Genomic DNA, 125,000 nt, shown 5'->3' with positions numbered 1-125,000 from the left:
GGTGGACTGGACACTGCTGAAGACCTGGCGGACAGCCGGAGTACGGACAACTGGAGTACGGACAGCTGGAGTACGGACAGCTGGAGTACGGACAGCTGGAGTACGGAAAGAGAGGTGTTCTCTACCTGACGGCCGACTGGGAAGTGCCCACGACCGTCCTACGAGGCCTACTTAAAGACATCCACCGGGGTTGAATACCAGTGTGTGTGGCTCCCCCCAGCCCAGCCCCCCCAGAACCCTAGCTATGCCGCTATCCCCTCCTCCCAGCCACTAAGGCAGGTCGTCCAGCAGCACTATCCACCTACCATTGCTATCGCTCTCTCCCCCCATCCCCCAGTACCACTTCTAGCCCCCACTCCCCGCACGCTCACAGGTCTCGTGGGGTACCCCATTAATGGTCCCCCCCCAGCAGCTCCGTTTTCTTATATTGGTCTCCTGCCGTTAAATTGTTTGATCATGATTGTATAATAATAAGTAAGAAATACATAAATTTTTATTCAGGTAAGGTACATACATACAAGGTAAGATACAAAAGTTGATGGATTTATAGCTCATATTGTCCCTTTTAAGTGTGAAATCTACCAAAGCTTCTTATATCATTAATTCGTCAGAGAGAGGTCCCTACACGTTCTTGGTCGGTACAACGACGGACTCGAGTCTTGCAAGGTCGGCGTTCGATCCCCAATGGTTCAAGAGGTTGTGGTTTTACTTCTTCCTCATTATTAATTATTATGTTCCCTCAGAGGGTCTCGATAGTACTGTTATTTTATTTTATTTATTTTATTTATATATATACAAGAAGGTACATTGGGTTTGTGAGAATACATTGGATAGTACAGTATTTACATTCTTGTAAAGCCACTAGTACGCGCTGCGTTTCGGGCAGGTCCTTAATCTAGCAGATAATTTTAAGTAGGTAAGTTCAATCAGAATTGATAAATGAAAGATACATTACAAGAGAAAAATGAGATGAGAGAGATAAGTAAGTATATTAAAGCACATTGTTATATTAAAGCTCTGATTGATTACATTGACAGCTTGATTAGTAATTTAAACAAGGTTAATAGACACCATACAGCAGATTGACAGCACATATAAGACAGCAATGATCACAATGGTAAAGATGTTCAGATTGGGTACATAAAGATTGGGAGACTGGGTAGCAAAAGATACAGATAAACAAGATTTATAAACACCATACAACAGATTGGCAGCACATATAAGAAGACAGCAATGTTCACAATGGTAAAGATGTTCAAATTGGGAACATAAAGGTTGGGAGATTGGGTAGCAATAGATACAGTGCAATTTTAAGGCAAAAAGTGAAAAACTATGAAGATGAAATTAGGTACTTTTTAGTATTGATTTTGAATGATGTAAAAGATGGACAGCTTTTCAATTTAGTAAGGAGTGAATTCCATAAACTGGGTCCCTTTATTTGCATAGAGTGTTTACACAGATTAAGTTTAACTCTGGGGATATCGAAGAAATATTTATTTCTGGTGTGGTGATAATGGGTCCTATTACATCTGTCCAGGAAGAGTTTCAGAGCAGGATTTTCATTTAAGAACAGGGTTTTGTAAATGTAGTTGACACAAGAGAATTTGTGGAGTGAGATTATGTTTAGCATGTTTAGGGAGTTAAACAAGGGGGCTGTGTGTTGTCTGAAAGCAGAATTTGATATTATTCTAAATATAATCTGTTCGGTTCCTTCAAGCTCACGATCGGGAATCTTGAGTTCGTATCCCGGGCTGGACAGAGATGATTGGGCACGATTTCTATTTTTTTTTTTTTAGATATATAGAAGAGTTGTTACATTCTTGTACAGCCACTAGTACGCGTAGCGTTTCGGGCAGGTCCCTGGAATACGATCCCCGTCGCGAAGAATCGTTGTTACAACCAAGTACACATTTTACTGTTGAGTTAAACAGGGGCTACAGTTAAGGATTTGCGCCCAGTAAATCCTCCCCGGCCAGGATACGAACCCATGACAAAGCGCTCGCGGAACGCCAGGCGAGTGTCTTACCACTACACCACGGAGACTGTCTACCACGGAAACTATCATCTAATGCCTCTGTTCACCTAGCAGCAGATAGATATACCCAGGATATTGTTGTTAAAGATTCGCTACTCGGAACAAAAAGTTGCAAGTAGCACGGGCTATGGTGAGCCCGAAGTATACCCAGGAGTTAGTCAAGTGGGGCTGCATCCTGGGGGGGGGGTTTAGTAGTTTGACCTTGTGGGGGACAGTGATATAAGCCTAATGAAAATATAGCCATAGGCTGCCTGCTTGTTAACAAATTAACTCTCCAAAGGTCATTTTATAATTGTATTTAGCGTCACGTTAAGAGGTGTATTTCGTTTACTCTCTAACGAACGGTTACGTTGTTGGGTAGATTAGATACACAGTGTTTAGTGAGGTTCATAACTATTTAGTAGTCCTGGATACAGCAGTGTCGTGACGGGAGACATCTCCCGTCACGCAGGGTGCAGTCGCACCTCCACAGATCTCCAGTATCATTTATTGATACTGGTAATGGCTCAAAAGGGCCACCACTTACGGGCTATTCATGCCCGTGCCACCTTTTGGGTGGCTTCATCTTCATCTTAACACATTCACAAGGGAGACATCTCCCGTCATGCAGGGTGCATTCGCACCTCCACAGATCTCCAGTATCAGCTCTTGATACTGGTAATGGCTCAAAAGGGCCACCACTTACGGGCTATTCATGCCCGTGCCACCTTTTGGGTGGCTTAATCTTCATCAATCAATCAGCAGTGTCGTAGACGTTGAGACGGAGCTTGGAGCACAGCTGAGTGTGGCCGGAGGCGCGGAGCTCCGTGTGGGAGAGCGTTGTAGCTGGATGTGGTCCTAGTCTGCTGCCTGTTCAGATTCAGATTCAGATTCAGATGTTTATTCAGGTAAGGTATATACATACAAGTGATGTTACATTAATGGATTGATATATAGATAGAGCTAGTACATACAATGCCTAAAGCCACTATTACGCAATGCGTTTCGGGCAAGAAACTTTGTGTTCTGTGTCGAAGCTGTAGCGTCTTGGAGACGATTACAACTCCCTACACCGAGTGCTACATTCTTGACTAGAAATTGTACTGTTGTCTATTCGATTGATTGACTGATGAAGATTAAGCCACCCAAAAGGTGGCACGGGCATGATTAGCCCGTAAGTGGTGGCCCTTTTGAGCCATTACCAGTATCAATAGATGATACTGCAGATCTGTGGAGGTGCGACTGCACCCTACGAGACGGGAGATGTCTCCCGTGTGTTGTCTATTCGATTGATGATTGATTGATTGATGAAGATTAAGCCACCCAAGAGGTGGCACGGGCATGAATAGCCCGTAAGTGGTGGCCCTTTTGAGCCATTACCAGTATCAAGAGCTGATACTGGAGATCTGTGGAGGTGCGACTGCACCCTGCGTGACGGGAGATGTCTCCCGGACCAAATGGTGACCAGATGGTGTTGTCTGTTCTCATATCACTTCCTTATATTTGGTGACTCACCTTTCTCTAGTAGGATAGGAGGATGTGAGAACTGTTACCTGTAATTAGGGATAGGATTATAGCTTGTGTAGTTAGTGCTAATTAGTTACGCCATTAAGGTAATGAGGTAATGTAGCGAGTATAAGGATTACTCGCTACAACTCTTGTCAGCATTGTCAAAGGCAGAGTTTGAACGGTTACAAAGTGTTGTGTGAGATTCATCAACTGGGAACACAAAGTTCCAAGCAGCCCGGGTTATGGTGAGCCCGTAGTGGACTGACCTGGCACAGGAAATGTGTCTATAAGGTGATTAATAGATTGACAGAGATTATGCCACCCAAGAGGTGGCACGGTCATGAATAGCCCGTATTCGCAAGGTTTTAGATTTAGCTACTCAGAACAAAATGTTCATGTAGCACGGGCTATGGTGAGCCCGTAATTGAGTTCGGTTATTCGCAATAACCTTGTTACTGTGATATTTGGGTCAAAGTTTTAAATGGAGGTGGGTTTTCCTCCTTTTCCCCTGTTTTTTTCGCTCCTGTTTTAGTGCACAGGTTTTAGTGTTGTTCTAATACCATTATCTCGGTGGCGGATGTAGGTGCAGAATGTTCACTAGTGAGTCCCATTCTTCACCGGCGTTACTAATCATTGTAGTCGCGGTGGAATTTGCATCTAATGCAGCTGTTGTCCTTGAGTTAATGTTGAGTTTGATGCGTTTGATGCTTCAGTTGCTTCACATTCCAGTAAGTAGTGCAATAGTGGCGCCTCTGCTTCAGTTCCACAGATATGACACACTTTAACTATTGGGTTCATTACCTCCCAGCAGCACTTGTAACCAAGTCTGAGTCTGTGTATGGCTACTGCAATGTCTCTGGATATCTTTTTGACAGGTCTGAAAGAGTAGTACCCAGTGGCTTGTTCGTACCATATCGCAGTGGATCTTTCTTCCGCTACTTTGGCTCCGCGCCGACTTTTGATAGTTGGGAGTATTTTCTTCTTGATTTGTTTCTTAATCTCTGAAAAACTTGGAGGTATTTGAACCTGTCCAACAGGTAGAGCAGTGGCAGTTTTTGCTAGTGAGTCTGCCTGTTCATTACCATCTATGCCAATGTGACTTGGTATCCAATTTAGGGTGATTGACAGCCCTAGGTTATGGGCTGTTCCTATAGATTCCTATATGTTGGATATCATGCCTGGTACCTGGAGCTTTGCAATTACTTTATTCACTCTCGTATTCTTGAAGATATCCTCACAGTGTACCCAAAATTTGCCAGTGCAGGCTACTAAACACATGACCCTGTATGACTAACCATCCTGCGAGATGGAGACTTGTATTACCACTGCTACCTTATTCACGCTTGTGTTGATGATATCCTCAAAATGCACCCCGGAGTCTGCCAGTGTACACTGCCTATCACATGCCTCTGTATGACTAACCATCCTGTGTAATGGGGATTTTTTAGCATCACCTAGTTAGCTTTTTTGACACACTGTACTCCACTTCATATAGTCTAGGGCAGCTGCACTAATGCAGATGTACCGCATGTATTAATAAAAAAAAAATTCGATTTCTGTGAGGAGTTGTATATTATCTCTGTGTTGACTGGATAACAATGCCTGGAGCGAAGATTCAGAGTCGGAATGAATGATGACATCATGTAAATTATTCTCAATTGTATAGTTTATGGTCTCCTTCAGGGCATATAATTCTGTTTACAATGTTGATCACCCACTATTCATGCTCCAGTAAGCTTCATGGTTGGTAGTGTAAACTGCTGCTCCAGCAGAACCTCTTTCTTGATCAACTGATCTGTCTGTGAAGATGTGAGTCGTTGTGGGTCTAGAGATGGTTTCCAGTTGTTGTTCTGTGACTGCTTTGAGCCTCTGCGAGTCACATGCGGATTTTTTAACTGGTAATCCTTCAGTGATTATCTTTAGAGTCGATTGTCCCCACGTGAGCATTTCTTCGCACAAATGTTACTCACGTGGCCCCTACTTGTGAGGAGATTTGATGAAATATCTGGGCCCACAAAGGTCACCGAAGGCTGTTGGGAATCGGGTTAAAGGTCTTACGACTTTCAGTTCTGTTAGCAGTCGTTGTGGCCTTGTGGTGAAAGTACTCGACACACTAAGGTGCATGGAGCCCTTGGCTCTCTGGGTTCGAATCCTTCTGAGGTGCGGAAGATTATATATATATATATATATATATATATATATATATATATATATATATATATATATATATATATATATATATATATATATATATATATATATATATATATATATATATATTATTAAATATGACCGAAAAAGTAAGATTAATAATTCTAACACGAATTTTCTCAATCTTTCGTACATTTCTTTTCACTGTTGGAGGTAATTCAAAAATCAATTCTCCAAAATTCATTTTTATTTCTAGTCTGACGCGACACTTGAACGCGTTTCGTAATAACTTATTACATTTTCAAAGACTTTAGTTTACACACACACAACTGTAACCTGAAAACACTAAACAGAGTTTTACTTATGCCTAAACTAAACAGCTTGTCTTATATACTTGCATTTGGGTGAGGTGATATGTTGCAACAGTTTTGGATGAGGTGAACAAACTTTTGACCAACACAAGACAGAACACGGTGCAATGGGTATTAATTGGATAACTGAGAGGGAAGAATGGAAGTAACTGCAAAGGTCCTATTGGCCTATACTTCCTCTTGATGCTTCTATATTGGTACGGAGTCATGAAGTGGGTAGAATATAGTTATGTATTAATTGGCTGTTGATTGTTGGTGTTGACTTCTTGATGTGTAGTGCCTCGCAGATGTCGAGCCGCCTGCTATCGCTGTATCTATCGATGATTTCTGTGTTTGTTAATTTAACAAACAAAAATTAAATTAACAAACAAAATTAATTTAATTTTTGTTTGTTAATTTTTTGGGGCCTAACCAGAGCAAGATATAGCTGAAGAACCACACCAGGTGTCTTGTTACTAACGCTGCGATTAATAAATCCCAGTGTCCTATTTGCCTTATTACGAACATTCATGCATTGATCCTTTTGTTTTAAATTCCCACCCATCACAACTCCCAGATCCCCCTCGCAACTCGACTTCACAACCTCAACACCATCCAGCCCGCATCCCGCAACTCCATCATCATTACCTAGCCTCAAAACCCCACATCTATCAGCACCAAACTGCATCTGCCAATCCCTCAACCATTTCAAAACCCTACCCAGATCAACCTGAAACGACAGCGAGTCCTCTTCCGTGTCAATCTCCCCGCCGACCCCCGTATCACCGGCAAATCTGCAAATGTTGCTACTCAAACCCGAATCCAAACCATTGATATACATTACAAACAATATAGGTCCCAGGACAGAGCCCCGAGGTACAACACCCTCCCACCCTGACTCAACCCCACCTACACCAACCCTCCGCCTCCCCTGGAACAGCCATGCCCCAATCCAACCCAACACACCACCTCCAATATCACGAGCCTCCATTTCCCCAACCAGTCCCCCATGCGGCACCGCATCAAAAGCTTTGCCAAAGTCAAGGCACACGACATCACAATCCCCACCACAATCAAAAGATAGGAACAAAAAACAAAAAGATAGCAAATTTACCAAACATGAACGGCCACCTGCAAAACCACGCCGCGACCCACCCATCAATTTGTGTTCCTCAAGATGAAGACGAACCCCATCCGCAACTATCAATTCAAGCAACCCTTCCACAACAGACGCCAGGCCAACTGGTCGACAGTTTGACGCAAGTGATCCATCTCCTCTCCCAAAACTTACATCACACCAGGAACCCTCAACAACTCTGGCACCCTGCCCAACTCCACTGATTTATCAAACATGGTAGACAGCGGGTCGCAAAGGTCCTTTTTGCATTCCCCAAACACCCCATCCGGCCCTGGGACCTGCTTGGCCCGAGCACATCCTCTCTGGCAACCGCCAAACCAGTCAACCCGTCCCCACCCACACTTGCTCCGAGTCCACAGCAACAAAGCCAGGACTCAAGTTCATGTTGGGTACATTGTGTTTACAATGTAAACACAATGTACTCTACACAGACGCCGTCTTGTTGAATCGGCTCTAATACACAATGTACCCAACATGAACTTGAGTCCTGGCTTTGTTGCTGTGGACTCTTCCCTTTCACAGTATATACTCAAATGCTCTAATCTTTCTAACAAACGTGACCTTACATAAGCTTACCCTTTCCATTTATCTTTCTTTCTCTTTTCTCTCTTTTTTCTGTTCATTGTCTTCTCCTACGTTCCCTCGTTTTCCTTTTCTCATTATTTTCTCCTTCTCTTTCGGTGGTTATAATAGGAACTGCCTCGTATGGGCCAATAGGCCCTCTGCAGTTCCTACCACTAGCCCCTCTACTACACCTTACTTCCCTCCTCATCTCTCGTGCCTATTTATTGCCTGTCTCTACTTCCTCATCACAGTCGACTTGAGAATGGTCCAGGACGGACCGAAACGTCGTCGTCCCTTCACATTCTAGTGTGTGGTCTGGTCATCAGAGAGTTAGTATAAATGGAGTCAAGTCAGAGTGGGAAAATGTTGTAAGTGGAGTGTCTCAAGGCTCTGTCCTGGGACCTCTGTTGTTTATAATATATATAAATGATTTAGATTCAGGTTTGAGTAGCAACATTTGCAAATTTACCGATGATACGAAAATCGGTAGGGAAATTAATTCGGAGGACTCACTATCACTTCAAGTTGTTCTAGATAGGGTTTTGAAATGGTCGAAGGATTGGCAGATGCAGTTTAATGCTGATAAATGTAAAGTTCTGAGGCTAGGTAATGATGATAGAGTTACAAGATACAAGTTAGATGGTGTTGAGATTGCGAAAGGGATCTGGGAGTTATGATTAGTAAGAATTTAAAACAAAAGGATCAATGCATGAATGTTCGTAATAAGGCAAATAGGACACTGGGATTTATTAATCGAAGCGTTAGTAACAAGACACCTGGTGTGGTTCTCAAGCTATATCTTGCTCTGGCTAGGCCCCATTTAGATTATGCAGTTCAGTTTTGGTCGCCGTACTATAGAATGGATATAAATTCACTTGAACATGTCCAGCGTAGGATGACTAAGTTAATTCCCCAAATTAGAAATCTTTCATATGAAGAAAGATTAACAAAGCTTAAATTGCATTCACTGGAAAGGCGAAGAGTTAGGGGTGACATGATAGAGGTTTACAAGTGGATGAATAGACATAACAAAGGAGATATTAATAGGGTATTAAAAGTATCAACACAAGACAGCACGAAACAATGAGTATAAATTGGATAAGTTTAGATTTAGGAAAGACTTGGGTAAATACTGGTTCAGTAACAGGGTTGTTGATTTGTGGAACCAATTGCCGCATAACATGGTGGAGGTGGTGTCCCTCGATTGTTTCAAGCGTGGTTTGGACATGTATATGAGTGGGATTGGGTGGTTATAAATAGGAACTGTCTCGTATGGGCCAATAGGCCTTCTGCAGTTGCCTTTGTTCTTATGTTCTTAAAAGTTGATGGATTTATAGCTCATATTGTCCCTTTTAAGTGTGAAATCTACCAACACTTCTAATATATATCATTAATTCGTCAGAGAGAGGTCCCTTCACGTTCTTGGTCGGAGCAACGACGGACTCGAGTCTTGCAAGGTCGGCGTTCGATCCCCAATGGTTCAAGAGGTTGTGGTTTTACTTCTTCCTCATTATTAATTATTATGTTCCATCAGAAGGTCTCGATAGTACTGTTCGGTTCCTTCTCGACTCACGATCGGGAATCTTGGGTTCGTATCCCGGGCTGGACAGAGATGATTGGGCACGTTTCGTATCATCTAATGCCTCTGTTCACCTAGCAGCAGATAGATATACCCAGGATGTTGTTGTTAAAGATTCGCTACTCGGAACAAAAAGTTTCAAGTAGCACGGGCTATGGTGAGCCCGAAGTATACCCAGGAGTTAGTCAAGTGGGGCTGCATCCTGGGGGGGGGGGGTTTAGTAGTTTAATAGCCTTAGAAATTTTTTGGGTCAAATTGATTGGAAAGTCTTGGGTATGGGGTGGGGGCCGGTCTTGGAGCGAGACATGAACCCAGCGATAGGTGACGTAAATGGGGATTTCGATGTGGATTCAATATATAACTTATTTAAGAATATTCTAAACAAAGCACAGGAACGTAGTATACCATACAAATTGAATATATCGAATACCAATGACCCAACGTGGATAACAAAGAATTTGAAGAACCTTATAGGTAAAAAGAGAGCTTGGTACAAAAGGATTAAAAATGGGGAGGTCACTTTAGAACAGGAATTCGTACAACTGGTTAGAAATGTTAAAAAAGAGATAAGGAAAGAACATAAGAACAAAGGTAACTGCAAAAGGCCTATTGGCCCATACGAGGCAGCTCCTATTCTATAACCACCCAATCCCACTCATATACTTGTCCAACCCGTGCTTGAAACAATCGAGGGACCCCACCTCCACAATGTTACGCGGCAATTGGTTCCACAAATCAACAACCCTGTTACTGAACCAGTATTTACCCAAGTCTTTCCTAAATCTAAACTTATCCAATTTATATCCATTGTTTCGTGTTCTGTCCTGTGTTGATACTTTTAATACCCTATTAATATCCCCCCGGTTATGTCCATTCATCCACTTGTAAACCTCTATCATGTCACCCCTAACTCTTCGCCTTTCCAGTGAATGCAACTTAAGCTTTGTTAATCTTTCTTCATATGAAAGATTTCTAATTTGGGGAATTAACTTAGTCATCCTACGCTGGACACGTTCAAGTGAATTTATATCCATTCTATAATATGGCGACCAAAACTGAACTGCATAATCTAAATGGGGCCTAACTAGAGCAAGATATAGCTTGAGAACCACACCAGGTGTCTTGTTACTAACGCTGCGATTAATAAATCCAAGTGTCCGATTTGCCTTATTACGAACATTTATGCATTGATCCTTTTGTTTTAAATTCTTACTAATCATAACTCCCAGATCCCTTTCGCAATCCGACTTCGCAATCACAACACCATCTAGCTCGTATCTTGTAACTCTATCATCATTACCTAACCTCAGAACTTTACATTTATCAGCATTAAACTGCATCTGCCAATCCTTTGACCATTTCAAAACCCTATCTAGATCAACTTGAAGTGATAGTGAGTCCTCCTCCGAATTAATTTCCCTACCGATTTTCGTATCATCGGCAAATTTGCAAATGTTGCTACTCAAACCTGAATCTAAATCATTTATATATATTATAAACAACAGAGGTCCCAGGACAGAGCCCTGAGGCACCCCACTTACAACATTTTCCCACTCTGACTTGACTCCATTTATACTAACTCTCTGTTTCCTTTGGTATAGCCATGCCCTAATCCAGCTTAATATAGCACCCCCAATACCATGAGACTCTATTTTTTTAATCAGTCTTTCATGTGGCACTGTATCAAAAGCTTTGCTAAAGTCAAGGTATACAACATCGCAATCCTTACCACTATCAACTGCCTCAACAATGCTAGAATAAAAAGATAACAAATTTGTTAAACATGAACGACCATTTATAAAACCATGTTGCGACTCAATTATTAATTTATGTTTTTCAAGATGAAGACGAATTTTATTTGCTATTATAGATTCGAGTAACTTTCCCACAATAGACGTTAGGCTAATTGGTCGATAGTTAGACGCAAGTGATCTATCTCCTTTCTTAAAAATTGGTATCACATTAGCAACTTTCCAAAACTCTGGCACTCTGCCTGACTCTATTGATTTATTAAATATGGTTGACAGTGGGTCACAAAGCTCCTCTTTGCATTCTTTAAGCACCCTAGCAAACACTTCATCCGGCCCTGGGGATTTGTTTGGTTTGAGTTTTACTATTTGTTTAAGAACATCCTCCCTGGTAACTGCTAAACTCGTCAACCTGTCCTCGTCCCCACCCACATAGACTTGTTCGGCTGAAGGCATATTGTTAAGTTCCTCTTTAGTAAATACAGATACAAAATATTTATTAAAAATACTACTCATCTCTTCATCACTATCTGTTATTTGACCTGTCTCAGTTTTTAATGGACCTATCCTTTCCCTAGTCTTAGTACGATATAACTGAAAAAAAAAAAAAAAACTATGAAGTTCGCATAGCAGGGCAAGCAAAGACAAATCCTAAAGGGTTTTTTCAGTTATATCGTACTAAGACTAGGGAAAGGATAGGTCCATTAAAAACTGAGACAGGTCAAATAACAGATAGTGATGAAGAGATGAGTAGTATTTTTAATAAATATTTTGTATCTGTATTTACTAAAGAGGAACTTAACAATATGCCTTCAGCCGAACAAGTCTATGTGGGTGGGGACGAGGACAGGTTGACGAGTTTAGCAGTTACCAGGGAGGATGTTCTTAAACAAATAGTAAAACTCAAACCAAACAAATCCCCAGGGCCGGATGAAGTGTTTGCCAGGGTGCTTAAAGAATGCAAAGAGGAGCTTTGTGACCCACTGTCTACCATATTTAATAAATCAATAGAGTCAGGCAGAGTGCCAGAGTTTTGGAAAGTTGCTAATGTGATACCAATTTTTAAGAAAGGAGATAGATCACTTGCGTCTAACTATCGACCAATTAGCCTAACGTCTATTGTGGGAAAGTTACTCGAATCTATAATAGCAAATAAAATTCGTCTTCATCTTGAAAAACATAAATTAATAATTGAGTCGCAACATGGTTTTATAAATGGCCGTTCATGTTTAACAAATTTGTTATCTTTTTATTCTAGCATTGTTGAGGCAGTTGATAGTGGTAAGGTAATGCGATGTTGTGTACCTTGACTTTAGCAAAGCTTTTGATACAGTGCCACATGAAAGACTGATTAAAAAGTTAGAGTCTCATGGTATTGGGGGTGCTATATTAAGCTGGATTAGGGCATGGCTATACCAAAGGAAACAGAGAGTTAGTATAAATGGAGTCAAGTCAGAGTGGGAAAATGTTGTAAGTGGGGTGCCTCAGGGCTCTGTCCTGGGACCTCTGTTGTTTATAATATATATAAATGATTTAGATTCAGGTTTGAGCAGCAACATTTGCAAATTTGCCGATGATACGAAAATCGGTAGGGAAATTAATTCGGAGGAGGACTCGCTATCACTTCAAGTTGATCTAGATAGGGTTTTGAAATGGTCGAAGGATTGGCAGATGCAGTTTAATGCTGATAAATGTAAAGTTCTGAGGATAGGTAATGATGATAGGGTTACAAGATACGAGCTAGATGGTGTTGAGATTGCGAAGTCGAATTGCGAAAGGGATCTGGGAGTTATGATTAGCAAGAATTTAAAACAAAAGGATCAATGCATAAATGTTCGTAATAAGGCAAATAGGACACTGGGATTTATTAATCGCAGCGTTAGTAACAAGACACCTGGTGTGGTTCTCAAGCTATATCTTGCTCTGGTTAGGCCCCATTTAGATTATGCAGTTCAGTTTTGGTCGCCATATTATAGAATGGATATAAATTCACTTGAACGTGTCCAGCGTAGGATGACTAAGTTAATTCCCCAAATTAGAAATCTTTCATATGAAGAAAGATTAACAAAGCTTAAGTTGCATTCACTGGAAAGGAGAAGAGTTAGGGGTGACATGATAGAGGTTTACAAGTGGGTGAATGGACATAACAAAGGGGATATTAATAGGGTATTAAAAGTATCAACACAAGACAGAACACGAAACAATGGGTATAAATTGGATAAGTTTAGATTTAGGAAAGACTTGGGTAAATACTGGTTCAGTAACAGGGTTGTTGATTTGTGGAACCAATTGCCGCGTAACATTGTGGAGGTGGGGTCCCTCGATTGTTTCAAGCGCGGGTTGGACATATATATGAGTGGGATTGGGTGGTTATAAATAGGAGCTGCCTCGTATGGGCCAACAGGCCTTCTGCAGTTGCCTTTGTTCTTATGTTTGACCTTGTGGGGGACAGTGATATAAGCCTAATGAAAATATAGCCATAGGCTGCCTGCTTGTTAACAAATTAACTCTCCAAAGGTCATTTTGTGATTGTATTTAGCGTCACGTTAAGAGGTGCATTTCCTTTACTCTCTAACGAACGGTTACGTTGTTGGGTAGATTAGATACACAGTGTTTAGTGAGGTTCATAACTATTTAGTAGTCCTGGATACAGCAGTGTCGTAGACGTTGAGACGGAGCTTGGAGCAGAGCTGAGTGTGGCCGGAGTCGCGGAGCTCCGTGTGGGAGAGCGTTGTAGCTCGATGGGGAATCGTGAGTGTCTAAACTCGATGAGGGAACGAGAGCGTTGTTGGTCCTAGTCTGCTGTCTGCTGTGTCGAAGCGTAGCGTCTTGGGGTTGATTAGAACTGCCTATGCCGAGTACTACATTCTTGACTGGAGATTGTACTGTTGTCTGTTCTCACATCACTTCCTTATATTTGGTGACTACCCCCCTCACCTTTCTCTAGTAGGATAGGAGGATGTGAGAACTGTTACCTCTAATTTGGGATAGGCTTGTGTAGTTAGTGCTAATTAGTTACGCCATTAAGATAATGAGATAATGGAGCGAGTATAAGGATTACTCGCTCCAACTCTTGTCAGCATTGTCAAAGGCAGAGTTTGAGCGGTTACAAAGTGTTGTGTGAGATTCATCAACTGGGAACACAAAGTTCCAAGCAGCACGGGCTATGGTGAGCCCGTAGTGGACTGACCTGGCACAGGAAATGTGTCTATAAGGTGATTAATTGATTGACAGAGATTACGCCACCCAAGAGGTGGCACGGTCATGAATAGCCCGCATTCGCAAGGTTTTAGATTTAGCTACTCAGAACAAAATGTTCATGTAGCACGGGCTATGGTGAGCCCGTAATTGAGTTCGGTTATTCGCAATAACCTTGTTACTGTGATATTTGGGTCAAAGTTTTAAATGGAGGTGGGTTTTCCTCCTTTTCCCCTGTTTTTTTCGCTCCTGTTTTAGTGCACAGGTTTTAGTGTTGTTCTAATACCATTATCTCGGTGGTGGATGTAGGTGCAGAATGTTCACTAGTGAGTCCCATTCTTCACCGGCGTTACTAATCATTGTAGTCGCGGTGGAATTTGCATCTAATGCAGCTGCTGTCCTTGAGTTAATGTTGAGTTTGATGCGCAGGGCTTCAGTAGCTTCACATTCCAGTAAGTAGTGCAATAGTGGCGCCTCTGATTCTCTTCCACAGATATGACACTCTTTAACTATTGGGTTCATTACCTCCCAGCAGCACTTGTAACCAAGTCTGAGTCTGTGTATGGCTACTGCAATGTCTCTGGATATCTTTTTGTCAGGTCTGAAAGAGTAGTACCCAGTGGCTTGTTCGTACCATATCGCAGTGGATCTTTCTTCCGCTACTTTGGCTCCGTGCCGACTTTTGATAGTTGGGAGTATTTTCTTCTTGATTTGTTTCTTAATCTCTGAAAAACTTGGAGGTATTTGAACCTGTCCAACAGGTAGAGCAGTGGCAGTTTTTGCTAGTGAGTCTGCCTGTTCGTTACCATCTATGCCAATGTGACTTGGTATCCAATTTAGGGTGATTGACATCCGTAGATTCTATTCCTATATGTAGGATTTCTATGATGAGTTGTATATTATCTCTGTGCTGACTGGATAACAATGCCTGGAGCGAAGATTTAGAGTCTGTATGAATGATGACATCATGTAAATTATTCTCAATTGTATAGTTTATTGCCTCCTTCAGGGCATATAATTCTGTTTACAATGTTGAGCACCCACTATTCATGCTCCAGTAAGCTTCATGGTTGGTAGTGTAAACTGCTGCTCCAGCAGAACCTCTTTCTTGATCAACTGATCCGTCTGTGAAGATGTGAGTCGTTGTGGGTCTTGAGATGGTTTCCATTTGTTGCTCTATTACTTCCTTGAGCCTCTGCGAGTCACATGCGGATTTTTTAACTGGTAATCTTTCAGTGATTATCTTTAGAGTCGATTGTCCCCACGTGAGCATTTCTTCCCACAAATGTTGCTCACGTGGCCCTTACTTGTGAGGAGGCTTGATCTGGGCCCACAAAGGTCACCGAGTGCTGTTGGGACTCGGGTTAAAGGTCTTATGATTTCCAGTTGTGTAAACAGTCGTTGTGGCCTTGTGGTGAAAGTTCTCGACACGTGCATGGAGCCCCTGGCTCTCTGGGTTCGAATCCTTCTGAGGTGCGGAAGATTTTATATATATATATATATATATATATATATATATATATATATATATATATATATATATATATATATATATATATATATAAAATATATATATATTTATATATATTTATATATATATATATATATATATATATATATATATATATATATATATATATATATATATATATATATATATATATATATGTGTGTGTGTGTCATACCTAGTAGCCAGAACGCACTTCTCAGCCTACTATGCAAGGCCCGATTTGCCTAATAAGCCAAGTTTTCATGAATTAATGTTTTTTCGACTACCTAACCTAACCTAACTTTATCGGCTACCTAACCTAACCTATAAAGATAGGTTAGGTAGGGTTGGTTAGGTTCGGTCATATATCTACGTTAATTTTAACTCCAATAAAAAAAAAATTGACCTCATACATAATGAAATAGAGAGCTTTATCATTTCATAAGAAAAAAAGTAGAGAAATATATTAATTCAGGAAAACTTGGCTTATTAGGTAAATCGGTCTTTTTTTCCACCAGGAGATTTGAATCCTAGCCAGCACAGAAGCCTAACAGAAACTGGCATAATTGGTACGCCTTTAACCCACTGCACCACAGCTCAGACCCTTAAAAGAGATGGTAATTTCCTTATGTGTTCTAAGGTTGTATAATCTCTCTTGCGTGTTTAGGCAAGTTGTGCATTAAGCATAGACACAGAGTTCTCCCATATTAACAGGAATTTGATGAAAAACGCGAGTAACCCCTCACTATGCTCTAGTTGTCCTTGGGAGGTGGTGATCTTTGGAGGTGAAATACTCCGAAATTACCATCTCTTTTAAGGGTCTGAGCTGTGGTGCAGTGGGTTAAAGGCGTACCAGTTATGTCAGTTGCTGTAAGGCTTCTGTGCTGGCTAGGGTTCGAATCTCCTGGTGGGAAAGTGTTCTAAGGTTGTATAATCTCTCTTGCGTGTTTAGGCAAGTTATATATATATATATATATATATATATATATATATATATATATATATATATATATATATATATATATATATATATATATATATTATTAAATATGACCGAAAAAGTAAGATTAATAATTCTAACACGAATTTTCTCAATCTTTCGTACATTACGCTTCACTGTTGGAGGTAAATCAAAAATCACTTCTCCAAAATTCATTTTTATTTCTAGTCTGACGCGACACGGGCGCGTTTCGTAAAACTTCGTAAAACTCCACACTGCAGTCTACACTAAGGAAACAAACATAGGAATGTGCCTAAATGCCAACAGCGACTGCCCTGACAGGTACAAGAGGAGTGTTGTTAACGCATACGTCGACCGTGCTCTCAGCCACAGCTCAGAATGGAAGCAAGTCGACGAAGAACTCTGTAGGGTAAGGCAGGTTCTAGTCAATAACGGTTTCTCCAATGGTTTCATCGAAGACATCATAAGAAGGAAAGTGAAAAGCCATGCAACCTCTGAAGAGACAACTAACACAACACCTATACCCCCTATTAGACTATTTTACAGGAACTTCTTTTCCACAGCTCATAAAACGGAGGAAAGGGTCCTGAAAGATATTGTTAATAGAAACGTTATCCCTACAGACAAAAATCAGAGGATACAACTGACGATTTACTATAAAACCAGAAAAACGGCCAGCCTACTCATGAGAAACTCTCCAGACACAAAACAGAACGCTTTAAAAGAGACTAACGTCGTCTATGCCTTCAAATGCCCACTTGGGGACTGTAAGCTCCAAAAAAACCAGTATATAGGCAAGACAACAACATCTCTTTCTAGGCGTTTAACGATGCATAAGCAACAGGGCTCCATTAAGGAACATATAATCTCTTCCCATAACCAAACCATCGCCAGAGAAATCCTAGTAAACAACACAGAAATCATCGATAGATACAGCGATAGCAGGCGGCTTGACGTTTGCGAGGCACTACACATCAAGAAGTCAACACCAGCAATCAACAGCCAATTATTGCACAACTATATTCTACCCACCTCAAGACTCCGCTCCAATATAGAAGCATCAAGAAATATGGACCAATAGGCTTTCTACAAACACTTCTATTCAATACCCATTGTTTCTGTTCTGTCTTGTGTTGATACTTTTAATACCCTATTAATATCCCCTAATGCCACATCATTATATGCCACATCATCCCTCCCACCTCACTCAAATGTAGATATAATAGCAGAGATACGTTAGTTCTAATCAGTTGTGTATTTGTGAAGTCTTTGAAAATGTAATAAGTTTTACGAAACGCGCCCGTGTCGCGTCAGACTAGAAATAAAAATGAATTTTGGAGAAGTGATTTTTGATTTACCTCCAACAGTGAAGCGTAATGTACGAAAGATTGAGAAAATTCGTGTTAGAATTATTAATCTTACTTTTTCGGTCATATTTAATAATATATGTCTACAGGAAAGACTGCTACCAAAATATACTAATATATATATATATATATATATATATATATATATATATATATATATATATATATATATATATATATATATATATATATATATATATATATATATGTGCGTGTGTGTGTGTAGTTAAATATGACCGAAAAAGTAAGATTAATAATTCTAACACGAACTTTCTCAATATTTCTTATGTGTCTTTTTACTGTTGATGGTAATTGAAAAATCAATTCTCCAAAATTCATTGTTATTTCTAGTCTGACGCAACACTTGAACTCGTTTCGTAATAACTTATTACATGAAAATTGATTTTTGAATTGAAAAATAGAATTGATTTTTTAATTACCATCGACAGTAAAAAGAAACATAAGAAATATTGAGAAAATTCGTGTTAGAATTATTAATCATGTTTACAAGAAAGACTGCTACCAATATATATATATATATATATATATATATATATATATATATATATATATAAAATATAAAACTCTATAATAAATGAATAATGAATAAATGAATAATAAATAAAATGAATAAAACTCATTCTATATAAAACTATAGAATGTCATCAACCTTTACACACACACACATACATTATATATATATATATATATATATATATATATATATATATATATATATATATATATATATATATATATATATATATATATTACTTTTACACACACACACATACATTATATATATATATATATATATATAATGTATGTATGTGTGTAAAGGTTGATGACATTCTATAGTTTTATGGTTCATATTCTTGAGTGTGTAGATGGGGTTTAGGCTTATCAACAGCCTCAGGGTCATGGAGGTTATCTCTGTTAATGAAGTATGTCTGTTAATATTTCCATAGACTAAATTCAATGGAATGTTGCGATGTTTGGTTCAATAACTCAGTTAACTAATAAGATAGATAACCTTTACTGGGCTATACAATGGCATATCACATGAAATAATTATCATGTAGAATTATTTGCAACAACTACATTAAATAAATAAAAAAAATATATGTTCCATATACCATTTTGAACTTTGTAATTAGTCAGTACACGAAATCATATCGAAATTAAAAAAAACGCAAAAAGTATATAATAATTAAATCATTGTGTCGGGGGACAGACAGCCAGTGTATATTTATACATGTTAAGCTTATATCGAGGTCCTTCAAGGTGGAACTACTGCCCCCCCCCCCCCCGCCCGCCGCGCAGGAAGCAGCTCCACAACAAGCTGACTAACTCCTGGGTACCTACTTACTGCTAGGTGAACAGATGCATTATGTGAAAGGAAACGCGCCCAACCCCTTCTGTCCCGTCTGGGATTCGAACCCGGGATTCCCGAGTGTGAGTCGAGAACGAACCCAGAGCAAGTTAGATAGGACTAGTTAAAACCAGCGAGCCACCAGGAGGAACACGAAAAAAAACATGGTACGCCAATCTCCATCCAGATAAAAAGTGCTTACTTTTAGTGTACTCTCAACAGGTTTAGTGCAATCCAGTTGGTCCTGCATGCACGATGACCATTTGCGTAGTCTCCTGCGCAAATGCACTACCTCCACCATGCCCCAGAGCTTAAAAAAAAAAAGAATAAAACTTGCTCTACCTGGCCCCGACCCCACCGTGGCGGAGCGAACAGCTCCCAGCGACTGGTTTGCGCGGGAACCAGAATGAGCTGGAAAAATCAGGACGAAGCGAACTCTCCGAGCGACCATATCGGGTGTTTAGGGTGGGCAGGGTTGGGCGTCTCACCTGGGGTCACCTGGGTGCCTGAATCAACACTTTTTGGTTCACCTGGGTGCCCTCCTCCTGTGGGAGAGACATCTACAGTGACCGACCTGTGACCTCCCAGACTGTTCTGCGACACCACAGTTCTTCTGGTGATCCAGGGCACGAAACTCGCTCGTCCTGGTCCAGACCAAGGACCAGGTCTTCGGTCCTTGGGCCTTAAAGTTCGAGGTCAAGTTCGAGTTTGTCGACGTGAGAAAAGGCGAGTTGGGTCTAAGACCTAAGAGAAGGATGCACCCATCTGCGTCATCGCTACTCTTTTTAAACAAACTCAACCTAACGCAAACCCAACCTATTCCAACCTAAGCTAACCGAACCTAATCTGATCTAATCCAAATAACCAAACCTTATCACATCCTTTCCTCACCTAACCTAATCTAATACATATAGAGTGGACGAATTTTGTGACGTCACTACTGCGTCAACGTCCACGCTGACGTAGATCAGTAGGATCTAAAACTAGAAAGGTTTTAGATCCTACTGATTGTCCGAGGCCAATAGAGGGCCGGATACATCAGGCAGTTACACAAGTACTTATGAACCGCCACGTCTTACCTCCATCGTCGTCGGGTTTGTTGACAAACATTGAACAGCTGATGAGCCCCGAGGCGCCAGGAGGATGTTTATGTCAACAATGACACGTGACTCGGAAATCTCGATGGTTGTAAACTGTTTAGTTAATGTAAACATACCCGCCGAAGATTATGGAGAGGTGTACAGGTTTCGTAGGCAGATGTGTAGATACTTGTTGAGGCGAGGCCCAGGTGTGTGGGGGGGAGGGGGAGGGGCGAGGGGCCAGCAGGTGTGATGGCTGGGACGGCCAGGTGTGTCCAGGCGAGTGACCGTTTTTTCTTTCCCGCTCTTGGGAGACATATTAGGCCTGTTAGGCTTATCGTGGCCCCCTTGGGCCACCGAATGACCTCTCCAAGGGCTCAACCCACACCTCCAGAGTACCTATTTACTACAAGGTGAACAGAAGCATGAGGAACAGGAGCGTCTGCCACGAGTGACACGTCTCATGACTAGCTACTGGTCATGAGACGTCACTTCTTGGCGTCACTTCTGACAATGTTCTGTATAGTGTTATGTATACTGTGCACATGTACACTCAGCAGCAAGGTATACACATACACACCTTTCAGTGTATATAATATATATCCCTGCCATCCCACGACCATGAACTAAAGCTTTAAATGCTCTTGATATGGTGATTATGTCCTGGGTATCTTGGGGCTCATCTTCCTTCACAAAAACAGGAATATTGTCAATTAATATTCATTTCAACTTCTCTATGACCATAGTAGTCGGCCCACCTGTCCTCCCAGCCTCACCACAGTAGTGGGCCCACCTGTCCTCCCAGCGTCACCACAGTAGTGGGCCCACCTGTCCTCCCAGCGTCACCACAGTAGTGGGCCCACCTGTCCTCCCAGCCTCACCACAGTAGTGGGCCCACCTGTCCTCCCAGCCTCACCACAGTAGTGGGCCCACCTGTCCTCCCAGCCTCACCACAGTAGTGGGCCCACCTGTCCTCCCAGCCTCACCACAGTAGTGGGCCCACCTGTCCTCCCAGCCTCACCACAGTAGTGGGCCCACCTGTCCTCCCAGCCTCACCACAGTAGTGGGCCCACCTGTCCTCCCAGCCTCACCACAGTAGTGGGCCCACCTGTCCTCCCAGCCTCACCACAGTAGTGGGCCCACCTGTCCTCCCAGCGTCACCGTGATCACAGTAGTCGGCCCACCTGTCCTCCTAGCCTCACCGTGACCACAGTAGTGGGCCCACCTGTCCTCCCAGCCTCACCACAGTAGTGGGCCCACCTGTCCTCCCAGCGTCACCGTGACCACAGTAGTGGGCCCACCTGTCCTCCCAGCGTCACCACAGTAGTGGGCCCACCTGTCCTCCCAGCGTAACCGTGACCACAGTAGTGGGCCCACCTGTCACATATTGGGACCTTTTCCATAGAGTGTTTACATAGATTTAGTCTGACTCTGGGAATGTCAAAGATGTATGTATTTCTGGAGTGATGCTCGTGGGCTCTATCACAGCTATCGTGGGACATTTTCATAACATAATTAGAATTTAAGAATATGATTTTGTAAGTGTAAGTAGAAGAGAATGTGTGGGTGTAAGTTGCTTAGCAACTGCAGGTCTGCTGTTTACAATGTATAACTTATTGGTGGCTGGTGTATAAAATAAATAGCAAGTAGGATGCTATGTAGGATTAGTAACCAAATGTGTCTTGGCTGCTTTAATTTAATATATTGTTCTGAAAAGTCTTAATACTAGTTTGATTTGGCGCATAATGTGTTTACCATTCTAACCCATTTTCTTAAAATGTCTTAAGAAAATCCCTAGACCAGGGAAAATCCCTAAAGTAAGGATAATCCCTAGACCAAATAAAAACTGCAGATTAATTATCAGAAGAAGACACCTGGGCTGTTGTTGTTGTTTCAGAGGCACCTACTTAGAATAAAAGTTCCAAGTAGCAACAAAAGTAGCTTTTGTTCCAAAACCTGGAACAAAAGTTCTAAGTATGGTGAGCCCGTAGTGGACTTATCTGGCACAGGAGTGAGGCAAGTAGCACGGGCTATGGTGAACCCGTAGTGGACTTACCTGACAGGAGCGGTGGATGGGCATGGGGGTCCACCACCACCCACACGAGCAATTGCTGTGGAGCAACCAAAGCTGCTCCACAGCCACATCAGGAGGAAAACAGCGGCGAAGGAACAAGTGATGAAGCTGCCAAAAGCGGAGAACAGATACACAGAGAATGACAAGGAGGTGTGTGAAGAACTCAACAAGAAATTCCAGGAGGACTTCACAATAGAACAAGAAGCCCCTGCACTAAATGAGGAGGCGGCCAACCAAGCAACCTTGGAGGAATTTGACCTCACCAGTGGTGAGGTCAAAAGGTGTCTGCTGGAGCTGGATGTGACAAAGGCTGTTGGCCTGACAGAATCTCACCATGGATACTAAAGAAAGGTGCAGAAGCACTAAGTGTGCCACTCTCTATGGTGTATAACAGGTCACTGGAAACAGGAGACTTACCAGAAAGTTGGAAGACAGCTAACGTGGTCCCAATATACAAGAAGGGTGACCATTAGCGATGTCTGTGCAAGGGGTCACCGGGGTAACGAATAACGGGTATGCCAAGTCAGGACCGTTAAATCTCATTGAGGTAACTAAAAACGGGTATGTCAGATCGGGACCGTCGAAAAAAGCAAAACGGTCCCGATCTGGCATACCCGTTTTTCGTTACCCCGGTGACCCTTGCACAGACATCGCTAATGGTCAATGACGTCACCAGCTAGCCGCTCAGTGTCCTTGCACAGGTACGTTCAAGGGGATTAAAAGGTCGTGACTTAGCGTACCAGTTTTTAGTTACTTCTGCTAGTGATTGCCTTATAGTTCATGAATCCACTCAGAAACACCTCTATCATGTCACCCCTATTTCTTCTTCGCCTTTCTAGAGAATTAAATTTTAGCTTTGTCAATCTTTCTTCAGAGATTGCTTATTGAGCATAGGGCAAAAAAAATGAAACCCCACTATCATCCATTTGTATGAAAACAGTCCCCTGCCAGGCATGGTGACTTAATGCGAGTTCAGTAGTAATCCAATATTGCTGCATAAACACATAAATGTATTTTGCACGCGCATAAATATATATGCACATCTCACATTCGCTCAAAAAACATGCCTCCCACACCTTACTGTAGAATATAACAGATCAAAAATACTCATTCAGTAAAAGCAAGCCTATCATGTTTTGAAATAAGGCCTTCTGCAGTTACCTTCTTTCTGACGTCATCATCCCTAATGCGAGGTGCCAATGAACTCAAAGCTTCTAGCCAACGTGCTAAATGCGGATCCCAGGAGGTTCACACATAAGTGTGAACTCTTAATCAGGCTTAATACCTCAACTGTACTCTGTGCTTCACCAGAGTCGATAATCAGCTACATTGGCTCGTATTTTCGCTCATTGCTCATGTTTTCTGTTATTCATAAACCCTATCAAACCATCCTAACCTAACTTATTATATAACAAAATATATTTCAAAACATGAGAGGCTTGCTTTACTGAATGAGCATTTTGATTTGTTTTATTCTACAGCAAGGTGTGGGAGGTATGTTTTGAGCGAATGTGAGACGTGTATACGGTTGTGGGAAATTTTTACCCACCTACCTATATTATCATCTAAGAAATGTATAATTTCTATATCATATCAAATCGTATCAAAATCATATCCGAATCATAATAGATTCATTATACAGCTTGATCCTAGATGACAATGCCACTATGATCACGTACGCCATAGGGCCCTGTAGATGCCTACGTGACTTTGTGCATGATCTCTCAAGGATCCAGAAGCTTCTAGAAGGATTTCTTAATTAAAAAACTATTGGAACATTAATCGCTTCCGGTAGGGATTATCAATCGAATCCTTAATAAGAATCAGTGGTACTATCAAGTACTACTTATAATCTTTAAATCCTATATCTAATTATATTATAATCACATCTTATCTCAATCATAAGTCTAGACTGTAAAAATAATCAATCAATATTCATTGAAAGCTACCTCTTAAGGGAGAGGGAGGGGCATCTTGGGAACAAGAAGCGCCCACGACCATTCCTCGCGACACTTCGCGTTTGTTGACAACACAGTGAACAAGTGTGACGGATCCTTAGCGAACATTATTTGGCTCAGGACCCTTATCTAATATCTTTATCACCAGTGAATACTCTCTAGAACTGGGGGAGTACCTGGACAATATATCTACAAGGAATATCTCTAGAACATTTATATCTATAAGTGTAGAGTGGAACACACAGTGACTTGTTTCCACCACCACCATCAACCCTCATCTTTTTGCAAAGCAGTTAAAGAAAAATCAAATAGCAACGCTACTAGTACATCATACAGCAACGCTATGATATAAATATCGTGCCTAAACTCGTGACAAGAGAGTTATCAGTCTGGCACACACTTGTCAGACAGGCACCCAGCTTCAGATAAGTATATTGAAGGTTATTACAGTAGTGTATAAATTGGCCAATTGTATGCTTGTATAACTTTAATATCCTATAAGTCTGTCTGTCGGTTATAAAGCGAGGCAATGCCTCATACCTCAGTAAGTTTATTAATATTGTAGAGAAGCAATAGAATCTTATCCAAGCACTAGACCTCATGAGTGTCCATTGTGTCAGAAAAGATTCAGCCGCAATAAGAATCAGTGGAGGTTTTCCACTGATTCTTAAGTAAACAAGACCTCATAAGTGTCCATGGTGTTGGAAGAGATTCAGTCAGGCTGACTATACCTAATCATATAAATTGAATATAAATACATTGCATAAATACTTGAATATATAAATTAGGCTAACAATTGCTTGCTTAGTTATTTTTTAAGTTATCATATAAGTTCATTTAATTTAATATAATTTTAGTACTTAGGTAACATTACTTAGACTACATTTAAAGTCATTTATTATACTTTTACAATGTAAATTGTTGTTTATAGTATAAGAATTTATTGGATGACATTTTTTACATATGACATATTGACATATTCTTACATTGACATATATTGGCTGTTAATAGTTATGGTGCTAGGCTAGACTATGTACATGTTTAAATCTCTGATTTAAACAGAGCCAGTGTTAAGCATAGAACTGAATTTATTAAATCTTATCCATGTATAAAATAAAAGCTGATGTGAGAATCCCTGTCTACAGGTGGACTGGAACTTCTATCAACTAATTCATTCACCCCACCTATCCCTTACAGCCCACAATCTGTCATTAGGAAAAGAGGAGTTAGGATTTACAACCCTAGCTAGAGATTTTAGTTGAATTAATTTGCAGACAGTAATTTTTTAATTTAGTTCAGTACAAGTCCCTGGTAGTCTCCTCTTATATCAATCCCAGCAGGTTTTTCCCACAACGGTTAGGGACAATATTGGATTACTACTGAACTCACATTGAAATCACCAGTGCTCAGGACTCTGGTTTTTCATATATATGCCTGATAGCGGTTTTCTTTTTTATTTTGCCCTATGAGAAATAAACGATCCTTCAAGAAAGATTGTCGAAGCTCAAATTACATTCTCTAGAAAGACGAAGAAGAAATAGGAGTAACATGATAGAGGTGTGACTGAATGGTCATAGTAAAGGGGATTATTAATAACCTACTAAACGTATAAACATGAAACAGAATAGGAATAAATTGGATAGGTTTTTTAGATTTAGGAAAAGACCTGGGTAAATATAGGTAGCAGGGGACGAACTTGAAAATACACACATAACTTCTTGCAGTGCTGCTCCCCTTTGTTTCATATGAATGGATTTCATTCTTATGCTCAATAAACGATCCTTGGGTGGACATGCTATTTCAGTAAACTGACTTATTCGGGGAAGAATAAAACAGTCTCCGTGGTGTAGTGGTAAGACACTCGCCTGGCATTCCGCGAGCGCTATGTCATGGGTTCATATCCTGGCCGGGGAGGATTTACTGGGCACAATTCCTTAACTGTAGCCTCTGTTTAACGCTACAGTAAAATGTGTACTTGGATGAAAAAACGATTCTTCGCGGCGGGGATCGTATTCCAGGGACTTGCCCGAAACGCTACGCGTACTAGTGGCTGTACAAGAATGTAACAACTCTTGTATATATCTTAAAAAAAAAAAAAAAAAAAAAAAAAAAAAAGATGAAGACTAGTCAGCTGATGACGTCATTTGTCCATTAGAGATGCCTGTGCATGGGTCACTGGGGTAACGAAATTTGGGTACGCCATGGACCGGCATTTTAATCCTACCCCCAGGCAAATTGAAGACTGGCTACCCGATGACGTCATTGACCATTGGCGATGCCTGTGCTGAGGTAACAAAAAACACGAGAGACAAGTACCGGCCGTCGAAAAAAGCAAAACAGCCGGTACTTGTCTTGTTTCCTACTACTCACTACCACCCACAGGATGGGCATGGGGGTCCACCACTACCACCCACAGGATGGGCATGGGGGTCCTCCACTACCACCCACAGGATGGGCATGGGGGTCCACCACTACCACCCACAGGATGGGCATGGGGGTCCACCACTACCACTCACAGGATAGGTATGGGGGTCCACCACTACCACCCACCGGATAGGTATGGGGGTCCACCACTACCACCCACAGGATAGGTATGGGGGTCCACCACTACCACCCACAGGATAGGTATGGGGGTCCACCACTACCACCCACAGGATGGGCATGGGGGTCCACCACTACTACTCACAGGATAGGTATGGGGGTCCACCACTACCACTCACAGGATAGGTATGGGGGTCCACCACTACCACCCACAGGATAGGTATGGGGGTCCACCACTACCACTCACAGGATAGGTATGGGGGTCCACCACTACCACCCACAGGATAGGTATGGGGGTCCACCACTACCACTCACAGGATAGGTATGGGGGTCCACCACTACCACCCACAGGATGGGCATGGGGGTCCACCACTACCACTCACAGGATAGGTATGGGGGTCCACCACTACCACCCACAGGATGGGCATGGGGGTCCACCACTACCACTCACAGGATAGGTATGGGGGTCCACCACTACCACCCACAGGATAGGTATGGGGGTCCACCACTACCACCCACAGGATAGGTATGGGGGTCCACCACTACCACCCACAGGATAGGTATGGGGGTCCACCACTACCACCCACAGGATAGGTATGGGGGTCCACCACTACCACCCACAGGATAGGTATGGGGGTCCACCACTACCACCCACAGGATAGGTATGGGGGTCCACCACTACCACCCACAGGATAGGTATGGGGGTCCACCACTACCACCCACAGGATAGGTATGGGGGTCCACCACTACCACCCACAGGATGGGCATGGGGGTCCACCACTACTACTCACAGGATAGGTATGGGGGTCCACCACTACCACTCACAGGATAGGTATGGGGGTCCACCACTACCACCCACAGGATAGGTATGGGGGTCCACCACTACCACTCACAGGATAGGTATGGGGGTCCACCACTACCACCCACAGGATGGGCATGGGGGTCCACCACTACCACTCACAGGATAGGTATGGGGGTCCACCACTACCACCCACAGGATGGGCATGGGGGTCCACCACTACCACCCACAGGATGGGCATGGGGGTCCACCACTACCACCCACAGGATAGGTATGGGGGTCCACCACTACCACCCACAGGATGGGCATGGGGGTCCACCACTACCACCCACAGGATAGGTATGGGGGTCCACCACTACCACCCACAGGATGGGCATGGGGGTCCACCACTACCACCCACAGGATAGGGATGGGGGTCCACCACTACCACCCACAGGATAGGTATGGGGGTCCACCACTACCACCCACAGGATAGGTATGGGGGTCCACCACTACCACCCACAGGATAGGTATGGGGGTCCACCACTACCACCCACAGGATGGGCATGGGGGTCCACCACTACCACCCACAGGATAGGTATGGGGGTCCACCACTACCACCCACAGGATAGGTATGGGGGTCCACCACTACCACCCACAGGATGGGCATGTGGGTCCACCACTACCACCCACAGGATAGGTATGGGGGTCCACCACTACCACCCACAGGATAGGTATGGGGGTCCACCACTACCACCCACAGGATGGGCATGGGGGTCCACCACCACCACCCACAGGATGGGCATGGGGGTTCACCACTACCACCCACAGGATAGGCATGGGGGTCCACCACCACCACCCACAGGATAGGGATGGGGGTCCACCACCACCACCCACAGGATAGGTATGGGGGTCCACCACCACCACCCACAGGATAGGTATGGGGGTCCACCACTACCACCCACAGGATGGGCATGGGGGTCCACCACTACCACCCACAGGATAGGGATGGGGGTCCACCACTACCACCCACAGGATAGGTATGGGGGTCCACCACTACCACCCACAGGATAGGGATGGGGGTCCACCACTACCACCCACAGGATAGGGATGGGGGTCCACCACTACCACCCACAGGATAGGTATGGGATGCATAAATTAAATTAAAAAAAAATCACATAGTAATAATTAACAAATGAGAATTAACTTAATAATCCATTAAAATATCCAGGAAATTATTGGTATAATTTTAAAATGATAATTACCTGAATTTACCCGAAAGCCACTAACACAAGTGGCCTCGACGAAGACAGGAAGCCGGCGGCTTGTTGAAGGTACCACCACTTGCTGTGATAATATTAGGCTATTACACTGTCAAAATTGATTGCTACACCCACTGACTTTACACACAAGTAGGATAAATAAAAGTATTACTATTACACTTACAATATAAATGCATATAGGAATTACCATTTTTATTTTAATTACAGATGCAAAGGAATACAGAGTATTATTACTGTAATGAAAGCGGTCAGTCAGGTAAGCCAATACAAAAATGGAAAAGAATACACAAACTTTGTTTCCATAGGAACATACAAGCACTAACGCTAATAAAATATTTAGTCAAATTAAGCCACTATGAATATAAATTTAATAAAGTGCAGCACTGCAAACCATACGGAAAACTTTCCCATTTATTTGAATCCAAGAACTTGTAACAGTTAACCAACTTGGTGGAAACGTGTTATCAGCCAAGCCTGTGTTCAACAGGAACAACTCTTGCAGATAAGATGAGAGCATCACAGTTCAACGCAAATGAGGGTCTTGTAGGCATGGGTCCCCAACACGTCCGTCAGGCAGGCCTTACATAATCACAAGGACGAAGGACACAGACATATAGGACTCCTGCAGAAGGTATGTGAGCCCATGCGAGGCTGCTCCTGGCTATACGGAGCTGTAGATTATATAACTCCTATAGAATTTATATCCATCCAAACTTATACCCAATTATCTCACTTAGATCTAAAGTAGGTAAACAACCAAAAATTCAATACTTATTTAATAAAATAAGTTTTAGCGCCAGCCATGACACTGCTTTACAATATATAAAGAACTCTCAACTCTCCCATGTGTCATTAACAACTATTTACCAGCATCAGCCTGCACACATTATCGGAAAGATTTGGTAAATTTGCGGTATAAGTAACTACCACTCTGCTGATGAGGATTCTTGACCACAGCTGGACAAACATAACCTCTCCACTTTACGGATAATCAGTGTTGGGATCACAGACCATTACCCCACATTTTTTTCTAACAAACATTAATAAACCTTCATTAGAGGCAATGAATATAAGCTTTAGGCTGCACAATGAAACTTCTATAAGCAGTTGTATTGCTGCTACTGCTGGTAATATCAACTGGGAGGCTGAATACGGTAATATAGTAAACATTGTAGCGAGTAGATTATCCCAATAATATACTCGCTCCAAATGCATTGTTAATATTCCTGTCAACCTTTGGAGATGAATGAGGTGAGGCGTTGCTCGGGCAACACCTCACATCACCATACTTTACGTAACAATAGAAACGTTACAACATTAACCAAGCGGTGCAATCATTTCTTCACAAAACTCTGAGCCACTATAATACCCGCTGTTTAATGCTAACTAAAAAGTCACAACTGAAAGGTTAAACAACCCATGACTTTCTAAGTCTATACTTAAATCTATCAACAAAAAATATGATTATGAGAAGAAGTATAGGCTAGGAGTCATCTCTAAAGAAGCCTCGTGCAGGTACTCGCCAATGCAGTCCAAAATAAGTCGGAGAGCCAAAATAAACTAATATGAAATTAAATTCAAACCATTTAAGGGCATCACGAAGAAAACGTGGAGCACTATTTCCCAAATATTGGGATTAAAGAAGATCTTGAATAATAAACCAACACTCGTAGCCAATGACGATGGTGTGATATCTGCCTTTGACACTACCATTAAATTCAACACTTTCTTCTCATCCATTGGCACATCCCTTGCAAATTATATCCCATCCTCTCTAACTAATGTTAAGGATTACCATGCAGGAAAAAATCCAGTCTCTGTACCTAACTCCCACTAATTCCTCTGATGTTAATGATATAGTCCTTTCTCTTAAAACAAAGCCCAGTGCTCTTGCTGAGGTACCAACTCTAATTTACAAAAAGTCTCTAGATTTTTAGCTCCTTCCATTGCACAGCTCTTTAACAAATCACTTGAACTCCAAACATTTTCTGATATTCTTAAAAAGTGAGTGTATCCCCAGTCCATAAAAGTGGTGATCTCACTGATGTCAACAATTACAGATAAATATAAATACTGCCAACCTTGCCTAAAATATTTGGAAAGTTAACCTACAGACAACTTTACTCTTATCTAGCTAAACACAATATACTTAGCTCTTGCCAATATGGCTTCAGACCCAAAAAAGCACAAATGATGCACTTATTAATATGATTAACTTGATACATGCAGCTCTTGATAAAAATGAGTTCCCTGTTGGGTTATTTGTTGACCTGCGTAAGGCTTTTGACACTGTCAGCCACAATAACCTTCTTAAATTACATCATTATGGAGTCAGAGGACACTCCCTGCAATACCTTAAATCTTACCTTACTGACAGGCTCCAGTATGTTTCTGTGAATAATTCCATTTCTCCCACCCGACCCATCAACATTGGTGTTCCACACGGCAGCATACTTGGCCCTCTCCTCTTTCTCATCTACATTAATGACCTTCCACATGCCTCTCAATACCTCAAGCCAATTTTATTTGCTGTTGACACAACTTTCATTTTCTCCAGTCCTAATTCTCTTATTCTGAATGACACAGTGAATTCTGAACTAAATAAAGTCCATCTTTGGCTAACTGCTAACAAACTCACCCTTAACATTGACAAAAACCTTTTATATTTTGTTTGGTAATAAATCCTCTGATCAAATTAATCTAAGAATTAACAAGTTCCAAATTAGTAACGAAGTAGACGGTAAATTCCGTTGCGTTCTCATTAATAATAAGCGTAATTTCCAAGGCCATATCCAAAATATAACTAAAAAAGTTAAAAAATCAGTTGGGATTTTTTCTAAGATCAGATATTATGTACCCCGTCCTGCCCTGGTGACGCTCTATTACTCTCTCATCTATCCATATCTCAACTATGGTATTTGTGCTTGGGGTTCTACTACCCAAAATCATCTACGTCCTCTAATTACCCAACACAAAGCTGCTATTAGAACAATGTCTAACTCTGGCCCCAGACATCACTCGACCCCTTTACTTAAATCTTTGAATATGTTAGATATTAAGTCACTACACATCCTCTCATGTGTACTCTATACATATAAACTCTGAACAGTAATGCCTATCCTGACCTTAAACGCTTCCTATAAGGTGGTAACAGAACCCATGGGCACCACACTAGAAACAAATATCTATTTGATATTCCAAGAGTGCGACTTAACCAAACTAGAAATGCTCTACAAATCAAGGGACCCAGAATGTGGAATGACCTTCCCAGTCACGTCAAACTGCCCATCTCTCACCAGTTTAAGAGAAAAACTAATTACTACCCAATCAACTCCATGTAGCCTACCTTACATCCTAAATGGCAGCCTATATCTTGCTATTATCAAATATTAATGATTAATTACTAACTTGTAACACTGCTAATATCTTCTATTAATAAACTTAAGGCAATTGTAATCCGTCTGTTTATTTACTCAAAATTACATTCTGTTCCTCTGTTGCAATTTCTGTTGTTAATTCAACATGTAATTATTGTCATTTTTTCTTCTACTTCAGTTCAATGAATGTTTTTGATCTCAATTAGTCTTAAGTCTTAATTTTTATATATTTTTTCCCCACACCTTAACGCTGTACGTATTAGTGGCTTTAGGCATAGTATATACGAGCTCTATCTAGAAATCCAACATTCTGTTTGTAACTCTGTATGTATGTACTTTTACCTAAATAAAAATATATTTATTTATTAGTTATATTTCTTAGGCTACCAGCAGTGTCTAGTGTTTATGGCCATTAACTAATACATTACTGCCCGACACACTGATGACATGTTCGTTACTACAGTCCTTATATTTTGCAGACACTCCACTATGAGGGTGTTCTCCCGCTCCTCCATGATCATATCACTTATAATTGACTCTGGAGACAAGGGCTTGTCGTTTATACTCAACTTATTTATTTTGTGTGTGTGTTCCACTAAAGCTTTGGCTTCAAGATTCATCTTTTGTTCAAGGTCTTGTAAATCCCTCATGTACTTCTTAATATCCGCTTCGAACTTTTGTGTTTGTATTTTAAAATTATGGCACTTTTCTTTGTCGCAATATTCAAGAAGGTCTTCCGGCATTGTTGGAACATATCGGTATCGTACTATCCTATGCTCGTCTTTACTGTGATGGCATTTCCCGCAGACGTCCTTCATGCCAAGTTTAAGTTTGCAATCTTTGAATGTTCTTTTAGACAACATTGCAACAGAAGCTCCGGTCAATAGACCAGCGACTGCACCAACTGCTGCTCCAAAGGGACCCCCAAAGACTCCTAACTCTGCCCCTGTAAACATTCCGGTGACCAACCCATAAGAAATCCCCATCCCAAAAGCAGGCGCATTAGATGGGTCTTCACAATAATCTTCGCAAGTCTGCATACACTCTTGGCAATTATGTGCATGATATCCTGCAATTATGTATTCCTTCTTGATTCTCATCTTCCTATCAGTTTTGGTTCGTATGAATGTGTCTTGTTCATCTGAAATCTTCTTTAGTTCTTTCGTCAGAGTCTTTTTCATTTTCTTCACCTCGGCCGTGTCTGTAGCATTGCCTCTCAGCCTGTTTTTGGTTTCCTCGAGAAGTTTATGTTCCAGTAAAAGGTCTCGTGTTTGCTTGAGGTTTACCGGAGTGGATGGCTGCAACTCTTCGAAAAACTTAGCATACTCTTCTTGCATCATTTTCCATCTATGTTTAAAATAAATAAGTTCGTCCGTCTGGGAGGCATCAACATTTGGTGAAACAAACAGAATCCCATTATCAAGATGGTAAGCGTTAACAAATTTAACTCCAACACATTTCACCACATCAACAACTGTCGAAGATTTATCTGACGCAAATGTAGCCAAAACCTGTGTTATGTCACCAATATTATTTCCCAAAGCAGAGGTAAACTCGTCTAACATGTCTATCTGGTCTTTCACTATCCTATTTTTAGTTGCTTGAGCTACTAAAGCGACACAGTTAAGCTCATCTATACCATAATTACTTGTCAGGAAGTTAGTCAGCCTCTGTATGAGGACGTTACCGTAGCCTTCTCTAGTGTCACAAAACCCAGGAGTATCTATCAATATATAATTACAATTCAGAGCCATTCCTGCTTGATAGTAGACAATATAGGCAGTGATATACTCCGTCTGACTCTCTACTTGTAGGAGATCATTATTTTCAACTTGATCTTTCAACTGGAACCTAAAATTATCAGTAAATTTGACACCAAAGAGATGGTTGATCATGGCGTCGACGACTCTGGTCTTGCCAGCGCCTGTCTGTCCCAGCAGAAGAACAGACTTGCTGGGTCCCTTGTTGCCAGGTCCAATTGACATTACCTGTATCTTCTTCTCTTGGTCCTCTTGAACACATTTAGGTTTTATCTCATAGATTGTGAGTCCATCCGCCTCTCTCGCCATTGAGCAGTGTTCGAGCAAGTTCATTTTGGCAGTCTCCATCCCGCAACAGTACTCTGTAAAACAACATTGTTGTAGTTACTTTTTAAGGAACAATATTAAAATGGATTAGTCAATTATTGGAAGTGTTTAATACATGATATAGCCAACATCAGTCACGAGTTTAATAACCTAATATTGGACTGGGGTTCAAGATACTCTGAAGTTTAATCAGATTCCATATAAATAATTGTTTATAGAGGCAGACAAGAGAACATAAGGGCCAGCGAAATGGCAGAAGGCCAATTGGCCCACACTAAATATTTTTGTTTATATCCACTCACACTCATTCATATTTGTTAACCTATGCGTGAAACGATCCAGCGATCTCACATTTATTATAATTGTGAGGAAGTGGATTTCCACAGCTGTTTAACAACACTTTCACGCCCTCCACGCACTGGACTGAACTTCGACTTTCGCGAGGTGAATTGGACGTTTTCGGGTGATCGAGCGGCAACACTGAAAAGTGCATACTCTTTTCGCTGTCTTGACCTTAATTTTCAATGTACAGATTTTATTTGAGTACCAATGTGTTCGCAATAGAATGATCTACAAGAACATATGTATATGTCACCAAAGCATGAGTTAAATCACACAAAAAGCTAAGGAACTACATCGATCACTAGCCGTGAGCGCAAAACAGCGACGAAATGTTTCTATTCTTTTCAGGGTTGGCAACTCCACACTTGTTCTACAGCGTTAAATTTGATATCACTGTGATTGCAATTAAATTTCCTACACGGACATATGCATATAAATGTAGAATCATGATCGCGGCCTACACCAAGAGTGTGTGAAGTGCGCGATTACACTCGTCGTGTCAACAATACAATAGTCTTTCCACTAGGTTACAATACAATGCCGTTCTCTCAAATGGGCCATGTGCCTATTAAAGAAAACGGAAATTTAATGGCAAACATTTTCATACTATCCCCAAGTCGATGGCACACCACCAAGAGTACATAATGTCATAGAATCTATAATAATGGGGAAGATCGAGCATATTATATATCAATGTTAAGGTATGTTATGGGTGATCAAACAGGAATTTAAATGGGCATTTTATATATAAACTAACAGAATTAGAGTCACCTCAAATTACCCACTAATTCGTAGAAGAGGCTACATTGTAACACACCTGGAGCAGCAGCCTAACATGGCAAGGCTGACGGGTCCGGATCCCAGGGAAGAAACTCCCAAAGTTTAACGTCTAGAGATATGTTACACCCTCACCAGACCACAAGCCTACGGGATATATCAGCGAGTGTGGGTTGGGGTCGGAATAGATTTTTTAATGTTCTAATTAAATACTCTATTCAGACCCCAACCTACATTAGTCAAAGTAATATTGGACATAAAGATTTAAAAAAAAATACTCATGAGAGAGAGAGAGAGAGAGAGAGAGAGAGAGAGAGAGAGAGAGAGAGAGAGAGAGAGAGAGAGAGAGAGAGAGAGAGAGAGAGAGAGAGAGAGAGAGAGACAGAGAGAGAGACAGAGACAGACAGAGACAGAGACAGAGACAGAGACAGAGAGAGAGAGAGAGAGAGAGAGAGAGAGAGAGAGAGAGAGAGAGAGAGAGAGAGAGAGAGACAGAGAGAGAGAGAGAGAGAGAGAGAGAGAGAGAGAGAGAGAGAGAGAGAGAGAGAGAGAGAGAGAGAGAGAGAGAGAGAGAGAGAGAGACAGAGAGAGAGACAGAGAGAGAGACAGAGAGAGAGAGAGAGAGAGAGAGAGAGAGAGAGAGAGAGAGAGAGAGAGAGAGAGAGAGAGAGAGAGAGAGAGAGAGAGAGAGACAGAGAGAGAGAGACAGAGACAGAGAGAGACAGAGAGAGAGAGAGAGACAGAGAGAGAGAGACAGAGAGAGAGAGAGAGAGAGAGAGAGAGAGAGAGAGAGAGAGAGAGAGAGAGAGAGAGAGAGAGAGACAGAGACAGAGACAGAGAGAGAGAGAGAGAGAGAGAGAGAGAGAGAGAGAGAGAGAGAGAGAGAGAGAGAGAGACAGAGAGAGAGACAGAGACAGACAGAGACAGAGACAGAGACAGAGACAGAGAGAGATAGAGAGAGAGAGAGAGAGAGAGAGAGAGAGAGAGAGAGAGAGAGAGAGAGAGAGAGAGAGAGAGAGAGAGAGAGAGAGAGAGAGAGACAGAGAGAGAGACAGAGAGAGAGAGAGAGAGAGAGAGAGAGAGAGAGAGAGAGAGAGAGAGAGAGAGAGAGAGAGAGAGAGAGAGAGAGAGAGAGAGAGAGAGAGAGACAGACAGACAGAGAGACAGAGACAGAGAGAGAGAGAGAGAGAGAGAGAGAGAGAGAGAGAGAGAGAGAGAGAGAGAGAGAGAGAGAGAGAGAGAGAGAGAGAGAGAGAGAGAGAGAGAGAGAGACAGAGAGAGAGAGAGAGAAGAGAGAGAGACAGAGACAGAGAGAGAGAGAGAGAGAGAGAGAGAGAGAGAGAGAGAGAGAGACAGAGAGAGAGAGAGAGAGAGAGAGAACTTTGTAACACATCAATATCATGGCTTCTGGGATAGAAAATCATGCCACACAGGTTTAATAGGATTTTTGACCAGCGGACAAAAAACTGACAAGAGAAGGGTGGGCAGAGTGCTTATTTTTGGACTGTCAGAAAGCCTTTGACAGTACCCCATAAAAGACTATTGCATCAGTTGGACATGCAGGCAAGAATAAGAGGGAAGGTGCTCCAGTGAATGAGTACCAAATCACCAGAAGCCAGCGACTCAAGGGTGAGGTCTCAGAGTGGCGAGATGTCTCTAAAGGGGGTCCCTCAAGGTTCAGTCCTTGCACCTAATACTATTTCTGATATATGTAAACAATCTCCTAGAGAGAATAGACTAGTTCCTCTCCTCTCAATGTACAGTAGTAGGGATGGCACCTTAAACAGGATTTTTTTTTAAATATCCCGTGTAAGGCGCTGGGGGGGGGGAGGGGTTTCAGGTAAACTTTATGGACAATTTTTGTTTGTTTTCAAAATCACTCATTTGGACTTAAAGAATTCAAATGAGAAACGTAATCCTTGGGTCCGGGTTCGATTTTTTTTTCACCCTGATGCCTCTTTTACCTAGCAGTAAATAGGTACCTGGGAGTTAGACAGCTGTTACGGGCTGCTTCCTAGGGGGGGGGGAATGTGTATGTACGAAAAAAAAATGAGTTAGTAATTAATAACAGTTGATTGATTGACAGTTGAGAGGCGGGCCGAAAGAGCAGAGCTCAACCCCCGCAAGCACAACTAGGTGAACTAGGTGAATACCCATAATTTAAATGTGGGTCCACTACAGCTCACAAGATGAGGACATCAACCGCTCAGTGGACGCAAGGTTCCCCACCACTCACAGGATGGGTAACATGGTACACGGTGACTTAAAGAGCGCCATGATACTCACTAATATAGGTTCCCTGGCAGGAGTGTGTCCACGCCTGCTCCCTCGCTCTTCTCAACTCTAACTTGACTGAAGAAGCCCGCACGTTGCCAGATGTTGAACGCCCCGCCGTTACCAAATAATAAGGTATTCGCTATTTACAAAACATTTAAAGTCACACATTATTAACTCAAAAATTGCAGTAGGAGAATTGATTGCGTTTTCCATTTATTTTCGATCAGGTGTGTTGCTGAGTAGACGAGGAAGGTGTATTAAATGTGCGACTTGGCAGCGCTACAGTGTTGCACCATGATTCAGGCTTGGGGACCGGGGATAGGGGGGGGGGAGGGTCTGGATAGTGGTTGGGGATAGGGATCCTTTCTTTTGGGGGGCGGGGGGAATAGTGTAAACAGGATGGAGAGGCACAGACGAAGAAGTTTGGAAATGGGAAATCTAGTGAATGCTGAGAGCAGGCGGGCTGGCTGTCCGCCTTGCTGACACTGTTGGTAGCTGAGCTGAGCTTGTCCTCTTGTCAGGGGCGCTGCTGCCAGTGTGTGTCCCAAGGTATTCACGTGTTACCTTTTTGATGTTCTTTTTATTGGGTATATTATTGATTTATTTAAGAGGTTGGGCTGCTTCCTGGGGGTGTGTAACAAAAAGGAGGCCTGGTCGAGGACCGGGCCGCGGGGACGCTAAGCCCCGAAATCATCTCAAGCTAACCTGAAGATAGGTATAATGTAGTAAAATATGTGTTCAATATAACAACCCATGACATAAGATATGATAGCAATTATTACAATAGTGAAGTTGAAGAGCTTAAGCACACATATTGGGGGAGTGGGTAGCACAAGATACAGTGCCAGTTTAAGGCACTAGGGAGGAAACTAGGAGGATCAGATTAGGTACTTTGTGGTTTTATTTTTGAATAAGGCGTAGGTTGGACAGCTTTTCAATTCGTTAGGGAACGAGTTCCATAAACTAGGTAGGTCCCTATATTTGCAGTACTACCTAATCAACTAAATAATTATTTATTAAGTACTACCTAATCAACTCCATGTAACCTACCTTACCCCCTAAATGTCAACCTATGTCTTGTTATTATCAAACATTAATGATTAATGTCTAACTTCTATACCTGCTGATATCTGCCATGTATAAAGGTAAAGAAAATTGTAGTCCGTCTGTTATCTAGTTAAAATAGTTATCTGGTGTTATCTTCCAATTTCTGCTGTTCCATTCATGTCATTATTTTTTTTTTTTAATTTCATTTCAATACATGCTTTTGATTTAAATTAGTTTTAAGGCTTAGTTTTTTAAATTTTTTTCCACATCTTGGCCGAAACGTTGTGTATATTAGTGGCTTTAGGTATAGTATATATTAGCTCTATCTAGAAAACCAATATTTGTAATTCATTTTCCATGTATGTACATTTTCCTAGATCATGTTCATGATGATCATGGTACAAGAGTAGCTGATGGTTCGTGGTAGCCTGGTACAAGAGTAGCTGAAGGTTCGTGCTAGCCTCGTACAAGAGTAGCTGAAGGCTCGTGGTAGCCTGGTACAAGTGTAGCAGTAGGTTCGTGGTAGCCTGGTACAAGTGTAGCAGTAGGTTCGTGGTAGCCTGGTACAAGTGTAGCAGTAGGTTCGTGGTAGCCTGGTACAAGAGTAGCTGAAGGTTCGTGCTAGCCTGGTACAAGAGTAGCTGATGATTCGTGGTAGCCTGGTACAAGTGTAGCTGTAGGTTCGTGGTAGCCTGGTACAAGAGTAGCTGATGATTCGTGGTAGCCTGGTACAAGAGTAGCTGATGGTTCGTGGTAGCCTGGTACAAGAGTAGCTGAAGGTTCGTGCTAGCCTGGTACAAGAGTAGCTGATGGTTCGTGCTAGCCTGGTACAAGAGTAGCTGATGGTTCGTGGTAGCCTGGTACAAGAGTAGCTGAAGGTTCGTGCTAGCCTGGTACAAGAGTAGCTGATGGTTCGTGCTAGCCTGGTACAAGAGTAGCTGATGGTTCGTGGTAGCCTGGTACAAGAGTAGCTGATGGTTCGTGGTAGCCTGGTACAAGAGTAGCTGAAGGTTCGTGCTAGCCTGGTACAAGAGTAGCTGATGGTTCGTGGTAGCCTGGTACAAGAGTAGCTGAAGGTTCGTGCTAGCCTGGTACAAGTGTAGCTGTAGGTTCGTGGTAGCCTGGTACAAGAGTAGCTGTAGGTTCGTGGTAGCCTGGTACAAGAGTAGCTGAAGGTTCGTGCTAGCATGGTACAAGTGTAGCTGTAGGTTCGTGGTAGCCTGGTACAAGTGTAGCTATAGATTCGTGCTAGCCTGGTACAAGTGTAGCTATAGGTTCGTGATAAGGCATCGGAATCTGTTTCCTAAGACTGTTTTTGCTTTATTCTGCCCTTCGCAAGAATTGTTATACCTGTTCTATTGGTCTTGAGCACCAAATATTCAGCCTACATTTGTATACTGGATAAGTAGTTATCAAAAGAAGGCTCCAAAGAGGAGACTATGCAACACCATCAGTGTCGCGGGTTATTGAAAAGGAGCAAAATCACCGAGGATGCCAACACGAGCACAAAAAGCACACAAGGAAAGCGACATCAAAGGTATCAGATTCGTTAAGGATTCTATCGAGGGATAAATGACACCGAGAGACAGTTGAGAAGCAAGAAACAATGTCCTTAAAATCGGGACATTCAATAAGGAAGTGCACGACTGTAAGAGGGGACAATTTTGAGCAGTAATAAACAGAGCAGACTGTGTTTAGTTTTGACAGTTCTCCCAGACTGTGTTTAGTTTTGACAGTTCTCCCAGACTGTGTTTAGTTTTGACAGTTCTCCCAGACTGTGTTTAGTTTTGATAGTTCTCCCAGACTGTGTTTAGTTTTGACAGTTCTCCCAGACTGTGTTTAGTTTTGATAGTTTTCCCAGACTGTGTTTAGTTTTGATAGTTCTCCCAGACTGTGTTTAGTTTTGATAGTTCTCCCAGACTGTGGTTAGTTTTGATAGTTCTCCCAGACTGTGTTTAGTTTTGATAGTTCTCCCAGACTGTGTTTAGTTTTGACAGTTCTCCCAGACTGTGTTTAGTTTTGATAGTTCTCCCAGACTGTGTTTAGTTTTGATAGTTCTCCCAGACTGTGGTTAGTTTTGACAGTTCTCCCAGACTGTGTTTAGTTTTGATAGTTCTCCCAGACTGTGTTTAGTTTTGATAGTTCTCCCAGACTGTGTTTAGTTTTGATAGTTCTCCCAGACTGTGTTTAGTTTTGACAGTTCTCCCAGACTGTGGTTAGTTTTGACAGTTCTCCCAGACTGTGGTTAGTTTTGATAGTTCTCCCAGACTGTGTTTAGTTTTGATAGTTCTCCCAGACTGTGTTTAGTTTTGATAGTTCTCCCAGACTGTGTTTAGTTTTGACAGTTCTCCCAGACTGTGTTTAGTTTTGACAGTTCTCCCAGACTGTGTTTAGTTTTGCAGCTCGTCTTCCAAACAAATACCCAAAAGTAATTCCATCCACCCGCCAAACCCCAGCTGTTTATGAATGAAAAACGGTTTACACACGACTCACAACTGATTTCGTTCGAGCACTTCAGGAACAAGTGCTTCACTGACGACTTTTGTTCGAACCACAACGCTGTAAATGCTTCACCCACGTACTACAAATACAAATAATCGCCAACAGAACCTAAACACCTAACCTAACCTAACCTAACCTATGCCTATTTATACACAATATGCTAATATATTATAATATTAATTTATACTTGAGAAAATTCCCGTTTTGAATGAACAGCATGTTAAAATTTATGAATGCGTCTGTGGGGTTGACCGCTGAATGTAATGGACTTGAGTCGAGGATGGGTTGTGTTCGAACAACACTAAATGCTTCACCCACGTACTATAAATGCAAATAATCGCCAACAGAATCTAAACACCTAACCTAACCTATGCCTATATATGCACAATATGCTAATATATTATAATATTAATTTATATTTGGTAAAATTCCCGTTTTGAATGAACAGCATGTAAAAATTTATGAATGCGTCTGTGGGGTCTACTGCTGGATGTAATGGACTTGAATCGAGGACGGGTTGAAATGCTTCACCCACGTACTACAAATACAAATAATCGCCATCAGAACCTAAACGCCTAACTTAACCAATTCAGTTTCTTTCTTTATTATGCACCCCATACCCATCCCGTGGGCGGTGGTGTAAAGGATTACAGAGGCACATAATCAGTTCAGGAACTGAACCCTCTAGTTCGTTTAGCTAAGCAAATAACAATCTTTTGGCGCTAGTTACAAAATTATTAATGTTATATATACATGTACACATACTCATGCATACATGTACATATACATACGTATACATATACACATACACATACATAGTTAATCACCCACACGTCAATAATCTTTTGTGTCACAAGTGATTCAACAAGAGGCTCACAACAGTCACTATACAAGGCACTTTACATCTATGGTGAGTCACACAGTTACTAGTCTTGCTCCACATCCACCCAACTGGGCGGCAGCTTTACAGTCATGTGCATGCATTACTTACATTAAGCAAATTATGGATACTTCGCTAAGACTTCGGGCAGCACATCATTATAAATGAAGTACTTACACATCAATGCCTAAATGTGCACAATATACTAATATATAGCAATATTAATTTATAATTGAGAAAATTACTATTTTTATTGAACAGCAAATAAAAATTGATGACTGCGTCTGTAAGGTCAGCTACTGGATGGAATGGACTTGATCTAAGGACGGATTGACTCACGGGCGTCGAAAAGATGTTAAACTTCCCAGCTCATTAGTTAAGCCGAAAGCATTAGGCGTTCAAGCAGTTTGCCTTGGCCAGGAGACATATTGGTCTGTTGGGAAATAGAAACTTAGCATCCTATCCCGGCTTTAGAATGGGGAGAAGGGAGGCCTTCTTCCTTTCCTCAGGAAAGACTACCGAAGTCGAATTAGCGTTGACGATTTCCTGAAGAGCATTGTGAAACGATGTCGGGGCCTTGCGCCGTTGGGTGAGGGCAGTACAGTGGCTACGTGCCGGATTTACAATTGAGGATATCGGGTTCGATCCCCGGGTGGGACAGAAACGTTTTGGCACGTTTCTTTTCCCCTCTACCCACCTAGCAGTAAATAGGTACCCGAGAGTAAGGCAACTGTTAAATTTATTTATTTATATACAAGAAGTTACATTGGGGGTTAACAGAGAATATAGAAAATAAGTTGAATTAACATTCTTGTACAGCCACTAGCACGCATAGCGTTTCGGGCAAGTCCTTAAACTAACAATTGTTTTGATAAATTAACAGTAAAATTGATAAAAAATGTTAGCAGGTATTTTACAGCTTTTCTTTACACGTACAGATAATTTTAAGTAGAATAATTACAGTAAAATCAACAAAAAATGTTTACAGGTAATTTGAAGAAATTTTGACACAAAAGCAGATCAGAATAATACACAATAATAACAATACACAATGAAGCCTCCTTAGGATTACTAGGTACATAATGATAATATTTCAGGGTTATACATTGGTTCACTGAAGCACAATATGAGGATCATTTCGAGGAAAAGTTTCAAGGAATAATGCAGTAGAAAATGCACTCAATACAACAACCATGATATCAGATGATATCTAAGATTACAATGTTAAAGTAATATGGCTTAGGTACAAATATTGGTGGATTGAGTAGCACTAGATACAGTGTGGAGATAAAGCACTTGGTAGAAAACTGAAGATGAAATTAGGTACTTTTTGGTTTTATTTTTTAATAAGCAAAAGTTGGACAGCTTTTCAAATCATTAGGGAGTGAGTTCCATAGACTAGGCCCCCTTATTTACATAGAGTGTTTACATTAGATTAAGTTTGACTCTGGGGATATCAAGGAGATATTTATGTCTGGTGTGGTGTTGCATGTCTGGTGATAGTGTTGGTCTGGTGTGGTGTTAAAGGGTTACATAGTTTGACCCCTGGAGAACCTCGATACAAGCCTAAGGTATATATATATACACACAGGCTTCCCACCCCCAATGAAACTATCTAACGTTGATGACTGAGAGGCGACGACGATCGAGGTATCGGATAATTATCAAATGATTAAATAAGAGACGAGTGTCGGGCGGCCCGGCGTCGTCTGCTCCTCAAGGTAAACAATGCTCCTGGAAAATTTATACCTAGACAGTCTTCCTAACATTCTATATTAAAACCTCAAGTAATTTAATATTAAATATAACAAATAGTTTTTATTATCATATAGATACTTTTTTTAATATTTGTTAGACAATTTTGAGAGTGAGAGTGGAGATATATTTACCGGTGCGAGAGGATGTTTTATAGCAGTGTGGCCCAAACAATGGCGTAAGGGGACATGTGAATGCCACAGACCAAGAGGATACCAGCCCAGCTGCCCCTGACGTTCCTGTTACAGGTGAGGATGGTGAGGGAGAGGGTGTGTGGTGAGGGGCGGCCAGGAGCAGCGAGGGTGTGGAGCTGAGGACGACCAGCCTGGCTGGAGGACTGACATCTTGTCACCATTCAAACTTCCCTCCTCGCTGTCTCTTTAATAACCCGCACTTGGTGATTATGTATGACACTCCAGTGCATGGTGTTGCGCTCATGGCTATATTTGATGGCCAGAGAGCTGGTTGTTGGTCGTGTGTGTGGTGGGGGGAAGGAGGGGTGTCTGGCAGCTGGGTTGGAGGAGGTAGTGTAGGCCTCAGGGGCCCTCCACCTGGGAAAAATCATCTCCTGTTTCCCCATATTGCTTACCTCGTGCAGGACCACGACGTGTCATGTCCCTGCTTTGTCTCTGCTGGTGAAGCTCTGATGTAGATGAAACGGAATCCACTATAGGATCGAGGCAGCTACCTCATTACATACACCTTATGCCAAGGGTTGCACACTATATACCTGCTTATACCACAAGTGCCATGTAGTCATACTGGCTTTGCACTTTCTCCTCATATTTACCTTACTGGCCTATGCAGTCCCCGTCGTACAGTGGTAAAACACTCGCCCGGTGATTCGCAAGTACTTTGGCCTGGGTTCGTATCCTGGCTGGGGAGGATTGACTGGACGCCAATCCTTAACTGTAGCCTCTGTTCACCTAGCAGTGAATAGGTACTTAGTCGTTAAACGATTTGACGGGTCGTATTCCGGGGAAAAATCAAGATTAAGGACCTGCCCAAAATGCTATGCATGCTAGTGGCTTTACTAAAATGTAAGAATTGTGTGTGTATATGTATGTATGTATGTATGTATGTGTATGTATATATATATATATATATATATATATATATATATATATATATATATATATATATATATATATATATATATATATATATATATATATATATATATATATATATAATACACACACACACATATATATATAATACACACACACACATATATATATATATATACACACATACACACACAGTACTATACTTTGACCACACAATTTTTTTCTTGTTTCCAAGTTTGTTCAACTTTGCAACTGTCATAGTCACAGTTTTGCACTTGTGTTGGTTTCGATGATCAACGTCCCCACAGCCCAGTCTCAGACCAGGCCTTCTGGTTGGTGGTCTGGTCAATTAGCCTGTTAGATGTAGCTGCTCACTGCCTGACATGAATCACAGCCTGGTTGATCAGGTATCCTTTGGGGGATTCAAATTTTAATTTTAATTAAGTAGTAAAAGATTATGTATCATTAATAAACAAGTTAAGGAAACTTATTGATAAGCTTCTCCCATGGATAGGGGACCTCGCTCAGCTTCACCGTTGGTTAGGGGGACCTCGCTCAGCTTCACCATTGGCTAGGGGGACCTCGCTCAGCTTCACCGTTGGCTAGGGGGACCTCGCTCAGCTTCACCGTTGGTTAGGGGGACCTCGATCAGCTTCACCGTTGGCTGGGGGGACCTCGATCAGCTTCACCGTTGGCTGAGGGGACCTCGATCAGCTTCACCGTTGTCTAGGGGGACCTCGGGTCAGCTTCACCGTTGGCTGAGGGGACCTCAATCAGCTTCACCGTTGGCTGGGGGGACCTCAATCAGCTTCACCGTTGGCTGAGGGGACCTCAATCAGCTTCACCGTTGGCTGAGGGGATCTCGATCAGCTTCACCGTTGGCTGAGGGGACCTTGATCAGCTTCACCGTTGGCTGAGGGGACCTCAATCAGCTTCACCGTTGGCTGGGGGGGACCTCAATCAGCTTCACTGTTGTCTAGGGGGACCTCGGGTCAGCTTCACCGTTGGCTGAGGGGACTTCAATCAGCTTCACCGTTGGCTGAGGGGACCTCAATCAGCTTCACCGTTGGCTGAGGGGACCTTGATCAGCTTCACCGTTGGCTGGGGGGACCTTGATCAGCTTCACCGTTGGCTGGGGGGACCTTGATCAGCTTCACCGTTGGCTGAGGGGACCTTGATCAGCTTCACCGTTGGCTGAGGGGACCTTGATCAGTTTCACCGTTGGCTGAGGGGACCTCAATCAGCTTCACCGTTGGCTGGGGGGACCTTGATCAGCTTCACCGTTGGCTGGGGGACCTTGATCAGCTTCACCGTTGGCTGAGGGGACCTTGATCAGCTTCACCGTTGGCTGGGGGGACCTCAATCAGCTTCACCGTTGGCTGGGGGGACCTTGATCAGCTTCACCGTTGGCTGGGGGGACCTTGATCAGCTTCACCGTTGGCTGAGGGGACCTCAATCAGCTTCACCGTTGGCTGAGGGGACCTTGATCAGCTTCACCGTTGGCTGGGGGGAACCCTTGCTCAACTTTGCCTTTGACTTTGGGGACCTCAATCAGCTTTGCCCTTGGGAAGAGGGACCTCAATCTGCAAGGCCCTTGGCTAGGGGGATTTCAATCAGAAAGACCCTTGGCTAGGGAGATCTCGATCAGCAAGGCCCTTGGCTAGGGGGGACCTCGATCAGCTTTGCCCTTAGCTAAGGGGAACCTTGATCTGCCCCGTCCTCATCTAGAAGGACCTTAGCTTTCCTCCCCCTTGGCTAGGAAGACCTCACTCAGCCTAGTAGGCTTCCTGTAGCCAATAGTGGTATGCATACCATGCCATATTCATTGAATTTATGAATTAACAAATGAGGAGGCACTCTGGCATATAAAGCAGCTTTAGTTTGATTGTGTTTTGAGTCAAGGGTGCTGGAAACATTCTTATTTGATTTGTGACTGCTGCTTGTGTACCCCAGCTTGTTGCCTTTCTTTATAATTACTTTTGTTGTTTGTGTCAGGATAAGTTAGGGGAGTGTGTCAGGTTGGAATGGTACATAAGAACATACCTCACACTGATAGGGGATAACAGCGTACATATTTATGTCCCTTATCTCTCTAGATATTGATGAAGCAGTTGGGATCATATGACAAACTGTTGTGTGACTATTTTCTCTTAGAAACTTAATGATAACCCTTGCCTAACATTGCAACTTCTAGTGTCTTAATAATTAACAATAATTCCTGTTGTCAGGGACAGGAAGCCTGCATAATATATATATTTTTATATACATATATGTTTACACTTTAGGCTTGTATTGAGGTTCCCCAAGGTCAAACTACTGACCTTCACCAGGATACAACCCCACAATAGTTGCCAAACTCCTGAGTACCTATTTACTACTAGGAAAACAGAGGCATCAGGTGAAAGGAAATGTTGCTTCAACCATTTTTCTCCTGCTTGGGAATTGAACCCGAGATCCCCAATTTTGAGTCGAGAACCAAGTCAACTGTACTATATCATCATGGCTTGTGCTTCATTTACATAAATGAATAATGACCGAAAGGGTAAGATTAATGATTCTTACACGAATCTTCTCAATATTTCTTAGTTTTTTCTTCACTGTCGAGGGTAATTGAAAAATTAACTCTCCAAAGTTCATTTTCACATTTTTATTTATGGTCTGACGCCTAGAAGCGTTTCGCAAGAGACTTCTCACAATTTCAAAGACAAATTTTTATGTACAGGTACTCCGTTTCATGCTTATATTTGTTTTTGGGTGAGGTGATATGACAAATGTTTTTGGGTGAGGTGATAGAACACAAACCAATGTGTAAATCATTGGGTAAAGATAATTTTACATAGTCAGATCACGAATTATTACGTATTTTCTCTTCTTGCTTCTGTGTTGGTTTGGGGGTCTTGAAGTGGGTAGAATGTAATTATGTGTTAATTGGCTGTTGATTGCTGGTGTTGACTTTTTGATGTGTAGGGCCTCACTGATGTCACGCCTCCTGCTGTCGCTGTATCTATCGATAATTTTTGTGTTGCTTGTTAAGATTTCTCTGGTGATGGTTTGGTTGTGTGAGGAGATTATATGCTCCTTGGAGCCCTGTTGTTTGTGCATTGTTAATTGCCTAGAAAGAGATGTTGTTGTCTTGCCTATATACTGAGATCTTTTGGGCTGACAGTCCCCAAGTGGGCATGTGAAGGCATAGATGACATTGGTTTCTTTAAAGGTGCCCTGTTTGGTGTCTGGAGAGATCTTCATGAAGAGTCTTCTGCTGCCGCAGGAGGCTCGACATCAGCGAGTCCCTACACAATATAATTCTCTGCCAAACTTTGCCATATCCTGAACAGGAATTCGGATAACTTGAGATTTAGTGTTAAGTTGTATGCTTGTATAGCAAAACCTCACAAAAACGATGCTTGTAAAACCATGAGAATGGGATACACTAAACAGTATACCTAAAATATTTATTTGATAAATGCTCTTATTTTCCTTAAGCAGATTACTAATTCTTGCAGGACAGAAGGTGACCGGCATAATGCCGAGCTCAAACCGTGACATTGTTCAGGAACTGCAAGAAATACTTCGCCTGTGGGAGGAAGACCAGGCCGTCGCTTCCAAAGACCCCACACCCCATCTCGTCAAACTATGTGAATTATTTGAGCGAGAAACTATAAACTTCTTAAAAAAAGTAAGGAAGTACTGTACTGTACTATGACATTAGTACTATTCAATTTTTAAAATAATTATTCAGAATTCTGTTAATTAACAAAATTTGTTTTTAAATAAGCAAAATTTTGCTGATTATTAATAGTTTTCCTAATTATAATTTACTGTATTGTTAAACTAATTATTATTTTTGTATTAATTTATTTATATCTTAATAACATAGTGAAAACTAGTGATTCTTATGACTGAGCACGTTCAATAATATTATCATTGTCAAGGTGAGAGAGAGATCCTTAGTGAGGGTTGTGGGGGGAGGCAGTGACCGAGTCTTAGTGATGTTACTGGCTCACAAAACAAGTTATTAGGTCGCAGGCTTATCATCTTATTACAATAAAATTTGAAAAGTGTATATTGTATTATTCATAAAAATATCTTATTTGATGTTACATCTCGTGTTTTCCATTGTTAGGATTTGCCGAGGTCACAGTGGTAGTCCTGTGACCCAATGCCCTGTCTTGGGAGCCATTGACTTCACTTGGGCTCAACCGTAACTACCTAGCCTACCCGTACTACTGCTCTTAACCCTTAAACTGCGCAAAACTTACATACACGATTTGACATAACTCAAGTTTTTAAAACTTGCACAAACACTTTCAAATTTTTTGTGTGTTATCAACTAGGCAAATGCTCCAACTTTTTCTAAATGATCGCAACGTAACTTGAAAAACAAGAGAATAAAAAATAATGTTAAAATTGAATATTGAAAAGTTCCAGATTTTCAAATTGGAATAAAAATTATAAACTACAGTATCATCAATTGTTCATTTGGTGTTGTTATTCTCTCAGAATAGCATAAGATCTTCATTTTCATCAATTAGAATATAGGTTTTCAGTATAATTTTCTGTAAAAAAAATTGCCAATATGGCATTTGAAATATGTGGCAAATTTAGACCAAAAAATATTATAACTCCAAATGTATAGGGTTTATGAAAAATCCATTCTGAAGGGATTGTAGAACAGACAGCTGAGCACACAATGTCAAAATGGCGAGAATCTGTCAAAAACTGGAATTTTAGAAGCTCCTCAAAGTTGAAACTTTAGTTTCAGAGATACAGTAATTGAAGTTGAAGTTATCAACAATGAATAAAGTGGCTCTAATTCGTTAATTTAATTGTATGTTTTAATAAACATTGTTTGGCATTTGTACTTGAATATGTGAAAGTTGTAGGCCAATATGTGTTGAAATGAAGTCCAGAAAAATAACCTCCCAAATCAACAAAATATAGGGATAATTTTAATAATAATTATAATGATTTAGGGTATACTTTATATAAGGGAAAAGTCCTCGTCTGGTCCCTAATCATCAAAACGTCCTAAAGTGTCCAAGAAAATAGTTTTGAAGTCTGAGAAAAAATCGGCCTAAAAAATTCAAAGTCCCAGGTTCTGCAAATTGTGACTGATTTATTTGTCGACCAATTTCATTCTATCTTGACATAGTTAGGGAAGGATATGCACTCTCCGCGATGTAAAGGTTACAACAAAATCAGATAATAAACACAGGAAGAAAAACAACTAAAATCTTAAAAACAAAAAAAAACAAAACAAAAAATTCCCCTAAAAAAATATTTTTGGGACATTGATGAAAGTATCATACATTAACATTGGACAATGTATTTATATGATATATAACAAAATAGATCATAATACCATAGTTACTCATTATTATTTGTGTTATTATGTATTACTCACCAATGCTATAGAGGCACCAGCTGTATATCCACTTTGTGGACCCTTCTTACTACTATTCTTCTTCTTCTTCTTCTTTGTGTCGGGCACGTGCTTGCATCTCTTTATTACTGCATTATCCCTCAGTTCTAGTTATTAGGAGCTGTTCTCTTTATCAACAAAACGTTCTTATTTAAAAAAATATCATCTAAAATCAATTTCTGAAAACATTTTGATGAAAGTTTCACGATGCTGAAGCCAATAAGTTGGAGATTTGTTTAACCTTTTTAAGTTACTTTTACATAATTTGAATATTTTTTGCTTCCTGGCCTCCAATATGTGCAGTTTAAGGGTTAAAGAATCCTCGTGCACAATGATAACATAACATGATAAAAATGTGCCACTTTTAATTCATTTTATAACACTTAAAATTATTCCAGGATCCAGATCCCTTTGATGATCGCCACCCCGTGACTTCTGAACCAGAATGTGCCCTCGGTCAAATATTACGTGCTCTGTTTAAAAAGGATAATTTTGTGACTAAATTAGTCAATCACTATCTTCGTGAGAATTATTTTTCTAGTTTAGGACTGACCCAAGACTCGACCGATCTTAACACGGCTGCATGTCGCCTCTTGCTAGACCTGCTTTATGGCCTGGACATACCTCAGGTAAGTCCATGTTTAATGAACACACTTGTAGTGACAGTAAAAACATTTTAGTCTTAGTTCAAGGTGATGCTGATCCTTTTATAATGCCTTCCACACACTCAAGGTATCATAACGTAGTAATACTATCACACTGTAGTCAGTCACAGAAGTATTGTGTCCATGTCATAGACCAGCATGCTCTCAAGACTTGGCTAGTATCCAATTTGAAGTGGTTTTACCTAACCAGAAGCATTAGAGTTTGAACTTCCCACTTAATTGAGACTGATTCTTATTATATCTCAAGATGCAGCAATATTGCAGAGCTTTTTATTTTACTAAAACACCACAACTTTGATGCTGTGGTGAATAGTGTCAAAATGTTGGTGCATTAAGTGTGAGAAGAGGCATTTATGGCCTAAGAAACTGCTTCCACTCACTCCTATTGTTTGCCACTTTGCATGATTCTACTTTGTCATATATTCACTCACCATATCATACCATCCTCTCAACAATCCTCTATCACACCATCGTCTTTTCTTATTCACGGTACATCTTTTCTTTGTTAATGTTTATGAACATCCACCCATCAATTCCTTTCTCAATGGCCTTACTCTTGCACCAAACAGTGCGGCACAGCACTCCGTAGGTGTTTGTACACCACAGTTTTCCTTGACACTATCAGTGTTCTATCCATCGTACCTATAATGCATCTTAAACACTTCTTTTGTGATGTGTAAATTGGGAACATAGACTACTAGACTACTTGATATTGCCGAGGTATAATTGCTGGAGTAAAGGCAGAGGATTTGGAGAGAGAAAAATAATAAGTCAAATATTAAAGAAAATCTGCATTTATATAGTTAGCATAATTAAATTTAAATTGATCTTACCAACTTGTTATTAAGCTGGTTGATGTATCCAGAAGTCTATTAATGTTTTCATGTAAATGTTTTTATATCTGAAAAGCATAGTCCTTAAGCGTTCACTTAATTGCAAAAAGTAACAAGTTTAAATGCTTCACGAAGCAAAGTTGACAATTAATTGAGATCGAACATAATTATTGTCTACAGGTGTTTAATGAATCTGAAACAACCGTAATGAGACTCTTCTCGTGGTCGGAAAAGGGGCCGGAACCCCTCCGCACTTATGCCACTGGTCTCCTTGCAGCAGCCATGGACATTCCTGAGATTGCAGCTTCTTTCAGAGATTATAACACGCACCTTGTACCCATCATGTTGAAGCGTTTGTGGGATCTGAAAGATGAAGGTAAGTATTGTGAGATTTTGCCAAGACTTTTACCCATAGTATTTGTATAGAACCCATCAGGTAAAATCATTATTATTATTACCCATTTTCTACCTTTCATAGGTTGGGGGATAACCAAAAAGAAAGTATGAAATATGGCTTGTTGAATTAGAGGACGTGCCAGATATCATAGATGGTCAGTTAATGCAAACAATCCTTGTTTTTTCTATCATTGAGAATGTGTCTTACAAGAAGTGCTGGACAAACTGGGTTGTAGTGGATATGTAGGCCTTCAGGCTGCTCCAAGCAATAGCCTATTGGATTAAGTTATCACAAGCTGGGCTGGGCTTGGGGAGTAGATGTCCTGGAGCCCTCTCCAGGTATGTTCCAGGTATGCCAACATCTGGGTCAATAGTGCCACAGAAGGATGAAGGTGACCTGCAATATCTCGTTCATTGACGCCAAAGAAGTGGAAAGATACCTTGCAACATGTGGGGGGAGGGTCACAGGAGGGTGAGTGTTGTGTAACAATCACATTAACAGTAATGTTGCAGCTACTCCACATTCCTAGAAATTCTATGACAAATACTTAAAAGGTTCCCAGTAATTCCACATGAATAATTACACCAATACATGTGCCGAATAAAATTACATGTACTAAAAATGATTATCTGCAGCAACCCCACTTATCACTGCAACATATTCCCAGGCGGTTAATAAACCACTAATAACATCCAACAGAAGAAGCAAAGCTTTTTCCCATCACCCACATTACAAGCAGCCTGGAGCTGGGAGCCTGGTCAGGTGAACAAGGGATATAAAGCCACTCCAATCACAGCAGCAGCGACAAGTCATGCAGGCTCCATCGATGGTTAGGAACAGCAACACTTCTTCTGATGTACAATGAACTGCTGAACTTGATGCCATCATCTCTACTGCTACCAGCATTCAAAAAGTAGCATGCTATAGCTCAACCTGTCACAATGTTGGCATACATCACCAGCCTCTGTAACCAAATTGTCAATATGTGGTTAGTTACCATACTGCGTGTTTGTTGTCATCAATGACCAGCATTACATTGGTTACCCAGAGAGTGACAAAAACACCCACCCCTAACAGACAACTAATACCACAATATGAAGTTCTCCACCAGGTTTCCAGTGTACAGCGCGGAAGAACCAGAGCTATGGTTTACTCAGATGGAGGCCATCTTTGAACATCATGAGATTACATCTGACAAAGCCCAGTACACCTACACCCTGTCAGCACACCCCGTGGAGGCCTCTGCTGTAACCAGTCCCCCAACAGCAGAAACGCAGGCATGCACTGCACTAAAAGCTGCCCTCCTTCAGAGATGAAGACTCGTATTAAACAGCAACACCAACTGCTCACTGAGAAGACTTTGGCAAACAAGACATCAGTCCAGTTTCTGTACCATATACATTGTGGAGAAGCCTTGCCCCCAGCAAAGTTGTATGATCACTCTGGATGCAGTTTTGTCCAGCCCATGTGCAGCCAGATTTGTCTAGCTTTGACAACAACTATCCATTGGTGTGGTTGGCTGCCCTCTCTGACCAGCTGTTTGACACCAGGTAGTACTGGGATATTGCACCTTGCTGATACACACCAGACTCCCACAAAGGTGATTCTCACTCTCCACGGGTAGCCTGCAACTTGAAATTTATCTCCCAGTACACTACAGAGATCCTTGGTGTCAAGGGTGCTGACGACATAGCCAGTGCACCGTCTCGATCCAATATAAGCCTGATTTTGCAATACCTTGGTAATGTGGACTCAGTAATCATTAAAGCAAATGTGAAAATTGGGAATTTTGACAAATAAGAATGTCTAACACAGCCCTCCGGTTCATTGACATTTCCATAGCAGATGGCAACATAATTGCATGTAACACTTCTTGGTCTAGAACTATGAGGCTTTACATTTCGGCCCAATTTCACTTGAAAATTTTCTCAGCATTCCACTCCCATGCTCTCCCAGGGGTGCACACTACCCAGAGCTTACTAACAAAGCATGGCCAGGAATCAATGCTGATGATTGTCATTAGGCTCACTCATGCCTCCATTTCCAGTGGGAAAAGATAAATCACCATTCAAAAAGCCCCCCTGCCCCAATTTCCTTTATCCTCCAAATGTTTTGAAATGTTGCACTTAAGACATTATTGGACTGTTACCTGCAGCAAGTGAGTACTCATTCTTTCTCGCATGCATCGGCAAATTCTCCAGGTGACCTGAAGCATTCCCTTTGGTTGACATCACAGCAGAGTCAGAGGCAGAGGCTTTTTCCCTCCAGATAAGTCGCCTGTCTTGGCAGCCTCTCCGTCATCATCACCTACCAAGGATACCAGTTTGAAACACATCTATTGAAGGAACTCTTGGAATTCCTCAGCAACACTCACAGCCTACCACCCTGAGTCAACGGGATTATAGATCATTTCTATAGGCAACTGAAGGCTGCCCTAAGGGCTTGAGCATGCCCCTGACACCTGACTTGACACACTTTCTCTGGTCCTGCTCAGTGTCTGTTCGGCAACGAAAAAAAGCAACGGAGTTTCACCAGGAGATCTAACATTCTGGTTCAGCCTATGGCTTTCAGGTGCATTTCTAGCCGACACCACTTGCTGCACACCCAGACCCTATGTTTGTCCAAAATCTTTGAGTAGTTGTGGCAGGAATTCACCTGATAACCATGCCATCCAATGACACAGCCTACACACATGCCTATTCATTGCAGAGGTTACTGGTGGTCCTGGAGGTTGAAGGTGGCCTTCCAACCTGTGGGTTGTTGATGCCACAGGAAGGTCAAGGTAGTGATAAGTATGCACTAGTGTGCAACAGCTATTAAAGGCACACTGAAGAAAATGTAGAAATATTTTTTATATAAACATATACCATATTAGTCTTTGTCAGTATAAACTTAAACATCAGTTGACACACAAGAGTTATACTAATGCACAGTGGTCATTTGTTGAAGGTGGTGGGACAGAGGAGGAGAGAGGTTCAGGATGCAGTGTTCCCGAGCGCCCCTTTGCCCACCTCAACAGCGAGTCCATCAGTGCACTGCCTCTCACAAATGGAGAAGATGCTGACCACAAAACTGATCATGAATCCAGTCCTAAAAAGGTTAAAAGTAAGTAACGTCTTGGTCAAAGTGTACTTTGTGTGAATTCATAACAAATTATTGTCATAGTTTTTTTTAATATTTTCAGTTTTTCTCTTTATAATTTGACTGTTTATTGATGTAGCTGACTGCCCTCTACCACTTGGACTTGTCAGTACTGTACAGTGATAGGCACACAGTACAATTAGGTGAGTACATGTTGCAGGTCGGCAGCGTTCGATCACAGGTGGTCTTAAGTGGTTGGGCACTGTTGCTTCCCAGGGTCTAAGCCCAGATCCTTTCCCTCGTATCCCTTCCAAGTGCTATATAGTCATGCTGCCATAGTGCTTTTCCTGATAATTACTTTACCTTGCACCTGTCATATTATTTCTTGCATTTCAGACTCTCACCAAAGTACTACACCAACCAAAAATACCAACACCAGTGGGACATTCAACATATTTGGTTCTCCGAAGGCGTCACGAGACGTAGGCGATCCCCTGCTTAACTCCGATTGTTCTAACTCATCGTGGGCAGAGCTGAGTAGCTACATAGTGGGAACGTACCAAATGTATCCGATGACTCGTGATACCCAACAAATATTTGTTTTAAAATACCTGCGACCCATTGGTGAATACCAAGAGGTACGGTGAAACTCTTTTCTCGTATAATTTTTATTTTGAAATTTATAAAAATCTCTTGTAAACTCATAAGCAACAGCCTATGTTAATTAACATTTGTCATACTAATATCATTAATTAGAAGGATTTTGATTCATGAGGCATCATTGCATCCCAAAATATTCATGTGAAATAGAGACAATTTTGTTGGTATTATAATAAATTGATGTTAAATTCTTTATATCTAAGGATACATGAAGTTTTTGTTTAATACTGTATTTTGTTTGATATTTTTAGCTCTCATTTTGAAAGAAAAAGTTTGTAAATTATTTTATTTCTAATATTTTTAGATTTACACACTCCAAGGGGTTGAGTGCTTGTCATGCCAAAGTTGAATATCACTCTTGTTTGGATATTTGAAAGAGTTGGGTAAAAATACTCTTGCGAAAGGAGGTTACAAGTCGTCAGCATTATTTTTGTGAATCTAATCCTTGCCAATTAACTTTACTGGTTGAGTGTACTTAATGTTTTAAGGGTGTGTTTATCTTTCTCCTTTGCCAGTCCTTGGGTCACGTGTATGAGCACAATGCTCTTGAACTGATCTTCCACTATATGAACGTCAGAAAAACTGGAAATGCTCGTCTCTCTTTTGAAGGCTTGCGTTTCCTTGGATCACTTCTCTTTCATAAGAAATTTTGCCTAGAGTTTGTCAACATGGGCGGCATCCAGAAGCTGTTACAGGTTAGTTTTATTTGCTTTGATATGTGTCTCGACATGTAACAAAATAATGAACAAAATGTGTATTCAGTGGGTAATTAATTTTATCTAATTGTGTCAGTGTTTTTTATTTACCTTCATATATTGCACTCTAATTTTAATTGCTGGTTTAATGATCATTAATCCTTAAATGGCTCTCAATTGCTATCTCCAATTATCTCCTTTCCTCAAATTGCCAAACAGGATATTTTTGTTAATTTTGTGGAGTATTTAAAAAAAAATCATGTACAACATGATGTCAAACTTTTAATTAGCCGAGCCGTTTAAGGATTAGATATTTACCTATTTAGTACGTAATTATAGATTCTTTTATTTGTGTCAGGTCCCTCGTCCATCTCTTCCAGCAGATGGTGTAGCACTATGCCTCTGGTATCTGGCTTATTGTGAAGAAGCAGTTGAGAGAATCTGTCTCCTTCCAGATAATATACTCTCTGAACTAATCCGTTATGCCTTGTGGCTCTTAGAGTGCTCACATCAGTCGTCTAGAACGCATTCAGTCATGTTCTTTGGAATGGTCTTCCGTTTTAGAGCCGTTTTAGAAAGATTTGATGAGCAAGATGGCCTTCGTAAGGTTTCCAACATGGTCTCCACACTCTCCTTATTCCAAGATGTTTGGGAACAGGATTCATTAGATGAGCCCAATGAAGTGATGATGTGGCAGACGGTCAAGCAAGTTTGCCTAAGCATCAAACACTATTTTGAGGCTCACCTCTCCCTTAAAGTCCAGCACTTGCAAAGGATGACAGCCAGAGAACACAGCTCGGCATCTCAACACTCGTCACCAGCTTACAAGGTCAGTTTTACAAGGTCTTCTCACGATTACGAACAAAACATACTTGTTTGCTCGTCAAAAAAAAGTGTGTTATATTTGATGAATTTGATTCCTATTTTGTTTGTAGGCAAATGTAAGATCTGTAAGGTGTATTTGACAGAATGGTAGATGCCTAGATAGCAACATTATGGGGGAAAAACAGTGTAGTTGCCGACAAATGCCACATTGGCTAATGAGGCTGACCAGTTGCCAAAAGCATGCATCTCCACCTCGATATCAAACGACACCAGGACATATTGCGAGATTATGCTACCTTGCACATAAGTTGTTCATCTTTACATTCAGCCGTTCCCAGGTCATAAACCACTAAACCAATCCCAACAATCATATGGGCTAAGCAATAATGACCCGAGCAAATAATAGTGACTTTGACCTTAATTACATAATCAATTTTTGTTCATTAGTTGCTAATTTGAGAATACAAGCTGGATGTTAAGTGTTTAGGTTACAGTATAGCCAATAGTTGCATAAAAAAGACATACTTTATACAGTATATTCTGTCTTCATGCTGATGCCTCCCCAACACTTAAAAGTGGTATACCAAATAACAAATAGTGTTTAGGTTACAGTATAGCCAATAGTTGCATAAAAAAGACATACTTTATACAGTATATTCTGTCTTCATGCTGATGCCTCCCCAACACTTAAAAGTGGTATACCAAATAATAATGTTTGCGCTAAGTCAAATATTGAGACTACTTAATGAACCAAACACCATTAGGATCCAGACATAGTGAAAGTAACCAAATGCTCAATCCCAAACACATTATTTATTTTGAAGTCACTGCACTTGCCTAATGATGCTTGCAGGGTGTGGGGGGGGGTGGGCTTCAGTTCTTTGGTCCCAAAGTTGTTTTGCACAGAAAGTATATGAAAATAATTGGATACCAGAGTCATGTTGAACTCCAGTTAAACATGATCATGAAGGCCATAAACAAATTTTACCATTCAAATTCAATGTAGGATTTTGTGCACTTTTCCCAGCTTACCAGTGGATAAGAAAAGAGGACTAGTCAGTGTAGAGGGAAGAGTGCACAGATATCTGGAGTGGGAGTTAAATTATTTTAAATACATTAGTCTTGAGAGCTTGAAAGAGGAAGGAGGAGTTTTTTTTTTTACATTTACACGTAAACCATATTTGTATATGTTGGCATGTATGCCATACTTGTGTATGTCGGCATGTATGCCATACTTGTGTGTGTCGGCATGTATGCCACACTTGTGTGTGTCGGCATGTATGCCACACTTGTGTGTGTCGGCATGTATGCCATACTTGTGTATGTCGGCATGTATGCCACACTTGTGTGTGTCGGCATGTATGCCACACTTGTGTGTGTCGGCATGTATGCCATACTTGTGTGTGTCGGCATGTATGCCACACTTGTGTGTGTCGGCATGTATGCCACACTTGTGTGTGTCGGCATGTATGCCATACTTGTGTATGTCGGCATGTATGCCACACTTGTGTGTGTCGGCATGTATGCCATACTTGTGTATGTCGGCATGTATGCCATACTTGTGTGTGTCGGCATGTATGCCACACTTGTGTGTGTCGGCATGTATGCCATACTTGTGTGTGTTGGCATGTATGCCACACTTGTGTGTGTCGGCATGTATGCCACACTTGTGTGTGTCGGCATGTATGCCACACTTGTGTGTGTCGGCATGTATGCCACACTTGTGTGTGTCGGCATGTATGCCATACTTGTGTATGTCGACATGTATGCCATACTTGTGTATGTCGGCATGTATGCCATACTTGTGTGTGTCGGCATGTATGCCATACTTGTGTGTGTCGGCTTGCCATACTTGTGTGTGTTGGCATGTATGCCACACTTGTGTGTGTTGGCATGTATGCCACACTTGTGTGTGTCGGCATGTATGCCACACTTGTGTGTGTCGGCATGTATGCCACACTTGTGTGTGTCGGCATGTATGCCATACTTGTGTGTGTCGGCATGTATGCCACACTTGTGTGTGTCGGCATGTATGCCACACTTGTGTGTGTCGGCATGTATGCCACACTTGTGTGTGTCGGCATGTATGCCACACTTGTGTGTGTCGGCATGTATGCCACACTTGTGTGTGTCGGCATGTATGCCACACTTGTGTGTGTCGGCATGTATGCCACACTTGTGTGTGTCGGCATGTATGCCACACTTGTGTGTGTCGGCATGTATGCCACACTTGTGTCTGTCGGCATGTATGTCATACTTGTGTATGTCGGCATGTATACCATATATTTGTAAATGCCCTACTTAGGTTTTTTGGTATGGTTAGTGTTTATAGAAAGTTTAGGGAGGTTTCAGAATTAAAAATATTTATTCTTTATGCCAATGTGCATTTCACTGTTCAAATGAGCAGGTAGAATGTATCTTTACACTTGGGCAAAAACTAGGAAATGGGTACCTTCCCACTCCTCTCGCATGAGAAACGACAATATTTAAATATACCGTATATAGGTTATTTACAGTAGGTGCTTTGTGGGCAGCAGATGAAGTAGAAGTAGACAAGCTGACTTATGTTGTGAGAGTTGTAAGGGTGCTGGATGGATCAAAACATAAATTATATAAATGTATAAACTGCAGTATTAAATAATTAATTGCAACCTTTCCACCACTGCCCACTGGGTAAGGGGGAAAGTGGTTTGCATCTACCCTCAGGGGGTCCACTTCCACCAACAGGATGGGCAGGGGAGGGAGGGGAATTATCAGGGGAAAGTGCCAAGCCATTACGACTATATAGCACTGGGAAGGAATCAGGGTAAGGGTTTGGGATGGGACGGGGGGAAGAAATGGTGCCCAACCACTTGGACGGTCGGGGATTGAACACCGACCTGCATGAAGCGAGACCGTCGCTCTACCGTCCAGCCCAAGTGGTTGGACAGGATGGGTAGGGGGTTTATAATAACTGAACTAAACTATTGAGGAATTAAATTAAGAAAATTCATACTTTAAATTATTTTTATGTACTGTACTTTGATGATTTCTTTGGTAGCTGTTGTATTTGTAGAGATATACACTATAGATTCTGAAAATTTAGCTTAAAAGATAATAAAATTGTCAACCCTATTAAGTTAATAAAATGATGTAGACAATGAGTCACAATAATGTGGCTGAAGAAATGATGACCACACCACAACTCAGAAGATTCAAAAGTGACGGCGTTTCGGTCTGTCCTGGACCAGGACGGACTTGATATAATGGTCCAGGACAGACCAAACCGTAATCGCTTTTCCATCTTCCGAGTTGTGGCTTGGTCATCATAAAATGATGTAATTTGACTTGAGTATTAAGTAATAAGAACTGGAAGCATACCTAGTTTATTATAATAAAGCTGTCAAGATAAAAGTTTTATTGGTGGAGGATGTAGCAGGCAGGCTATGGCTCCTCAAGAAGTATTCTTAGAGCTCATGGTATTGACCACCGAGATTAATCAGGATATGATATCGAGTTGGATAATAGTAGAAGATTTCTTAGTTTTTTATATACAGTGTACTGTATAATAATAGTTATATGCAAAATCATCATTATAGTGGATGACTGCTCATAATTTTTTGTGTGGATTTTTGCATTTGCTGTTTCTTAAATGTGGGAAGAAAATGTTTGTTATAAATTGTGTAATCGACAGGCGGTGAATGTGACGCCTGAAGTGATAGAACGTAACATAGAATACCTATTGGAAAACCTGCCCTTCAGAGCAAGATGGAAACCTGTAGAACAGTTTGTGTCTTTAAAAGGCCTACAGCTGTTGCTGCAACTAGTGGCCATGGTGCTCAATGAATCCTTCAGTCCGAAGTAAGTATTTTTCCTCCTCTGTGCTCTCTGCCCGTTCTCTCAACTAGCCACTTCATAAAAATGTAGCCGTTTTGTTTAACATTATACTTAGGAACCCAAGCAACCCACATAATGTACTGTTTTGAGATTGTTGTATAAAAATCATCAGCATTACTGTGCTTCCAATTCTTACATTGACTAATCCATTAAAATGTTGCATTTTAATGGATTGGTGTGTGTGTGTGTCTTATGAAATGTGACATTTTAGGAGAGTATGGGGTTGGTGCTGTACCTTGTGCACATAGTTTATATTTACTTGCCTTTTATTTTGATGCCTGTATGCACACCCATAATACTTGGTAATTATTACATCCAATAAGTATGGAAACTTAATCATTGAAGGTAAATAAAATGAGTGTTTCTCAACATTATATCTTGTGTAATTGGGCCAGTTTTTGGTGCTTCTGGACCCTATCTCCTGTTTACAACATTGCACCTATTGGAAATAGTGTTCAAGAGTTTCAACTGATGGATATACTGTACAATTAGAAATGTATTCCTATCATACTTTGACTCCCTAATGAGCCCCCATATTCTATAGTGCTGATTCAGTTCAAGATAATTTGCTAAACACCTCTAAAGGATACCTTATCAACTGGGCTGTGACTTGTACATCAGACTGTGAGCAGCTGAGCAGCTGCGTCTAATAGCCTAGTTGGCCAGACCGCCAACGAGAAGGCCTGGTCAAAGACTGGGATTTTGATCCACAAAACCAGCAAATACACATTCACGTTTCCAAGAACACATGCCCCATGCTAAACAGATTTTGCCAGAATACATTAATGCTGCATCAACCCATCCAAGCTCTTTTGTTTGAAGTAATAGCTTACGAAAACAAATATTGTGGGTAAGGATGATATAAACAATAAATACTTTCCACGCAAGAAATCTGGTTTATGTTGAGAGTGGTGGCATGGACCCCAGAGCAAAGCACATTGTACACCTGGTCTTATAAAGTAGTGCGGTGCTGCTGTGGATGACTGCTGGAATTTGCCAATATAGTGTGTGTGACTGGTGCATCGCGTAGACGACTAATATTTTATTTATTTTTATCTATATCTTGAATTGTTGTTCACTTTTTTCTCCGGGTTGATGCCTCCCCGCTCAATGAAAGTGGGCAGTGGAGTGATGATAAGGTCTGCATGTCAGCTATAACAGTAACCATTGTGCCTCCCCACTAGGATGGAGACCGCAGTGTTTGCACTGGACACACTGTATGTGTGCAGTGTGATGCCAGCCGTCCAAGGTGCCCTGTGTGATAAGCTAACCATTCCGGCCAGTGACGATCTTCTTCAGACGCTCGACCCTCAGGTATGGTTTATTCTTAACTTTAACATGTGTGTGTAGCTACTGTTTATTCCTGCTTTTTTCCTATAAAGTCTGATGATCTTGTGAATTATCAGCTGATCTCAAAACACATTACAAGGTTAGGTGGACATTAATAGGAGCTGCCTCCTATGAGCCAACAAGTTTTCTGCACCTTTTTTCATTCTAATATTCCTATGTTCATTTGATCATATAATGTCAACGTTGCCAAGTGAAGTACCTAAATACTGTATACATTTCTCTGTTTTGAGAAATGTGTGTTTTGTGTGTGATTATGCATATTATCAAAATAATCCTCAGACTCCTCTCCAACTATTATGGTGCAAATAGCTTCATATCCATTGTGATAAATGGGTGGGAAGATTGATGGGGCTGTTCATTGACCCCATCATTCATTGAAGATTGAAATGGGTCATTCATTGTCCTCACCTTTTTAAATGTCCCGTCACTAAAGGCAAGAATGTCTTGGCTCTGTTGCTTATACCTGCCTTGAGCTTTAGGAGTAAAGATATTGTCTTATAGCTATTTGGAAATGTGTAAATGAAGAATAAAAGTGTAAATGTTGGAAGTACTTAACCACTGCACTGCACAAACTGCAATATCATTGGAAAGGGATGGGTTACCTTGAGGTTACCTTGATGATTTGGGGGCCTAGCAACCCCGCGGCCCGGTCATCGACCAGGCTTCCTCGTTGCTGGACTGGTCAACCAGGCTATTGAACATGGCTGCTCGCAGCCTGACGTATGAGTCACATCCTGGTTGATCAGGTATCCTTTGTAGGTGTTTGTCAAGTTCTCTCTTGAACACTATGAGAGGTCGGCCAGTTATGCCCCTTGTGTAGTGGAAGCATGTTGAACTGTCTCGGGCCTCTCAAATCTACACAGTAAAATAACAACGTACTGGAGTGAACGATATGGAAGAAAATGCAGAATAGAACCAGTGAAGAGCAGGGGTGCCATAGGCACAATCGGAGAACATTGTATAAACATCAGAGGTCCCCGGTTGTTCAACACCCTCCCAGCAAGCATAGGAAATATTGCCGGAACAACCGTGGACATTTTCAAGAGGAAACTAGATTTATTCCTCCACGGAGTGCCGGACCAACTGGGCTGTGGTGGGTATGTGGCCCTGCGGGCCGCTCCAAGCAACAGCCTAGTGGACCAAACTCTCACAAGTCAAGCCTGGCCTCGGGCCGGGCTTGGGGAGTAGAAGAACTCCCAGAACTCCATCAACCAGGTATCAACCAGATAGTTCTTCCTTGAACACTGAGGGGTTGGCCAGTTATGTCCCTTGTGTGTAGTGGAAGCATTTTGAACAGTCTCGGGCCTCTGATGTTGATGGAGTTCTCTCTCAGGGTACCTATTGCACCTCTGCTCTTCAACAGGGGTAATCTACACATCCTGCCATGCCTTGTGGTCTAGTGTGATGTTTTTTCTGTGTGCAGGTTTTGGACCAGCCCCTCTTACTATTTTCCTTGTGTAAACTATTTTATTATGTATCTCTCCTGCCTGCGCTGAAGAGAATTCAGATTTAGGGGTGCACTGGGTGTAAAAATATCTGTGTGAACTGCCAACCCACAGAACTGCTGTGGTGCTAGGCTGTCGTTGGATCGTTGTTATGAGATTATAAACTCGCCACACCAGTTTAGTGGTTCCTTATGAGCACAGTAATGTTGATAGTTGCATATAATGCATCTGTGTATAGTGTATTAACAGCAAAAACAGTTTTATTGTTCAAAAAATATAATATACATGTCACTCTATATGAGCACCATATTTTTGAGCATAGCAATGTTCCACACATGTAACTACATAAATTTCTCAAATTAAATACTGTACTATTGAATAATAATACTGCATAAAATGAGGTATTTCATTACATTCAAAACTTTTTTCATTAGCTAAGTCATATAAGGATTAATCATGATAAGATTCATAAGTTCACCTGGTGTATCACACACAGCAAAACTTGATCATGGTAATTTCAGATTTGCTTGTTTATTTCTCTTGCAGGAAGTTCCAGGCTATGCCGTGTTGGTTGCATGTATTCACGAGAACACGCAATCCATGACAACGTCTCCCGAAGTGCAGAAGGCTGCGCTTAATGTCCTCATCAACTGTCTCTGCGCGCCAATTTACCGGGTAGGTTTCGTCAGTGAGTTTTGGCAATAATTTATGTAGAATTACATAAATAATAATATGCTATTAACATTTAAGTGTACAGGTTTGTAAAGAGTAAATTATGATTTGTTAATTAACAATTTGTACATATTTGTAAATAAATGCAGAATTCAGAGTGAGTCTGGTTGAATTTAAGGTTCTTAACTTATGGTAGGTCAAATTACATGCTGTTATAGATGGCATTTCATAGTAAAGTAGATAAAATGTTAGACTTACGGGTAAAGGTCCGGGGAAAACTGTGGGAAGAGTTAAACCTCCCGACACTGGAAGGAAGAAAAAACAGAAGAGACTTGGATTGTAATATATTACTGATTCTCTCCATTATTTAGTAAGACAATATGACTTATTTTATGCCAGTGTGATGTACTGCATGTTAACAATGTTGAGAGTATTGTGTTGCATGATGTGCCTGGCGACAGTGCCTAGGTTTACCTTGAGTGTGAGATGTGCCTGGCTACAGTGCCTAGGTTTACCTTGAGTGTGAGATGTGCCTGGCTACAGTGCCTAGGTTTACCTTGAGTGTGAGATGTGCCTGGCTACAGTGCCTAGGTTTACCTTGAGTGTGAGATGTGCCTGGCATACGCTGGGTATACCTCCCATGATTGGCTGCATTAAAACATATCTCTCCATATGATTTTACTATTTTTTTTTTACTTGAAATGTATTGATTGTTGTAATTGTGGCACTGAGGGTTTTCTTGTCCTAAGGCAATTGATGTATTGTTGACTCTACAGCCTGGGAGTAGTGTCAGCAGACACAGTACGTCATTAACCCCTAATAAGAAGAAGATGAGCAGTGGTGAAGATGTAATCAACAAGGCTTGGGATTGTGTGAGGACAAGCAATGGTATTATGGTATGTATTATTGTGGTTGTTGTGTTAAATCGTGGTGTTCACAAGGGTCGTAGGTTTCAGTTCTTTGTTTCACCGACTTTTGTGGCAGTCACTGATCAGCGTCAGTGGTTACACAATACATTGTACATATATATATACTGTATATCTTTTTTTTGTCTCTCCTACTTTGGCAGGGTAAGATAGCTGCTATAGAAACTAGTGTTATTTAACACTTAACCACTGAAGTTGATTAAGGTGGGCTTTTATAAGACCAAGTCATAGATCAGTCTCCGTGGTGTAGTGGTAAGACACTCGCCTGGCGTTCTGCGAGTGCTATGTCATGGGTTCGTATCCTGGCCGGGGAGGATTTACTGGGCGCAATTCCTTAACTGTAGCCTCTGTTTAACTCAACAGTAAAATGTGTACTTGGATGAAAAAACTATTCTTCGCAGCAGGGGATCATATTCCAGGGACTTGCCCGAAACGCTACGCGTACTAGTGGCTGTACAAGAATGTAACAACTCTTGTATATATCTCAAAAAAAAAAAAAAAAAAAAAAAAAAAAAGTTACATCACATATATTGTATATAATTTGAGCCTTACATAGTCAATCTTGGGTACAAGTCCAGTATATCATCATAAAGTGTTCTGATATTCAGATAGTATTTGCAGAATTACGCATATCTCATCCCAGGAAATGAAAGTCAGCCAGTATGAGACATTCTACAATATAATTTTCAAGGGAATTACATGTTTTCTCTTTCACAAAGTTGAAAGAGAGTAGCCTTGTATGTGTATATCCCAGGCATATTCTGGCCATTATAATATCACATTGCAGAGTTCTTGCTCTATTAGTCCCATGTACAAATGTCTCCTCACGGTATTCATCATAATGTTTAATGCTACAGATACCAAGTTTTTGTGAATTTGTTAAGTCAGTAAGATTTTCATCAGACATTTGTTACGTATTCCCTTAGTCACTGCTAATGAAACATCCATAATAATTTCTACTACTGGTCTACTACAGTCTGTCTTTGCAAACATGCCAACAGTATCATGCCTTGAGATGCCAAACACTGAGAAGTGATTGCCACTCACATGCAATCCTGCTATTCCAACAAAATTTCACAAATTTAAGTGCCTAGGCTATAATATACACCAGTAAACAATGTTAGTGAATATGCTTACAAAGGTGCATAGTAAAATTAAAAGGAGAGTAAGCGGGAACCTCACGAGGGGATTTGATCTGGTTTAGAGTCCTAGCCAGGGAGGCGCTACTTCTTAACTGTTTGCCTCTATTCAATAAGCAGTAGTAATTGATTACTTGGTTGTAAACCTATTGTCAGGTTGTGTTCCAGGGAAAACTAGTGGGTAAGGCCTCTAAGCCTGGTAACAGGAGCCAGAAGTTATCTGTTTCTGTACTCGCCTGAGTATTAAAAAAAAAAAAAAAAAGCATGCATTGTGCGATTTTTCACTGGGTTGAAGTCCTGTGAAGGGAGGATCAACTGGGCACTGACACTTAACTGTTTGTTCCTCTTCACCCAGCTGTAATTGGCGACCTGGTTATAAACTGACAAGTAGGTCATCTTCCAGGGAAAATTAAGAAAAGCTAAGGTATAAAGCCTCCTTGGCAAACTTGTGCTGTGGACGGTATGGACTTAAGGCTGTAAGTGGAGAAAAGAACTCAACAGCAAAGGAAACTACAGAAGGCCTATTGGCCCATACAAGGCCTATATATATATCCATCCCAATTCTCTCCTGCTTCAAGTTAGCCTCTAGAACACTTGAATGGTGCAAAATGTGGTTTGCATATCTAAACAGTGCTACAGAGAGATGGGACATCACTTCCGCTTCTTGAGCCGTAGCCATACTATGAGCAGACGGATAACCATTTATATCCGCCAAATCTTTAATGGTAAATATAATAGAGATTGTATACATCTGCATCTTTCTTAAAGATAATATTGTACCATGGAACCGCGGTTGCCGAATGTCCCTCTTTATGAATTTTTCGGGATACGAGCTCAATTGTTTCGTAAAATTTGAATCGGTTATGAGCTTTGCCTCGTTTTGCAAGTTTGTTAATACAGGTATGGGTCAACTGAGCGCGTGGTTCCTGGTGGCATGGATGACGGCGCTTTAGTTTATCAGTGCCTCCCGCCTAGTGACGATTGCGCTTGAATTCTTTGTAAAGAATTTCTTTGTTTTTTTACTTTTTTGAAAGTAAAATACTAATACCTTCCAAATACTAACACCTCTCCTCAGCCCCCCTCCTCCTCACCGTCTTCCATACGCCAACAAGAGTCATCAATAAAGATAAGCTATAACTTGTACATACCATAGTACAAAATATTTATGGGTATTATGTATGAAATGTATTTTTGAGTTAATATTTTTGGGAGTGTGGAATGGATTAATTCAATTTACATTATTTCTTATGGGGAAGTTTGTTTCGGTTTGCAAATTTTTGGTTTACGAGCCGTCTCTGGGAACGGATTAAATTTGAAAACTAAGGTACCACTGTGTATAAAGGAGTCCATTTGCATTTTGCTCAATATACAGTATAATGCAGCTCGCACTTTTCAGCATCCTAATAGCTTTATAACAGAGCTTAAAAAGCTCAATACATGTACAGTACTCTAATGTTAAACTGGCAATAATCAATATTACACGATACATATTGGTATTGTTACAAATGTAATTCATAATTATTTTCTTTGTTTGATATGAACACTTTCATGTTCTAGTACTTGCTGAACGTTCTCCACAAGAAAATGCCCATCACAGATGCTGATTGCATCAGAGGACTCTCATGCAGAGCTCTTGTGGGACTCTCGAGAAGTGATGCAGCACGACAGATCATGAGCAAGCTGCCTATCTTCACAGCTGGACAGTTGCAATGTGAGTGCACTTGTACAGAAATAAGTAGTTGAGAGTAGCAAAATTGTTTATTCATTTTACTCATCAATAAACCCATACATGTCATTGAGTGGAGGGCCTCTTAGTTTTCTAAGCAGATCTTTCTGTTGCTTCTTAGGGTAAGGTCCGTTGTGTCCATACAACAGGATCACGCAACATGTAAAGGATCTCGGAATAATGAAGTCTGACAAATTAATGTTTATTGAACATATCAAAGCAAATATAGCATCATGTAGAAAATGATAGGGTGCATTATGAGAACCTTCAAATCCAGGAATCCCATCGCAATGTTCATAATGGAAATGTAGAATGGAACCAGTGAAGTGTAGAGGTGCCATAGGCATTCCTACAACACTGTATGAATATCAGAGCTCCATAATAGCTCAGTATTTTTCCGGCAAGTATAAGAAATCTTGCTGATACAAAAGTGGAAGTCAAGAAAAAAAACTGGACACTTTTCTTCAAAAAGTGTCCAGCCCAGTTGGTCCTGCACTTCAAGAAGTGCCGGATCAACCGGGTTTAGTGGATGTGTGGGCCTGCGGGCCATTCCAAAAACTTCCAACAGTTAAAACAAGTTTCAGCAGCAGGCGGCTGTTGGAACTATGTTTTAGGTTCATTAAAACATCCTTTTTACTCAAAAAGTAATCCTTAATTTGCAAAACAAGAAAATAAGACAAATTTAAAGCATTTCATTACCCATCACAGGTATATGTTATATACAGTTTACAATACAGATTTTAATCCTTTTTTACAAATATAATTACGCTGCAATAGTAGTTCAAGTGAAACAAAATAGATCTTTGTTTTATAATGGGTTGGTTTCCAGCTCAGGAAGTAGAACTCCAAAAACCCTCTCCGTGTATGCCATGGCTTTAATGAAAAAACAATCTTTAACCTACATAATGCATGTGTAAGTGAATAATAAAAAAAATATTCATATTTGAAACCCATGACACTTACACAGATGTCACAATAATGTAGCTGAAGGTACGATGCCCTAACCGCACATCAGAAAATAAAGAAACGATGATGTTTCGGTCCATCCTGGTATTGGCGGTACATAAAAAACACTCTTATATTTCAAATTACTTTGTAAATGCAATTAACATTGTACAGTATTTTGTGAGGGAAAATCAGTAGGAGTCATGAGGATGATTTGACTATGCTATGAGTACAGTACTCCCATTGTACTGTATTTTGTATACCCTATAATAACAAATGTATCCACATTTTATAACTTCACTATATAATCATACCTTTCCTCAGTGTTACACATGTGATCATTTCATACCCTTTAAATATCTTGTGATAGACTGTGGTAAATAATTTTGCCGGTTTGGTGCCGTCTTTTGATAATTCGTTCCTTCCTCTTTCAGTGTTAATGAAAGAACCAATTCTGCAAGACAAAAGGATGGAGCACGTGAAGTTTCAGCGTCATGCCCTGGAATTGATTAAAGCGGTGTCGGGACGCACTAAACATGAAGGAGACGCTTCCACAGACATTTCCATGCAAAGTATACACAGGGTAAGTGTCGGAGCATCTATACTATTGTACGGTCCCAATATTTATTCCTAGATTCATCACATTCTTGTGATTTATTGTGCAATCATGTTTTAATTCTTTATACCCTATTGTCTTTATTTTAAATTATTATTAAACATCTTATAGTTACATATACAGGTAGTGTGTGTGTGTGTGTTTATGTATGTGTATGTATGTATATATGTGTGTGTGTGTGTGTGTATATATATATATTATATATATATATATATATATATATATATATATATATATATATATATATATATATATATATATATATAATATAATATTATGCCAATAGGCCTTCTGTAGTTGTCTTAATTTTTGTGTTTTTATAATTGTTGTTGTGTTTAGGTGTGACGGCTTGTTTAGTGTTGTAATGCTTGAGTGCTGTTGGGCTGAACCTGTAGCCTGCATCCATTGTTTGTGTGTTGTGTTTGCAGGCTGATGTGGTGGCACAGACCAGAATAAGTTTCAATAAGAAGCAGTTGTTGCAGCTGATACAGACGCACCTGGCTCAAGAGGGTTATGAAGCTGTGGCGATGGCTCTCCAACAGGCAGCCCATCTTCCACCCCTTCCACCTTCTGTACCCCACACCTCTATGGGACCACCTACCAGGAATATGGTCACTCCTCCGCCATCTGTCAGAGCAGTGAGCACCTGCTTTTTTTCCGAGGCAATCTTGTTTCGTCATATGATACACTAGTGCTAGAGGTATAATACGTAGATTCTAGGACTACATAAATTATATTTCTTCTACAAATAGAAAAGGAGATTAATACCTTCTTTCTCCTTTACACATGTGGCAAGTCTGCTCTCTCATTAATGCACGTCTTCCATAGGTTATCAGCTGGTTGTGTTTCTCATGTCTGAAGAACACCTTGAGTATTATCATATTATCTTAAGAAAAAGACTGGTAACACATGGGTGGCAATGAAAGTTCAGGGAACTCAGTGTCTATAATTTGGAACGTCCATTGAGTAAGCTGTGATAAACATTTTCAATGCGGGTTTGTGTGTTCCATATTCTATTCGGCAATTATCATATTCTTGCTTTAATAAAATGATTTCCCTCTTGATGCAGCATCGCCTCTTATCTGGCAGTAGCTCTCGTCACCTGTTTGCGGCAACTCTCTGCAAAGGTTCGTCTCCTGCAAACAGTGGCACCTTAGCTGGCATTACCTCGGCAACCACACCTTCCCCTTCCCCTCCACCAGTGGCCAGTCCATCAACTCTTGCCAACACATCTAGTCCAGGACCCTTACACATTAAAATTAACAGGTAAATATAATACGTGAACACCCTTGTTTTATGAATTGTTCGAGTGTCTGTATTTTAGGAAGCTAAAGTGCTCTACTTATAATTTCAATGCAGGTTGCTAGGATGGGTCAGAATAATGCCGTTGACTAATTTTTGTCCAGAGCTTGCAGTCATGGGTACTGGATGGGAGTGCCAGTTTTATTTTAGAGAATGCCAGTCTTATTAACATTTTAACCTAAATATTAACTTATTTTGTTAGCAACTTGCCACAAATACAAAAGATGCTCCATAGATTTGGAATCTAGACAAAAAAAATGGGATGTTGGGGGATAGTAGGAGAAGGGAATATAAATTTGCATTGATGGATACTCATAAAATCATCTAAATTTTTTTTGTCTTTGAGGCTGTAAGTCCCTATTCTAACTAGAGGAGGTATTATTCTTCTCTACAATCTTTACACGTGTTCTAAAAGTCGTCTGTTTTCCTTTTTTCAGAGGTAGCAAAAGAGATAGCCGAGGTACTGCCTTGACAAACAATAGCACTTTATTCAACTTCAGCAAAAGTGAAATGATTTGTAATAGCTGTAATTGTAGTCAAGGAAATATAGGAAGCATAGGGAATTCTGCCATGTCACTACCCCTCGTGACGAATACAGCCCTGCTCAGTGAGCCCACTATAAGTTTGGATAGAATTGTTACGGAATATCTGATTAATCAGCACGCCCTCTGCAAGAACCCAGTTGTTACCTGTCCAACTTTTGACCTCTTCCAGTAAGTACTCTCATCATTTCAGTATCTCTTCAGTACAGTATTAAGAAATTGTCTCAAAACTACTATCTAAACTTAACTGTATCAGTAGTATATTCTTAGTCGTCATACTCAAATGCTCGCTAAGGTTATATCCAGCGACCACTAGGTAGTAGCTGGCAGGTCAACATTCTGTGCCGATGCGGTGACAAACTTTTCAAGCTGTCTCCGCTGAGTCACACTAGTGTTAGACACATTAGAGATTGCAGGGTCCACCCCAGAATGCAGACAAGTGAGTGCATCAACCACCCCTAGCTAATTATTGAATGGCATCACAACAATATCCTACCTGTCTACCCTGTGTAGCTTCTGGGGATCAACGGCCCCGTAGCCCGGTCTCCGATCAGGTCTCCCAGGCTGTTGGACACGACTGCTTGTAGCCTGACTTATGAATTGCTGCCTGGTTGATCAGGTTGATAGATCCTCCAGTCAACCTCATCACATTCTGTCCTGACTGGCCTCATTTGTAACTTGTATGGGCAGATGAAGATGAGAGCTATCAATCGAGTGGTTTGTTATTCCATAGAAGTGTTTTGTTTGTGCAGTATATGCTATATCAATGGCACTGGAAGTTAGCTGATTAGTGGTCAGTTATCCTCTCTGCTCCTGGCTGCTCTGTGCTTTTCAGCAATGGTGAGTCTCCTCTAATGATTAATTTAATATGATGAAAAGTGTCCCAGAATTAGCTATCTATTTCTGTGAAATCATACAAATCTATTATAAACCTCTTATTTCATGTTTTGACCTAATTGCGATTCAAAAACAGATTTTATAAATCGTAAGTCAAATCCTTAATGTCATATAATGCTTTGAGACTACTGACAGTTTTGACCACCACCACCTTCTCACTTAGTTTGTTCAACCGTCTACTACTGTTTGCAAAAGAAAATTGTCTAATATTATTTCGGCACCTGTTTCCTTAGTTTGAATCTGTGTCTTTGTGAAGTTGCTAGTTTCAGGAATTCCTCTTTGTCAATTTGGTCTATTCCTGTTAGTATTTTGTAAGTGGTGATCATATCACACCTCTTTCTTCTAGTTTTGGCATGTTTGACACCTCTAGTCTCTCCTCGTAACTTTTTTTTCAGTTCGGGAGGCCATTTTGTAGCCTTCACCATGCTTTCTTCATGACGATTCTTCCATTGTGTGGCAAGGTTGGGTGCTTGGTGAAGGAACTGCCATTCCTCCTGTTACTACTTCACCTGCAGTTTCTGCTTGCACCTCTCGGAAGCCCAGTTACTCAGCTTGCCTTAGATAGTTTAGAAATCAGGTTTGGAGTTTATACAAAAAGCTTATGTCTGACAAGTATACAGTATTTGGTTGCCCCCCACTCTTTCCCACTCTTCCTTCCATGTCTCAGCTGTGCAGACGAAGAGTCACAATAACGTGGCTGAAGATGCGATCAAACCAGACACCAGATGAGGAAGAAACGACGATGTTTCTGTCCGTCCTGGACCATTATCAAGTCGTATCTTGATAATGGATACGACTAGATAATGGTCCAGGATGGACTGAAACGTTGTTGTTTCTTTATCTTCTGGTATGTGCTTGACCATGGTTTTTCTATAGCCTGTGGTTCTGGTAACTGTATCTACTTCGAGGACTTTGTAGTAGTGTTGGTGCTGCTTACTGGTGGCAGGCAGGGTAGTACCTGACCTTGAGTGCCATATAGTGGTTAAGGGCACAGCTTGGGAGCTCTTTAATGCCATGTTATACATGGAAAGATTTTGGAGTTTTATGTTACCCACTTTGTCTTTATTCTGGGTTAGCTTAAATAGGAGTTGCTTTTCATAGGCCAATAGATGCTTATGTCTGACAAGTATACAGTATTTGGTTGCCCCCACTCTTTCCCTCTCTTCCTTCCATGTCTCTTCTGTGCAGACGAAGAGTCACAATAACGTGGCTGAAGATGTGATCAAACCACACACCAGATAAGGAAGAAACGACGATGTTTCAGTTCGTCCTGGACCATTAATAAGTCGTATCTTGAAGTACCAAACGTACCCAAAATGAACTTTAGTCCTGGCTTTGTTGCTGTTGACTCTTCCCTTTCACAGTATATACTCAAATGCTGTAATCTTTCTAACAAACGTGACCTTACATAAGCTTACCCTTTCCATTTATCTTTCTTTCTCTTTCCTTTTCTTTCTCTCTTCTCTTTTTTTGTTCATTGTTTTCTCTTACGTTCCCTTGTTATCCTCCTCTTATTCCTATTACTTTCTCATTCTCATTCGGTGATTATAATAGGAGCTGCCTCATGTGGGCTATTGGGCCTTCTGCAGTTCTTATTCCTACTACTATCCCCTCTACTACACCTTACAGTTTGTACCTTTTGCCTTGCTCCTCACATCTCTCTTGCCTATTTATTGCCTGCATCAACTTCCTCGTCACAATAGACTTGAGAATGGTCCAGGATGGACCGAAACGTCGTCGTCCCTTCACCTTCTAGTGTGTGGTCTGGTCAACATTCTTCAGCCACGTTATTGTGACTCATCGCCTGCAGGTGCTTCCTTGTATGGACCAATAGGCCTTCAACAGTTTCCTTTATTCTCATGTTCTTGAGTATTTTCCTGTCTCCCAAGCACCAGTATGACCCAGTAGGTACAATTTGAAAAGTTGCCTGCTAGGCCATTGTGGACTGTTGACCTGCTGTGACTGTATCAGAAGCCAGTTATGTCATACCTTAGAAACAACCGATTGTATTACTCGGAAATGTACTTTCTATATGTACCCAAGCCTTGTATTTTATTTATAAACTTATCAGTAATTTCTTTGAGATATACTTTAGAGCAAGATCTATTGACATTAAAAATATTAAAAAATAAAGCCAACTTATATTTTGCAGACCACACAGGTGTCCCGAGCCTAAATCGCTGCGAGCTCCACCTACGAACTTCACCATGCGGTATGCCAGGAGATCGTACAATGTGCCATTCACCGGCCTCGAAGGCTCTTGTAATAATCGAAAGTTTATCTACAGTAGATATCGACCTATGCAAACTTATAGATCAACAGACGACGACATTTTCCTCTGCTGTGAATTTACAGTAAGTTTACAAAGTTTGTAAATTGTTATACTGTATTGATAAAAAAATTACAAAAGATTGGGGCTTCCCAAGAAAGTTTTGAATACAAATATTCAAAGAAATATTGAATAAAGTACTGAATAGAAAACATACACACTCATTTTCTCAATTTCTAGCTAGCTATGAGTTTAATCACATTTTTGCACTGTAGAGTGAGTTAGACAAGATGTGTATATATTTCTCCATGCTTTGTCTGGAAACATTACAGTACCTACACTTCAAAAAGCTGCTGGTTATATAAGAGAATCAGAAGGGGGAAGCTGTGAATTTAGCAAGTCAAGAGGATCTGACACTCAAACTACTCTGCATAAAAAGGAGGGGGGGAGGGGGGAGATGTCCCATTCCTCTGGACAAGCAACAGCTAAGAACTGCAAAAAGTGTGTACCAAAATATGTAGTCTCACATGGAATCTGCAGCCTGATAGGACCATCTCCCAAGAAAGAAGATCGGCTAAAGTGACAATGTCTCGCACATCCTTCAATTGAGAATATCTTGAACTCAACAGACAATGTCAGAAGCAACATAAAAGACTATTGGAGTCCATAAATACCAAATCACATTTTGAAGATCTTGTTTGAAATTGGGTGGGTGGTCCAATGCAACCCAAACAGTATAGAAATGAGGTAAACATACTCCCAAATGCACAGAAACTGGCAGTCTGGTCTGTTAACAATGGACAGACAATGCCAGGTGCTTGGGAAAGTGTTTTTAGCGGAACACCCCGATTACCAACACTTGGGCAATGAGAGAAGCATACAAAGTAACGGATAAGAATGAATCGCATAACCAAAGAGAAAAGGCACTAAGCACTAATGCACACTCAAGACGTTCGGGTGAATGTACCTCGTGAAACTCCTGTCCAGAGGAAAGGAGATAACTGTAAATGTGTTCCACCTTCTGCAGGTTTGGCCTATAGTTCTATTGGGCTTGGAGCCCTATTCCCTCCATTTTGACTCATCCTATAGGATTTGAGCCAATGTAATGTGGTTGTGGCGGCAGCGAATGACCTCATTATGATGGCAAATGTTATACTAGCAATGTGCTACACCTTACCGCAGTTTATCCTTGTACAGTATTCTTCAAAGAACTGCTTCATGTGGAAAATTATTTATTTATTTTGTTCTCTTTCAGCCAGATGACCAGTTCATTATCGTTGGAACGACCAGAGGAGAAGTGAGATTATTTAGTAAAGGCGGGAGTGTAAGTATTGAATTTCAAGTGACCAATTTGTCATCATTAGTACAGATAGAGAGGAAGACATTAAGATTATGCAGAGAAGGGGGACAAGTCTATAATTTTCTGCTCATAACTGTAATGAAGACTTGTTTAAGTGATACTTTAGGAGTGCAATAAGTGTAATACTGGCATCATATTTCTTAGCTGAATTAGATAAAAGTAAGCAATGGTCTTTAAAAAGAGTGGGTTTATACACAGTATTATAAGACTTTCTGTAATTTGAAGCCAATGCTGACGTAATGTGTTTATATGATGTATTATCCTATTCCCTACTCTGTTGTGAACTTGAATGGGATAAACAAATTTGAGATTTAATGAGCTTTGATGTGGGTGTTGCAGGAGGAAGGAGTGTACACTGTCCATCAGGGAGCGGTGTCCACGTTAGTACCGCACAGCTCCGGCTCTCTACTACTTACCTCCTGCACCGGCGTCCATGAAACATCTCTCTGGAGTATCACCGACCTCTTTGATGAGAAGTATGTGGCTTTTGGTATTTTGATTTTGGTGTAAATCAGCTTTATGCTTTTATACTGTTGATATTTCAACATGGTGAGGAGGAGGAGGAGAAAAGTTATTTAGGACTTGAAGATGAGTGGCATGGTTGCGGGATGTGTCATAAGATGAAGGAATGCTAATGTTTAAAAATACCTAAGTTCTGTAGGTTACCATTGTGGTATCATTGCACAGATTGAGACGGAGGATTATGTACTTACACTACTGTACTATAAATGAGCGGTATGCTTATGGAATACAAGTCAAATAGTACACAAGACACTTCCCTAGTGGGTGGATTTCTAACCCAACTCCAACCCAACATTAAATACAGTTTTGACAATTGGAAAGTGAACTTCATCGAATCATCATCTGTATGATTTGACCACGATCCCCAACTTTCAAACCTCGAAAAAGCAACTTGTATGCAACAAATGTTTTGGGAAAATTTTATATTAACTTTATAATCGTAGCTCTAAATTTCAACACTAAAAATATTTTGTAAACCAGTTAATGAAATCTCTTGATGTAACTCTAATGCTTTTTCTAAGTTTGGGTTAATGGATGTGTTACTTCAGTTTGTGCTTTTTATTATCCTTTTCAACCTACTGTACTTAAGACATATTTTTAAAATGCTAATTTTAATCTATAATTTGAACTTAAAATTATTATTTTTTTAACAGGTTTACGTTACATGAATGCCAGCATGCCGATTTTAGTAATGCTCAAGATAAGATTATCGGCACGAGTGAACAGACAGCCAAAGTAAGTACACTATTGCAACAGTAAAGTCCACTACGGGCTCACCATGGCCCGTGCTGCTTGGAACTTTTTGTTCCTGGTAGCAAATCTTAAACAACAACAACATCATACACTATTGTATCTCATTGATCAATAATGGTTTGTTCCAAACTTCACAAGGGCTTTGACATAATAATAGTTATTGCTAGACAACATTATTATTTTGTTATAATGTATATATATTCATGGTGAAAACATTTTGTAGTATTTGTTACTAAGCCCCAGATCATGCATGGTAACTCAGGCATCGAAAGCTGACTATGACCTTAAGAGTATTACTTGTGGTTTAAATTTTTTTGTATTATCACGTAAACAGGGAAAATGTGTATATTGTGCTATCACTGTGTGAGACACATCAGTCCATGAGCATAATTTAACTGCAACAAATGGCTTCTTTCTGGGTTTGCATCCCACAGTAGCTCCCCGCACTGGAATGGATAGGACATTGACCATGATAGGCTCTTGAAAACTTTTCACACACTGAAGACGAGTACCTTTTTCAGCTGTCTTCTTCCCTACCTGTGGTAGGAAACTCATAGGGATCACTGAGTAGATGAATCACTTGAAATCTAGGAAAATCATAAAACCCATACCTCCTTAAACAAATTTAGATACAGTTAATTCCCTTATAACTACCAGGTGATGGCTCGAGTTACCCGTTGCTGTTGTGCCAATCAATTTGTTCCAACTGTAGTAGTATCGAGCAGAATTATAAGTTCCTCAACATCAAGCATGTTTGTAAACCTTCTCCCCCACTTATGTGAAGGATGGAATGGATCCCTAGGTTAGTGCAAAGCCTGATTCAGCTACAGTCCACTTTCCTGGGTGTTCCTTGGTGCACCTTGTCACCATTGTCACCATTGTCATTCCTTTGGTTACTGGCTTGTAGATGGGTCTGGTCAAAGTTTCATTCTGCATGAAAATTCCATTTGCCATGCTTCTGAGGGTTTATTTACCGTATTCTCTGCTGGTTGGGTTGTGATTACGTCCCCATTCAGTTGAGACCCCGGGTCATCTGGTGAGTCCATCCGGGTCTTAGTAGATGTACCCGGCACTCCAGGCCAGTGTCACAGGTCGCTGGTCTCGAGTGCCTCAGGATCATGACGTGGGTATCTTGCTTCATCTCGAATGTCCAGGCTCATGTCTAAGATCACCAGGGAGGTACCTGATTTTCTGGCGAGTGCCTTGGATCCCCTGGCAGTGCCCGAGGTCTATAGGAGTGCGCTCTATCAGTTCCATTGACAAATTTGCTACTTTGTGGGCAGCATCTTTAAGGCTTCCTATTCCAAATTTGTATATCATCTTGCCCATGGCAGCAAGGATTGCATGGTGGTAGTCATGGGTAATGTATTGGTGGTGTTTTGGCTTATACCTTCCCCCCCCCCTGACTCTTGAAAGTTTTGATGCCTCACAGTACTGTATTTTAATGGGTGTTTCATTCAGTATCTCTAATTTTCACTCGCACCTCGTGTTGCAGAGGCAGCAAGACAAATTGCAGAAGCACTTGTCTCCAGTGAGTCAAGAAAGTTACCAGGAGACTTGTGTGTTCACAATATCCTTCTTGTGTCTGGGACAGAGAGGAGCTGTAAGGCTGTTGCTCAGAAAGGAGTTTTAATATACTCAATTCTCTCTTTCATCATTCGTCTTTATTATGTCTTTCAATTCTTTTGTCTTCCTCCAATTAGATGCAACGCACAATTAATGTGTGTTAATGATTAATTAATGTGCGTTAATGATTTAATGAATGTGCGTTAATGATTTAATGAATGTGCGTTAATGATTCATGACAAATGTGGACCATTTGTCATGAATCTTTAAAACTTGGTGTTTGTGACACACACAGAGATCACAATAACGTGATGCATCAAATGAACAAATCCACAAGGGCCGTGATGAGGATTCGAACCTGCGTCCGGGAGCATCCCACATCGAATCCTCGCGACGGCCCTTGTGGATTTGTTCATGTTGGTGTTTGTGGTATATTGAGGGAGCATGTTAACTACTGTATAGTGTTAGTAATACTGTTTGTGATGGCTGCCACAGTTGGCATTTCTTATAGTGTATTCATGAAGTGCACTCCTAGAATGTGTGCTTGGTTTCATGTTAACTTTGGCTTTTCCACCAGCTTTACGACCTCAACACGAGTCAAGTTGTGAGCGAGTTTACGCCCAAATTATCCAACCATTACAACATTAACAAGGCTGTTTTGGATCCCACTGATGATCTCATTCTTACTGATGGCGTGTTGTTTGACGTACGCACTGGTAAGCAGGTATGTAAACCCTAATTGTGTTTGACATACCCGAACCATAGCGGTCTTTGACACTGTGTTGATACATAAAATAAGTCTGTGATTTTCATAAACAGGTACAACATAGAGGTGTCATTTGATAACTGCTCTTCTCAGACCTCCTTACCTGAGGTAAGGAGGTCTGAGAAGAAATTGCCAACTTTACATAAGATTCTGGGAGGTGTTCGGTATGTGTCAGAGTGCTGATACAAGTCATTGCGGAACAAGTGCAAGATCAGTTATGATGTAATGGAAATGCAGACAACTACAGGCAATATTGATACCAATGAATGAAGTTATCAGAAAAACCTGATCATGTTGAGGCCTAGTTGTCTAGAGCATGTGCCTGGGAACACCCAGTGCATAGCTTCGAACCCTCATCACGGCTCAAACGGATTTTTTCATTGATGCATCACAATACAGGGACACCTCAGCTGATGAATGCCCTTCTTTACGAACATTTTGGGTTACAGCCCAATTTCTTCGTAAAATTCAAATCTGGTTATGAACTTTGCCTCGGGAAACAAAGTTCGTTGATACGAGTATGGCCAACCTAGCGTACCAAGAAAGCCAGTGGTAAGGTTCACGCCAAGAAAACACATGTGAAAATGACCATAGAGGAAAAACAAAGAGATCATTCATAAATATGAAAATGGTACACGAGTTGTTGAACTAGCTAGGCAGTACAACAAACTATGTCAACGATATTCACTAATTGCTAAGAAAAAGGACATTATGAGTGCTAAAGTGGCAAAAGGCATATTAACAATCACGAAACAAAGAACTCAAACACTTGATGATGTTGAAAAGCTATTAATTTGGATACACAAGGAGTTAGGTGATAGCATTTCAAGAGGCCATCATTTGTGAGAAAGCAAGGCAATTGCATGATGACGTTTTAAATAAACCCCTGGAACAAATGATGCAAATACGAAATGGTTTAAGGCAAGCAGATGATGGTTTGAGAAATTTAGAAAAAGAAGTGGCATTCATAGTGTTGTGAGTTGGAGGAGGAACACAGCGAAGAACTGACCACTGAAGAACTCCAAACCTTTCACAATGAGCAGCAACAAGAGGCAGCTAAGAAAATGTCTTCAGGGGAGGAGGAGACGGTACAGAATGTCCCTTCCTCAACAATTAGGAAGTGGTGTAGATTGGGAAGAAATGCAAACTTTTGTTGAAATGACTTGCCAAGAGCATGCTGTAGTAGGCCGTTGCCCTAACCTTTTTAATGACACTGTGATGCCTCGCTCCAGACAAGTGTTACAACATAGGGAAAAACAAGCCTCTGGATAAATTTTTAGTGAGAAAACAAGCAGTGAGCCACAAGCAGGTCCTAGTGGTATGCAGGCAAAACATACCAGAGAGTGTATTCCAGAGAAGTCCTCACTGCCTGATGTTATAATGGAAGGGGACTCCTCTTCCAAACACTAGCACCTCTTCTCATCCCCTCCCCCCTTCCTCACCGTCTTCCATACGCCAACAAGAGTCATTAATAAAGGTAAGTAATAACTTGTACATACTTTAGTACTAAAGATTTGGGTGAATGAGGTATAAAATTTACTTTGAAATTAATTTTTTGGAGAGTGGAACGGATTAACCCTTAACCCTTAAGCTGCTAAGAGGTCCTGAGGAGATTTACACCCCTGTGCACAAGAAAAAAAAATTCTAAAAAATTATTTCATCTTCTAAAAATGTTAATTTGTGTTCCCTGAGCACGAGAAAAATAAAAAATAAATCGTAGGTGACATATTTTGGGCGCAATAGGCCAAGGAAGTCTGGCAAAATGTGGGCGTTGACAGAGCGGTTGTGAGAGCCGGTCAGCATCACCCGAGCTGGTGGGAATTGCCACAAATATATAATTACCTAATTATTTCAATGTCTGATTTTTTCTTAGTCTTTTTGCAATAATATTATTCAATAATGTGTATTGTGATATATTTATATAATAAAAAGGGGTGAATCGTCACTATACTCAAAAGTATGGTGTGCATGTTAGTGATTCAATTTTGTTCATAAAACAATAAACAAATAGTTTTGTTGTTATTACACTCTATACACAGGTTATATATAAGTATCTGCATGTTTTGTCACTATAACGAACCACTAAGTTGGTATTGTGAGTCGAAAAGCAACGAGGAGTGACCGTCACACAGCCAGCCACTCGTTGCCACTCCCTCAACAACGCTTCACTTGCCCACTTTCTCCTCCCACCATCCTGTTTTATATTTTATTCACTATATACAGATGTTATATATAAGTATTACATGTTTTGTTCAACACAACTGTACAACTAAGCTGAAAAAGTTAGTTCAGGCACTAAGAGACGTCGCTACACAGAGTCAGCTGGCGGCTGCCTCCCGCACTCATTCAAGTTCACACGCACTAAAATTTCTCCCTCAACAATACCGTTTGTGGTGTTATTACACTATATACAGATGTTATATATAAGTATCTATATGTTTTGTTCAACACAACTGTACAACTAAGCTGAAATAGTTAGTTCAGGGACTAAGAGACGTCACTACACACAGTCAGCTGGCGGCTACCTCCCTCACACTTTCAAGGTCACACGTCCTAAATTTCTCCCCCAACAATACTGTTAGCAGTGTTACTACACTATATACTGTACACATATTATATATAAGTATCTACATGTTGTATGCACCGTAACTGTGCACCTAAGCTTGTAGGGTGCCCAAAGAGCATAGTGGCCACCCTCTACACAGCTAGACAAGTCATGCAGACGATGTCACCTCCGTCACCCAAATGGCTCCTCCCAACATAATTCTTTTGCTGTTATTACACTAATACACGCATTGTAAATAAGTATCTACATTTGTGTTCACCATAGAGAAGCATTGAGCTGGTATGGTGAATGCAGACAATAACAGGTGGCCACACAGTCAGTAAACGATGCTATCTCCCTCCGTCCCTCAGCATCACTCCTCCCACAGCGCTAATTATCACAACAATCTTGCTATTATCACAATCCTGGTCATTTTTATCACAGTCATGGGTCATCTGTAATATTGTCATCGCTAAATAACAGCAGTTATATATTTATTTTGACATTTTTAGGCGATGCTGTAGTCACAAGCTGAACAGCAATGCTGTTCACTCATGCTGCGTGCGCCAACCTTGGTTGCTCCAACAGTACTGTGGCTCTCACACCGGAGAATATTGCCCACGATTCAAAAAAAAAAATGGAGTCTGTTTACAAGAGCCCTGAGGAAGCTAATGTAAACCCCTAAAGTTAATGTAGCCGCGGGCCATTTGAATCGTGCCTGGCACCCTATGAGCACCGTGAGACATGTTACTCATGGCATATATATGCGCCATGCGCAGTTTAAGGGTTAAACTGCGCAACACATCATATAACGTGTTGATTAACTTGCTATAAATTGCACATCACGTCATATGACTTGATGGAGTACTGCACAAGAATTGAATGACCAGCAGGGTAGGGGGGGGCCCCCATACGCTGCCCATGGGCTATAGTAAACAGCCACCATTTTGTAAAAAAAAATCCAGTTCATGCTACCAACGCGTGGGAAGCCCCAGTTATCCAGCGGTCACCATAGCAAGCACACTGCCAAACGCCTCCCGGGCACTCACCATGCAATCACTTACCCAAGAGCAAATAACTAGTGAATTATTTTCTGATGGTGAGGAAAGTGATTTTGATGACTCTGACAATGATAAGGACTACATACAATTGACCGATAATAGTAGCACAGACAGTGAAAACGAGATACAGCCTCCTCCCATGGTGAGGCCTACACGCTCACCCGTGCCACCTCGCCCAGTGTCTACTCCAATTCACCTACGACCACACAGTTCTTGTGTTTATTTAAAGTATGAGGATATTTTGGGCGATGAGTCAGAGGAAGGTGACTCATTTTCTGGATTTAGTGAAGTGGATTCAGAGCATAGTGTTACTGCACCTGTTGCTAATACCAGTGGTGTTACCGGGCGAGAATTTGTTGCGTCAGCAGGGTCTCGCCCAGCCAAGCGCCACCGCATGGCACCACATGAGTAACCAAGACCTTCATGTTCACGTGATATCACCTAACGTTCACGTAGAGGCCGTACTTTGCATAGACTGGCTTCAGCTCCTGGTCCACGGTGTGCCACACTTCCTTCATGTGGCTCATCTCTTTGGAAAAAAAGAGCTCATCTCTTTGGAAAAGAGGTAACAGAATATTCACAATTGTAGTGTTGGAAAAACACCACTGTAGGTGAAATGTTTGTATTTTTAGCAATTTGTATGTGATGAAACATTGTATCAAACACGCTATCACTGATTATTGGAGCAAAGACTAGACTATTCCAACATCTTTCTTCGGGAAATATATGTCCCGAGACAGGTTTCAGATCTTCAATTGTCTACACTTTGCAAGTAATGAAGACCGGACAGGGGATGATAGACTTTGGTGAGTCAGGCACTATATGAATGAAGTGATTGGAAAGTTCAGAGATTCTACGTACTGGCACAGAAGCTGGTGATGACGAATCCCTTGTGCTTTTCAAAGGACGTGTTGCCTTCAAGCAGTATATTCCCTCCAAACGCAACAGATTTGGATTGAAATTCTTTGTTCTTTGTGACTGTGAAACAGGTTACATGTTACACATGATTGTGTATTCTGCTAGCGATGTAGACATTCCCGGTAACGACCAACATGGTTTCTCAGGTAGAGTGGTGAAGTCACTGATGGCACCATGGATGAACAAGGGCCACATTTTGTACACGGATAACTACTATACAAGTCCCTTGCTTGCTAGGTTTTTGATTGAAAATAGAACTGCATTGGTTGGCACAGTAAAGCCAAGAAGAAGGGAAATGCCAGTGTTTGACAATAAACTTGAAGTTGTTGACTGCAAGCTAAGAAAATGTGATCAAATACTCTCATTAAAGTGGAAAGACAAGAGAGAAGTGAATTTGCTGACAACCGTTCATGATGGTACAATGGTGAACAGTGGCAAGGTGAACCAAGTATATAAGCCAGATTGTGTTCTTGACTATAATATCAACATGTGTTTGGTTGATAAATCTGACATGATGGTGGGCACTGTCGAGTGTGTGCGGAAAACATTGAAGTGGACGAAAAAAGTGTTTTTCATCTTGTTGACATGAGCATGCTGAACTGCTACAATATGTATTTGGTAAAAACTGGATGTAAACCAAGTTTTCATTCGTTTGCTTTTACACTTGGGACACAGTTATTAGCAAAGTTTGGCAAAGATGTTCCTGGCATACAAAGACCCATCATGAACCCAGTGTTGCAGCATGCTGCTACACCCAGGCTCCCTCACATGGAGCCCTTTCACGCACACAGACTAAAACATTTGCCACCAGCTGGAAAGCGTGCAATAGGCCAACGTGATCGCTTAGTTTGTAAAACAACAAAAAGGAGAGATCAGAAATTTAAACTTGTGCAAACATGGTGTGAAGCGTGTGCAGTCCCTTTGTGTGCTGTCAACTGCTTCAACGACTACCACTCTCTCCAATACTTTTAAATGCGCAATAATTGTGCAAAAACCTGTAAATAGTGCGTGCATGTGTGTAAATATAATAATGAACAACGTGAATACATATTATATTTGCGTAATGGAAAACATTTGTGTGTGCATGTGTATACTCGATGTATGCCATATTTATTGCCATTGGCCATGATGTAACATTATATGCAACACAATTTGTGAATAATATTAGTGATAAAATATGCCTAGACACTGTAAATAATGCCGCGAAAATAAATTTGTGGCAACTCTGGCTGCTTGAAGATCACGTGCGACGCCTATGGGACGCACTTTGCATGATCGAACATGCAGGCTGTCACGTCATCGCTCATATTGTCGGCACAATTACGTCATTAGTAAGAATTTTTTTTTTTTTTCTTGTGGTCAGGGAACACAACTGGTTAGGAAGAATTTTTTTCTTTTTTCTTTATTTGGTATGCACCTGTGGGTGATAAAGGCTAATTAGCCCTTAGCAACACAAGGGTTAATTCAATTTACATTTATTTCTTATGGGAAATTCGCTTCGGTTTATGAATTTTTGGCTTACGAACCGTCTCTGATAACGGATTAAATTCGTAATCTGAGGTACCACTGTAGTGGATTACTGTGTATTGAAAGAGGAGCACCAGAGGTAGAACATTCCTAGATGACAGAGCCAGAGTGCATGAGGGGGATTGTGTGAAACTCTGGTTCGGCTTCAGTGGAAGCCTCGGGAGTCCTAGAGGGTGCAGTAGTACCCCTGGTTGGAATCCTTTTGACCATGTCGTAGCCTAGTTGTCCAGAGTGTGTGCCTGGGAACACCCTGTGCATAGGTTCAAACCCTCATCACGACTCCTGTGGATTTTGGTACAATATGTACCAAAATTGGATTTTATGTACAATATTATATAATTTTTATGTACAGTACTGTATTTTAATCAGATCAATGTTAATGAGGTTTACTTATATTTTTTTAGGTGATTTGTTTTTGTATTATATGACAATAAATTTATTATTAATTTCATTAATTTTATTTGTCATCGGTAATTATTTTAGTGCTTGTATGATTTAAAGTAACCTAAACATTTGACTGTTTTGACAGATCCACAAGTTTGACAAGATTAACCCAATATTGAATGGTGTCTTCCATCGCAATGGCCTAGAAATCATTAGCTCGTCAGAGATTTGGGATCTAAGAACATTTCACCTATTAAGAACAGTGCCAGTGCTCAATCTCTGTGATATTGTCTTCAACCATACCAATGACGTTATTTTTGGCATCACGGTGGGCGATCAGCTTGACGAGTTTCAAGAGAATGCCTTTGAGACTTCGTTCAAGACTGTAGATGCAGCAGATTACTCCAGTATAGGTAATATATTACTCCATATATGATTTCTTTTTTATGTTTTGGGATTTTGATGCATTATCATGTTGACCACTTCCAGTATAGACCATTGAAATTTGTTTTTATCTTAAGGAAGCTTCTGTTGACTGTGTAAGCCATGTAACAGTCTAGACTGTTTTAGAAGGCTATAGCCTTTACTAAAGTGTGGGATATACTTTCTATGAAAAGCTTGCAGGAAAATGGTTCTTTTGTCCTGGGTTCCAGAGAAGGTTACTCCTCAAGGATTAAGGGATTAGCGGGGGGAGGGTATAGACAAAATGGCTGCATCTCCCTTTTCTGTTACTTCATCAATGTAAAAGAATTCAATAATAACACTAATTGTAGTAATAATCATTCTTTCTTAAGTACTTATGGTAATTTAACATCATTTAGAGTAAAGTTGTTGTTGTTTAAGATTTGCTACCTGGAACAAAGAGTTCCAAGTAGCACAGGCTATGGTGTAGAGTAAAGAGTCAACTAATCATATTCTGCCAAGTGTAGATGAGTCACCTTGGATGAGAACTAATTTGTCAGGATAGAGATGCCTGACTCATCCCAGTCAAAGAAAAATAAGTACCTAGCATTTGTATTTTAAGTCACGTAAATCAGAGAAATTCAAGTATGATTCAGTACTGTAATTATTAATCAACCCTGCTCAAGTATCTCTATACGTGCCATCAGTTTTAATAAGAACTCGCTCACCTTCAGTGACCAGTACATGAGTGAATTTTGTAAGCCTCTTGTTTACTGGTGGGGGCAGTCAGTAGGCATGGGTCAACCTCTCGGTGAAGAGGAGAGGAAAACAGTCATTGTAGAGTGGGCATCAGTAGGGTCAACATCTACCTCCAGGAGGCCAGGCTGAACATCAGGCTTGCCTGTGATATTTAAGGTAAAATTGCGCTTCTTGTGATTTTTGTAGTGTATTAGTCCACAGTGTTCCATTTGCCTCTAACTAGGAAAAGAATTCAGTTAGGGAGTGTTTATAAATAAATAAATATATAAATAAATAAATAAATAAATAAATATATATATATCAAAAGAATAGGGGTGGTAGGAGAAGAAAATATCAAAGTGTTCAGTGAGGATGCATATTAATATTCAATCACTGCTTCAAATATTTGTGTATGTTTAAAAAGTTTATGACCTGTATCTTTCTCTGTAGCCAAACTCCAATTGGAAAAAAAAATTTGGCACACTTTACAATTACAGTGGAAGCTCGACTTACAAATGCCCCTACTTACGAATTTTTCGGGTTATGACCCCAATTTCGTTGCACAATTCGGATCTGGTTACGACCTTTGCCTCGACTTGTGACTTAGTTGATACACGTATGGGTTGACAGAGCAGGTGGTTCCTGGTGGCACGGGCGACCTGGCTTCAGTTTACCAGATCGCCCGCTTAGTGATGATCGCGCTTAAATTCTTTGTAAAGAATTTAATTGTTTTTGTGCTTTTTTGTTTTTTGAACATAAAAGTAATTATTATTATATCACGCCATGGGTCCCAAGAAAGTCAGTGGTAAGGTTCAACCTAAGAAAATAGTTGTAAGTAGAGGTAGTAGATGATGTCCTTTCCTTGTTAAGAAAATGTGTGAAGTATGGGAAAAACTGCAAAATTTTGTTGAAAAAAAAACTCCCCAAGATAAAGCTGTAGCAGGCCGTTGCACTGACCTTTATAATGACAATGTGATGTCTTGCTACAGACAAGTGTTAACATTTAGGGGGAAAGAAGTCTATGGAATGGTTCTTAATGAGAGAAACAAGCAATGAGCCACAACCAGGTCCTAGTGGTATGCCTGCAAAACATAGGAGAGAGTGTGTGTACCCCAGAGAAGTCATCACTGCCTGATGTTGTAATGGAAGGGGACTCCTCTTCCATACACTAATACCTCTCCTCCTCCTCCTCCCTCCCGCCCCCCTCCTCATCGTTTTCCATACGCCAACAAGTGTCATCCATAAAGGTAAGCTATAGCTTGTACATACCATAGTACAAAATATTTGTGGGTATTATGTATAAAATGTATTTTGAACTCAAGATAACCTCAAGATAAGAAGGTAATATTTTTGAGAGTGTGGAACGGATTAATTCAATTTACATTAATTCTTATGGGAAAATTCGTTTTGGGTTACGAACCGTCTCTGGGAACAGATTAAATTCGTAAACTGAGGTACCACTGTATAATGAATGGTTTTTAGTTTTGAACCAAACAATGATGAACATGGTTATATTTCTGTGTTCATCTTCATACTTCAAAATTACAATGTTCACTTGCCTGGTTGAGAATTAAAGATTAACTGATACATTTTACTTCTATTCCATCTTGTTTTACATAATTCCAATTCTTGACCTGTTGCTCCGTTTAATTAATTATTCATGTACAGTGCCTTCTTTCACTGTTCTTCTGTCAAACTTTTCCGAGGTACAACATAACAGAGTTCCGATTTACTGTCGTACCCAGTACCTTTCTGTGTTGTTGCCTTTCCATGCCATGCAAGGGGAACTCTAGGTAACGTAAATGAATGAATGTCTTGTCGGTGTTTCCTCTAGACTGATATATTGAGTAGGATTGGATATTGCTGCCTTACATTGATAGTTTCCTGCCTTACATTGATAGTTTCCTTTGCAGATTTATTCCTTAAATTTTATTATAACAAATGAAAAGGCTTCAATGTGAGCATTTGTATTATATTATTATTTTATCTTCCACAGCCACAGTTGATGTTCGGCGGGTGGTAAGCTCATTGGCCATCAACAGAAACGACACACAAATAGCATTGGTCGAGACAGAGAATGGTACAGATGATTTGACAGATGATGCTGTTGTGAGAGTGTATGAGGTTGGCATGACCCGGCAAGATGACGATGAGCTGGTGGGTATCGTGAACATATTTGGTGGCTACATAGTTAATAATGAGTCGTGTAGTTTTTTCAGGAGTAGCCCTCGGTGGCTCCCTGAAGGTATCTTCCTAAGATTGGTCTTTGTAAATGGATTGCATCTCATTAGGGGGCCTGACAGCTGAGTGGACAGTGCTTCGAATTCGTAGTCCTGAGGTTCCGGGTTCGATCCCCGGTGGAGGCAGAAACAAATGGGCAGAGTTTTTTTTTCACCCAAAAAAGATCTGTTCACCTAGCAGTAAATAGGTACCTGGGAGTTAGACAGCTGTTATGGGCTGCTTCCTGGGGGCGTGTAACAAAAAGGAGGCCTGGTCGAGGACCGGGCCGTGGGGACGCTAAGCCCCGAAATCATCTCAAGATAACCTCAAGATAACATTTGCCGTGATAGTTTTCTTTGGCCAGAGTCAAAAGTGGAAACCTAGTGTCCCCCACAAAGATGAAGAGAGCAGGAATATAGTGACAATTTGCCACTATACTGGGAAAGCCTCCAAAAAGTTAGTGAAGCTTTCCAGGCAACAGGAGGGATAACAAAGTCCCAAGTCTCAAAATTGCCAAACAACTCCACAAAAGATTCACACAAAACAAGAAAAACATTCAATACTAGTGTGAAACTTGTGGTACTCAATGCCACCACCAGGCAGCCCGGTTTCCATTCGAAGCCATCTTTCTTGTTCATTTACTGATGTCCAACTGGACAGTAATGTTCTGGGTCATTCAGATGTGGCAAGCCCTCTGCTTCAATATAAGTGTCTGCCATCCTTGAACTTCATTTGAACTTCTTCAAATGGGGGCCATTTGCTTTTGTACCATTTTATATTTGAGTTTTTGCTTTATGTGCCTATCAAACTTTCCAAGCCTACATAACAAGCTATGTATTTAGCTTATTGTGTGGGCTTGGCTTTGATGTGCTCCAGACTGCATGAACTTTGGGTTCCTTCCCTGGGTGCCTGCTAGCACTGCATTGACCTAGATATCTTCTTTGGTGTGTTCGGTCGTGTGCCCCTGAAAGGCCAGGCTGCTGAGATGGAGAGCCTTGCTTGGGGCTATTAGCGATCATAGTTAACGAGTCTTTGAGTCTGCTGTTTGGTCCCTTGACTGGGGGCATTGTGTTGTTGTGCCGAGGCATAAAGGGGCTTACATATTGGTTTATATGACATGCCACAGATGCCAGATGAAGCCTGATTGTTTCGACTGCACTTGGCATCTGTCTTCTGGTGAGTGGCCTCAGTGCCAGGGTAATCCCCTAGGGCCCACACTCATGATTGGGCATGGTTGGTTCAGCCAGTCGGGCCCACACTCACAATGTACGAGTTTGAAGGGTGCTTTGATCAGATCATTTTTGCTACCAGGCGATGGTCATTCTTTCTGCCTCCGCCATGCTGCATGTTATGTCGGTGATACTTACAACCCTGAGTCCTGTGCAGTTCTTTCCCTCTGGGTCTTCACATCGATTTAGCGTCAACTGTAGAAGCTTTTCGGGCAGCTACTGCTTCAAGAGCCAGGTTTGATAGGGTTAGGCATTATTAGCAATGTGATAGGTTGGATGCCCTGGAGATGGCCCCTACAGTGTTTAGGGACCCATAATTGTAGATGTTGATCTCTACGAGGACTAAGTCTGCATCTCCTATTCCTTTCCCTGCAGATGTGATTTGCTCTGCTTCTCATATTCCCTTCCTTGCTTCTGACTGCAAAGGGTCCAAGAGTTTCATGGTCACGGCAGGGTTTAGCTCGGGGTGTACCTCTGCCTTATTAGGGGATAACCATATCCATATTGATAGAAGAGGCACCACTCTGAGCCTTCTACTTTGGAGGACACCTTTCTGTCCCAGGTGTTGGGCAAGGACTATGGTTCCACCCCAGAGCTTTTGTGGCAGGCTTCTGGGGCTGAGGGGGTTCCCCAAGGACTGCCCTTCAATCCTTCTTGGACTTTTGTTCCCTCTCCAGAGGGTCTTTTCTTCAGGGGGATAACTTTTCATATACTCCTTCCATGCATGAGCATGATCGTTGAGCTGCTCGCCCTCGGGTTCAGTTTCGGGTCACATTCGGTGCCTCAGAATCAACGTATTTCTGATGGTTTCCATCTTCCCAAGATACCCCCTTCAGGGACTTGTTCACATTTGTTTTGGTACCTTCTGTGGAATTCAGACTTCTCTTCATTCATGGATCTGGCCTCTTTTTTTTTTTTTTTTAGTACAGGTCTGTCTCTGTGCTCATTGGCTGTGATTTGAAGTTCCAGATCTATCCTGGCTGGCTGACATCCCCCTCATTTTCTTAGGGACTTCACAGGGCTTGCCGGAATAACCATGGACATCTTCAAGAGAAAACTAGATAGTTTTCTTCAAAAAGTGCTGGACCAACCAGGCTGTGGTGGATGTGTGGGCCTGCACACCGCTCCAAGCATCAGCCTGTTGGACCAAGCTCTTACAAGTAAAGCCTGGCCTCGGGCTAGGCTTTGGGAGTAGAGCCCCCAGAATCCCATCAAGCAGATGCTGTTGGACCTGCATGCTTGGTTGGCAGGTGTATTCTGTCTTTCAGATATTCTTGAACGGCGCTTCTTACACTCCACTCGGAGGCCACCTTTTTGCTCCCACACTTCCCAGGGATGTGGGCAGTGTTCCAGTTCATCAGACTGCCCAGGATCAGTGGTCAGCCTTGTTTCCGGTGTCCAAATTCAGGCGTTTTTCCGCAGCTCTACGTCTTTCAGCAGATCAGCCCATCGATGTACCTTGCTCATTTGGCTTTTGTTCTATATGCCTAGAGTTTTTGACATATGTCGCCATTTATATGGGGAGTGGGTAATTGATTTATTGGTGTACCACCTGTGTCTTTCTTGGCAGTAGCAGTATGAGATTGTCTATCATTCCTTTTCCCACTCTGTCTCTTCGTCATCTTCCTTCAGTTTTGGTCAAGACTGTCCTGTCATTTTTGTCTTGGTTGTTTCTAGATCTGCATCTTACGTCTAATACCATTGCTTTTTACTCATTCAAGTTTATTAAGACAAGAAGATACATCTCAAAAGGATAGAGTAGCTTAGGCTATTTCTGTCATCTTGTTGCCTTTTATCACTCAGGTGGCAGAGCTGCTGTTGCTTGCATTTGGCTTCATCACTTCCTCGACAACACTCCACAAGTTACTTGTGCACTTTTTCATCTCCAGCTAGCTTATGCTCCACATGACCTGGTCTCTGGAAGACCAACATCTGGTCTCTTGCCCAGATGTTGGTCTTCCTCTCCTTGCCTCGTTTTACAATTCCGCTTTGGCTTGCGATATCTATCTGCGATATTAAAGCTGGTGTTTTTGTTGGTTCTTGCCTCCAGCTGTAGGGTTGGAGAGCTTCAGGCTCTGGAGGCAGGGGTTTTGTTCCTCAGTGCCTGGTGGGTGGTTTGTTTACAACCTTCTTATTTTCTAGTGAGGAATGTGTTGGCTAGCTTTCGAAAGAGAGTTGTGGATTATTGCTGCTTGGTTGGTATATCACTTGTATCTAGTGGCAACTCTTCACCACTACTTGTGAGTCACCGGGTCTGCTTCGTTGGACGCCTTGTTTGTTGATGCTGTTTCGTTCGTTCCCTGTTCCAAGGCTCATATTTTCCAGGTTGCTCTGCAGTCAACACCTGTAGTTGGCATTTAGTCTACCCTTGGACCCATGATGTTGGCAAGTATACTGCATTGACCACAGTCTTTTCCGACATGTCCTGGGCTGATACTTGAGCTTGGGGGTTTTGGCATTGTAACAGGGTTCTGGTGGCCTGGTATTTGGTTAATGTTCCCTGGTTGCAGTCAGTCACATGTTGAATTGGGCCATGTTTCCCCAGTCTGGATTGTCTTCTTTGTACTGGTGCATACTGCCTCTCCTCTTCCCTGGTAAGTCCCAGTTTTGTTATCTGTGGTTAGTTAGCTTCAAGGAGCCACTTGGGTTCTCTCAGAAACCCAATGTTGAGTGTAAAGAAAAGCCTCTTTCTGGATGAGTCCCAGTGGCTCCCTGACTCCTCCCTCCCTACCAGATTAGTCAGTTCATCGGTGGACTCTTCAGTTCCAAAACCGAGGAAGGAAGATAGCTGTGTGTGGAAGCCGGGCCACCTAGTGGTGGCATTCAGTACTACCTTATGAGTTTCATGCTTATTTTGAACATTTCTCTTGTTCTGTGTGAAATGTTTGCAGAGTTGTTTGGGGATTTTGAGGCTTAGGTCTTTGTTATCCTACCCGTTGTGTGTAAAGCTTCATTGACTTTCTGAATACTTACCTAGAGTGGTAGCAAATTTGTGACTTGCTCTTTGTACCTCTGTGAGGGGGTGGTTGCCAGGTTGGCTCTGGTTACTAGTAGTCAAACACAACTTTCCATTAGTATGGAGCCATATTGGCAAGGTAGCTCGAGGGAGCCACCAGGGCTCATCCAGAAAGAGACGTAACATTACAATCAATGCTGGATTTTTCAGTTATATCTCTTGTAGTGTCATGGGAAAATAGTATTGCTTTGAAGTATGCACAAGATCTAGTAATCAAACTAATCAAATTTTCTTTTACCAATTAAGTCAAAAGTTTTCTCAGTCGCATTATAGTCTACAAGAGTGTCTGCTGTAGTATGGTGCTTTTATATATAGTATATTGACCCTAAAGTACTTGTTTGTTACCCGCAGCCTGATGATGAGGATGATGACGACGACCTCGGCAATGAAGAGGATGATTCCGATAGCGATGATGATCCTGAGCAGAACTCCCAAGATGATAATGATGGTGAGCCAATCCACTTTAAAGTCATACTGGCTTTGGGGCTTCCTATAATTTGCGATTACCTTGCCCTTCGTTCAAGGATCTTATAGTTTCCATCCTCGACAGTGGAGTTGAAGATCTTAAAGTATACTGATACTAAGTAATGCACTTAACTCTTGGGCCGCTGAGGGTCATAATGGCTTCAATACCCACAGGTGCAACAAAAAAAAAAAAAAATCCAAAAAATTCTTTCGTCTTATAAAAGTACTCATTTGTGGTTCCCTGATCATGGAAAAAATAACAAAAAAATCGTAGGTGGAATATTTTAGCCTCAATAGGGTAGGGAAATATGGCAAAAAAAGGGGCATTGACAGAGCAGTCGCTAGATGAGGTCTACTCCGCTCTAGCTGTCAGGCATCAGTTGCCACAAAAATATTATTACCTAATTATTTCAATGTCTGATTGATTTTTTTTTTTCAGTAATATTATTCAATAGTGTGTATTGTGATATATTTATAAAATGTGTGAACCATCGCTGTGCTCAAAATTATGGTGTACATATTAGTGATTCAATTATTATGTTCATAAAACAATAAACAAATAGTTTTGCTGTTATTACACTATATGCACAGGTTATATATAAGTATCTGCATGTTTTGTTCACTATAACGAACCACTAAGTTGGTATTTTGAGTCAAAAAGCAACGAGGAGTGACCGCCACACACTAGCCAGCCACTCACTGCCACTCCCTCCCTCAACACCACCTCACTCACCCTCATTCACCTCCCACAATACTGCTTTTGCATTTATTCACTAAACACAGACGTTATATATACGTATTTACATGTTTTGTTCACCATAACTGTACATCTAAGCTTGTATGGTGAGTAAAGGCACAAAGACGTAGCTACTCACACAGTCAGCTGGTGGCGGCCGCCCTCAAGGCCAGACGCACTAATATTTCTCCTCCAACAATACTGTTTGTGGTGTTATTACACTATATACACACATTATATGTAAGTATCTACATGTTTTATTCACCATACCAGTACAAATAAGCTGGTATGGTTCCCAAAGATCATAATGGCCACCAGTAAACAAAAAGACATGTCATGCAGACGAGGCACCTCCCTCACCAAAATGGCGACCCCCAACATACTCCTATTGCTGTTATTACACTCTACACACACATTATATATAAGTATCTACATTTGTGTTCACCATAGCGAACCACTAAGCTGGTATGGTGAGTGCAGTCAATAAAAGGTGGCCACACACAGTCAGCAGAAGACACCACCACCCTCCCTCCCTCAGCATTACTCTTCCCACCATGGAGCACAGTGCTAAATATCACCACAATCCTGCTATTATCAGAATCCTGGTAAGTTTTATCACAGTCGGGGGTCTTCTGTAATACTATCATTGCTAAATAATAGCATAAACATAAATATTTTGACTTTTTAGGCGATGCTGTTGTCACAAGCTGAACAGCGATGCTGTGAGCTCATGCTGCGTGCGTCAGCCTTGGTGGCTCGCTCAGTACTGAAGCTCTCACACCCAGGAATGTTGACCACGATTTTTTTTCTAGGTGGCGTCTGTCAACCATCAGTCGTAGCTGCACTATAGCTGCTCCTATCCCACGCGGGGCGTTTAAATTAAGGCGCTAGACACTAAAGCAGTTATTAATGTATTGCGCGGTTCTGTTTTTGTTTCTCAAATCATCTATATATGTATTGCATGGTCTAAGGGTTAAATATTAAATCTCATTGAACCTTGAATTTCTAGTACAGTAGTATTAGCTTGGGTTATTATTAAACAGTGTCAGGTGTTTGAGTAAAGGTAGTGAACGCACAGAGTTCATCTTTTAAAATTTATTTGCAGAAATTGTGTAGTCGGGTAATTATATTTAGCAGTTTAGACTTTTAATGTAGTGTTCCCACTGTGAGAGAAACTTTTGTTGTTGGTTTTGAGAGTTCTTTACATTCCACTGTCTAATCTAAGGCCAGATATTCCTGGTGATAGCTTGCAGAAAGACATAGGAAATGATATCCCCTGAATTGTGAGAGTGAGCTCCATTCTCTACACTATTGCCCCTATTAGTCATGGTGAATGGTATCCCTTGAATGGTGTGAGCTCTGTTCTCAACCATCTACCTGCCCCTGTCCTTCGTGCAAGACCACTTGAAAAGTTACTTGTTGCAGTGGAGTTGAAGATCTTGGTGCTTCGCACGTGGGCAGTGTCCTGGGTGGAGCCCGGTGTGTGGGCAGTGTCCTGGGTGGAGCCCGGTGTGTGGGCAGTGTCCTGGGTGGAGCCCGGTGTGTGGGCAGTGTCCTGGGTGGAGCCCGGTGTGTGGGCAGTGTCCTGGGTGGAGCCCGGTGTGTGGGCAGTGTCCTGGGTGGAGCCCGGTGTGTGGGCAGTGTCCTGGGTGGAGCCCGGTGTGTGGGCAGTGTCCTGGGTGGAGCCCGGTGTGTGGGCAGTGTCCTGGGTGGAGCCCAGTGTGTGGGCAGTGTCCTGGGTGGAGCCCGGTGTGTGGGCAGTGTCCTGGGTGGAGCCCGGTGTGTGGGCAGTGTCCTGGGTGGAGCCCAGTGTGTGGGCAGTGTCCTGGGTGGAGCCCGGTGTGTGGGCAGTGTCCTGGGTGGAGCCCGACGTGTGGGCAGTGTCCTGGGTGGAGCCCGGTGTGTGGGCAGTGTCCTGGGTGGAGCCCGGTGTGTGGGCAGTGTCCTGGGTGGAGCCTGACGTGTGGGCAGTGTCCTGGGTGGAGCCCGGCGTGTGGGCAGTGTCCTGGGTGGAGCCCGGTGTGTGGGCAGTGTCCTGGGTGGAGCCCGGTGTGTGGGCAGTGTCCTGGGTGGAGCCCGACGTGTGGGCAGTGTCCTGGGTGGAGCCCGGTGTGTGGGCAGTGTCCTGGGTGGAGCCCGGTGTGTGGGCAGTGTCCTGGGTGGAGCCCAGTGTGTGGGCAGTGTCCTGGGTGGAGCCCGGTGTGTGGGCAGTGTCCTGGGTGGAGCCCGGTGTGCAGGCAGTGCCGTGGGTGGAGCCCGGCATGTGGGCAGTGTCCTGGGTGGAGCCCGACGTGTGGGCAGTGTCCTGGGTGGAGCCCGGTGTGTGGGCAGTGTCCTGGGTGGAGCCCGGTGTGTGGGCAGTGTCCTGGGTGGAGCCCAGTGTGTGGGCAGTGTCCTGGGTGGAGCCCGGTGTGTGGGCAGTGTCCTGGGTGGAGCCCGGTGTGCAGGCAGTGCCGTGGGTGGAGCCCGGCATGTGGGCAGTGCCGTGGGTGGAGCCTGGCTTGGCAAGCAGTTTTGAGTTAATTGGTCATCTCAGTACTGGTAACATTTATTTACTCTCAAGGTTGATACCTCCGTATTCCATGACTGTCTGTAATAGGGTAATGATACTGCAAGTTTAAGTTCTTATCAGTTCTTGTAAATTTAACAGTATAATCTTTTTCAGAAGGCAGCCAGGAAGGAGATGATGATGAGGATGACAATGAGAATGATGAAGAAGATGGTAACTCTAGTATTACTTCCCAGCTTAGTATTTTTTTTGAAGGTGAAAATGAGAGTGAAGATTCCAACTCATCTGATGCAGTATACTTTGAACTGAATGGAGATGGGAATCCTGCGGATCCATCCAATGCATCATTGAGTGCATGGCTGCAAGAAAATGACGAAGAAGAGGAAGATGCTGAAGATGAGGACTACGAGCCCTCAGAGTGAGTATTCCTAAGAGATTCGGAACTCCTTACTAGTTGTTTCATTTCCTCTACAATCTGCGGCCCATACACGGGTTTTGGATGCTGCTGGTACAGTCTTTCACGAGTGATTCGGCTATTGTCACGTCTTGGACACCCAAGAGGCATAGGGTGATGCTGTAATGTTCTGCACGCTGTGATAATTTACATGTGTTGAACAAGTGCTGTTATGACCAAGCTAGAACTGCTATGTGAACTTACTTTAGATGCTTTGAAAGCAAATAGAAATGAACTTAAGAAACTGTCAGTCATTATATACTTTGAGTTCAAGAATAATTTTTTTTTACATTTTTGTTCTTTTCAGTCTAATTAAGATGTGCAAACCAAATAATTATATACTGTACAGTATTTGAATATAACCAATAAATTCATCCACATTATTAAAACTTCTCCTAATATATGGTACAGTTTAAAATAGAAAAATGATGATTTTTTTGTTATTTTGAAGGTAACTTTTGTAATGAAGGTATTTTAATGTGGGAAGGGAAGTGATGGGGGGGAGGGTGACCAAAATCTTAATGTCCTCTATACTGAGAATGTAATATATTCAATTAAATTATAAATATTTTAACAATGAAAATGTAAGAAAGTCTTGTCTTTAATTCCAGAAGCCCAATAAATCCTATCTTGAAAGCTGTGGGAGTTAGTGTTGACTAAGTCAACCTTAGGCCTCTTTTGTGGCAGTGTTAGCGACATAACTGCTCTCTGCCATTTTGGGTCTCCTGCCTCAGGCAACCTCTTTTTTTTTATAGCAGAGGAAACGGGTTCATAAAACTGAGGAATGACTCGTTCTTGAGCTTGTTGATGTATGTTACAAGGCCCAACTAACATGATGTATAGAGCCTTCACATATATTAAGGACGGGGGTCAACGTTCAAGAAGCATTTAACAATCGGCAGAAAAACATTACCCCTGAGTACCAAAATACAAAGCAAATGTTCTTCCATAAAAATAATAATGTTTTAACAAAAAGTTGGTAAACTACTACCATCTCATTACTTATCCTCCTTATTGCAACATTTTAAATTCTGTAGTGATAGTTATTGAGCATATTTAGTTGTGAGGTAGAAGATTCCTTATAGGAAGCTTAAGGTAAAAGAAGTGTAAACACTGTGGTATTTCCTGTGGATCACATGAGCAGTGGAGAAGTCTGCTGAAGACGTCATTGTATGGAGATGATAACCCGTGTCCTTTAAACATATGCTGAAGAAGTTCCTGATGGAGGTCGTGCTCAAGATGATCATTGGGATGGAAAATGAGGCTGGCTTTGAAGGTGAGGCAGGTAGAATGACTAGTGGTATATACGGCAAGACTAAGGCATATCGGAGGGGAAAATCAACACCTGCCTGATATAACCACATGCATCTTGTGATACAGGCTACTTAACACCTCAGTAAATGAATCCAGTTAATGATGGCTCAAAATTATTTATTTATTATTTTTTCTTTTTCTTTTTTATTATTTTTTTCTGCGTTTCACTGTTGCAGATCAATTGCAGACTCATGAATATACACAGGGTCATGTTGCAATGAAAAATAAGTATCAGCCAATAAATGAGGTCAGGCTTCCACATCTTTTTTTAACACTAATATTTAGAAGGGTAACTGAACAGTTTTTAAAATTGTTAAGTTTTCTGGTGACACCTGACAAAGTAAGGAGAGGACAGTCCCAGTGGACACAATATCCAAGAGTCCAGGTCTGTGGTCGCTGGGGACAGGTCTGTGGTCGCTGGGGACAGAACTGTGGCTGCTGGGGACAGGTCTGTGGCTGCTGGGGACAGGTCTGTGGCTACTGCGGACAGGACTGTGGTCACTGGGGACAGGACTGTGGCCACAGGGGGACAGGTCTGTGACCGCTGGGACAGGTCTGTGGCCGCTGGGGACAGAACTGTGGCCACTGGGACAGAACTGTGGCCGCTGGGACAGAACTGTGGCTACTGGGAACAGGACTGTGGCCGCTAGGGACAGGACTGTGGCCTCTGGGGACAGGACTGTGGCCTCTGGGGACAGGACTGTGGCCTCTGGGGACAGGACTGTGGCCTCTGGGGACAGGACTGTGGCCTCTGGGGACAGGACTGTGGCCTCTGGGGACAGGACTGTGGCCACTGGGGACAGGACTGTGGCTGCTGGGGACAGGACTGTGGTCACTGGGGGCAGGACTGTGGTCACTGGGGGCAGGACTGTGGTCACTGGGGGCAGGACTGTGGTCACTGGGGACAGGACTGTGGTCACTGGGGGCAGGACTGCGGTCACTGGGGACAGGACTGCGGCCACTGGAGACAGGACTGCGGCCACTGGAGACAGGACTGCGGCCACTGGGGACAGGACTGTGGTTGCTGGGGACAGGACTGCGGTCGCTGGGGACAGGACTGCGGCAGTGTTTGGCTGGTGTGGTCAAAGTTCTTGAGAGGCAAGTGTGCTTTGAATGATTCCATATTAGTTATCGTTCACATGATACACAAGTGAGGATTCTTAAAATGTACCTGTGACAGGGCTGTAGGACAAATACTGTAGGAATTTAGAAATTTTGCTTTATGATTTCAAATGCCATGTATTTTGTGTAATTTTTTCTATAATTAGATATACTGTACTGTATTTCAAAACATGCAGGATTTGATAGAGAAATGGAAGATAAGGATACTGCATTCTGGTTGTAGATTTCTTGTACAGAAAACAATAAACAAAACAAGGGGGCAGCTGCCACAGACTTGAAACAGTTTTGCCACTGTTTTTATTCCTGTGAAGAGTAAAGCTCATTTGAAAATGTTATTATCTGTATATACTGTATTATGTATTATGATGTTATAAAAAATATTCATGCCATACATGCAGTAATCATTTTCCTAGAGGTTTGATATAGGAAAGAGTTTTGTGAATTTTTATATATCTGCATGAAAACTTCAATGGTATAGCATGTTAGGACAGGAATCTCATAGGCCTATCTAGCCAAAGACTTGTATCCAGTGGTGTCCAGACCACTGACGTAGACTTAGTGGTGCCCAACCTGACATAGCAAAGCCTACAATGACCATATGTAAATATTTCTTTATACTTGCAGTCTACACCTACATTCTATAGATATTACTTTATACCCAGTTTCGTTTCAGCTTGAAAATCTGCTGGAAGGTTATGTCTAGTACTTCAGACACTTCCTTATTGTGTGTGTGGCCACTGCATCTTGTATAGAATGGTCATTTACCAATTTCTTCCTCCTAATGTGACAAAGACCATCCTAAACTACTACAATGTAGTTGTTTACACTAACTACTATAAACCATCGTAGACTACTACAATGTAGTAGTTCACGCTGGTCCTTGGATGCCATGTTGTTCTCGTACTGCTCCACTGCTTTGAATTCCTGCATATTCATTCCTCTTAACTATATTATGGTTCACATCTCTTGTGTATGCACTGGAGACATGTTTTTAGTTGCAAGGATACTTATTTAGAATTCAAAATAAAATTTAAAACTTTATTTGCAGTCAAATATCAAGACACCAAACACATCTGATTTAATTTAAAAGGATCTATTCATGACATTGCACAGTGCCAGCCATTATTTTTAGGACATAAACAATGTTGTCTTGCCAAATAGCAGTCTTATATTGATAATTTCTGCCAGCACTGACAGGTGGCTTGTCTGTACCTGTGTAGAAGGGAAGTGGTGTACAAAGACCTTTAAGTTATTATTTTAAGAGAAAATTCTTTTGAGCAGATGTTAGGATCAAACCAACATCCTGGATCACCCAGACACTTGGCTTAACCCACACACTGCAATATATTCAAAAGTTATGTAAACTAGGGTCTGCCCAAACTCGTTGGGAATTTGGAGGCATCGAGATGGTACCCAATGCATCTCTGATATATCATAATTTATAGCAACGATGGTTAAATTCCTGACATACATTCTGGGCCAAACATGAGGAGGCCGCAAACTATGATAGTGACGTTGCACAGTAACATTACGGGATGAACGATGGTAAGATGACCTCTTCCTCCCTCCCTCTTGGGGAGAATATCCGGTGTGGTAATACTCAGGTGGCGGCTTCTCCAGAGCCTGTGTCCGCCTCCCTTTCTACCTTTCCTATCGTCTCTCTTAATTATTGCTCAATTTTCTGCTAACTACGACCACACAACTCCTCACATGCTTGACGTAAAGACGATGAATAAGTAATCGTCAAGAAAAGAGACAACTTGTCTGCAGCACGGTCTGTGTGGAGGACGAGGCTCACATCATTACGGATGGACATTTGCCATTTGCGAAATGTAATTTAGAGCATGACCTTTGTACTTTAGTTCACCAGTTAGTTATAGGCCTAGTAAATGTGTGTTCTTACCTATCGATGCTTGCTTATCTGTACCTACGAGAAGCGAGATGTGGCTTTTGAGTGCCGCCTCCTAGAATTCGCTTCCCAGTGTTCTAGCACTATCTAACTTTTCATGAAGGAAACATACATAACCGCTAGAATATACTTGTCACGCACACACTGCTGCTTTCGTAATTACCCAGTTGTAGTTACAGGATGAGAACTACGCTGGTGGTATCCCGTCTTCCCAGTACTCTTTATCGTATAACGCGTTGCAACTTTGTCTCTCGGTTCATGTGTTTCCTTCTAATATCCCTCACTAATATTTGTTCCTCGATGCTTAACCTTAGTATCTTGTATGTTATGCTCACATCCCTTAGAGGATATTTTTATTTCAGTGTGGTAGTGTGGTTCAACCGAGACTCGAGTTTCAACTCCTAGGTCCCGCCTCCCAACAGAGTCCACCATATTACTTCTTGGTTCATGTAATTTGTCTATTACTCTGACATGAGAAAATGTGTCACAATATTCCCGAGACTCATTTGGGTATTCTACTGTAAAAAGATGAACCGGAAGCCAGTCACCACAGAGCCGGGGGGACTACTAGGGGGGCCTCGTAGCCTGGTGGATAGCGCGCAGGACTCGTAGTTCTGTGGTGCGGGTTCAATTCCCGCACGAGGCAGAAACAAATGGGCAAAGTTTCTTTCACCCTAAATACCCTTGTTACCTAGCAGTAAATAGGTACCTGGAAGTTAGTCAGCTGTCACGGGCTGCTTCCTGGGGTGTGTGTGGCGTGGAAAAAAACAAAACAAAAGTAGTTAGTAAACAGTTGATTGACAGTTGAGAGGCGGGCCGAAAGAGCAAAGCTCAACCCCCGCAAACACAAATAGGTGAATACTACACAATCAGTCCCCCTACAACGTACACACCAATAATAACACAGCTTTTGTAAATCTGGTTTTAACCAAATGGGATAACATTGGGGGTGAGGAATAAAGTATTACATGCATTATTTTATCTCCAGGAGAGAGTGTGACCTGCAGCAGGTGTTGGCGCCATGCTGCCTCCCGCTCTCCAGAACGTAAACAATTACTTCAGTCTCTATGATCTGGATACTCACGAACCTCAAAGTTTGCCACAGTTTTGTCACGACCTCGTAAACCCTTCCACAACCTCCTTCAGCATTCAGACACTCATGATGGTATTATTACTTGTCACAACATTCAGATCATCACTTCCTACAAGTCTGTTGCAGCGCCTCCCAGAATCCTGTGTCAGGCCCCTCACTCCTGTCACATCCCAGAGTTGTCAAAACCCTGCCATATCCACCCACAACCCGTCACAAACTCCCACAGTTGAGTCACAACCATATTTCAACCACCCACAACCATATGCCACAATCTACAGCAAACCGGTTACAACCCCCACACACACAACCCCAGCTCTCGTATCAACTTTCCACGGTACTTTACAACCTTATCACAATCAACTTTCTACAAGCCTTTCGTCCCAAAGCTGCCTAACCTCACCAAACCATTTCCCGTCGCATTTTGCATTCCCAAGAGAAGAAATACAGGCCAGTTTAAAACCTGACGTGGCACATCCGACAAGGAATATTGCAATACCTTTAAGAATGGGGTTCCATCCCATTAGTGAAGGGTGTGTGTGTGTGTGTGTGTGTGTGTGTGTGTGTGTGTGTGTGTGTGTGTGTGAGGGAGAGAGAATATCAGAGGGAAGAAACATAGAAAACGAGAGAGAGTGAGAGACAGAGATACAGCCTAATATAATGGTAGTGATCTAGACGAGACAATATAGGAAGATGGGTGGATTACATGTTGCTGGACAGTCACAAGGGCGGTGATAGTCACTATTGGTGACACTGTTGTGTGTCACCAATAGTGACTATAGTATATACAGTATAGAATAGTCACTATATCTAATACTGTCACTATGGCGGTGTGTCCACTCACAGGATGAGTGACGCTGCCCAATACTGTCACTATGGCGGTGTGTCCACTCACAGGATGAGTGGCGCTGCCTAATACTGTCACTATGGCGGTGTGTCCACTCACAGGATGAGTGGCGCTGCCCAATACTGTCACTACGGCGGTGTGTCCATTCACAGGATGAGTGGCGCTGCCCAATACTGTCACTATGGCGGTGTCCACTCACAGGATGAGTGGCGCTGCCCAATAAACTCGTCCTTTAGGGCAAAAATTCACTATTTATTTATTTAGTAAACACTAAAGAATCTCATTCTGTAGCTCACACTCCCTCTCCCAACATATTGCCCCTATCCTCCACTTCACTCCTAGCCCCTTCCCTTAACATATCCCCCTAGCCTATATACTTCTACCTGGATGATGTAGGATGTTCACTTGTTCACTATTGGTTCCGTTCCTCTCCTGGCTTGCTGTGCCTCCAGCCACTTCACTATAAGGCCACATGTACACCTCTTGAGTGTGATATATGGCCATAGCCCGGGCTCTGCCACCCTAATATGGCTGCCTTGGGGTGGTGGTGGGGGTGGTGGTGGTGGTGGGGGTGGTGGTGGTGTTTACCTATCAGTGTCTACGGGATCTATAGCTCTTTATGCCCCCGCCTACTAGCCTCGTGTTCCTGTTGCCTTATAATTGAACTATTTTGAAGTTCAGCGTCGAATCTGGCCTTGAAGATGTGGGTGGAGGCAGCATTCCACTTCCTGTGGAATGCACCGAGTATTTCCTTACATGTTTTCGGTTCATTTGCGTTTCCAGCTTCCACCTGTGACATCTTGTACTATTTTCATTCAACTGGAAGAGGCCATCCTTGTCCACCTTATCTATTCCCCTCAGTATCTTGTATGTTGTGATCATGTCCCCCTCTGTTCCTTCTATCCTTTAGTGTAGCGAGATTTAGTTCCATTGGCCTATCCTCGTAGCTTAACCTTCTTAGCTCCGGCACCAGTCTTGTTGCAAACCTTCGTTAGTTTTCAATTTTGCTGCTTCACAAGGTGCGGATCCCATACCGGTGCTGCATATTCCAGTGTTGGTCTAACAAGCGTTGTATAGATCGCCTTGAAGGAGTCCTGATGTAGGTTTATGAGGAAGTTCTTATATTTACCAGCGTCCCATATGCCGCTGATGTTATCGTGTTTGTGTGAGTCTCCGGTGTGAGTGTTGGGACTGTGTCCTCTCCCAGATCCTTCTCTCTCTCACACACATTCGTGTAGCTGCCTTCGTGGTGTGGTGTAGCTGTCTTCTGGTCTCCTCTCTACCTTCCCCATCTTCATAACCTTACACGTGCTGGAGCACAAGTCCACCAACCATCTGACCACTCCTGGAGTTGGTCTAGGTCCTCCTCTAACGTCCTGCAGTCCTCCTCTGTTTTTACCTTCCTCATCAGCTTTGTATCATCAGCAAACATTAACATGTGAGAGCTCACTCCCTCGGGCAGGTCGTTCACATAAACTAGGAACAGCAGTGGTCCCAGGACGGATCCTTGTGGGACCCCACTTGCTACACTCCTCCAGCTTGATGCCTCCTCTCTCACTGTGACTCTTTGCTTCCTGTCCTTCAGGGACTCCCTGACCCAGTCCAGTGTTCTCCCCAGTTCCCCCAGCCTGCTGCTCCATCTTGTACAACAGCTCCAGGATAATGGCGCAGACACCTCTCTATGTTAGACTTGTCTCCAGTGACTCTTTGTCCAATGTTATTACTTGCTCAGTGAAGAGTAGGGTTCAAAAAGTAACCCCCAAAAGTAGTCAATCTACGTCATGGCTGCTCTGTCAACATCACTATGACGTCACTGAGTTGCCTCTAGGGGATCATTTTGGACCGCACTGCGTTTATAGAGAACAGAACTGTACCCTGAGATATGGTAATGTTGACATGTGTTTGGGCATAGTTACACGGCCGGTTACAGTGTAACGCTCCATGGTAACGAATGTGTTACTGTCACTTGTATACATCCATATCATGTTCAGCAGTAACAGCAGCAGCAGCAGAAAACACCTCTTCCAGCAAAAGTAGCAGCCTTAACAGCACCAGGAATACTATTGCCACAACAATAGCAGGAACAAGAGTGGTATCATCAGCAGGAACAGCAACATCAATATGAACAGTAGCAGCAGGAACAGCAGCAGGAGGAGGAGCAGTTGAGGGTACTACTTTGTCAAACTGCCATAAGCGCCACGTGTAGAGCGAGGCGCCACCCTGGACAAATTGTGTAAACAAAGCCTTGTTTAGTGAATGACACCCTCCTGTTGGCGCGGATTTGTGAATGAAGGGAGGTGCCTCCAGCGCCCAGGTGGCCGGTGTTGACCCTGGCTGTGTCAACAAACACTCCCGCTATTTGCCTACTCGCAAAAAGGGGCACGAATTGGTAGGTTGTGTGTGAACTTACCTAATTGTGCCACCTCCCTTTTGCTTACCTATCAGTACTCACCTAGTTGTGCTTGCGGGGGTTGAGCTCTGGCTCTTTGGTCCCGCCTCTCAACTGTCAATCAACTGGTGTACAGGTTCCTGAGCCTACTGGGCTCTATCATATCTACATTTGAAACTAAACAAGACATCCCACATGTTAACCACGCCTACAGGGGACGAATAGCACCAAGGCATTATGGCTATATAACACTGTGAAGGGGTCAGGATAAGGATTTGGGATGGGACGGTGGGAAGGAATGGTGCCCAACCACTTGGTGGACGGTCGGGGATTGAACGCCGACCTGCATGAAGCGAGACCGTCGCTCTACCGTCTAGGCCTTGGCCTATATAATAAACTTGGATTGTGAAGTATGTGGCCTATATAATAACCTTGGATTGTGAAGTATGTCCAGGCTCGTGATTGAGGAAAAAGACCTATAGGTTTCGTAAGTGGTTAAGTAACTACCTGATGACTCCTGACCCAGGTCAACTACCAGAGGACACAGTACAGGTCAACTACCGGATGACTATATATATAGTGTCTATATATATTCTATACAAAGGACACACACACACACATTATATATATATATATATATATATATATATATATATATATATATATATATATATATATATATATATATATATATATATATAATGTTAGAAGCCTAACTATATATAGATGTTTATGTATAATAATATTAAATTTATATACAAGAACAAACCAATTTTGAATACACAATATGTTAACATTGATGAATGTGTCTGGGGCGGACGGCCGCTGCTTTAACCAGCCTAGTGTGAGGACGGGATAAATCATAGCCAACAGAACGTAAACACCTAACCTACACCTAACTATACACTGCAGTTCAATACATAATAAATGTATATATAACAATCTTATTTTTAAAAACAAAATACGTTAAAAGTGGTGAATGGGACTGGAGGAGCAGGAGGAAGTGTTGGCCGCCGCTTGAACGAGCCTGGCAGGAGAACAGGTTAAGGACGGGGTGTACCCACAATACTCACCTTCCTGCGAGGACGTGCCAACAGCCTGCTTGACCACACAAAAGATAGGTAGAAGTGCCTTACCGCCACAACACGATACCATACGGACGGTCGATACACCCCCCCCCCCCTGCACGCACGCACACCCGCAGCCGCCGGCGGACACTAACCAACTCACTCACAAACTACACAGCTCCCAGCAAGTTAGTGACCCGTCCTCAGGCGAGGCTCGTTACTCAATTATTTCCGTATTGTACATTTACAAAAGTTTGTTCTCGTATATAAATTAATATTTATACATTAAAGTTGTATGTATAGTTAGGCCCAAGTCAGGTTAGGTGTTTACGTTCTGTTGGCGATTATTTGTATTAGAATCTCGTGGGTTTAGAGTGGCAATTAGAGCAGAGGTCGGCAGCGCAGCCCTGATAGTCCTCACTTTGTGTAATTACCTAAGTGTAGTTACAGGATGAGAGCTACGCTCGTGGTGTCCCGTCTTCCCAGCACTCTTTGTCGTACAACGGTTTGAAACTACAGACGAAACCTGTACATCTTCCCTCCATCGTGGCGCAGGGGGTTGACAGCCCTTCAGCCCAACGCCAAGCCGAAAAACTGATACGTATATCTAAACTCTAGCTATCTATATCTAGATATAGATATCTGTACCAAGCCTAGAGTTAGATAACAGTTCTGGAGCTCAAAAATAATGTTGATAAGTACCATCGCCTGCAGACGTTATTGTAAATTTAAACCTAACCTAACAGTCTAGCCTAGTCAAGACTAGTTCTATCCTCACAGTCAGTCTAGCCTAGTCAAGACTAGTTCTATCCTCAGTCAGTCTAGCCTAGTCAAGACTAGTTCTATCCACACAGTCAGCCTAGCCTAGCTCTACCCTCACATTCAGCCTAGCCTAGCCAAGGCTAGCTCTACCCTCACAGTCAGCCTAATCAAGGCTAGCTCTACCCTCACAGTCAGCCTAATCAAGGCTAGCTCTACTCAGTCAGCCTAGCCAAGGCTAGCTCTACCCTCACAGTCAGCCTAGCCAAGACTAGCTCTACCCTCACAGTCAGCCTAGCCAAGACTAGCTCTACCCTCACTGTCAGCCTAGCCAAGACTAGCTCTACCCTCACAGTCAGCCTAGCCAAGACTAGCTCTACCCTCACTGTCAACCTAGCCAAGACTAGCTCTATCCTCACAGTCAGCTTAGCCAAGACTAGCTCTACCCTCACAGTCAGCCTAGCCAAGACTAGCTCTACCCTCACAGTCAGCTTAGCCAAGACTAGCTCTATCTTCACAGTCAGCCTAGCCTAGCCAAGACTAGCTCTACCCTCAGTCAGCCTAGCCTAGTCAATGCTAGCTCTAGCCTCACAGCCAGCCTAGTCTAGCCAGGTCTAGCCATAATGTAACGGAAGCCATCCTAACCTAGCCAAGCGTAGCTACAATCAAACAGAAAACAGCCAGACCCAGCCCAGCCATAATCAAACAGAAACCAGCCTAGCCATAATCAAACGGAAGCTAGGCTAGCTTAACGCTACTCAAACAGAAGCCAGCATAACCTAGCCTAGCCATAATCAAACAGAAGTCAGCATAACCTAGCCTAGCCATAATCAAACACAAGCCAGCATAACCTAGCCTAGCCATAATCAAACACAACCTAGCCTAGCAGAGCCATAAACAGAAGCCAGCCTAACTTAGCCATAATCAAACAGAAGCCAGCATAACCTAGCCAAGCAGAGCCATAAACAGAAGCCAGCCTAACTTAGCCATAATCAAACAGAAGGCCGCCTAGCCATGCCTAGCCACTGTCTTCCATTAAGTTATAATACACCTCGTTCAAATTTGGTCAGACAATGATTAATTAACACTTTCTGAGGATGAGGACTCCTCCCTGCGTCCTGTTTCGCCTACCCGCTCCCGCTAGGTGGACATAAAGTTATGTCCTCTTTTAAAATATTTGTATAAAATTCAATTTTTATCCGATTTACTTTGGGTTTGTTTCAAACTGCGCGCCATGAGGCTCTCTTTCTCACCAATAGGCTGCATGGTACAATAAGTTCATGAAAGGTTCACAAACATAACAAAAGTAAAAACATTTCGTGTGTGTTTGACTCTCACTGATATGTTCCAGCGTTGTTTTATATTTGGCGCTATTCTATCTTACGCTTTGTTGATCTTTTTTTACCTACGGGCTCATAGAACATTCTATTGCGAACACATTGACACAAAAATGAATGACGTACATAGAATAATAATGTCATGAGAGTGAAATAAGTATAAACTTTCAAAGCGCCGTGCGTCGTCCCGTCACCAATACCGGGTAACAATTCCACCACTTCCCACACTCTTGCGGGCGGGCCGCAATCATTATTCTACGCTTATATTCATATCACCGTGTTAGGAATTTCATTGCGAGTCCATTGATACCAAAATTAACGCTGTAGGACAAGTGTGGAGGTGATAACAATCCCAAGAGTACAAACATTTTGTTGCTGTTGGGCGCTCACGGCGAGTCATCTTCGTAGTTATTTATTTGGTGCTGGTATCCCTATACGTTTTGTGACTTTTTTTACTGATGTTCTTCTAGAGAATTTTATTGCGAACACGTTGGTACCAAAATGAAATACGTAGCTCGAGAACTAAGGTCAGGAGAGTAAAAAGAGTATACACATTTTTGTTTTTACGCTTACCAGCAAAACGCCGGGAGCACTTAAGGTTGTTTTTTTTACCTTTTAATTACCAACTTTGGCTACTTGTGAGGGAGGAAATGTATATGTTTACCTCTCAGAATGTTTGGTAATGTGTTTATTTGTGATGTGTGTCTATGTATATATTAACACGTTGTACTGAACGGGGTGAGAATAGCTTGAGCTACCTCATCCCTTTGTGTGTATTTTACCTCAATAAACTTATTTCAATTTCAATTTCAATTTCAATTACCAACTTTTTGTAATGTCTGGTCTTAAATGGCGTGCAGCTCCAAGCATCGTTACGACTTTCAACTACGACTGTGTACGGTGTATAGTACTCTTCGGTGACGACCATACCCTACGACCGTGAAGACAGTACTCTATATAGCAAGGAGCTCCCAACATTCCAAGCCTAAGGCAACATTACTACACAGATCACATGTGTACGGTAAGGGGATACCAGCTCCATACTTATACCCTTCTGATAAAGGCTATAAGTAGGATGGACATCCGTAGGATAAAGGACATCCGTAGGATGTCTTCCTATGGTTTCTCACTGTAGGAGGACAGAATACCTGTACTGCAAATCCAGCCCCGCCCCCCCCCCCTCAAGCCATGTGCAAGCCACAACAGTTGGCCAGCTCCGGGGTGACTAGTATAACCGGAATCTTGGGTTTGTGACCCGGGTTTAATTCCTGGGATTGTTGTTATTATAGATTCATCTACTGGGAACAAGTTCCATGTAGCACGGGCTATGGTGAGCCCGTAAATTCCTGGGAGTACGCCGCTTTGTATGGTAGTTACGCTTCAGTACGGTCATGCCCACTATCCGGATTCATGAAGCACTTACGCAAGCACTTACGAACCTGTACATCTTTTCTTAATCTTTGGCGGCTTTGTTTACAATTATTAAACAGTTAATGAGCTCCGAAGCACCAGGAGGCTGTTTATAACAATAACAACAGTTGATTGGCAAGTTTTCATGCTTGTAAACTGTTTAATAAATGTAACCAAAGCCGTCAAAGATTGAGGAAAGATGTACACGTTCGTAAGTGCTTGCGTAACTGCTTCGTGAATCTGGCCCCTGGTTCGTAAGTGCTTGCGTAACTGCTTCGCGAATCTGGCCCCCAGGTTCGTAAGTGCTTGCGTAACTGCTTCGCGAATCTGGCCCCCAGGTTCGTAAGTGCTTGCGTAACTGCTTCGCGAATCTGGCCCCAGGTTCGTAAGTGCTTGCGTAACTGCTTCGCGAATCAGGGTCCAGCACACTGTAGGCTTCTTATATTACTTTCACAAAAGCTGGACGCACGGGTTCAACAACATTTCACACACAACCACTTCCGAAACCTGTACATCTTTCCTCAATTATGGCGGCTCTGTTTACATTTTGTAGACAGCTTATCAGCTCCGAAGCACTACGAAGTTGTTTATAATAACAACCTTGTGTAGTTCCCAAGCTCATAAACTGATAAAAAACAACACGGCTGGCGTGATTAAAGACAAGAAAGATGGACAGGTTTCGCAAGGGGCATGCTAGATACCTCCTGGCCGAGGGAGGGTGAGGATAATACCTTCTCGTGGTGCTGATGGGAGACCAGACCCAAGAATGGGTCGTCTCATCCACATTCTTTATCTTCTTACATTCATAAGTGGGCATCTTGCCCTTGTTGGGAGCCCAGTCCTTAAGACGACGAGCTACAACCCCTAAATTCGTTAAACGACCGTTAATTTCAAGTATTTAAACCAACCAATCAGCGGGTGGTGAGGGGGGATAAAGGATGCGCTACAATTGGCTGGACCCCGACGGAGCAACCAATCAGCGCCGCGGGATACCTCCATACATCTAAACTTGTAAACGAGTCCCACTACAAATAACTTAGACAAATATATATGCTTATAAAACTGCTCTTTGGCTGATATATTATTTGAATTTGATTTTGAATTTATAGCCCAGGTTGCCCGCATGACTCTGAGGCGACCTAAGAGGTATAATGCTTTATTTGAAGGCATTTTGATTCACAAATCTATAAGCGGTTTCTAGTGATTTACGGATATCTATAAGCGGTTTCTAGTGATTTACGGATATCTATAAGCGGTTTCTAGTGATTTACGGATATCTATAAGCGGTTTCTAGTGATTTACGGATATCTATAAGCGGTTTCTAGTGATTTACGGATATCTATAAGCGGTTTCTAGTGATTTACGGATATCTATAAGCGGTTTCTAGTGATTTACGGATATCTATAAGCGGTTTCTAGTGATTTACGGATATCTATAAGCGGTTTCTAGTGATTTACGGATATCTATAAGCGGTTTCTAGTGATTTACGGATATCTATAAGCGGTTTCTAGTGATTTACGGATATCTATAAGCGGTTTCTAGTGATTTACGGATATCTATAAGCGGTTTCTAGTGATTTACGGATAAGCGATCTATATCAGCTGAACTAAATACTATTGACTATTTTTGTAATGGTCATGCTGTCCTAAGTATTGATTACGGTGTGTTCTACACCCTGTGGCCCCCTGGTGGTGTTCTACACCCTGTGGCCCCTGGTGGTGTTCTACACTGTGTGGCCCCCTGGTGGTGTTCTACACCGTGTGGCCCCTGGTGGTGTTCCACACTGTGTGGCCCCTGGTGGTGTTCCACACTGTGTGGCCCCTGGTGGTGTTCCACACTGTGTGGCCCCTGGTGGTGTTCCACACTGTGTGGCCCCCTGGTGGTGTTCTACACTATGTGGCCCCTGGTGGTGTTCCACACTGTGTGGCCCCCTGGTGGTGTTCCACACTGTGTGGCCCCTGGTGGTGTTCTACACTATGTGGCCCCTGGTGGTGTTCCACACTGTGTGACCCCTGGTGGTGTTCCACACTGTGTGGCCCCTGGTGGTGTTCCACACTATGTGGCCCCTGGTGGTGTTCCACACTGTGTGGCCCCTGGTGGTGTTCCACACTATGTGGCCCCTGGTGGTGTTCTACACTATGTGGCCCCTGGTGGTGTTCCACACTGTGTGGCCCCCTGGTGGTGTTCCACACTGTGTGGCCCCTGGTGGTGTTCTACACTGTGTGGCCCCTGGTGGTGTTCCACACTGTGTGGCCCCCTGGTGGTGTTCTACACCGTGTGGCCCCTGGTGGTGTTCCACACTGTGTGGCCCCCTGGTGGTGTTCCACACTGTGTGGCCCCTGGTGGTGTTCCACACTGTGTGGCCCCTGGTGGTGTTCCACACTATGTGGCCCCTGGTGGTGTTCCACACTGTGTGGACCCCTGGTGGTGTTCCACACTGTGGCCCCTGGTGGTGTTCCACACTGTGTGGCCCCCTGGTGGTGTTCCACACTGTGTGGCCCCTGGTGGTGTTCTACACCCTGTGGCCCCCTGGTGGTGTTCTACACCCTGTGGCCCCCTGGTGGTGTTCCACACTGTGTGGCCCCCTGGTGGTGTTCCACACTGTGTGGCCCCCTGGTGGTGTTCTACACTGTGTGGCCCCCTGGTGGTGTTCCACACTGTGTGGCCCCCTGGTGGTGTTCTACACCCTGTGGCCCCCTGGTGGTGTTCCACACTGTGTGGCCCCCTGGTGGTGTTCCACACTGTGTGGCCCCCTGGTGGTGTTCCACACTGTGTGGCCCCCTGGTGGTGTTCCACACTGTGTGGCCCCCTGGTGGTGTTCCACACTGTGTGGCCCCCTGGTGGTGTTCCACACTGTGTGGCCCCCTGGTGGTGTTCCACACTGTGTGGCCCCCTGGTGGTGTTCCACACTGTGTGGGCCCCTGGTGGTGTTCCACACTGTGTGGCCCCCTGGTGGTGTTCCACACTGTGTGGCCCCCTGGTGGTGTTAAACACTGTGTGGCCCCCTGGTGGTGTTCTACACCCTGTGGCCCCCTGGTGGTGTTCTACACCGTGTGGCCCCTGGCGGTGTTCCACACCGTGTGGCCCCTGGTGGTGTTCTACACCCTGTGGCCCCCTGGTGGTGTTCCACACTGTGTGGCCCCCTGGTGGTGTTCCACACTGTGTGGCCCCTGGTGGTGTTCCACACTGTGTGGCCCCTGGTGGTGTTCCACACTGTGTGGCCCCCTGGTGGTGTTCCACACTGTGTGACCCCCTGGTGGTGTTCCACACTATGTGGCCCCTGGTGGTGTTCCACACTGTGTGGCCCCCTGGTGGTGTTCCACACTGTGTGGCCCCTGGTGGTGTTCCACACTGTGTGGCCCCCTGGTGGTGTTCCACACTGTGTGGCCCCCTGGTGGTGTTCCACACTGTGTGGCCCCCTGGTGGTGTTCCACACTGTGTGGCCCCCTGGTGGTGTTCCACACTGTGTGGCCCCCTGGTGGTGTTCTACACCCTGTGGCCCCCTGGTGGTGTTCTACACCGTGTGGCCCCTGGCGGTGTTCCACACCGTGTGGCCCCTGGTGGTGTTCTACACCCTGTGGCCCCCTGGTGGTGTTCCACACTGTGTGGCCCCCTGGTGGTGTTCCACACTGTGTGGCCCCTGGTGGTGTTCCACACTGTGTGGCCCCCTGGTGGTGTTCTACACCGTGTGGCCCCCTGGTGGTGTTCTACACTATGTGGCCCCCTGGTGGTGTTCTACACTATGTGGCCCCTGGCGGTGTTCCACACCGTGTGGCCCCCTGGTGGTGTTCTACACCCTGTGGCCCCCTGGTGGTGTTCCACACTGTGTGGCCCCTGGTGGTGTTCCACACTGTGTGGCCCCTGATGGTGTTCCACACTGTGTGGCCCCCTGGTGGTGTTCTACACCCTGTGGCCCCCTGGTGGTGTTCTACACTGTGTGGCCCCCTGATGGTGTTCCACACTGTGTGGCCCCCTGGTGATGTTCTACACCCTGTGGCCCCCTGGTGGTGTTCCACAGTGTGGCCCCCTGGTGGTGTTCTACACCGTGTGGCCCCCTGGTGGTGTTGTACACCCTGTGGCCCCTGGTGGTGTTCCACACTGTGTGGCCCCCTGGTGGTGTTCCACACTGTGTGGCCCCTGGTGGTGTTCCACACTATGTGGCCCCTGGTGGTGTTCCACACTATGTGGCCCCTGGTGGTGTTCTACACTATGTGGCCCCCTGGTGGTGTTCCACACTATGTGGCCCCCTGGTGGTGTTCTACACTATGTGGCCCCCTGGTGGTGTTCCACACTGTGTGGCCCCCTGGTGGTGTTCCACACTGTGTGGCCCCTGGTGGTGTTCCACACTGTGTGGCCCCCTGGTGGTGTTCCACACTGTGTGGCCCCTGGTGGTGTTCTACACTATGTGGCCCCCTGGTGGTGTTCCACACTATGTGGCCCCCTGGTGGTGTTCTACACTATGTGGCCCCCTGGTGGTGTTCCACACTGTGTGACCCCTGGTGGTGTTCTACACTATGTGGCCCCCTGGTGGTGTTCCACACTATGTGGCCCCCTGGTGGTGTTCTACACTATGTGGCCCCCTGGTGGTGTTCTACACTATGTGGCCCCCTGGTGGTGTTCCACACTATGTGGCCCCTGGTGGTGTTCCACACTGTGTGGCCCCTGGTGGTGTTCTACACTATGTGGCCCCCTGGTGGTGTTCCACACTATGTGGCCCCTGGTGGTGTTCCACACTATGTGGTCCCTGGTGGTGTTCCACACTATGTGGCCCCTGGTGGTGTTCCACACTATGTGGCCCCTGGTGGTGTTCCACACTATGTGGCCCCTGGTGGTGTTCCACACTATGTGGCCCCTGGTGGTGTTCCACACTATGTGGCCCCTGGTGGTGTTCCACACTATGTGGCCCCTGGTGGTGTTCCACACTGTGTGGCCCCTGGTGGTGTTCCACACTATGTGACCCCCTGGTGGTGTTCCACACTATGTGACCCCTGGTGGTGTTCCGCACTATGTGGCCCCTGGTGGTGTTCCACACTATGTGGCCCCTGGTGGTGTTCCACACAATGTGACCCCTGGTGGTGTTCCACACTATGTGGCCCCTGGTGGTGTTCCACACTATGTGACCCTGGTGGTGTTCCACACTATGTGGCCCCTGGTGGTGTTCCACACTATGTGGCCCTGGTGGTGTTCCACACCGTGTGGCCCCCTGGTGGTGTTCCACACTGTGTGGCCCCCTGGTGGTGTTCCACACTATGTGACCCCTGGTGGTGTTCCACACTGTGTGGCCCCCTGGTGGTGTTCCACACTATGTGACCCCTGGTGGTGTTCCACACTGTGTGGCCCCCTGGTGGTGTTCCACACTGTGTGGCCCCTGGTGGTGTTCCACACTATGTGGCCCCTGGTGGTGTTCCACACTATGTGACCCCTGGTGGTGTTCCACACTATGTGGCCCCTGGTGGTGTTCCACACTATGTGACCCTGGTGGTGTTCCACACTGTGTGGCCCCCTGGTGGTGTTGCACACTGTGTGACCCCTGGTGGTGTTTCACACTATGTGGCCCCCTGGTGGTGTTCCACACTATGTGACCCTGGTGGTGTTCCACACTGTGTGGCCCCTGGTGGTGTTCCACACTATGTGACCCCTGGTGGTGTTCCACACTGTGTGGCCCCCTGGTGGTGTTCCACACTGTTTGACCCCTGGTGGTGTTCCACACTGTGTGACCCCCTGGTGGTGTTCCACACTGTGTGACCCCCTGGTGGTGTTCCACACTGTGTGACCCCTGGTGGTGTTCCACACTATGTGGCCCCTGGTGGTGTTCCACACTGTGTGGCCCCTGGTGGTGTTCTACACTATGTGGCCCCCTGGTGGTGTTCCACACTATGTGGCCCCTGGTGGTGTTCCACACTATGTGGCCCCTGGTGGTGTTCCACACTATGTGGCCCCTGGTGGTGTTCCACACTATGTGGCCCCTGGTGGTGTTCCACACTATGTGGCCCCTGGTGGTGTTCCACACTATGTGGCCCCTGGTGGTGTTCCACACTATGTGGCCCCTGGTGGTGTTCCACACTGTGTGGCCCCTGGTGGTGTTCCACACTATGTGACCCCCTGGTGGTGTTCCACACTATGTGACCCCTGGTGGTGTTCTGCACTATGTGGCCCCTGGTGGTGTTCCACACTATGTGGCCCCTGGTGGTGTTCCACACTATGTGACCCCTGGTGGTGTTCCACACTATGTGGCCCCTGGTGGTGTTCCACACTATGTGACCCTGGTGGTGTTCCACACTATGTGGCCCCTGGTGGTGTTCCACACTATGTGACCCTGGTGGTGTTCCACACCGTGTGGCCCCCTGGTGGTGTTCCACACTGTGTGGCCCCCTGGTGGTGTTCCACACTATGTGACCCCTGGTGGTGTTCCACACTGTGTGGCCCCCTGGTGGTGTTCCACACTATGTGACCCCTGGTGGTGTTCCACACTGTGTGGCCCCCTGGTGGTGTTCCACACTGTGTGGCCCCTGGTGGTGTTCCACACTATGTGGCCCCTGGTGGTGTTCCACACTATGTGACCCCTGGTGGTGTTCCACACTATGTGGCCCCTGGTGGTGTTCCACACTATGTGACCCTGGTGGTGTTCCACACTATGTGACCCTGGTGGTGTTCCACACTGTGTGGCCCCCTGGTGGTGTTGCACACTGTGTGACCCCTGGTGGTGTTTCACACTATGTGGCCCCCTGGTGGTGTTCCACACTATGTGACCCTGGTGGTGTTCCACACTGTGTGGCCCCTGGTGGTGTTCCACACTATGTGACCCCTGGTGGTGTTCCACACTGTGTGGCCCCCTGGTGGTGTTCCACACTGTTTGACCCCTGGTGGTGTTCCACACTGTGTGACCCCCTGGTGGTGTTCCACACTGTGTGACCCCCTGGTGGTGTTCCACACTGTGTGACCCCTGGTGGTGTTCCACACTGTGTGACCCCCTGGTGGTGTTCCACACTGTGTGGCCCCCTGGTGGTGTTCCACACTATGTGGCCCCTGGTGGTGTTCCACACTGTGTGACCCCTGGTGGTGTTCCACACTGTGTGGCCCCCTGGTGGTGTTCCACACTGTGTGACCCCTGGTGGTGTTCCACACTGTGTGACCCCTGGTGGTGTTCCACACTGTGTGGCCCCTGGTGCACATAGCGTAGGACTGTAGCAGGCCACCAGGTGGACTGGTCGGTAGAGGCCTCGCTTCTTACCGGTCAGAGTTCGATCCCCGATGGTCCAGGTGGTTGGACATCGTTCCTTCACACTGTCTCCCTATCCTGTCTTGATATCCCTTCCATGGGCTATGTGCAGCTCTGGTCGAGCGCTTTCTAAGAATTCCTTTCCTTTCGCGAGCCATGGAAGTTTGTGGAAGAGAATATCAGCGTAACGGAATGGGTAATGGGACAGAAAGGTGAGAGATGGGGTGGATAGGTAAGGGGGGGGGGGTGTTGTGGTCGTCGGGGTGATGGGTGAGCTGATATCGTGGGTCTAGCTGCTGCGGGTCCTGCTATCCTCTTTCTCATTACGACTCTCATACTCTGTCTTCCTCTCCACCCTTACCCTCTCTCACTCTCAGCCTCTCTCTCCCACTCTCAGCTCCTCCCACTTTCTCACTCTCAGTCTCTCTCTCCTCCCACTCTCTCACTCTCAGTCTCTCTCTCCTCCCACTCTCTCACTCTCAGTCTCTCCCCCACTCATGCTATACTTACCAGTGTGCCGACAACATATGTACTTGTTTAGTGCAAATTTGCGTGAGGCTAGCCGCAAGCGTCTGATCAGACCCTTCAGCAGACAGACATTCGCCCTTATGGTGTAAATGTTCTCGCTCGCCTTGTCGTACTTGTGGGCAAGAATGAGCTACAGAACATCAACTTCAAAAGGAAACTTTAAAGTAAGATGCCTCCTAACTTTCCTGTTAAATGCATGACAAATCTTTGTTGACGATTATTCAAGACTTGGTTTAAAAGTTTAACCTCAATGATTCTGTCTCTCCCTCCATCCCCCCTCCGCCCCCTCCCCCCTCCCCCTCTCTCTCTCTCTCTCTCTTTCTTATAGCATTCACTTACTTTCGGTTTGGGTTAAGGTTTTTCTGCGTCTCTTTGGACCCGTATCAGCTTGGGGAGGTTGTGGGTGTAGGAGGGTTTAGGGAGGGTGGTGGTGAGGATGGTAGTGGGCAAGAGATGGGACCCAAAGAACAGTTAATAGTAAGGTAAGCCAGTAGCCCTCCCCCACCCCCCCACACCTCTCCTTCGCTTCCTAACCATCTTATAAGGTATCCAGGCTCATCCCCCCCACCCCTAGACCCCTCCCAACCAGCCACCACATAAGTGCCGTACATATGAGGGAAGGTGAGGTAACTGAGGAGAAAGCACTATAAACCAGCATGACTATACACCACATACGCAGTTACAGCCCCGCTCCTGTGCCAGGTAAGTCCACTACGGGCTCACCATAGTCCGTGCTACTTGGAACTTTTGTTCCAAGTAGCTGAATCTATAACAACAACAAACACCACATACAAGAGTTATGAGGACAAGGCTCCCTCGCATATGACGTAGGGAAGGAACGGTGCCCCAACCCCTTGGACAGTCGGGGCTCGAACGCCGACCCTGCAATAAGACGAGGCTCTCCACCATTACAGTGACATGGTCTGGTCGGTATAACGACGACATCGCTATATATAAACCCGAGCTCCTCCCCCCCCTAACATCCACGTAATACTGCAGGTGGATGAACAGTCAATATTGGTGGATGAATGGATTATTTACCAACAATATTGTTGGATGTTGGATTATTGACATTTTTAATGTTTCAGCCATATACTACAAAGACACATATTTGTGTGTTTATATATATATATATATATATATATATATATATATATATATATATATATTATATATTATATATATAATATATATATAATATATATATTATATATTATATATATAATATATATATTATATATATAATATATATATTATATATATAATATATATATATATATATATATATATTATATATATATATATATTATATATATTATATATATATATATATATATATATATATATATATATATTATATTGCAGAAAGTAGGATGTTAAATAGGTTAAAAGTGAAGACTGGGTGTTTAGGGTTAGTGGCCGCTAGGACCACAGCGTGGGCCAGGGGGGGGGGGGTCCACACACTGGATAACCTCTATTACATAAAATATATTTGGGTTCCATGCTTAACAAACCAGGAGCACAAGACACCGACCGCCAGCCCATAGTCACACAGCCCAAATTAGCAAGGCCTAATTGGAAGTGGTTCAGCCTACCCAACAAGCACCTGCCCAGAGCCTAACGAATCAAAGCCTATTATCATAGTCCTCAAACACGTAGGAATTATGTTGCTTAAAATACAGTAAACTCCGTTTGAAACCTTCGATAACGTCCGAACTAGTATGCATTAGGCTTTTATAATATATTATGAACAAAAAAGTTCATATTTGTAGGTCATACAATATGCTTCCGTACGTAACTCGAGTATTATATATGAATGTAGCTCCTGGGTTCAATAAGAGGTACGATTTAGCAGGAGTCCCTCTCAGCCGTCCACCTCACGCTAGCCAGACACCAACCCGGCCTCCTGTGTACAGAGTACTCTTGTAACTGTGTACACCTGGGAGCCAGTCGGCCGAGCGGACAGCACGCTGGACTTGTGATCCTGTGGTCCTGGGTTCGATCCCAGGCGCCGGCGAGAAACAATGGGCAAAGTTTCTTTCATCCTATGCCCCTGTTACCTAGCAGTAAAATAGGTACCAGGGTGTTAGTCAGCTGTCACGGGCTGCTTCCTGGGGGTGGAGGCCTGGTCGAGGACCGGGCCGCGGGGACACTTAAGCCCCGAAATCATCTCAAGATAACCATAGTACAAACATTGACCTACTAAGCTATTACACAGTAAAATTTTGTACTATTCACTTTATAGTCTATGGTGCCTGCCCGAAACGCTTTGTGTAATAGTGGCTTTAGGCATTGTATGTACGAACTCTATATATAAATCCATCAACATTTGTATTTCACCTTGTATGTATGTATGTATGTATGTACTTTATCTGAATAAATATTTGTATAGTCCGAAAAAATACTAAATACACAAACTTCAACATTCCTAGGCCTCGTATAGCACACATATGTACTATATAAGGACTCAGATAGTGTGCATTAGGCCTAGGGAGGTTTGATTAATATAGTTTGTCTTGGCAACAAATAGAAAATCTTTTCGGTCTGACCAAATTCAATGTGTTAAAACTAAACTTTCTAATTGTGTTGAAGGTCTATAAATGCACTATGGTCCTCATGTCACTATCAGCACTATAAGAGGTATATAGGTATATAGATATAATATTAATATATCTACTATACAAATATATAACCCAAACAGCAAAATATAAACAATTAAGGATGCATTTATATGGCAGAAAATAAGTTAGTAAACATTAAAGGTTCCCCTTGAGAGTACCGGATCAACCGCATGGCCCAGACGGATAATCGGTGATATATAATATTTTAACATTACCGTCATATCTGGAGTGGTGTGCCTGTGTCTCCACCCTCCACGTGAGCACCGAGTCCCGCCTCGAGGACCACTCCACACTTGGAGGACCAGCAGCGTGTGTCAAGGGCCAAGAGGACAAGGTATTGTGAGCGTAGAGGAGCGACCTCGTCCTGCCTCCCTCGTGGCCGGCCGGCGACTGACGCCCTCACTATCAACTCACTAGGCTAGGCTCACTAGGCTCTTATTTAACTCATATTTACCTCAAGTCTCTCAACACTCATTAGGAAGAATATAATTGTCTTATGTCTGTATTGCAGTAGATGGATTACATGTGGCAATTTAAACAGCACAGTAACTCTCGGTGACAGATTCACTGTTGCTACGAGTTTGTAAAATATTGCAAACTCACTCACAGTAGAAAAGTCTTACTACATTTCCAAATTAACCAGGACCAAAATACACTCTTCAATACACACTGGAGCCAGACCAACGTAGTAACAGAACTCTAAAATTCACCAACAGGTAAGAACAGGTAACAGTACCGCCACACACACTTAAACCAGTTGAATGATAAATAAATAGCAGGAAAAACAAACAAAATACAACAGGATGTATTTATTTAGTCCTTGTAAGACCGTAAGAAAGCCTCACGCACACACACTTCATACAGCCTAAAGTTTTCTTCCACACACACACAAAAAAAGTCATCCTCGATAGTTGACAGTCGCTGGCGTCTACAACCACTCCATAAACCCACAATGTTAACCTTCCATCAGGAATACATTCTGGTAGGGCTGCCACACTTACTCTAGCTGCTCATAAACGGACCATTATGATTTAGAGACAATGATGGGACGCCACATTAGTAACTCGGAGCCATGGGTTCTATCACAATGGGTTCCACCACAATGGGTTCCATCACAATGGTTCCATCACAATGGTTCCATCACAATGGTTCCATCACAATGGGTTCCACCACAATGGGTTCCATCACAACGGGTTCTATCACAATGAGTTCCATCACAATGAGTTCCATCACAATGGGTTCCATCACAATGGTTCCATCACAATGGGTTCTATCACAATGGGTTCCATCACAATGAGTTCCATCACAATGGGTTCCATCACAATGGTTCCATCACAATGAGTTCCATCACAATGAGTTCCATCACAATGGTTCCACCACAATGGTTCCATCACAATGAGTTCCATCACAATGGGTTCCATCACAATGGTTCCATCACAATGGGTTCCATCACAATGGGTTCCATCACAATGAGTTCCATCACAATGGGTTCCATCACAATGGTTCCATCACAACGGGTTCTATCACAATGGGTTCCATCACAATGAGTTCCACCACAATGGGTTCCATCACAATGGTTCCATCACAATGGGTTCCACCACAATGGGTTCCATCACAATGAGTTCCACCACAATGGGTTCCATCACAATGGTTCCATCACAATGAGTTCCATCACAATGGGTTCCATCACAATGGTTCCATCACAATGGGTTCCATCACAATGGGTTCCACCACAATGGGTTCCATCACAATGGGTTCCATCACAATGGTTCCATCACAATGGGTTCCATCACAATGAGTTCCATCACAATGGGTTCCATCACAATGGTTCCATCACAATGGGTTCCATCACAATGAGTTCCATCACAATGGGTTCCATCACAATGGTTCCATCACAATGGGTTCCATCACAATGAGTTCCATTACAATGGGTTCCATCACAATGGTTCCATCACAATGAGTTCCATCACAATGGGTTCCATCACAATGGTTCCATCACAATGGGTTCCATCACAATGAGTTCCATCACAATGGGTTCCATCACAATGGTTCCATCACAATGAGTTCCATCACAATGGGTTCCATCACAATGGTTCCATCACAATGAGTTCCATCACAATGGGTTCCATCACAATGGTTCCATCACAATGAGTTCCATCACAATGGGTTCCATCACAATGGTTCCATCACAATGGGTTCCATCACAATGAGTTCCATCACAATGGGTTCCATCACAATGGTTCCATCACAATGGGTTCCATCACAATGAGTTCCATCACAATGAGTTCCATCACAATGGGTTCCATCACAATGAGTTCCATTACAATGGGTTCCATCACAATGGTTCCATCACAATGGGTTCCATCACAATGAGTTCCATCACAATGAGTTCCATCACAATGGGTTCCATCACAATGAGTTCCATTACAATGGTTTCCATCACAATGAGTTCCATCACAATGAGTTCCATCACAATGGGTTCCATCACAATGAGTTCCATTACAATGGGTTCCATCACAATGGTTCCATCACAATGAGTTCCATTACAATGGGTTCCATCACAATGAGTTCCATCACAATGAGTTCCATCACAATGGTTCCATCACAATGGGTTCCATCACAATGGGTTCCATCACAATGGTTCCATCACAATGGGTTCCATCACAA

General features: G+C 42.7%; 3 protein-coding genes and 1 long non-coding RNA gene across 11 annotated transcripts in view; 1 reads left to right on the top strand and 3 right to left on the bottom strand.

The window, feature by feature from the left end:
• The window catches only part of LOC123754516 (nitric oxide synthase, salivary gland), a 32,693-nt gene extending 32,498 nt beyond the window's left edge, over positions 1–195 (bottom strand). The window contains exon 1 of the mRNA XM_045736985.2: positions 1–195. This exon is cut by the window's left edge and continues 67 nt beyond it. The gene's annotated coding sequence lies outside the window, so the exon portion shown is untranslated.
• A 29,109-nt stretch (positions 196–29,304) lies between these two features.
• LOC123754518 (uncharacterized) lies at positions 29,305–38,123 on the bottom strand. 2 transcript variants are annotated; one of them, XM_045736987.2, is made up of 3 exons: positions 38,023–38,100; positions 35,777–35,883; positions 29,305–34,652 (listed from the first exon to the last, which is right to left on the bottom strand). In XM_045736987.2, exon 3 carries the CDS (start codon positions 34,636–34,638, stop codon positions 32,947–32,949), a length of 1,692 nt encoding a protein of 563 aa, XP_045592943.1. In that variant the 5' UTR covers positions 34,639–34,652; positions 35,777–35,883; positions 38,023–38,100; the 3' UTR covers positions 29,305–32,946. The 2 variants fall into 2 exon arrangements, with proteins under 2 accessions (XP_045592943.1, XP_045592944.1); XM_045736988.2 differs by lacking the exon at positions 35,777–35,883 and having other exon boundaries at positions 38,023–38,123.
• Positions 38,124–44,026: 5,903 nt separating this feature from the next.
• On the top strand, positions 44,027–99,711 carry mahj (LisH and WD40 domain-containing protein mahjong). Of its 7 annotated transcripts, none has more exons than XM_045736995.2 (27): positions 44,027–44,163; positions 48,771–48,943; positions 51,088–51,318; positions 52,368–52,563; positions 55,534–55,689; positions 56,062–56,303; positions 56,841–57,020; positions 57,379–57,849; positions 61,519–61,685; positions 62,906–63,035; positions 65,063–65,191; positions 65,965–66,084; positions 68,811–68,964; positions 70,359–70,507; positions 70,969–71,178; positions 71,610–71,806; positions 72,280–72,555; positions 75,434–75,635; positions 76,806–76,874; positions 77,250–77,386; positions 78,086–78,167; positions 80,329–80,475; positions 87,098–87,365; positions 90,089–90,249; positions 94,909–95,005; positions 98,424–98,685; positions 99,333–99,522. In XM_045736995.2, the coding sequence occupies exons 2-27, from the start codon at positions 48,791–48,793 to the stop codon at positions 99,379–99,381; spliced, it is 4,635 nt and encodes a 1,544-aa protein (XP_045592951.1). In that variant the 5' UTR covers positions 44,027–44,163; positions 48,771–48,790; the 3' UTR covers positions 99,382–99,522. The 7 variants fall into 7 exon arrangements, with proteins under 7 accessions (XP_045592951.1, XP_045592949.1, XP_045592946.1 ...); XM_045736993.2 differs by lacking the exon at positions 44,027–44,163 and adding an exon at positions 44,321–44,445 and having other exon boundaries at positions 99,333–99,711; XM_045736990.2 differs by lacking the exon at positions 44,027–44,163 and adding an exon at positions 44,355–44,445 and having other exon boundaries at positions 48,776–48,943; positions 98,427–98,685.
• Positions 99,712–102,181: 2,470 nt separating this feature from the next.
• Positions 102,182–108,005, bottom strand: LOC138365814 (uncharacterized). Its single transcript, XR_011229028.1, has 2 exons — positions 107,824–108,005; positions 102,182–107,789 (listed from the first exon to the last, which is right to left on the bottom strand). It is a non-coding gene; the product is annotated as an uncharacterized lncRNA (long non-coding RNA).
• Positions 108,006–125,000: the final 16,995 nt, after the last annotated feature.

This window comes from Procambarus clarkii, chromosome 18 (genome assembly GCF_040958095.1).
Source record: "Procambarus clarkii isolate CNS0578487 chromosome 18, FALCON_Pclarkii_2.0, whole genome shotgun sequence".
Classification (NCBI taxonomy): Eukaryota; Metazoa; Arthropoda; class Malacostraca; order Decapoda; family Cambaridae; genus Procambarus; species Procambarus clarkii.
The sequence above is the reverse complement of the archived record's forward strand: the minus strand, read 5'-3'. Positions and strand labels throughout refer to the sequence as shown.

Coding starts and splice junctions, on each gene's coding strand:
- LOC123754518 (XM_045736988.2), bottom strand. CDS start 34,638: ATGGAGACTGCCAAAATGAACTTGCTCGAACACTGCTCAATGGCGAGA.
- mahj (XM_045736989.2), top strand. CDS start 44,392: ATGCCACAGACCAAGAGGATACCAGCCCAGCTGCCCCTGACGTTCCTG. Junction 56,304..56,840: donor CCATTGGTGAATACCAAGAG/GTACGGTGAAAC, acceptor CTCCTTTGCCAG/TCCTTGGGTCACGTGTATGA. Junction 61,686..62,905: donor AATGAATCCTTCAGTCCGAA/GTAAGTATTTTT, acceptor CCTCCCCACTAG/GATGGAGACCGCAGTGTTTG.